General features: G+C 41.8%; 10 protein-coding genes across 11 annotated transcripts; 3 read left to right on the top strand and 7 right to left on the bottom strand.

The window, feature by feature from the left end:
* The first annotated feature begins 1724 nt into the window (after positions 1 to 1724).
* LOC141010243 (interleukin-31 receptor subunit alpha-like) lies at positions 1725 to 11891 on the top strand. Its single transcript, XM_073483116.1, has 14 exons — positions 1725 to 1795; positions 2742 to 2904; positions 4445 to 4611; positions 4689 to 4852; positions 5146 to 5320; positions 6541 to 6623; positions 6926 to 7157; positions 8756 to 8944; positions 9036 to 9137; positions 9552 to 9698; positions 9824 to 9949; positions 10085 to 10181; positions 10309 to 10390; positions 11148 to 11891. Exons 1-14 carry the CDS (start codon positions 1738 to 1740, stop codon positions 11889 to 11891), a joined length of 2529 nt encoding a protein of 842 aa, XP_073339217.1. The 5' UTR covers positions 1725 to 1737.
* A 1984-nt stretch (positions 11892 to 13875) lies between these two features.
* On the top strand, positions 13876 to 29183 carry plpp2a (phospholipid phosphatase 2a). The gene is made up of 6 exons (XM_073484146.1): positions 13876 to 14300; positions 26575 to 26726; positions 26814 to 27076; positions 27165 to 27222; positions 27682 to 27858; positions 27954 to 29183. Exons 1-6 carry the CDS (start codon positions 14240 to 14242, stop codon positions 28098 to 28100), a joined length of 858 nt encoding a protein of 285 aa, XP_073340247.1. The 5' UTR covers positions 13876 to 14239; the 3' UTR covers positions 28101 to 29183.
* Positions 29184 to 30516: 1333 nt separating this feature from the next.
* LOC141010916 (TLE family member 5-like) lies at positions 30517 to 39456 on the bottom strand. Its single transcript, XM_073484076.1, has 7 exons — positions 39133 to 39456; positions 37345 to 37442; positions 36748 to 36811; positions 36275 to 36319; positions 36122 to 36184; positions 35966 to 36040; positions 30517 to 35721 (listed from the first exon to the last, which is right to left on the bottom strand). Exons 1-7 carry the CDS (start codon positions 39157 to 39159, stop codon positions 35482 to 35484), a joined length of 612 nt encoding a protein of 203 aa, XP_073340177.1. The 5' UTR covers positions 39160 to 39456; the 3' UTR covers positions 30517 to 35481.
* Positions 39457 to 41277: 1821 nt separating this feature from the next.
* gna11b (guanine nucleotide binding protein (G protein), alpha 11b (Gq class)) lies at positions 41278 to 68928 on the bottom strand. Of its 2 annotated transcripts, none has more exons than XM_073484073.1 (7): positions 67728 to 68928; positions 55407 to 55591; positions 53252 to 53406; positions 50021 to 50149; positions 47217 to 47346; positions 46945 to 47098; positions 41278 to 46240 (listed from the first exon to the last, which is right to left on the bottom strand). In XM_073484073.1, exons 1-7 carry the CDS (start codon positions 67861 to 67863, stop codon positions 46050 to 46052), a joined length of 1080 nt encoding a protein of 359 aa, XP_073340174.1. In that variant the 5' UTR covers positions 67864 to 68928; the 3' UTR covers positions 41278 to 46049. The 2 variants fall into 2 exon arrangements, with proteins under 2 accessions (XP_073340174.1, XP_073340176.1); XM_073484075.1 differs by lacking the exon at positions 50021 to 50149 and adding an exon at positions 51142 to 51270 and having other exon boundaries at positions 67728 to 68893.
* A 656-nt stretch (positions 68929 to 69584) lies between these two features.
* On the bottom strand, positions 69585 to 73943 carry LOC141010697 (uncharacterized). Its single transcript, XM_073483783.1, has 4 exons — positions 73681 to 73943; positions 72413 to 72961; positions 72177 to 72337; positions 69585 to 71332 (listed from the first exon to the last, which is right to left on the bottom strand). Exons 1-4 carry the CDS (start codon positions 73843 to 73845, stop codon positions 70900 to 70902), a joined length of 1308 nt encoding a protein of 435 aa, XP_073339884.1. The 5' UTR covers positions 73846 to 73943; the 3' UTR covers positions 69585 to 70899.
* A 1263-nt stretch (positions 73944 to 75206) lies between these two features.
* Positions 75207 to 77457, bottom strand: tpgs1 (tubulin polyglutamylase complex subunit 1). The gene is made up of 2 exons (XM_073483942.1): positions 77120 to 77457; positions 75207 to 76341 (listed from the first exon to the last, which is right to left on the bottom strand). Exons 1-2 carry the CDS (start codon positions 77455 to 77457, stop codon positions 75696 to 75698), a joined length of 984 nt encoding a protein of 327 aa, XP_073340043.1. The 3' UTR covers positions 75207 to 75695.
* A 925-nt stretch (positions 77458 to 78382) lies between these two features.
* LOC141010649 (inositol-3-phosphate synthase 1-A-like) lies at positions 78383 to 86555 on the bottom strand. Its single transcript, XM_073483703.1, has 11 exons — positions 86337 to 86555; positions 85884 to 86008; positions 85633 to 85794; positions 83698 to 83827; positions 83209 to 83402; positions 82712 to 82861; positions 81899 to 82114; positions 81134 to 81298; positions 80942 to 81055; positions 80050 to 80267; positions 78383 to 79767 (listed from the first exon to the last, which is right to left on the bottom strand). The coding sequence occupies exons 2-11, from the start codon at positions 85995 to 85997 to the stop codon at positions 79572 to 79574; spliced, it is 1659 nt and encodes a 552-aa protein (XP_073339804.1). The 5' UTR covers positions 85998 to 86008; positions 86337 to 86555; the 3' UTR covers positions 78383 to 79571.
* Positions 86556 to 88891: 2336 nt separating this feature from the next.
* Positions 88892 to 96645, top strand: LOC141010967 (programmed cell death protein 10). The gene is made up of 8 exons (XM_073484144.1): positions 88892 to 88981; positions 90139 to 90364; positions 91509 to 91562; positions 93151 to 93268; positions 93426 to 93552; positions 94994 to 95072; positions 95193 to 95275; positions 95748 to 96645. The coding sequence occupies exons 2-8, from the start codon at positions 90275 to 90277 to the stop codon at positions 95827 to 95829; spliced, it is 633 nt and encodes a 210-aa protein (XP_073340245.1). The 5' UTR covers positions 88892 to 88981; positions 90139 to 90274; the 3' UTR covers positions 95830 to 96645.
* A 1155-nt stretch (positions 96646 to 97800) lies between these two features.
* LOC141010016 (glycosyltransferase family 92 protein F13G3.3-like) lies at positions 97801 to 104351 on the bottom strand. Its single transcript, XM_073482779.1, has 5 exons — positions 103834 to 104351; positions 102061 to 102681; positions 101043 to 101373; positions 100752 to 100927; positions 97801 to 100207 (listed from the first exon to the last, which is right to left on the bottom strand). Exons 2-5 carry the CDS (start codon positions 102651 to 102653, stop codon positions 99976 to 99978), a joined length of 1332 nt encoding a protein of 443 aa, XP_073338880.1. The 5' UTR covers positions 102654 to 102681; positions 103834 to 104351; the 3' UTR covers positions 97801 to 99975.
* A 6212-nt stretch (positions 104352 to 110563) lies between these two features.
* On the bottom strand, positions 110564 to 113782 carry LOC141010015 (uncharacterized). The gene is made up of 4 exons (XM_073482778.1): positions 113165 to 113782; positions 111590 to 111920; positions 111314 to 111489; positions 110564 to 111221 (listed from the first exon to the last, which is right to left on the bottom strand). Exons 1-4 carry the CDS (start codon positions 113755 to 113757, stop codon positions 110993 to 110995), a joined length of 1329 nt encoding a protein of 442 aa, XP_073338879.1. The 5' UTR covers positions 113758 to 113782; the 3' UTR covers positions 110564 to 110992.
* Positions 113783 to 116903: the final 3121 nt, after the last annotated feature.

Genomic DNA, 116903 nt, shown 5'->3' with positions numbered 1-116903 from the left:
TACTTATTTTGAAAGTTAGTATTTTAATCACAAAGCATATAAACTGCTTATAATGGATGTATTGTTGGAGATTACCCCACAGTAAGATAGTCAAACGTTGCTTCAATCAGCTGTCATATTGATATGCTGTCAGCATGTTGTTGCATCAGTAACAGAGCTGCACAATATCTCTTTTTGTTCTCACCCAAGAGGCTTCCTCAGTCCGAACCACTGGATGAGAGGCGCAACGTCTTCAGTCCGGTTGCCTATGATACAGCACTTAGAAGCACACTGTAATGTATCTGTACTCAGCTAGAGGGGCGTTTTAAATGTTTATTGCTGCACAGCACTTTATATGATACATATTTAATATTATTATTACTGTTTTTACAGCAGTCTCCACTTATTGTTACCTCACAAGTGGCTTTAACAAATGCATCAATAAGCACTTATATCTGCTCACACTCAATTGTATTGTGTTAGCCAGACTGCTTTTAAATATACACACTACACATCTACTACAATATACACTGATACAGATTTCAATTTTGTATCAAAACATGTAGGCGTTCGAAACAGACTCCCCCTGCCACCATGACTGTCACTGGTACATGACTTCTCTCGGTGGCGCTTTCAGAAGAATGAGTGTGAAGTGGGCAGAAGTTAACTTATTAGTCTTGACAAGTGTAGCAACTGATTTAAGCTGAAAATGTCAGTCAGATCAAGGAGTACCCATTGAAACTTCCCGAACCCAGCCCACACAGCAGTGTGTCTGCGCTTATGAGTCATATGAAGGTGTTTTCTTCTTCTTATCTCAGGAGAACGACATCTTGTTATTCCATGATATTAATATAAATAAATCTCGATCTCAAGAAAACAAATAAAATTTAACTTCTTCAAGTGGAAAAAGGAGAAGATAATACTTTTAACCCATGGTTGTTAGGGCGTCCGTACTTTTGTGATCTTTCACACCCATCACTGTGAAACTTGATGTGACTGATCTGAGGATTAATCCACATTTAGTTGTGAGACTGGGGTTGCGTGTACTGCAATAGTATCAATTCCCACACCTATTCATAAGAAACCCAATGCAATACCAGCAGAATCAACAGCCCCCCCAAAGTAAGATGACTCATCTCTGGCTCAAAGATTGGATTTAATGCAGAGCTGCAAACTTTAGATTATTAAATATAAGTTGTACAAGCTTAAAAGTTTGACTTTACTTGGTCATTTTTTTAGGTAATTGGTCATTTTTCAGGGTCAGATTTTACACTGTATTTAACAATAACTGCAATCGGCCATTGCTCCTTCACCTGTTAACCACGTACACAGAGAGTCAGTGACTCAGGTGACATTTCTGTGCTGCAGATAAGTTCAGACCTGAAAGTCTGTCTTTTATTTTGACAGAGGAAGCCAAATCCACCACACCCACTTTGGGAAGTTAGATTGTTTTTTCTTGGACACTTGTTTTTGTCATTAAGTATGTTGCAATGCCAAGTGGGACAACTAGGACACAGCTGTTGGTCAAAAAGAGAAAATGTTGTAGTTTTACTACAGGAAGCTACTTTGTAGCAAATGATGAAATGTAACCACTAAATTGTGCCATTCTTGGTCATCTTGTGCTGACGCTCTCTTTACAATTTGACAGCATGATGTTTGAATTTTCAGTGTGTATGTTCCTCCAGCTGAGTCACTGGTAGTGTGATGAGGAAAGTGAATGAGCAGAGCTGCATTGCCAGAAGAGACCGGCTGGTCTTGATGGAGCGAAGCCCGGCTGTGGTGTGGACCTGCCTGCTGGGGGCCGGACTTATTCTGGGTAACATTGTCTACTTTTTTCCTCCTGTGCAGACTGACTGAGATAGGTCCAGTGTGATGACATGCAGACATTTGTCTGAGAGCTATTGGAGGAAATAATTAGGAGAAAGTCACCTGACTAGTTTGCACAATCGGTGTGTAAGTCATTTTGTCTGCTGTTGTGAGTTCTTCTTGTGTAGCAGAGGTACGTCAGTTGAGTAGGCGGTCCTTCAGCGGGCCCAGCCCACCTCGTGTTCTGAGTGATCAGATCTCAAATGCGTTCTCGCTGCGTCTGCACTTCGAGCTGTCCACTTGTGATCGATCACTCAGGACGCATGTTTATGTCAAGTAAGAACAGAGGCACAGTTAAAGTTAATTGAAGTTATATCTCAGGTAGTAAAATACAGACGTAAACAAGCTTTCTGGAAGGTTTCCAACAACTGATAAATCTGCCAACACAGTAATTACAAATGAGGCATTCAAGCCACTCAGAGTAAATATGACGGCAGGATGCTTCAAACATCTTGTACTGTCTTGCATGAGCTTATTTTTAAGACCTCAGGCTAAACAGCAATTGCAGCCATTTGTAAATACTTGACATGATAAACTGTGTTGGTAAGATTGGATTCAGATATAATTCTCCTAAGGTCTGTTTTAATAACTTCGCCAGGAAGGATGTGAGGAGCTGCAACATTTGTTTTCTTTCTGCAAATCTGTCCCACGTTCCTCTTATTTTTCCCCTTAAATCTTCTTCCCATCAGTTAAAAACATGTACATAGCGAGAGATGGGTGACAATTTAAAGGAAAAACCAACACAAACCTCTCTTCTTTCATCAAATCATTCAATGACCCCTCATGTCCTGTATGAAAGCGTTTACAGGTGTCAACATTTCTGCACTCATTCATTCAGGTTTTCCTAACTCCAAACTCCTGTGCCGTTAACGCCGTCCTCTCTCCTTCCTCTTCAGTCTTGCCTCAGGCCTTCTCCATGACAACCTCCAAGACCGTTCCCCGACCCCCGCAGCTAGAAAGATGCGAGTTCCACATGCGAGCTAACGTCACCTGTTACTGGGAGGCTGGCGACCCCGAAGCGAGGAGCTACACTCTGAAAATCGTGAGGATTCCTTCACGGTGAGATAAAACATTCCTGCGGTTTTGTAAGAAGACGTGCTCGAACCCATGCAAGTTTGAGAAAAATGCTTCAGGTCTTTCATCTGCTCAGTCAAGATGCAGCTACACAGACAACACTTGCAGTCATTAAAGAAAATTCAGTTATTATCCACTCACCCTCATGCCGATGGAAAGTCAGGTGAGGTTTTTCTATGGAGCCATTTCATGTTTTGTTTTTCAATGTTGTTCAGGAGAAAAACGTCGCCCAGCAGCATGGGGTTGAGAAGATAATATCAGAATTTTTCATTTTTGGGTGAACTTACCCTTTAACAAAAAATCCAGAATAGTGCCGGCCTTATCTGTTGATTTTTCACGTGAATAACTTTTGAATAATAACATTAGATATTCAGCTAGCAGAACATTTGCTCCCTAAAATTGCAAATTTGTCGGCAAAACATTTGAATTTTGTTCCGTCCCCGAAGACTTTCCTCAATTTGTTTCAAATTTCTGCGACCGATCATCATGTCGGAGTTTGTGTGACGAATGCAGCAGCGGTTATTATTTGTGATAAGTTGGGGACAGTCACTAGAGAGAGGATGACATACAGTTTTCATTTAATACAATTCAACTTGAGAAACAGTTTCCATTTTACGTGTTTGCAGACTGCGTGAAAAATCTAGATCGTGTGAAGTTCAGACTTTCTGTCGAGCTGCTGAGCGGCTGGTAAGCAGGAAATAGACTGATGGTCTGATATTGTCTCAGATGTACTTTTGATATGTTTGTTGTTATTCTGGCACATTTCCACTGACTGCCTGGTGGCACCATACCCTTAATAGGGTGAATGGTGTCTGTCTCAGCCACTCTGCCCCCCATCACTTGTTTTTGCACTATGTAACTTCAGTGAGAGGCCGATTGCTACATAATGTTGCTTTAAGATGGCTTCTTTCAAAATCTCTTGTGATAAAAGTTAGTTTATCTCGAGATCCAGAGAATATGCAGTCAGGCTAACTTTTCTTTCCAACATTGTACCTTTTCTTCAATTTGCAATCTTGTGTGTTTATCATCGTAAAATGATCCAGTCAAACTGAATTAGCCAATTCCCTGTGTTAAAATAAGAAACCGTTGTGTTTTTGCATGTTGGCGTGTTTGTGCCAACACTTTTACATCGTGTATGGAAATCTTGCGTTTGTAATCAGTTTTGAATGTTCAGACATTCGTGTGAGGCTTTGATGGCGGGTTTGATAAACTGACATGCTAACAGTCCCACAACTTCCACCTCACCATCTGTTTTTTGTAAAAAATTTGCTGCCGTCTGGTTATTTCAAAATATCAAAAGATGAGATGGCAATTTATGTGTCCGGAGCCCTGTGATGTGGTTGTGTCTGTGTTGGCAAGGTTGCATGTGAGTGAGTTGACATGCAAATGTGCACCTGCATCTGAAACATACACATGCATCCATTTGCGTGAGTATTCCTCTATTTGGGCTTGTGGTTTTGTATCTGTTTGAAGCTGTTCTTATATAAGTGTGTGTGTGTGTATGTTTCTTTGTTTACATGCACAGGTCCAATAAAACGACTCTGTTCTCCTGCACAACATCTAACACCAGCTGCACGGCGATGATAAACAAGTCATCTGTGAGGTTTAACTTTTGCATCAGCATCACAGCACACCACGGTCACAACCAGGACGTCCCTTCAGTCGGTCGGTGTCAGTCTGGTATGATTGAAGGTGAGGCTTCTTCTACTCGCATCCTTTATTGCTGCTCTGGTGCTTCTGTCTCACTCTTCTCTCCCCGTCCTTCTCAGTGATATTGCCTCCAGTGACTTTGAAAAGTGTGAAGCCAGTCAGAGGGAGACCTCGGTGTCTGGAAGTAACCTGGGTCAGGGACTCGGCTGTCTTTACTGTGGATAGCGATGAAGTCAAAACCGGAGCGCTGAAATCACAAATTGCGTTCACATCGCAGGGCCAGGTCAGCCATTCCCAAACATGCCTAAACACAAACCTTAATACCAGACGCAGCTGCCAAATCACTCTCACCAAAGCCATTTGCATAAACAGTCATTTTATTATCTTAAAACACGCATCATTCAAACCTGACAGATACAAAAAAGCAAGACTCACTAAAACCGTCTTGGTTCGTCTTTCCACTCTCAACAATCGCCAACTCAGGTTTCGTTCAAAGACAGTGTTGCCCTTTAGTAAAGAATAAAAATGTGTAGTTCATCCTCTCCTTACTTTGTCCTGTTTCTCTTTCCCTTACAGTTTGATGTTCAGGTCGAAAATGTGAGTGTGAGGAACTTCAGCTTCCTGGCTTGTCCAAGAAACTTCAGACCGGACACATTGTACACCGTCAGGCTTCGTCACAGTTACAAGGACACGCACAAGAGTCCCTGGAGCCCGTGGAGCAATGCCTGCCAGGGAAGGACAGCAGAAGACGGTGAGAGGAAACTTTGTATTGTGTTTGATGAAAGTCTTAATCACAGCTGTGAAGCCAGTGCTGGTTCATAGCAGTATTGATAACAAAAAGATGATAAAACTTCGGTATTCTCAACGAGACTCAAGCCGTCATAGGACTATTCATGTTTGTCATCGTCCTTGAAGAAGCAATATAATTGTTGAGGCTTTCTTGTGCACTTTTCTTTGTTTATAATGCTATAAAAGGATGAAAGCGGAAAGGCAGCACCATTCATCAGTTTTTGGCTCAGGCCTGGTCCACACATGCAACTGTGTGTTTGAAAACAGGGTTTTACAATGAAAACGATCTGCGTCTAGACGAGCGTTTAAGCACAGTTCCAGGAATGATCCTCATCCATACGAACGCACCTGAAAACACATATCACATGGCCATTCACATACATTGGGCAAACACGTGCCGGTGTAAACAGGAAGCAGATTCTCTACTCTGTGGCTGGTTGCTTGGTTACAGAAAATCCTATGAATGAGGCAGGGAAATGTGACCCGTCTAGATGTTAACACCGACAACTGTATCCAAAATGTCCGTTTTCAGTGACCTAAAACGATGTTTACGTGTATACACAGTCAAAGACCAGTCAGTAAACCACATGGACACCAGACAGGAAAAGTCCTATGACCCTCCTTGTGTGAGTAAAGTCGTAATTTCCCGTTTTAAATCTTAAGTTTTTCGACAGTTTCATTCCATGTTCCCTCTCGTAAGCTTTGCCAGGAAGGCTGAGCAGAGTGATCACTCAATAACTGGAACGCGAGGGTAGATGACTTGCAACACGGGTGTCTGGCTTGGCTTGAACACGGGATTTATTGATTACATGATTATCGCCGAAGCATGTGATGTTCTGTGAAGCTGTACCGAGACACAGTCTTAGTTTAGTGTCTAAGCATGCTAATATGTCCTGATTAGCAATAAACACGAGGTGCAGCTGAGGCTGATGGGAAGGCCAGATATTTGGCCATAAACCAAAATACTGAACAAATGGAAATTTTGATTAGAAGATCTCACTCGAGGAAATTTTAGAGAATTACAGTTAATCCTGAGAGAGACATGAATGTGTGTGACAAATTTCCTCCTATAGTTGTTGAGACATTTCAGAGGATCACCAATTATAGAGTGCTGCAGAAATAAGTCCTAAAACCAGAGAACAAGTTGCATTTTTCATACTTTCCCTTTCTTCCGTCTTCCAGCTCCGTCTGCAGCACCACTGTTCTGGAGGCGAGTGAACCGAACAGAAAAGGACGCTTCGAGACTCATTTCACTGCTCTGGAAGGTGTGTGTGTGAATTTGAGTTATGAGTGCTCCTATAATATATTCTGAATCATTTTATCACTCTGAGCTTCATAGTTTAATATCGTTTGGATCTGATTAGTTTTTAATCACCACCTCCTCACCGAATGTCCCTAATTTGTTTTTATATCTCGCTGAAATTACTCATTTATTGCATTTTAGTTTGATTCGCGTCGAGATTTAAACTAACATAGCTGCAGAATAAAACTCTGTTTGTATGAATTCAGATTTAAACCTCAATCATCTCACAGCAGCTCGCTGTTATTTCTTCCTTTCTGTTTTCAGCCCTTGCCTCACTTTCTCGCCAATGGCAGAGTTCTCTTCTATAATGTGACTTGTCAGACGGAAAGTGCTCAGATCCTGAATGATCTTGGCAACTGCACAGATTTGCACAATATGAGTACTTTCTGCAGCCTGCGCCTGCCTGCCGGACGATTCTCCTGCGCTCTGACGGCCTCCACCTCTGCAGGGACCTCGCCAGAAGCCCGAATATGGCTCCCTGGAGCTTCAGAGAAAGGTAGAAGAAAATGAAGGTGAAGAAAATCCAACTTAAGCTTTCTTAGTGAGGTGTTGCTCCACCACAAGTTGCTAGTACTGAAGTGAAAAATGCCTTTAGTCTAAAAGATATCCCCTCATTTGGCGTTGGCATGAGCAGAGAATGCCGCCCACATTCAAATAAAGTGGTAGTTGCATCGTCACGCAGCCTCCGAAATCATTCTGCCTTTATGTTTCTGATGTTGGAATAAAGGGATCCAGCATCCTACGTTATCTTTTTGTAATTTTCCAGAGGTGGCATCAGCAATCATGCCCGCTTCATACAGTGGCAGGCCAGGTGTGTGGAGGCAGGTTTTTTTCAAGGTCTCTTTTGGCATTCTTGACAAATCTACCTGTCACTTTTTGTGCGTTTACAACCCAGAGTGAGTCAATACGAACAGCTTCAATGTAATGCTTTCAGACCAGAGGTGGGCAGAGTAGCCTGAAAGCTGTGCTTATGTAAAAGTGCTGTTACTTTTCAAAAGCAAGAACCCAAGTAGAAGTAAAAGCAGGCATCAAAATAACTGTGCTCAGTAAAACAGTTACTGGAGTTTCAATCGTTTCAATCACAGATGGTCCTGCCTGAACTTTGCTAACTGCAGTATAAATGTCCTGAGTCCTAGTTCCCCATCACAGTCAGCCACAGATCAGGTGTGAGTCCCGACATCCAGGTCCTTCCAATCACATGAAGACAATATAGTTGGTGTTTAAACTCAGTCAGGAGCACAACAAAGAAGGGAGTTCCTACACTTCTTCACCGCGACCTTCAGCTGTTATCGACTCACCCTCAGGCCCTCAGGTCGGGTGATGTTTCGTAGTCCACACAACATTTCTGGAGCTAAAACGTTAAAAAAAAACAACTGAAAAAAGCACAAAATGGCTCCGTACAGCTTGTCCAGAGTAATACAGGTCGCCGGAAATTGATTTTAAAAGTGGTTATTCACACCCTCGACGTGCTGTGGAGATGTGCACCCACTTCAGACAGACAGACAGATGAAATGCTTGTTACTTAGCAGCTACTGTGAAGATATTGGCTTTTAAACAGTGTAAGTAACTTCTTTTCCAATCAATTCAGGATCTCGGTCCTTCCAAAAGACCATAGATAATGACTGAATTTTCATATTTGACGAACTTATCCTTATCCTGCCTCCAATATTTTGCCGTAGTTGTTCGCCTGGGCTGAGCTCTGATTCACATTAAACCATGCAGTGACCCCTCATCTTCTCAATGGAGGCAGCTGCATCTGTTATGTTTCTCCTTTTATGTATTCAGGTTTTTCCGTTAACTTGTTCCCTGTTTGTATATTCACCTGCACCAGAGGGTTTTTTCATGTTTCGTTTGGCATGAGGACACTGCTCCCTGCAGCTTACAGGAAACACCATCACAAAGAAGATCCCATTATGGCAAGGGCAGTAAACAATGTATAACACCATGTTTGTGTTGCAGAGGTTTATTTTTGGGTCATTGTGGCATCATTATGTGGTGGATTGGACAGTTTAAAACAACAGGAACCAAAAGAATAAAACATAGTGACCCACAAAAATGTTTCTCTTTGTTGTCCTCTTCCTTATTTCTCTTTAGAGACGCAGCTCCCGATGCGTATCACTGCGACTCCACTGAGTGATAGCAGCTTGGACGTCCGCTGGACGGCTCCAGTCGATCAGCCAACGAGTGGATTTGTAGTGGAGTGGTTCGCCGTCACAGAGAAAAACAACAGCGCCCTACATTGGGAAAGGCTGAATAGTTCCTGTCGAGCACTTGTCATCACAGGTAATCCAACAGCTACATCGTCTTCCTTTTGCCTAATCATGAAGTGATTAGTTGGACACTGATGAGTGCTGTTTTATTTGTGTGGTTTCAGAGGGAGTAAAGCCGAAGGAGCGTTATGTTGTTTCTGTCAAAGCTCTGTATGATGAAGGAGTGGTGGCGCAGAGCGAGACGGTCATCTATACACGCCAAGGAAGTATGTGATCTCCATAATATATTTATTGTATCATGCCAAGCTGTAAAAGTGGTTATTTTTATGGGGAAAAAAGAAGGTACTTGATGAAATAGTGTTTTTAAAAAAGGCTCAAAGTGATGAAAAGTAAAAGTAGTTGTCAGGAATGAAGAAATAACCCATATTAATATCAGACTGGACGAGTAAATCTTCATTTCCAGCTGATGTTTTTTAATTTTAATTCAAATGATTTTACGCCTCTGCTGGTCTCCGTTTAGACCTGTCGGGTCTAGATAGGATCCGTTCAGCTGGTTTAAGCAAACACAACTTAATCGGGTCATTGTGAAAAAGAGATAGCGATCCAGCATCGTGTTCACAACATGTCCTGTGTGGTTGATCCTCATCTCCCTCCCTGCTCTTATCTCTCCGCCTGTATAGCGCCCTCAGCTGGTCCTGCAGTGAAGATGGAGAAGATCTCCGGCAGCACGGTGACGCTCAGCTGGGATCCCGTACCTGTGGAGCTGCTTCACGGTTTCATTCGCAACTACACAGTCTCCTACTCAACAGGAAACCAATCAGCCATGAGTGAGTGACACACACACACACACACACAAAGTAATATTTTCACACAATATTGTTTACCCTCAATCAAATATGACTTTTGGGTACTTTTTTCACAACACTGGTTGTACCTCCTCTTGTTTGTTCAGTCTCTCTGCCTGCTGACACTCAACGTTACTCCCTGAAGAATCTGTTGCCGGGTAACTACAACATCTGCGTGCAGGCTGTCACCGACACTGGAGCCGGAGCTGGATCCAACAAATACATGCACATAGGTGAAGCTGGGACACACACACAATCACTGTGCACTAACATGATAACGCTGTACTTTCACCTAACTTTGTGCATATGTGTGTGTGTGTGTGTGTGTGTGTGTGTGTGTGTGTGTGTGTGTGTGTGTGTGTGTGAAGCCTCTGAGGAAATCTCAGTATTGATGCTCGCCCTCCCGCCTCTCATGCTGACTTCACTGGCGCTGGTGCTGATCGCCTGCATGGCAAAGACTTCGATGTAAGATCTCCGTCACACCAAACACACACCCACTCACAGAAAACGTACCTGAGAACTGAAAGTTTGAAATGCATTCCTCATTTTTATTCTCATTCGGTTATATTTATCCCGACAAACTTCCCTCTAGAATGAAACAGAAGCTGTGTGGATATGTTCCTGATCCCTCCAATAGCAGCTTAGCCAACTGGATCCCAAAAATCGCTTTGGAGGTAACCTTTGACCCCTTTTTCCTCTCCTGTCAAAATGTCTCCTAAATCTTAACATTTTTTTGTCATTTAACGCCGACGGTGATTCAAATTCAGGGGATTTTAAAAAACATTTATCTGGTATTTTACCACGTGTGTCTTAGACCAGGAAATCCCCACTAGGGCATTTGTAATAGATTACACCGGCTTTACCAGCCTGAATCAAAGAACAGAAGTATTTTATTCATACAGGTTAAGAAACTGTAGATTTTCCGAACTTTTTGAAATTAAAAATGGTCATTTTTACAGATATTAAAGACAAAAAAAACAAAAGGAAAGAGTTGAATTCTGTCAGAAGTACGTCAAGTGGCAATCTGTAACTCTATAAAGCAATTCACAATCAGCAAGGGTAAGATTTTAACCACTAGATGGCAGCAAAAGCAGACTTTTCAGCCCTTGAACCTCACAGATGAGCCAGTGCTTTAGTCTTAAACTCTTCTTGTGAAGCCAAACATCGTTTCTCAACCACCCTTTTGGCGTCACTTTGCATGTAGATTAAATGATTTCCACTAAAAGTCCCTGGAAAAAATGTTTGAAACTTTATTGTATAAAAAACACTCAATTAGGAAAGTGTGGTTGCATTTGAGAAAAAGATGTGATACCATAAATAACTATGAAAATGAATGGAAAAAGTCTGTTATTGCAGGTTTAGAGGGGGGAAAGTGGATAAATATCCTCAAACTAAATCTAACAGTTTGATTTTTTTGGTTTTTCCCCTCAGAAGCGGCTTGTCCTGCCAGAGAAGCCTGGTATCAAATACTCTGAACTTATTTTGCGTAAAGATGAGCCGCAGCACTCCAGCGCAGAACAGGACCTCTCCTATCAAGGCATCTGTAATCTCCAAACGTATTCCTCTCACTGCTGCTCTCCGCTCCCAGTCTCTGGCCCTCAGACGCCTCAAAATACCAGAAATTTTGAGTACATCCAAAACTCAACCAGAGCCAAGACGACCTCCGACACCGATCTCTCCTCCTACTCCAAAATCCTCTTCTCTCAGAATCTCAGAGATCTCCCCACACCGCTCCAGTCCACCTCCTATCTCCAATCCGATCACTGGCAGCACAGCACTGTCAGCGTTAACGACGCCAAGCTACAGCCAGGTGGAGACAGCGAGCCGTCTGTGTCTCTGCAGGGCAGGACGGCGAGATTTGATTCACCTCTGTCCCAAACAGATGAACTGAAAACCGTTAGTTATATGCTGAAGCAGCATCAAGGCCCCGTCTCCTTCTGTGACTTCAGCAGCATCTTTCACTCGTCCGTCCTGCTTTCTCACCAAGCTGAGATCACGCCACCCCAAAACCTCTTTTCTCAAAGCCTCTACAGCTCAGTCCCGTCGCTCCAGCCCAACACTTTCCCTCGCCAGGATGCTCTTTCTGACACTACGCTGCTTTCACATGTTCCTGACCTCACCTCACCTGTTCTGGATGTGGATTTCTCCTACTGTCGTCTGGACTGCGATCTTTGAATCTCCCCTGATGTTTAGTTTCATGCCAGAGAAATAAAGCTTGGACTTGTTTTACTAGCTAGTGTCCATAAAAATATGGACACCCTTTTACTTTTCATCATATTTACTGCTGTATCAATCTTCTCATTTAACTCTCATCACAAAGCCATCTTATTTCTCAAATGACTCTTATTCCATCTGCTTTGTTTTAACATGAAACAGTACCAGGGATGTGAACACTTTGTGAAGACACTGTATTATTTGTGTTTGATTTATTTTATTTTTTTGTCAATTTTTGATTGATTGTGAAGGTAAATACTGTGTTTTTGATGTGTAATTGGTGCATGTACTGTGCAGTGGGTTTAACTGAGAATGTAAATAGTGTGTGTGTGTGTGTGTGTGTGTGTGTGTGTGTGTGTGTGTGTGTGTGTGTGTGTGTGTGTTAATTGTCAGCGGGTAGAAAAAACCCCAGAATATTTTATGGCACGAGGCCTTTAACTTTAAGTAACACTGCAAACAAAGACTAACCAGATCACATGACAGTTTACAGCATTTTCCGTCCTCCTGTGTTTTCCCCAGGACATATTACTTATTTTTTCTGTTACACACGTTTTTTCTCACCTCACCTCATTATTTTGAAAACTCACATACCTCAGATTCAGACCTCTTAAATGGCTAAAATGCTGCTGACTGGAATTCATCCGCACAATGAGCCATCTTTGTAGCAGTGTGTGGTTACTTCAGAGTTGAAGTTGTTTCGTGGTTTTGTACATTATTTGTACAGTATGTTTGATTATTCACGTTTGCAGAATAAAAACAGTAGATGATGACTAAAAACTTTCATCTTTTATTTGTGTTGCATGACTTAAGTTGTGTTTTCAGCCAAGAAGATGACTCTTTTTCACAGCAGACGTTTTGACTTGTCTGGAAGGAAAAGCAAAGGCGTTTTCTAAAAACATTATCGATGACTACGCTGCATTCAAGTGTATAAAAGCGGTAAGACGTGACAGTGAGCCAGCATGCACAGTACCTGGACCCTGAGACTGAGGCAGCTGAATGACTCTGATGTGGGAAAAGGCCTTTGTGTATGGAAGACTGCTTCTGCCAAAAAAAGAGATAATAATCATAATAGTAATAATGAACTTTATTTATAGTTATATTTGTAAACAACAGATACAATCAATGAAGATGAAGAACAGTAGATAAAAAACAGGCTCATGGGATAAAATAAAAGTTATAACATGTTTCATGGCAAATCATAACCGGGTAACTTCACAAATGATGGTAAGATACAAATTATAAAAAGAAACTGAAAATGCTCACCATAAGTCAAAGCTCTTGGTGGAAGCATGGCCTAATAATAGTAATAATAATAATAATAATAATAATAATAATAATAATAATAACGTTTATGTATATCGCACCTTTAAAAACAGAGGCTACAAAGCAGAATACAGAATAAAAGCATCCCAGATGAGAAACTGGAACGAGAATGTAAAATGCAAAACAAAAAATGTAAATATGATAAAAAAGACAACCCGTCTCTATAACACAAACAGCGTATTTGGACTTTTAACATTAGAAAACACCCTTTAAAAGTGTAAATTACATCTTTTCAAATCAGTTTGGGATCTCGGGGCTTCACAGTCTTGGATTACACCAGACGAGCTGTATGGAGCCATTTTGTGCTTCTCCACCTTTAACATTTTAAAACAAGTCCCCATCTACTTCAGTTGTTTGGGAGAATGCTGCGGCACTGTTCTTGCTGTGAAGCTCCAGAAATGTTTTGTGTACACCAAAACGTGCCTACATGACTACATTTCATTTTTCGGGTGAACTTATCCTTTAATCTTAAAATGTTACTTTTATCAACAAGTTCGAGATTTCGCCTGTTAAAATACTGTCAAGCTACAGACCTACAGGTCAGATGGGTTGTGCCATCCATGGATTTGACCACGTGGGTGAATGAACTGCTCGGGTCCAGAGGGCGAACAGAGAAAGAGAAGGTAAAGAAAAAGTAAAGGAAAAGTGGGGATTTCTCTTCCAGTCCACAGGGGGGATTTCGGGAATCCGCTTTTCAGCCCGCTGCTTGTGCGGCAAGACGCGCCCCCCGTGCGTAAAAGGAGGCAGGACGCCGCTCCGCTGCTCACCTGAAACAGCGCAGTGTGCGCACAGACAGACAGACAGGCAGACAGACAGACGGCCGAGCAGGTACACAGAGGCGTGGAGCCGGAAGAGCGAGCAGGTCGACTTGTCCCGATTGTAGTTTTTTTCCACAGTAACTCCAGGCGGCTCTTTAGAAAACACCTCTGCCCCTGTGCGCTTTTAAAAACGTTTCTTTATGAAAGTGAAGCGGCACCGGAGGAAACATGACAGAGCAAGGGAAGAAGCTGATTCTGATCGTGGTGGATGTTCTGTGCGTCTTTGTCGGTGAGTGTCAACCCTTTTCTTCTCCCCTCTTCCCGACAACATGGCTGAAAATATGAGTAGTTTCAGGCTGTAACGCGCGATGTGACTAAAAAACCTGGTAAATAAAACAGCTTTTACTGAAAGGTTTGCGCAGTGACGCATGGGATTGCCCAACTCACCTGATTTGTAGATCTATTGCAGATAATCCACTTGTTGCTCCACGGGTTAGGAGAAGTTCCTGATGCCTGTTTAAAAAAAAAATCCAGGACCTGCATTGAACTTACACAATATTCTGTTGCAAACACCTGCATTAAACCCCCTCATAGGCAGTGATTTGACACTCAGCAGTGTAATCAAACATTGCAAGTCATCATTGGTCTCTATCTTGTTCAAACAGGCCAAACAGAGTGTTTCCCAACATGAGGAAGATTGCTGCTGCTGCTTGTCGGACTGTCACTGAAATGATTTTTTCCCTGGAATCATTAGAGATAAATCATCCTATCTTATCTCACTATCTGGCTTTTACTGCTGATCTGCTGAGGGAGAACAATTTGATATCATCGTGTTGACAGCGTCCGTTCTGTGGAGGTAACCCCCAACGCAGAGTTTAGCTGTCTCCCTTTTGTTTCTCTGATGAATAATTTCCAGGGATTATTTTTCTTCCTGCACCCTGTGGCCTCTTTTTTTTTCTTCTTTTTTTTAAACTTCAGGGTGAAGAGGAAGAGCAGAGATCATTGTCAATGAATCTTCCTCTTTGTGGCAGTTAAAATCCTGTTTTGGAAACTGGAGACCAGGTGTGTGTTTGCCTGTGTGTGTTTTGAGTGGTCCCCTCTGCTGTGTGTATGTGTGTACACTCTATAGGGAACAAAACTCGCTGCTTGTTGTGACACGCTCTTGGCACAAAGCCGTTCAGAGAACTGACATCTTCCAGCTGTTGGTGTCACATCTGCTCACATTTCTGTCACCATGAGGCTGATGGAGGTTGTGGTTGAGATGATGAAAGACAGGAGGAATCGTGGGGGTTCATTCCTCGCCGAGTTTCTTTGCTGTAGATGTTTTCAGGGACGATGTACGGAGGGTAAAACTTTTGTGTGTTGGTGTGGTGACTGACAGGCAGGAATGATAATGATCGTTCTGCTGTTCAACCACCTGGACACTCTAAATATATGCTTAGTTGTGTGTCTGTGTGCACACCTATGTATGTATGTATGTATGTATGTATGTATGTATGTATGTATGTCCATCTCGAGGAGGAAAAAAAAGTCTAAAGCTTCAGGGAGTACTGGACATTTACTCAAGTACTGTATTTATGTACTAATAATGAGGTACTTGTACTTTAAATCTTTGTCTTTTCCTCCCAGGCTAGTTTCTACTTCTTCCACCACACTTCAGAAGAAAAAAATCGTACTTTTTACTTCCCGACATTTATCAAACGGCTTTAACTTTACAAATTTAAAGGATGAGGTCACCCAAAAATGAAAAGTCAGTCATCATTTTTCTCACCCTCATGCCGGTGGAGAGTCCAGTGAAGTTTCTTAGTCAACAAAACATTCCTGGAGCTTCACGGCAAAACTCCCTAACAACTGAAGTAGCTGGGGACTAATTTTTTAAATGTAATAAACAGCAATAAATGAAAATAAAATGGCTCCATACAGTTCGTCCGGAGGCCCTGAGCTCGTGCACCCATGAGACGGCCTTGTTCCCCTCAGTTATGGTAGAATATAAAATAATTAAATACATTTGTTTGAATAATTACCTTCATTCATATTGGAAATATTCCCTTTTTTGAGTTTGAATTTCTTTTTGAAAACTGCATGGTTCACCTTTTTAGTAAAAACCCCACTGGGGATAAGACTGGTATTAAGGTATGAAGTGATAAGGATTTCTTGGACATACTGATGAGCAGATTTCATTGGAGAAATAGTAAATTTTTTCCCGTGGTTGGCCAAGGACTTCCTGAGAAAGTCCTTCCTGCTCTGGATGAGTAAAGTCACGTAGAGAGAACTTTAAATTTCACTGTTCTGTGTTACGAATACAGTTGTGAAATCACAGGTTTGGTGATTAATGACACGTCAAGAAAGATTTCTAAGTCAACCCTTTCGTTGGCTGACTAAGCTCGAGATTCATGTGTTTATCATCTTGCAATCATGGTGTAAGGGGGGGTATTAAAGCGTGTGAGTGCGGGCTGTGGGATTTTTGTTAGTCGGAGGTGTGGGTGAGTCAGCCACTTCCAAAAAAGGAAAACCATTAGTTTGAAAATCTGATATCCCCTTGAGGACAAGATAAACTCTGCCATCATGGTACGGGTATTGGTACGGGTATTTCCTGTACATTCACTGTTCATGTTGATTTTAAAAGTTCTAGTTCCTCAAATGTGAAGATTTGCTTCTTTTCCTTGTCAATTTTGCTGTCAAAATGCAGTTCTTTACATCTGAGAAGCTGAAATCATAAAATATTCAGCAGATTTGCTTGAAAAAATTAGTAAAACTGTATTTTAACAACCAGTAAAAACCTTCGCTAAGGTCCAGCGGTCCCCTTTAACTCAATCAAACGTATTTAAATCTGTTAGATGTTAATTTTCATTTGGATCTCGATCAAATCGTACTCACTCAAAAAATACTTGACAGCAAAATCAACAATTTATGAGAGAAATTAACGGAAATTTATATAAAAATTCCCTCGATGAGAAAAACAATTCCAGGATTTGTCTCTTTATCTGGATCCACACTAAAGGTCCATGGGGTCTGTTCTGGGCCGAGACTCATCATCCGTCCAAGTTTTGTGGAAATCCGTTCAGTAGGTTTCTTGTAACCTCCTTGGCAGACATTTCAGATAATTGATGATAAAAGTGATACTTTTAAAAAAAAACACATTTCTCGATGAAACATGTATCTTTTGTCACATTATCGATATTATGGTGTTTTATTTCCCAACTCTAGTTTCATTTTATCACAACACGTTCCTTCTTTTCCTGGTTTTCATAACCAGGTTCACGCTAACAGAAACTCTATCTCTCTCTGTACACACTAACACTTCATCTCTGTGTCTGATTTTTTAAATTATCTTCATTTATCTCATGAGAGAATCTTCATTTTCCTCCTCCCTTGTTGCTTTTTGTTTGTTTTTGATCTCCAGAACAATAATCAGTGTGTGGAGGGTAAACTATCATCAGGTTGGATCCCCCCTCATTTAGAGAAGTGTGTGTATGTGTGTGTGTGTGTGTGTGTGTGTGTGTGTGTGTGTGTGTGTGTGTGTGTGTGTGTGTGTGTGTGTGTGTGTGTGTGTGTGTGATGTGGCAGGAATGTGCTGAGTGTCCAGATTGTAACTGATCTGTGATTCTGCTCAGTGTTTTATTTCCCCTCTTCCCCTCTGCAAGTCAAACCTCCATCCTGTCATTATTTGTTACCGCTGCACACAGTTGATACGCAACTTGCAAGTGCGCACACACACACACACACACACAGATTTGATGCAGACAGATGCCACTGTCGTCAGCCACGAAGGAATTCAGGCTACAGTTGTATTTCACAGCTCAGTGAAAAACTTTTATGAGAACAGGCTGCTGTGTTTGTCTTTTTGTTTCACTATTTGTCTCCATCTTTTACTTTCTTTCTCAGTGTTATATGAGAAGATCAATACCTCTCTACCGCCAGTTAAATATGAAGCTGCAGCCATTTAGTTTAGCTTATCTTCGCATACATTCTGGAAAAAAAGGGGGAAACGGCTAACCTAGTTCTGTCTGAAGGTAACGAAGTCTGCCTAACATCTCCTTTAAAGCTCGGTAATGAAAACAGAGCTCCCTCAGGCGGCCCTGAACTTGCAATTGTTCTTTGCATTATCATGTTCGATCCTAAAAAACAAAAAAAAAAAAGAAAGCAGGGGCTTCTATCTTTCAGGTCAGTGAAGTGACACCAGAGGAGCAGAGAAGCAGGTTGATCTCTATGACGCAGATTCAATCATTTCATGATCCCAATAAGCAAAAATACCAGCGTATCCTGTGGGGAAATTGCAGATTAAGGTATTAAAACACCTTTGCACTCTTCTCTTAAATAAGCATCTATAGCAAAACTAGTTTAAATAACCCAAAAATTGGTAACTTTAAGTAATTTTTGTGTGTTTATCTGGTAACATTTGATGAAACTACATGTACAATTCTGTATTTCTTTACGGTTTTTCATCACTTACTATGGTATGCTACTCCAAAATACCAATGTAGGTCAATGTAGGCACTGGCAGACCATCTCTATTGCAGCGTTTAAAGTCTAAACAAATTATATTCAGTTTAATTCTTACAAAAACCAACACATGGATTTTTCAGGGGGTTATGAGATGGACAGGTTCTTGGCTGTTGCGGAGCTGGCTCCCGACACAGCTAGCCTTGGCTCTCTGGCCCAGAATAGTCCGTCACATAGCTCCCCGTGACGCTGCAAAGTGTTTCTTTTATACTTTTGGATTTGGTCCAGATCAAACAAGAGGTATAAGGTGTGGATTAGTGAGCTTTAGAGGTGCTGGAAATAAGATTTTGCAAGCTTTTTTAGACAATGCCAGGCTAACTTTCCCCTCCTTTTTATAAGTCTTTGTGCTAAGCTGAGTTTCTCCCAGCTGTTTATATTTAGCAGACAGAGAAGAGATTGGTATTGGCAAGAAGGCGGATACGTATTTTCCGAAAATGCCAAAATATTCTCTTAACATCACGAATGTGTTTAGATGAACCTTCTGCTCTCAGCGTTTACATCACACAGCTGAAATCCAAAGTGAAGAAACTCTCTGAACTCACTGCGTTCAGCTCGGACACTGTTATAAAAGCCATTTGTCTCAGTGTTTGTACATTATGAGACACTGAAGAGCTGTAGTCTTTCCGGCTGCCTGTCGACAAGACCGAGCCCAGCTGGTGCTGCACTTTTCAGCCACGCAGAGGTCGCCTTCAACGTCACTGTTTAATCACCTTTTTATGACTCTGGGAACTCCTTTTTATGTCGGTTCAGATATGATTCCACTTTTCATTTGTAGCCGTCACTTTCTGTCCTCTACCTATCTCTGGCAGGATCCATATAATATGTTATGTATAGGTTTGGTGTCAGAAGGCAAACCCCTGTCGGCTGTAGTCGTGAATATGGGAGGCGCAGGTCGGCAACCTCTAAAACTTAAAAGAGCATACCAGTCATTCTGGAAATTCACATGTCAGTCAGACGATCTCAGACGGTTAAGTAACTATGTTGTGAGCTTGAAGGACTCACTTCAACATGTACACAACTTACAGGTGACTGTAACATCCCCACCGTAAAGCTGTAGGTCTTTCAGCACTGAGAGGTCAACACGTTAAGAGAAACTCATTTTGCATTTCGGCGTCATGTCTTCGTCAGGGTTTGTTTTTAAAGGACACACATTATCCTCATTTCCAGGTTCATAATTGTATTTTGGGTTACTGCTAGAATAGGTTTACATGCTTTAGTGCTAAAAAACACATCAGTTTTTAGTGTCGGAGTGTCTTTTTTTAGCTCCTGTCTCTTTAAGGTCCTACTGAATACCTGCTCTGATTGGTCCGCTCACACACGCCTGAGCCAGCACCGCTAACAACGACAGAGCAGCTGTGCTAAATCAACTCTGACATGCCAAACTAGCCGCTAGGCATAAATTATACAAATATGTGACACGGTGATGGAGTGTGATGTCACAAAGTCACAGAATTAAAGGCGTGATTACTGACGAGGCGTTGTAGGAGCAGTGTTTTCTGTAGGAGAGAGGAGCTTTTGTTGGTGCAAACCTGGACCTTTTTTAACTTTTAAGATCTTTTACATGCACAAGAACCTACATAACACACTTACGGAAAGGAAAAACAAATAAAAAGCATAACAGGTCTTATTTAAGGTCTAAACATGACCATGGTGTGACATGGTGTTTTCATAGTTTAAAAAAGAGTTCCTCAGAGTTTAACATACAGCTTTTTGAAAGTTGATAATTTGATGTATTTCTGGCTCAGACAGGATGTTGATGCAGGGCAAAGTGAAGTGAGAGTTAATAAATGGCTGTTAATGTGAAGCAGTGCAAGTAAAAGGAGGGAAAAAGTGGTAATCATACTTGTTTGATGACAGTTGTTTCAAATTCTTATGTTTTATTTGTGTGAAGGTTTATATGAACCAACTGTTGGATGGAAAGCATTTGGTCTACAGACAGCAAATCCCAATGTGATGTCTTAAAATGTTTGTTTTTTTTGTCCTATGCCAAAATATAATTCAATTTATGCTCATTAAAGTAAATACAAATAGTAAATGTATACATTTGAGGAGCTGGAACCAGAGAGATGAGCTATTTCTGCTAAAATAATGACTTAAACAATGAATCAGTTATCAGGTAACGCTCATCGTCTCAACACGAGATGTACAGATTGACTTGACAGCGGTCAGTAATGACAACAAATCATTTTTTGTTAATGTGAGAATCAGTCATGAGGAATTGAAAGTGTTTGCATGTAGCTATAAAACAGCTCCACTCGCTTCTTTTAAGGTTTTGAACCGAAGCGTTTCAGAAACCTCGAAGGGTTTTGTTACAGAGCTGCTGTGGTTTCAGATTCGACTGACAACAGCTGTTGTCGTTTGTCTCTGCAGATTGTTATTTATGTGGCATTTTAACATTTTGCTGACATCGTTTGAGATGCTCGCTCCGCTGTGTCAGTGACACACGCACACACACAAATGCACGTACAGTATCTGTCCTGCCAGATATGTGTCAAAGTCAAGTGTTAACTTCTGCTCCTTGACATTCCTGTGTGAAAATGAAAGATGGATGCTGAAGAGAAAGTGTGTGTGTGTGCGTGTGTGTGCGTGTGTGTGCGTGTGTGTGTGTGTGTGTGTGTGTGTGTGTGTGTGTGTGTGTGTGTGTATTTTAGCTTCTTGTAAAACTCGGTACGGTAAGACGTGTTACTATTACCACTTAACTCTGTGGTTTTTTGAAGGTCTTTTCAGTTCTGTGGTGGTTTCATGTGAGAGAGGAAGAGCTAAACATTTTTTTTCTGTTTGAAGGTCAAAGTTGGTTTGCCAGTGCATGTCTTCAGTAAGGTATGACCTTCAAAAGATCTGCAGGATTGATTGTTTTAATTACAAAGCCCTGAACATGATGCAAACTGGAAAGTTGTCGGAGCACTCAGTCCTTTAAAAATGCACGTTAATAATAATAGAAAGCATTCAGAAATGTAGCACTCAGCAGAGGGTGAAGGATAATCATTGGACCCATGTGTCTGATTATTTTCCAGAGAGTGAGAGACAGAAGATCCTTTGTATCGACAGCACATATTTTGTGCAAATTTGTAATTTAGTCGTCCAGTACTTGATATCATTTTCCTTTTTTGTTTTGAGATGATTTGGATTGGCCGGATTGGTACATTTCTGTCCCGAAGCCCTGCTGTGTGAGGGCAGAACGTCAGGATCAGCTGGCAGAAAGGACTTGTATCTTTGTTTAAATCTTGGCACTCAAAGGCCTTGTAATCGTCTCGGTGTGGGTCAGTAGATAAGAGATGTAACCACTCAACCTTTTCATACAAAAAAGGTTTTGCAAAATATATCATCCATTGTCGTGTAGGACTTTCCCAAGAAAAATCCCCGTCCTCTCAGGAAATAATGAGTCTTCTTTCCAACAACAGTTTTCACGGATTAACTAGATTAACCCCCCAAAAAGATGAACAATGAGCCATTAAACAAGACTGGAAGTGCGAAATACAGTGCAGCGCTGGTGAGCGCTTAAGTTACAGCCAAAATAAACCAAACAAGGATCTTTCCAAGTTAAATATTAGTTTTCTGAGCGCCTCAGTGTGAATCCCCGTTAGCAAACAAACTGCAAGGCCACCGAGCAGATGCACAGATCTCACAGTCGTCGGTTGAGATTTTACATTCAGACCTCGGACAAATGTTCACCTCCTAACACCGTTACCTGTTTCTGTTTCCTATCAATGTCTCAGTTATTCACAGGCCTCCGCTGCTCATCTTGAGGGGCTGAATAACAGGAACACTTCCCACTTCCCGCTGGGTCAGAGGTCAAGGGGAAGTTGTACTTGTGTCTGATCCCAGATTCCATCATGTTTATTTTCTCAAAGTGGAATCGGGGGTGCGCTCTTTCCAGAAGAGATTGTGAAAGCGTAAAACAATACTTTCCCTTCTTCCTTTTTTTATCTCTCCGCTGGACGTTTTGTTACCGAGGACAAAAACTCAGCAGAGACTTTGTGTGTGCGTGCCACTTGTGAAAGAGCTTGGAACCAGTTTCTACATTGTTTGCAGCTGTGAAGGTTTATCGAAAGAGGAAAAACACTCGGTTACATGTAAAATGTCAGCAGGATGATAAAAGCTGTTACAGTCTGCCGAAGAGTGTATTTTTTCTGTTTTACTGAAATGCTCTACTGCATTAAAAGTAGCAGTAGTAGAACTGACATAAAATTACGGATGGTTTACAGTTTGAGTTCACTTTCCGGCACAAACCTTCAGTTTTGTACATTTTCATATCAGTTAAGGAATGAAAGGAAAGATGTGGGGAGGTACGGGCAGAAAAAACTAATTAAGAGGGTAACAAGAAAGGAAAGGAAGATAGAAAGTTGTGCACAGATTTATAATAGTCTCTAAAACTATAAAACATTGTGTGTAAAATGCATTTTGTCACCAAGCTTCTTGTCTTGTCTTCTTGAAGTTCGTGAGTTCTTGAAAAGTCAAGGCGAAGTACATCAGTACTGTACTTAAGGGAATAGTTAGACATTTTCAGAGATGCACTTCGTCATTTTGTTTCAGAGAGGTGGAAAGGATGAATGTGATTTTGACCTCTGTGTGTTTAGTGCGGAGCTGGAGCCGAGGCTGAGTTGACAGATGGGTATGGTCCGAGCAAGGGTGCCGGAAATTGGGGCAGAGGAAGTAGGAAAGGGGCCATTGCCCCTGATTTTACGGCCCTGGCCCATATTTGTTTTAAACTGCAGATCATTGTAACCCAGTTCCAGTCATTCCTGTCCACTCTAGGACAGCTGGTATTGTTTTCACCTTGTCTGTCTGACTGTGAACAGATCTTTGTCAGCAGGATGGTTTCACAACCGTGCAAGAAACATTCACAAAACTTTACAAGTGTATGGTTACGATCAAAATGAAGGCTGAGTTCGAAGACATGCGTAGTCCTCAGTACTCATGCAATACTGTACTAATGACGGGTGTCATGGCTGGTGTGATCCCGTCCCATTTTTTCACTTATGTCCTGTTAATGCATCTCAGAGTGGAGAGCTGTGTTATGTAATCTCATCACAAAACATGTGAAGTACACAAACATTCGTACGACGGATAAACTGCAGCAGGAGAATGCAACTTCCTGGAGAAAGACAGTTAATCAGGTCGGACGCCAAACCAAAAGAAAGTATTTGACCAACAGTCAACTGTCTTTCTCCAGGAAGTCCTGGTGCTGTTAAAACAAATAAAACTGCTATTACACATACATGGAACAACTTGTCTCCCCTAAATAGAGTCAAATTCTTTCCTACAAACAAGCTCTTCTCATGGAGTTTTTTTGAGTAAATTTGGGGAATGAACCTCTGTCCGCTCGGCTCGACCCAGCCTCGCCACACCAGCACCGGCCTGTAAAAACATACCAGGCCTTCTGGAATAATAGAGCAGATAAAAACAGAGGTCAGTGCCACCCAGATAATAGGATCTCTCCCTGGGCTTGGCTCCCACGGGCTGCTGGATGTTTGATCCGTAGGGGAATTGACTTCCTCACTGATTCTGTTGTTGAATAAGCTTAGTGATGGTTACAGTGTGTGAGTGTGTGTGTGTGTGTGGCAGGACCATTGCCCAACTCTATCCCCACACGTCTCCGGCCTGGCAGTGTGCAGCCACCAGAGACTTGTGTCAAACAGGCACTCTCTTATCTAAATGTTATCCTTGCACCCTGCAGAATAAACAATGGTTGGAGCTCACTTCAAAGACGAGCTGAGAGAGCACGCTTGACCTACTGGAATCATGAACCCGGAGATGTGTAGAGCAAAGTGGAGGAAGGGGGGGGCTTCCTCTGCGTGGAAATAAATTCAGTTTAATGAGGAAACTGCTCGTCATCAGATCATTAGTGGCACTTGTTCAGGAAAATGGCAGTGTGTTAGTCAGTGTGTAGAGGGTGGGGCCGACTGATCGTCTGATAAAAACTAAATCAAAACAAGGCAAACATGTAAGAAAGAGCCTGCATGTCATTATACAACTGTAAAATATACTGAACTTCAGCACAAATACACCATAAAGTCTCAAATATGCTAAATCAAGATCTGCTAGATCTGCTTTTGTCCGCAGGGGCCTCCCAGAATCAACACAAATTAAAGTTCCCCGTGTTTAATCTCATCCCAGATGTTAAATACTGACGCTTCGGGCTGGCCATCAACCCAAAGTGTCAGTATTTGACGATCCAGAGTTGAGACTTAACAATCAACCATCTTTCTTCGGGAAGTTACATTTATTTTCTTTTAAATATGGTCTCTGTTGCTTCCTCCGCCACAGAGGTTATGTTTTCACCCTTGCTCGTTGGTTGGTTTGTCAGCAGGATTACACAAAAACTAGTCAACGCTTTTCCACTAAACTTGGATGGAGGATGTGTTTCAGCCCAGAATAGACCCTGTTAACTTTTAGCGCGGCTCCTGATAAAGGGACAGATCCAGGAATTTTTTCTCATGAGTGTGTACAAAATAGGACTGCTGGGCCTCTGTGGAGGCATGTGCTCTTGTGAGTGCCAGAAACACGCATTCTTAGAGGTTTAAAATGGCTCTCAACAACATTTTTTTATAAAAGCAATGAACCTGCGGAGAATAATAACCTGAATCTGCAGCTTCCTTGGCTTTTCGGAGCTCATTGTTTAGCTCTCAGCAACTTCACTGTTTTGGTTCCCTATTACAAAGCCACATTTTCTTCCATCATAACAGCTCAACAACCATAAAAAAGTGTGGCTACTGTGCATCGAAACATTTGACCCACTGTGTTTTCACTTCTTTAGATTTGGACTTTATGAAACCTGGAAGGGAACATAAAGGATCAAGAGGTGATTTAGTATTTCTGTCCATGCAAGAAGGCGCTAACTGTTTGCTTTGGTGAATGCAACTGCTCGGTGACTCATGAAACAAAGTCCATTCATACGTTCTGTGTTCTCGTTAATATTCCTGTATGTAGAAGGAAGCAGAGAGGACGAAACACTGGCTGTAAGTGTTCACACCTGACAGGCGACGTGACCTCAGACTTAATTCTCACTCCAGTTGACATCCACATTAGTTCACATGACGTCATGTTGGAATTACCGTCCTAAAAATTACCTGTCTGGAACGTGTTTTTCCTTTTCTGTGTTTGTGTGTCCTCGCGTGGTTTCATTTAGTTCTGCCTGTCAGCGACGGTCACACACTCAGGAGGAAGGAAGCAATCTGTTAGACGAGAGCCTCTCTTACGGCGGTTAACACGCAGCTCCGGCTCGCAAAAACAAACGCCATCCATTCCTCGCTCTTATTCGCTTTGGCAGTTCGACGAGGAGCTCTTGAAAACAGGAAGACAATTTTAATAGTAGAAGTACAGCAGGTCAGTGACATCAGCCCCCAAGATTGGACTATTGTCCCTGCTCAGATTTAAGAGACAGGTTTATGTCCTCTGAACTCCGAGTCTTTTGTTTGCATCTGCAGAGAAACTGTTAAACCGAGTTTTCTAGTTTCTATGAATGCATGCCTTTTTTTTGGACCCCGTTTTATCTCTCAGCAGTTTGTGAGTGTGTGTCCTGTCCTCAGCTCCCAGGCCCTTCTCTGTGTAAACGCTGCCCTGCTGCCAAAGGTCACGGCTGTCCTATCCCAGGTGGCGCCTCTGTAGAGGGCGACTGTGACCTTGCAGAGGTGAAGCTGCTGCCACTGAGCTCCACCGATGACAGATTCATTTACTTGACAGAGTCGGGCCTTCTGGCCAAAAAAGCCCAAACATGAGTTCATCAGTGTGTTCTTAGCTGTTTCCTGAGCTGCACTTCATTGTGCTGCGGTTCACTGGTGAACGCGCAGCTGAGGGGTTGAAGCTGCTCTCAGGATGGACCTCCAGCTCTTTAAAATTGCCTCTATACATTTTTACTTCATCGTTTTTCTTTTTGGTTATGATTGTGCTTTCAGCGATGGTTGAAGAAGTCCTAAGATCTTTTGCTGTAGTAAAAATAACAGTACCACCATGTAGAAATACTCAGTTCGGAGTAAAAGTCCTGCATTCAAAGTTTTTTTAATGAGGTAAAAGTACAAACTTGCCATCAAAATGTAATCTGTGGTCTCTCGTCCCTCCAGCGGCCCTGCCCTCAGCCATCCTGACGCTCATGTTCAGTCCGTACCAAAGAGGTATCTACTGCAACGATGAGAGCATCAACTATCCCTACAGGAGAGACACCATCTCCCACGGAGGCATGGCCGCCGTCACCATCACCTGCTCCATCGTCATCGTGAGTCCCTGCATCTTGTTCGTCTGAGCAGCGCTGTTAATACACAGCAATCAAAAATGAACCCTTTTATTATAATGTGTCCTCCAGATCACCACAGGAGAGGCTTACCTCGTGCACACAAAGCGTCTGCACTCCAACTCCCAGTTCAACCAGTACCTGTCAGCCCTTTACAAGGTGGTGGGAACCTTCCTGTTCGGAGGAGCCGTCAGCCAATCGCTGACCGACCTGGCCAAGTTCACTATAGGTCGTCCCCGTCCAAACTTCTTAGCCGTGTGCGCTCCGGTCAGCTGTAACGGATACATGCTGCATATCAACTGTACCGGCAGCCCTCGCAATGTGACTGAATCCAGGTACTCGCCACTCCGACCCTCTCCATGTCTTTATGAATCTTAATTATCAAGTGTTGAGTGAATTTTCTGTTGTTTTTCCGCTCCTCAGGTTGTCGTTCTACTCCGGCCACTCGTCCTTCGGGATGTACTCCATGCTCTTTCTGTCGGTGAGTGTGTCGTCATCTTTGTTGTTATCGCGTGAGACTTTGTGTGTCCCTGAGATGTCTGTTTACCAAAGACACTCAGAAGCGACTCATAACAGGAGGGGGTGGTCGACACAGACACAGAGCTGACGTCTGAAAACATCATTGTTGTAACACCACACACTGTACAATGGCCGGAAGATGACAGGTTGGACTGTCTAATCCCTGTTAGTGTTGAGTTAGTTTTATATACAGCAGGGTCGTCGTTTTGTACAAATTCATACTAAAACTGAACTTTCTGTTCCAATGAGAAGAAGCTCAGTAGAAAAATCAATCATATTTGAGATATAGACCAAAAAACTCTGCCTTTATACTGTTAGAAGACATTTGTTGGGAGAAGATTTAGCAGTTGAATCTGTAGAGTTTATAAAAAATGTTTTAATTCAAATAACATTTGATTTAATGTGCGTTCTGTGTGTGCAGCTCTACGTCCAGGCCCGGATGCAGGGGAAGTGGACGCGGCTGGTGCGACCGACCATCCAGTTCTTCCTGGTGGCGTTTGCGGTGTACGTCGGATACACTCGCGTGTCGGACTACAAGCATCACTCGACCGACGTGATGGTGGGGCTGCTGCAGGGAGCTCTCATCGCCGTTCTCACCGTGAGTACGACCGTGCGATTCGATGTGTAACCAGCGCATTATGTTTTACCTTGCACACTCTCCTCATCTTAACCCTCCCCTTCTGTTCTTCAAAGGTCCGATACGTGTCCGACTTCTTCAAGCAGCGCCCCCCTCCCTGCACGCGGCAGGACACGGCGGAGGTCGAACACCTGGAACGCAAACCGAGCCCGCAGCCTCCCGACTCGCAGCAGAGGAACCACTACAGCTACTCTGGACCCTAATGAGCTCCTGACAGCAGCAGCAGCAGCAGCTACTCTTACTAACCTGCGCCTACAACTCTCTAACAGCAGCTCCGTTACCAAAGGACCTGTGACTTGTACAGAACAAAATAGTGCAGCAACCACTACCTGGAAATCCAGACTCTGCCTGCTCCACCCGGAGACGACTTCTCAACTTTTTTTACAGCTATGAAGACTTCCCAAAACCTGTTGGAACAGAAGCTCCGTCTGTGTGTCTCTACGTCAGGGTGTGTGCGTGTTTTTTAATGAAAATGTGATTGATTTGTAGTGTTTTTCTGTTCGTAAGTGTGCAATGATATATATTTTTATGTTCGGTTGCGTTTTATGAGGAAAAAAAAGGTTTTTAGACTTGCTGGGGAGATTACACGCTGTGAGTTAAACTGAAAAAGTGCCGCTGCAGGCTGCTACAGAGATCTGTAAATTTCAAAAAACACCCACCAAAGATTTCAATCTGTCCTTGGGTGGCGTGACAAACACCTCGGAGGCTGAATGTTGTTCACTTTGTTGCTTATTGCAGTCAGATAAGACGTTTTGTTTTACCCACACTGGAGCTAGATTTTATCTGCCTTTGTCTCTATATTTTACTGTCTTTAGAAGATATGCATGTAATTATTATGGACTGCTTTAACTACATGATTATGTATAGTGCTAACATTTTTATTATGTTTTTAACTACTGTATCTAATAAATTGTGTAGCTTTTAAAGAATGTATCACCACTCTGCTGTGACGCGACAGTGCAACTTTTTGAGCTGGCAACGATATTCTGGATGTTTTTACTTCCTTGTGTAGACGGATTTCCCCTAAAAGGCTCACCAACTACAAATAGAGACATTTTTGGGACACGTTCATCCCATAAATCTTATTTTATTTCAGTTTCTTGCACCTGAAGTGCTCGTGGAGCCACAATGTCGCTCCAAGTTGAACTAAACACACCTTCATGGACCTCCTTCCTTCCCTCTTTATAAGCAAGTGTAACCTATTGTTGAAGCTGCACGTCATGTAATCATTTCTATCAGCCAGTCGGTTGTTTTGTGTAGTTTTTCTCCATAAATATTAGCCAGCGTGTCGTCTTTGAGTGCTTACTTTAAGGAAATGCAAAGGGGGTTTTTTGTGGCGAAGCAAGGGAATGTTTTTGGTGTTCTCTGTTTTCATTGGAGCATTTCTCTGCCGTGTTCTTGTTAAACACACTGACGCAGGGTTCGTGTCTGGACCTGAAGGGATTCCTCCGTGCCGAAGGAATGGGGCTGTGACACCACGTCAAAGGTGGTTTAAAAAACTTCAGTTATCAGCCTGGTTATGAGTGCTGTGAATATTATATTTTTCAAGTCAGAGGCATGATCCTAACCACGGCGGCTAGTTCAGTTTTGGTTTGACTTGCCACTTTAAGACAATGGAGGTGAATTGACTTTAATTTGTGGTGCTCACGTCAATGAAAAATCTTCTTCCAGAGAAAGTGTGATTACTCTGAATAATCCACACGCCTTGCAAGGTCTAGACCAATATGACATCACTATCAGTCAGCCAAAATGTAGTAGTAGTGAAAGTACAGAATTGCATAAAATATGTCTGACTGATTAAGAAAAAATGCTGCCGTTAACATATCCTGTTATTACATAAAATTATTCATCAGTTTTTGCAACTCAACAGAAATCCTGTATCGGTTGAGCAGTACACCTCGCTGTGGGTAGTTTTCATTTAATTAGATTACTTTCTACCAAAGAAATCCCTTTAAAATGGTTCACAACATGTTCTGGGGATTATTTTGACTGACGAGGACACTGGAAATAAAAAGCAAATCGATGGGTGGGTGCACAGCTCCAGTCTTTTCTAATAAATTTGGGATCTCAGGGCCTCTGGACACTTGGATTACACTGTACACGCTGAAAGGAGCCATTGTTTTTACATTTTAACACAACTCCATCTACTGTTCTTCGGTTGTTTAGGAGAATGCTGCAACACTGTTTTGCTGTGAAGCTCCAGAAAAGTTTTGTGGACTACGAAACGAAACTCCCATCGGCATGGGAGTAAATAGATCATGTCCGAAATGTCATTTATGGTTGAACTTTAAATCTGACACACGGTGCTGACTCATCCAGTGAGATGTGACTAATCCAAAGGGAATTTTGTAATTTCTTTGTGTTTTAATAACTCTGTGACTCTGCATGTTCCTGGAACGAGTCATCCCTCAAAACTTTAACTTGTATCTGAGTCAACTACCTGTTCCACGTACCTCAAACTATTTCATTTCATAACCTTTTTTTTTTGTGGCTCACAAAAGCTACATTTCAGCTTCAACGAGCCACTGTTGAAGTGATTCTGATGCCCTTTAAAGTTGCATTTTTCTGACCGACTCAGTCCTTTCCCACGCAGACAGTAACCAACCAAAGACAAATGAGCACTCTCAATCACATCTTTTATTTGTAAGGCACCAGAGAAGCTTCCTTACTGCTAAAAGGTTGATTCATTCTCATTAGAATACACAGTTGCTTGTTTACATCTTTGTTTTTTATCTTTTGTTTGTTTTGTTTTTTTTGCCCCAGGTATCTTAAAATGAGACTGTGTTCATAAACACATTTAACTGGTTTTTGTTTGCACAAAAAAAAAAAAAAAAAAAAGATAAAACATTTACAAACCTAGAAAACAATGTTAAGTGTTACTGCCTACTGAGAGAATGGGAGAAAAAACAGGAAAAACGATATGGTATACAACATTGTGCCTCTCTTTTAACTGTAGGCTTGTAATGCACACGGACAACACCAAAATCTTCCATGATACACACACGTTAAAAAGCAGCTTTGAAACATACAAAAATGCTTTAAAAAATATGTATATTGATATATTCATATGTATACAAATTGGCCCTTCACAGCAAAAACAAACACACATACCATTCATATGTCTGAGTTTTGCCAAAGGAGGTTTTTCTACAGAGACTGACGTCAGCGTAACGAGTGAAACTGATCTGTTCTCACACTCGGTATGTTAAGGTCAAATCTCCAGGGAGGGAAAATCCTTGGCTCCCCAACACTAGCACAGACAGGAAGAAGAAAATCAAAACAAGAGAGCACTGAGCCGCAACTTAAGTGCTTTTCAAATTAAAATACAGAGGACAAAGGATCTCGGACGTGCTCAGACGTTAAAGGTGGGTTGTCAAAGCTCTGGAAAAGCGCTCGCATTACAACAGCGGCCACCTGCAGCGTTCAGGTGTTGGCTCACAGTCAGGTGAGAAGCGGTGACGATCCGGTGAACACTTCTTTTTCTCTTTTTCTTGTGTAACCTCATGACACTGATGATCGATGAGAGAGCACTGCTGCCCTCTGCTGCCTCAAATATGAACATCCCGGCTTCTCAACCACACACCTCAGCTGTGACCCAACTCCACCCAGCACTGGCTGCATACAGTAACATTATACCAATGAGAAATTAGTCACTCGTGTGTTGTGAGATCGGCTATACTGACGTTTAAATTGAGTGATGACAGAGAAGGTTAGGAAGGATATTCAAGTACAGCACAAAGTATCTTTTACTTGATCTAAATGAGATGCAAATGTTCATTTTATGTCTGTAACACATGCAGAAAGTGGGCAAATTAGCTCTAAACTATACTGATAATGTAGCTGCTCAAGCTTCGCTTCCAAAAGTTGATGCAACACGGAGCCTTGACATAATATCCAGGAGATAATGCCAGTAAATATGATTAAAATTCAATCCAGATGTTGGGTTGTAGGTTTCAGGAAGTTATAGAAATTGTCTGACGTGGATACTCCGATCACAACGTCTGAAAAGTTATTATAGCTTCTAAAAAGGTTTTGAATTTGTCATGTGGTCACACTAGCTTGTTTAGAGACCTCTACATATCATTTTTTATTCAGTGATTCCAATACTTGACATGTTTTTGTTTTTTTTTGTGAGGTTTTTCACAACAGGAAACAACATTTTTGGTCGCCCACACAAATCTTGACTGTGAGAATCATCTTTAAATCTGCTGTTTTTCGAGGGAACGCTTGTTTGATGTTGCTTACAGAGCTTTAGCAACTCACCCCAGACACATTCTTCATTAAAACAACGTGAAATTTAAAAAGAAAAGAAAAAAAATAAAGGGAGAAGATCTTCCCCTGACAATCACACATGAGTTAAACAAGACAGAAAAAGACAGGTGCTTGATACAGTCTCAGTATAAACTTAAGTGTGCTAACTTACAGAAGTACAGTACATGTATTTCTTTAAACAACCGTCCGGTTCTGAAGTTTAGATCCTGTTCAAGTTTGTCTTGGTCAGTTAAAGAGTGGACCAGTAGGAGGAAGGGGCAGGAGCATGGGAGGGCGAGGAAAATACAAAAGGTGCTTTGAGAAAAAAAAAAAAAAAAAAAAAAGTTAAATTAAACAAGTGTTTTCTTCTTTCCAATCACATTCACTCGAGCACACACAGACACATTTTGAATGTCTAATTAGCCTGTCTTTAACTTCACGAAAACACAAAATAAAGTCAATTCCTTTCAGAGCTTAAATTCTTGTCATTTAAAAGGTACAGTGTGTAATATTTAGCGGCATCTAGCAGAACACACTCGGCAGAAATGGAATATGATATTCATAAGTATGTTTTAATTAGTGTATAATCAACCCGGAAATAAGAGTAGTTGCGTTTTCGTGACCTTAGAATGAGCTGTTTATATCTACATAGGGAGCGGGTCTCCCTCCATGGAGGTCGTCATGTTTGATAAAGGATGTCGGATCATACTTATTTTGTACAAGACAAATCACAGAAGCGTGAATCGTTGACGCTATACGACATCAGGACAAGAGGCGGCATAAAACGATAATAAACACTGGAGTTTTGCCTAACACGTGACTATGTTGACTGGCGACATCCAGCTGAATGCGCCTGTGGTTGTCGTAGCTACAGCAGATGTTGAAAACAGGAAAAAAATGTACTGTAACAGAGGATGGTTACTGATGCATTTGGGACCGACGCCTGCAGGCCACGATGTTTGGACTGCGCACAAAAAAGCACCTTACAACACAGTACAGCCCGTACTTTTTGATGTTTGGCAGGGAGGCTAGATATCATTCAGACGTATCAAAAGGAGAATGAGTATTTAGTTTTTGTTTTATGTATGAAGTCAAGGGATTGTGGACATAATTACTTGGATAAAAGGCTCTGAATGTAACACCACTTGGCACAGCAGAAGCTTTACGCTGAAGTGTGCTTCCTGGATGAAGGGCCTCCCTCTCAGGCGCTGTGCCTGGCCGTAATTATGGTTATTATGAAGTGATAAATGTAAGATACTGCTGGTTACAAATGAATACATATCACTAATATAAGATGTAAATAAAATAGAATTAACTAAACAAATAAATAAAACCTTCCTGTGTACAGACCAGCGTTACATCACTTCCACTGCTGTTGGGTCATCAGTCAGCAAAGGCACCAATGAAGGCCAACCTCCATATAAGTACTGTATCAACTGTACTTAAAGTACCGAGTGTGAAAGTACTCATTATGCAGAATGGCCCATTTCAGAATAATGTTTCCAGGATCTCTGGATTATAATAATTGGTGCATTCATGTGGAAGCATTACTAACGTTGGTAACGTGGTAGCTGCTGAATATAAAATGAAACCTCATAATTCATTAGTTGATTTCTATTTTACTTTATTTAATGTTGTCAAATAAATGTAGTCGAGCTTTTTTTTTTATGTATTGGAGTATAAAGCAGGATTCCACATCCTGTGGAGTGATTGTCTGCAAAGTAATATTATGTACCCTATGAAGCATTTAAACTGTGCGAACTGACTCGCATAACAGTAACCTGTGTTTTGAGATTGCAGAGCTATTTTTAAATTAATTAAATTTAAAAAGGGCTCCATAGGTCTTCTATGTGATGTATGTTTCCTCAAACAGGAGCCCAGCGACAGATCGGGTATGTTTTGCACGGAGAAAAACTAAACAAAGAGGCGTTCACGAGGACAGCCACTTATTTTACTTCCTGTTTTCAACATTTTGCTGTAACTCAAAGACATTACATTAAAATCTGGACACAGCCATGGAGACGGAGCCCTGTTCATTCCTATGAACGCTGCTCAGTGAACCATGAAGCCAAAATGGCTCAACTTCCATGTTGTGGGGTCGATAAAGCGTGCGCACTAGAGACTTCTGCTGACCGAGCCGGCTAACCTCCAGTTTAGTGCCTTTTTAGACTTTCCAAATTTTATTGGACCGAATGTCTCAAATTCTGACAGTGAAATGGGGAAAAGTCTGGAGTCTTTGAGGAGGGTGAGGGGCCACCGTAGCTTCTGGAGCTTCTCCAACGTCTTCGGAAAGGGAGGGGTGAGCGAGGGAGTGTTGCAATCTAGAACCTCACCGCTAGATGCTGCTAAATACTCGATATATTACACACTGTACCTTTAAAGACGAGTCATGGTCTATGCCATGTAGCGTGCGCAGCAGCAGCAGCAGCAGCAGCAGCAGCAGCTAGGCCTATGAAACACAAATTAACCCTCAAAGATGGGTATACTACCATTTGTACAAACTATAGGTTTTTAAACGCAATATAATCCCGTTTATTTGGGATTGAGGTACACAACGAAGGTAACGCATCCAGTGGTTGGTCGTATGAAGGAAAATGTCGACAAGTCACGTTGTTTTATGTTTGAGGGGTTTGAACGCACCTGACAAGTGAAATGTCCCTTTAAAAACATCCCATTTAACATCGGACTAATATTTAATTGGCTCCAAGTACATAATTGAATGGTATCACTGTCCAAACAGCTCCAGGCAACGTTTTTCATTTTGGAAAAAAGTGGTGACGGAGCTATTGTAAGTTAAAAGCTGAGGGAACTTGTTAAAACTGCTGACTGTGACTGGCAGACAGGAGCCAACAAGAAACAATCAGAGGCATTTAAGAGGACATGAACAAAAAAAACACTGAAAACAGATCTGATAACAAAAAAAGAAAAAAAACATAAGAAATATAAACCTGTGAGATTCAGAGCCATGTAAGGGACACTGCTGTTAGCCTTCATCCTCAGCTCTCACTCCAAATGGGAAAACATTTATCTTGGTTAAGCCTTACAACAGTGGCTTACACTAAAAAAGCATCTATTTAAAGTCTAGAAGCCTGAACTGAGTCTATTACCACTAAATAATAAGAACATTTAACTCTCAGCCATTCAGCAGTTTCCTTCTCTGCACGTCCACAAGTTTCACCTCTGCCCTCTCTGCTCGTCATCATCCCTGCAGTTACTCCTCTACATCAACACTCAGCAGACAGGCAGCCAGACTTACATCAATCTCATTTACAGTTACAGTTTTACCTTTCTTTTTTCCGCCCCCGCCCTCCAAACCTTCTCGTTGTGTCTGCACTAGTCTGACTTATCCCCGTCCTCTCCTCGGGGCGCTCTCTCTGCGGCCTCCCGGGCCTTGTCCTCCTTCACCGCCTGGGCCTGACCGTGGGAGTAGTTGGCCAGGATGGAGGAGAGAGAGAGCAGGCCGGAGCTGGAGGAGACGGCGGGCAGGGTGGGCGGGGTGAGGCCCAAGGGCAGCGGGGTCACGGGCAGGGCCAGGCCCTGGAGCTGGGACAGGTGTTGCACCTGGAGCTGTTGCTGGAAACACACACAGGGTACAAACACTGAGTTCACAAGTAAGAGCTTCAGCTTTGTGTGCGTGCCTGAGAGAGAGAGATGCATAAATAGCCTTACAAGCAATGTTTGAACACAATATGCTGTAACACAAAGAGTCATTGTAGCCTGCTGGCTTCATATATGGTTTTATTTAATGTTATTTCATGCTCTGGACAGGCCACAGTTCATCCATTACCTAAAGCCGTTTCTTATTTATAACGCTTACCCGTATGATGGAGTTCATCTCAGGGGGCGTGACTTGCTTGGCTCTCTCTATGGCGCCCATGACTTGCTGTTGATGCTGGAATAAAGGCAACATGGTCATACTACATCAATTCACCTCAGATTTGGTGTTATACATATATTTTAACAGTTTCGTTACCTCTTGTGACAGGTAAGGCAGCACCTGAGCACAGATGCCATTCAGTCTCTTCACTATTTCAGCCTGAAAAGAAGAAAAAAAACCTTTCAGACCATCACACTACCAGATCTGAGCCGCTCTACAAAAGGATTTATTGGAGGAGACTATGATTACCTGTTTGTGCATTTCAATGTTCAGCCCGTAGGACATTTCATAGTACTGTGAAAGAAAGAGTGAGAAAAGGACAAACATTAGGATAAACTGAAGCTAAAGACTATTTTATACCCACACATAAAGCGTCATCCTATAAACGGCACACACTAGCTCTGCTACTACAGCAAAAGAAAACCATACACGTGAATCTAAACCAGAGGAAGCTTTGTTACATCATCTTTAATTGATCGTTGGCTATCAGAGACGCTTTCAAAAGCGTATGTCAGTTGCTGATCATGTGACAAGAAGCCACAACGGAAAAACACATCCTTCCCCCACAAATCTGTGACTGTGCACAACTTGAAATTAGAAACGGAGATGATCTAGAAAATCTTGGTGTGCGCTTGAATTCCTATGCTTAGACCGCAGCCCAGCGAGCGAGACGTCTTTGGCATGTAACAGGACACGAGATAGAAATAAACAGCGACACTTACCATGATATAGTGACGCTGCATCTCTGACTTTTCCGACGCCAGTTTATCACACTCCAACTTCAAACTGAAAGAGAAATGTTAAACGATGAGGGTCAGTACGAGGGGAAATGTATGAGTGTGTTCTGTGAAGGATTAGTGACACTTTGGGAATTACGTTTGCTCCACAACTCTTTGGGCCAGATGCACAAAACTCAGAACGACAGAAATATGCTTATAAATTCTTTACGTCAGATTTATTAAGCTGTGCGTACGCCCGATTCTGTTTAATAGATCTACACTGCTATATTTCCACTCCCAAAATTATCCATAAATGGATGTAGAATCGCCTTTAAACATTTTTCTCCATGAGCAGCTGTCATTACACACAAACTTTACGCATTACTATGGTTAAGTACAGCGCACCTACATGTACCTGTAAACCATCATTGCGGTGATATCTCGGTCATCATAATTAAACGTCAGAAGGATGGTCAGTGATTAATCTATAGAGCACGCACTGAAATAGACTTTATAAAGTGCTTCACAATGAAGCGAGGAACATTTTTCTAGTGTTTGAAATGGTATTAAAGTCGGCGTATGGGTGTGTTAGCTGCATACCTGTGGTACTGTGCTTGGAGGAACTGGAACTCATCCTTGATGCGGTCACAGGAGTCAGAGGTGGTGAACTTGAGAGCTTGACCGGACTGAGAGGATGCCTGCGTCACACAACAACAACATTAAGATATTTACTCCCTCGTCGTAGGCCGCTCCGCATCCAGACCCCAGGAATACTGGGTCCAGTGCTGTACATGTCCGCACCCTGTTGCTAAAAAAAATCCCTGTCCCTCAATCAAAGCGTGCTCGGGTTTGTTTCGAAACATTAGATTGACCTCTGAGATTAACTCCTTGAGAGGATCGCTTAAATGAAGGTCAGCCTGAGGAGAAGCAGACAGCATGTTTAACTCACAACATCTGTCTTTAGAAGTAAAAAAATAATAATAAAAAACCCCACCCTGAGCTCTGTCCGGACCCCGGACTGTGGTGATTGAGGAAATGTGTTTACAGAAGGCGAGATTAAAGTGCCGACCATATGTGTGAGGTATTTGGAGACTGCATTAGAAGTCTGGATATGTATAGACTACACTCAAACCATCAGTCCCGAGCTGTAATCCAGGGTTTATCTAATGCTCTAAACCTCATTACTCTCTAAATAAGTGGCACAAGGGCAAGAGGTTTCCAGCAGGATTACGAGACTGAACGGAGAGGATGGAGTCGCCCGGACACGCTGAGGTCCAAAATGCGATATGGTGCTGGTCAATCCATAAGAGCTTGGCGATATATCAGTATATATATCGTCTTGACATATATTGAGGTATAAGGTAATTTTTTTCCCCCAAAATATTTGATTTTGTTGCCCAGTGCTAGTATTTATTAGATGTTTTTGAGGAGAATTCAAACTATCGAGATATATTTTGTGTATCGCAATAAACTCTAATAATATTACGATTATTTAAAAGTTTGTTGTATGCTGTGGGAAGTAAAGTGCTCTTTGAATATAAAGGATCCCAAATTATTAATTATTTTTCATATATCTGAGCACGAGGGGCAGAATGACACTTTGCACAAGAGGTCGGTCAAGCGAGGGAACCGAGTGCCATTTGCATCTTTGATACAACACAGTGCAACACAATACAATATGTATTTGCTTTTGGCTGGATGAATTTGATTTAAGGCGCTCCAAGGGTAAAAGTTTGGGCATCCCTGCTTTAGATTGTCAGGATAAACAAATTGCATGATTTATCTGCAGTTTTTTGCCTGTGAAGAGCAGCTATTTGACTAAATCTGCTTTAAATCCACATGCTACACAGCTGTTTCACAGATCCCATCTATGTCTGACAAACTACCCACTATTTACAGGAGTATTTGTTATTTCACAGGCAAAATGCTTCCCCACCATGTGCCCAGATTTCTTTGTCACACTCAACTGTTGTAAGTGCATTTGCTGTACTTTTATATTTGCGTTGCACTTGTTTTGTTGATTGTAGCAACATGAAATTGAGCTAACCAAGACCAAAAGACACACTAACTCACTCTCACAGACTCAACCATCAACTTAAATTAGCTGTTTTGACCAGTAGCTAGCTAGCAGCAGACTGTGTTAGCAGCCACACACCGGTAAGCATGTGTTATAGCTCGTATCTGGATTAATATAAAGATGTAAGCTGCTCCATTATAAGGGTATAAACGTCGTGAGGAGGTGTACAGGGGTCTGGTATTGTGAGACAAGCTGACAGCAACCTGCAGCCAGCACAGCTAACATCAGCTGTCGGCTGCTAGCTTAGCGTTAGCTCAGCTTGCTCGGCTGCTTAGTTTTACTACTGGGACAAGTTCAACTAGCCAACTTACCGAGTGCCTTGATTGAGGAAACATCATGTCAGCAGTGTGTTTCGCCGTGTTTCCTTGTTTCTAATCGACTAACCAGGCTAGCTGGCTAAGCTAACAGGTCCCCAGATATTATCAAATGATTGGAGACGCTATTCGCACTTTGTACTCTGTCATCGTTTATAATAACGTTAGCTAGCGTCAAAGCAGCAGGAGCCGAAGATCGTCCTCTGGTCTCCGCAGTCACAAAAAAACCCGCTGCTTCCGCGGATGGACAGGCGAACAAAAAATAAAAACGCTCCTCAAAGGAACATCAGGGTCTTTTTTTTTTGGAGTAACGTTAACGATACACCTCCCCGGGGAAGCCCTGGATGTTGACACATGAGCCCCTGACTTTCCTCTGCTTTGAAGAGAAGAGCAGCATCACCCGGAAAACAAACCGAGCCGCGGAGGAGCGGGCGCCCCGTGTGACACAGCGCTGAACTGACGCTCCGCACGGCGGCGCAGGGCCGGAGCCGCCGGGGGCGCAGGGCCGGAGCCGCCGGGGCCAGGACCGGAGCCACCGGGGGCCCAGGGCCGGAGCCGCCGGGGGCCCAGGGCCGGAGCCCAGCACCCAGGGCCGGATCAGACACCAGGGTGCAAATATGATGAAAACTTAACCTGATTATAAATAAATAAATAGATGAACAAATAAAAATAAATAGTTTTTTTTTTAATTTTTACCAATTCCAATGGTAAGTTATGAGATAAAAAGTCAAAATTATTAAATAAAAGTCAATATTGTGAGATAAAAGGTAATAATTATGAGATAAAAGTCAAACTCATGAGATAAAAAGCAGTAATTATGAGACAAAGAGTCAAAATTATGAAATAAAAAGTCTAAATCGGGAGGTAAAAGCTTATATTATGAGACAAAAAGTCTAAATTATAAGATTAAACTCAATATTATCATATAAAAAGTAATAATTCTGAGATAAAAGTCAATATCATGAAATTAAAAGTACTAATTATGGGATAAAAAGTCAAAACTATGACATAAAAGTCAATATTATGAGATAAAAAGTAATAATTATGAGATAAAAGTCAAACTCATAAGAAAAAGTCTAAATCGGGAGGTAAAAGCTTATATTATGAGACAAAAAGTCTAAATTATAAGATTAAACTCAATATTATCATATAAAAAGTAATAATTCTGAGATAAAAATCAATATCATGAAATTAAAAGTACTAATTATGGGATAAAAAGTCAAAACTATGACATAAAAGTCAATATTATGAGATAAAAAGTCAAAATGATGAGATTAAACTCAACATTATGAGGTAAAAAGTAATAATTGTTAGAGAAAAAGTCAAAATTGTGAGATAAAAGTCAATATTATGAGATGTCTCATAATTTTGGGAGTTCAGTGCAGCCCAACTGTAAATTTAACCCCTGCCCCACTAACAGGTTAACCATATTCCCACCAAAAACCCTTAACGCCACAGCAGCTATTCAAGACAATTTATAACGTACCTCAGAGAAAGAAAAAGCACAAAATTATGAACAAAAAGACACATGTATGCCTTCAAAAGCCCTGTGTTTAGATTGTTTTAGGTTGAAAAAGCATCTTTCATTTGCTTGAATCTGCTAATTTTACATATGTTGGTTAATAGAAAAGGAGATAATCCGACTGACAACTGATGCGGTTTGTGTGTTGTTCTTGGCCCTCCATCGTCACTGACCCCAGGTGACACTGGTCGAAGCTAGAGGGGGCATCAGCCTGCATTTGTGCCTCAGAGTCAGAGATGTTCAAATCCTACACATGGCTACTTTAAGGTGCTTTTTTAATCATCTCAGATTATTCCACAGCGTCCCCAAAATCCTGAACGCGTCCTACAGCTCCCGATATCGCACCACATTTTCTGTTCTCTGGCATTGCTACTGGGTATAACTAAATAAGAAACATTTTCTATTGTCTAATTTATGTTAACTTTGCGACTTTAGATCCTTGAAAGTCATAATATTGATACTCGTTTCTGAGCCCATGTTGAAAAATACAGAATCTTTGCTGCTTGAGGTGTCTTCATCATCAAATATGTACCATTTGTAACCGAGTGCATGACTCGGAAACACGTCAAACTAAACCTTAAAACACACAACATCATGAAACCCACTCAACACACACACCATGAGCAAGTATAGGAACAAATTTATTTCAATTTAAAACAGATACCTTGTCATTATGTTTCTCTCTTAGAAGGCGGCAATGATCATAAGTCATGTTCATGTTTGAATGAGGATCAGGCAACAGTGGTTGAAACAAATACATGAAACACATAAAAAAATATGGCAAGAGTTATGTAAATCAATAATCGATAATAACCAACTGATTGAACCCCCTTCATCAAGGGCTCTGCTTCAATGAAAACATCAAAGCCCTCACTTCCAACACAAAATAAACAGCACATGCAATTATAATTACAGTTTCTTAAAAAACAGCAGATTATCTTTTAAATCTTTAATCTTAAATACAGAATAAAGTCTTTGTGTGTACTTAATCATCTATCCTTTTAGTCTCCGGTGTGTTTTATTTAAAAAGGGGGACCATCTCAGGTGGTGGTCCTTTGATGATGACCACAGCGTTGGCACTTAGAGAGAGCCTGGCTCTAGAGAGAGTGGGGTTGGCACACTCAGTATAATACATAATTTACATTTGGTTTACATACAAAAGAAATAAAGAAAAAAAAACAAAAAACAGCATTTTATACACCACTACACAATTGACCTTCAGGTTTCATTGGAGTGAGGAAAAATAAATCAAGTGGTCCTAAATAATAGTGTTCTGGTAATGTTTTTTACGTTTTTCTTTTTTAAAATCATACAGGAAATGAAAAACACACACACAAAAAAGGGGGGGAACGAGATTTTGAATATGCACCGACTCCGCGCTGATCGATAAGTTTGATTCCACTGACCCACAGGAAGGGACGTCGCACGACCGCCTTAAAGCTCGCAGAGCGACGCTCCGAGAAAACGACAAGGGGGGCCTGCGACGCCATCTTTCATTATTCAAGGCAATGAAAGGCAATAAATAAGCGTTGTAGTGAAAAACCAATCTCTCCACTGGTCGTTGCTCAAAAACGGACAAGGATGAAAGAATGAGAAGTTTCATACAAGACTGCCTTCCCTGCTTTCGTATATGTCGAGATTAAATGTGTCAACGAAAGAAAAAAAAAAAACAAAACACACACACTGTGCAACACCGGGCTGCTAACACACTACCAAACCCACACTAACAGCCAGTCAGCCCTTCACCATGTGCCAGAGTTGTAGTGTCAAGTCTAATAATACGACATGGAAGTGAGCTGCACTCGACACACAGTAAATCTTAACACGACTACTGATAAATACTTGGGTATCCATACTGGTATATCGTTCCACTTAAATACTGGCATCCCGACCCTCTTTATGACAGCAGTCTCAACGGTTGGCCGTCTGCTTCTTCCGCTCAAACATTAGTGTCACTTTCAGCAAACAAAATGGCAGTTAAGGACCACACTGGCTTTTTTTTTTGTGATTATATATATGTTTTAGCCCCAGTAACTCGCTGCTAACCATTTTTGAAAGCTAAAAAGGTTTTTCGATCGTTTCCCTAACTTTTCAGCAGCTTTGTGGTTTCCGTTAAGAAAAGCGGAATGGATATCAATTACAGTCAAGTTTCAACTCAAACCTACAAATTACAACTCAAACTTCACTGGCGTGAAACAGAAACCAATAGCTGCATTCGGAGTTGGGGAATCATTTTTATAAACTGGAGAAACGGGCATCGATAAAGTGTGGGATTCGTAGTTAACGGGTTAAAACATGCAAAGCCAACAGCATGGTCATCACTTGGCTATCTGCTATGAGTCAAATACTTGGGGAGACATGCAATACTTGTCCTGGTAGTAGTGTCTGTAGTGATTAAGTGTTTCTATACTGCATGAGGTATGACAGGTAACACTTGTGATACCAATCAAAAGGTCAGAGAGCCAGATACTGGGTCCACTTCATTCAGCAAAAAGGGCCAGATACATAAAGAAATACATAAAGGAAACTGCTTAGTGTTGGTAAACTCTCTACACACACCTTACATTAACACCCTGCCTATACGTCTTATAGCACATACTGCAAGTAATCTCCATTTATAAACAAGGATTAGTAGTGGATGACTTGGTTCACTGTGGTCCTGTACTCCACTCCCCGCTGTCTGATGCCTGATGCACTGTGATAGCCCTTAATGAGGATGAAGGATAAGTCACCTGTAGAAAAGGTCAAAGACCAAAAAAGTATATCTGCACTTCACTGGCACTATCAAAGCAAGCCTCAAAAAACTGGAAATTAACAATGCAAAAAACCGACAACAGAATTTTTTGTGTTAAATTACAAATAGCAAGCATGGACCGCGTGGGTCATCAATCACTGATAAAAAAAGTCCACCTACGTTCGTACTGTACATTTTTCTAGGTATGCGTTACAGCGCTGCGTCTATAAACCAAGAGGAAATACAAGTTTCTTTTTCTTTTTTTTTAAAAAAAAAAATGAAAACAAAACAAATGTGAGGGCTCCTAAAGAAAACCAAACAGTATTATCATGGATGGAGATGTGATGGCAAGTACAACTGGAAATGTCTCAATAAGAAATAGAAAGCAGAGATAAAGTCCTTACTATACCAGACATTCGTTTTTTTGTTTTTTTTACAGCAGTTCAGACTCAAGTAGGCTCCAGCATGAGAAAAGGAGCACTTCAACATGACAGAATCAAAAGCAGTCAAATTATCAACACCTTCAAACCTGGTCCATAAATTAGATAAATAAAAAAAATCTTTAATTACTTTAAAATCATCTCGTCACCATACTGTGAAGATTTTCAACCAGCCCTAGTTAGTATACTCCGGAGCCAGAGCTGTTGCAGTAGTGTGGAGTCGAGAGGCCGGTTGGGAGGAACCTCTTTTCTCTGACTATTGCTCCTTCTGCCGATCGTTTCCTCAACACCGCTCAGCTCTGTGTAGTCCTATTAATCAAGTGAACAAAATCCATAATCACAGTATCACTACTACCATAAATTCATAGGAAAAAACTGTATGCTAATGAAAGAAGTTGATACTTTTTTTTTTTTTGTAGTTTTTTCGCTGTTTGTTTTTTGCCAAAGATGGTGTACCACAGAGCGTTTTTGTACAGGAGTGTTTTGTGTATATGTATTTACAAACAGATATACACAAACAACATTTGCAGACTTCAGAGTGCGTTTTTCTGTGAAAGGTTCGTAGCCCCCCTCCCCCTCCTCTCACCACTCAACAGCAAGCAATCTTTATATAAACAAAGTGACTATACAGTAAAAAAAATTAAAAGAAAAAAAAAAAAGATAAAGTAAACAGAAGCACTTCCTAATGTGATGTGTCACCGTCAGGAAGTGTGTCTGATTGGACGGCTGAGTGACGCAGGTGTGACATCATCAGAGATGTTACCGCATGGGTTCCACTCGCACCCCCCGGGGTGGCGGGCGTGTGTTTCATTTACAGCTTTTATTTTTGTTGAATAAGCTACTTGCAGCCCAGAGCTGCAGCTGTGCTCTGATAAAACGCTGATGACATCACACTCCCCTCCACATCTGCTTCCACCAATCAGAGCAGAGCCTGTGTCGAAAGCAGGGCCCTCTCACCCGCTGTTAGTGTTTTTGTAATAAGGGTGTCGGGTGGTGTTATCAGTGGAGCCAGATGCTGTGAAGGTCACATGGAAGATTGTCCCTGTGAGTCCAAACAGAAAACATCTGGAGGAGGGAAGCGATGTGATTAACTTAAACATAAAACACAAATCCCACAGAAATCTTTAAAGGATACTTAAGTCAAGTAAATTTCTGGTTGCTTCTTTTTAGATGTCTTTAAAAGTTTTTATAGATTTTCTTACCACTTCTTATCACCGTTCCTTTGAGCCGTTATTTGTTAAATAGAAGTAGACGTAGCAACAAATTTCTATCATTAAAAACATTTAAAAAATCTCAGCAATGAACAGATTTCGATTAGCTATGTCTTGCCCTCTCGTGCTTTTTGTCTTAAGTGTGTTTACATATGCATTTACTTCATAATATATATTTCTATTTTTTTTTGTTTTTTGTTTTTTTTTTGCGATTGCGATGCTCACACTGGTGGGTACATTCATAGATGCGAGGTGGAGACAGAATCCTCGGCCCTGTCCCCTTGTGTCCGGTGTGCAACCTCACTTCCTGTCCGGATTGCTCTGTCCCAAGAAGAGGAAGAAGATGAAGAAGAAGAAGCAGCAGCTCGTCCTTAGTTGGTTTCAGGAGATCCAGTACTCACTTCTTGAAAATACTGAAGGAGCTCAGAGAGGACACGACGGAGGATCTGATCTCACACCGCTGAGGGTCAACTCCAGAGGGCCGAAAGGGGTTTCACCAAAACACAGCTCCTCGCTAGTCAATGCTGCCCCAAATACACACACACACACACGTACCACACACACATACACACGCACACACACAAACACCAAAGTCCCCTTCAGTCACTGTACAGCCCGTGTGAAAGGATTGTGTGCCAGGTGAAATGTGCCAGAGCCAGCAGCCAGAGCCAAATCTGACACGTGGAGCAGCTTTGGGAGGAGCAGGGACTCTGACACAACAAGCTGCCGAGCGAAGGAGGAAGAGAGGGCGAGCTTTGGTGAAAAGAGGAGGGACGGCGGTTTACAGGTGGGAGGATTTGTAGATGTACTGTACTGGAAAAAAAAAACAACAGGAAGGGTTCTGTTGGTGTGTGTGTGTGTGTGTGTGTGTGTGTGCGTGCGTGTGTGTGTATGTGTGTGTGAGAGCCGGCAAGGTGTGCTGTGTAATGCATGTGGAGTTGAGCGCACACTCCCGGAGAGGTGTGCATTTGTGCAATGGGGAGGAGGTGTGCGTCGTACGTGAGCCCTCACACCAGATTGTACTCTTTGAGATTGAGCTGTAGGATGGTGTCTTTGACAGCTGCAAACACAAAGCGGATGTTCTCAGTGTCCGTGGCACAAGTGAAGTGAGAGTAGATGATCTTGTCGCTGTCGGGGTTTAAGTCCACAAACATCTTGAGGATGAACTCCCGCGCCGCTTGTGCATCTCTCTGGGGACCTAAGATGTGAAAACACAGACGAGCACATGCAAACACTGATTTATCTATCAGGATAAAAACGGCCATTTAAAGAATTAGGTCGACAATTTTGGAAAATCCTTTCATTTATTCCCTTTCTTTCAAGATTTAGATGAGAGTGCTTGATACAACTGTCATGTCTGCATTCAGTTTCAGCTTTAGAAGGCTCGGCATAGCAAAGGATTGGGACTGGAAGCAGGCAGAAACAGCTCAATTACCACACTGCAATTGTTTGATTCATACATAAACGGTAATTTAAGAATATCAATAGGTTGATGGTTTTCGAGGGAGTTGTGTGCTCTCAGCAGTAGCTTGGTGCTATCATACTTGTACAGGAATCCACTGGTTAAAACGGGAACTCACAAACTCATTGCGAGTGGGAACGCCGGAACTTTTACTCCTGGAACGTATATTACAAAAAACTATCCAATGTTTTTAAAGGGTGCTGCTGTCTGTCCTCTGGGCGGAGAGAAGATACATACAGCACTTAATGTGTCCGATACCAAGCTCTCCTTCTCATGAGCCTCTCATCTGCAAGATATGCGAGGGGCGGGGCAGCTTTCTCAGTCTCAGTCTCAGAGAGCCTGCTCTGATGACAATGCACTCAAAAGAGTCGATGTAGACAATTCATGTTGCACACTCACAACACACACACACACGCATGCCAATGTATAGATGATCTCACCATCGAACTCAGGGAAATAGTCCACCAAGTGTGAGTAGGAGATCTTCTCCTCTAGCAGGTCCTTCTTGTTCAGGAAGAGGATGACGGAGGAGTTTTGAAACCAGGGGTAGGTAATGATAGTCCTGAACAGAGCTTTACTCTCCTCCATACGGTTCTGCAGCAGAAGAGTCATTTTGTTTAGTCTTGTTGAGATTTGACTACAAATAAAGGCACACAGGTAATACTGCTCGTGAGATAATTGTGTTTAAAACATGCTTTTAATGTCCACCCACCTCGTTGTCCGACTCCACCAGGACCTGGTCGTACTCGCTCAGCGCCACGAGAAACATGATGGAGGTGACGTTCTCAAAGCAGTGAATCCACTTCCTCCTCTCTGACCTCTGACCCCCGACATCCACCATCCTAAGGGCAGGATGGAGGTGAAGAGGGCAAGATGACAAGTGAAGAAGGCAAGAAGGGGAAAAACATTAGCATATAGCTCATGGTGGACTCGTTCATGTTCAGTTGCCAACAGTCATTAAGGGCAGTACTTTGTTTATCAGAAGTTTTGAATCCATCAAGATATGCTTATTGGTCTTACTAAATTGCAATGGTTGTTTATTCTATTACTTCACATACATACTGAATTATGACCCGCTTAAAAAAAAGGCGTAGAAGGCAGAGGAACTATTTTTTCTTTGCAGATTTGTCCAAAAGACATTCTCTGGTGTATATCTTTCTTAAACATTTTCAGCACATGACCCAAATATAAAGATATAGTCTCATTTGGGTCCTGATCATTTGTTTGAAAAAGGACTATTCTGCAGTCCTATTAACTTCATTATAAGCAAACTTGTTTGGGGAAAAAAACCTGATGGATTCAACACCTTAAGAGGAGAATTAATAAAAATTCACAACTTCTGAGGCAGAAGTTTTGAAGGTCTGAGAGAAAACATGTGCAGAGCTCTAGATTTAGCAAAAAGACAAAACAACTAATAAACAAGAAACAAATGTGCAGTGGGAATATGCTGTCGTCCTCAGTATGTGAGTCACGCGTGCCACCACAAAGATGAGAAATTCTCAATTTAAGACAGATCAAGGATCAGATTTTAAATGAATGCCACTCAGTTTAGGAAATGATTTAGTATGTCACAATTTGTTATCAGTTATTTGGAGCTTCTCTACACATAATGAATGAGAATCTGATTTTGTATGCAGTAAGTTTCTTTTCACAGCTATTAGGTATTCTCCGTAGAAGTTTGCATTGCACGCCCTTCTCCTGAACTCAGTATACAAAAGAGTCCAAAAGTCTGAGACCATCCGCCAAGATACTTCTATTCTGCATTTGTTCCGAATACAATACTTTTGACTTTACTTATGATAATTGGAGTATTGCGTTTTACATTTTTGCAAATCTTGAATCTGTGATGAAGTTGCTTTTCTATCTCTCAGGGATCTAAGCTTGATGTACTGATCTTCTGATGATAGTGGTCACTCTGGGTCTGCCTGATCGTGCTTCGGATACAACCGATTCAGTTTTTGTAAAGCATTTTAGAGTTACATGCAATGCTGCCTTACACAAAGTCTAGCCATGGTTTGACACGGAGGAAGCCACACACACATTATAAACTACAAATACACCTATATTGGACAGTCTTTAATATAATTTCTATACTTTTTTGAATGTTTATTTTGTTTGTTTCATTTGAGTCTTGAAATGTATTCATTGGTTGCAATATGACTTCCGACACTGTTTTTTTAAAATCCTCAAACTTTATGACTGAGCTGTGTAGCAGATTGGTTTGTGCATCTAAACAGTCTCAGAAGGAAAGAAATGCTCTAGAGTTCTTAAATTGAATGGCATCCATCTGGTCATACAAGGAGTCAACATTACATCTGGTACTAGATCAGCCTGTACTTGTGTTTATGTGATACAGTGAAAGTGGAGGGTCATTCATTTCTCTACCAGACAGCTTTCACAGCCTTCCCTGGTGTGCGTGATAAAGCACCACATAAAAAGGACTATTTGGAATCGCACTTGGAGAAGACAAATGGAGGAAAATGGAGGAACATAAAACGAAGGACAGGACGGACAGAGGACAGGAGGCAGAGTTGATGAAAAGATACAGTGGGCACCTGTGACAGAGGGATCCTTTTCATGGAAGAAAGACGACTGCTACGTAACCTAATGAGAGGCTACAAGCTGAGAAAATTACATCTCAAGTAAATATATATATATATATATAGTCCTAAGAGATGGACTAATACTGCGAAGCAAAAACTGGCAGGAAAACTTTGGCTGGCACTCGTTGAAACCATTCATGAAGAGCAATTGTGGCTAAAATACTGACTGGATTCTCAGAAGGTTTCAGTTTCCCCGAGGGTCTCTTTGACAAGGTCACCCTTCACTCGTCAGGGAGTTAAGGTCCCAGTTTCATTAAGCCTTCATTTGTGACAACTGATTCAGTAAAATCTTCCCTGTCAGGAATATCTGATGTCAAACTATTATATAAATGGCATCAGCACAATTTAAACCCTCACTTTTTGGCCTTTGTTGCACCTCTGGACCAAAGGAGCAAGCCTCCAGACCAGATTCAACATGGTCTCTGAGAAAGCTAGTCAAATTCACAATGCAAGGCTGCCTCCTGGTGGTGGCCCAGTCCACTGTGGTCCACAGAGACCCAGGGCCAATATAGGCCCTGCAGGACCTGCTGCCCAAAATAACATTCCTCCACCGCGGAGAGGACGACCTCGTTTCTTCTGCCAGCCGGAGAGGAAAGGAGGAGAGGAGGAGGAAGAGAGGAGGTGACCCATTTACAGGGACCGGGCACCAGAATGTAGGACTTTGTGTTCATTAGGGGGTTGTGTTATGTGTGGTATGATTGCTGTTGGTGGCAGGAGGTAAAAGAAAGTGTAGGACTATGGAGGAGACTACGAGGACTTCAATTTCTATGATTGGTCAAGTTCTTTCTATTAAGAGGGAGGACAAAAAATGTGGTTAAATGGGGCGTTGGACAAAAACACATCAGATGACATATGGGTTAATGATCTCACAACATAACAAGGAGGGTCTGAGCCAAAACAGGCATCTTTCTACCTGAAAATGATGCTTTGCAAGTCGAATGGGTACTCTATGATTCCTGTAGTTGGGATGCGCACCCTGAGCACATCCTGCTGAGTGGGAAGATAGCTGGAATCTGCAATACGATCCAGATCGGAAAGATAACTACAGGCAGGCCGGTGCGGGGGGAAAAAAGAGAGATAAAAGAGAAAAAAAAGACAGGAAAACAGTTATATAAAGCGTGACAGGCAATTACCGCAACCCCCCTGCCATTCCAGGAAGTGTGGATGAGTCCTGTTGAGGAAGCTTCACAGAAAAGGCCACATCTCAGAAAGGAAAGGGTGTTAGTCAGTGTCACTGCTCCACCAACACTCTGCCAGTAAACCATGTAAGATTAGCTTGAAAAAGTGGCTTTGTGTTTAACTTGACTCTCTTTTTTAATTGCCAAAATTTGCAGTGAGGTCAAGTAGGGTTGTGGATTATGTCACAGACAGTGAGGTGGCATCAGTGACAGTAGTAGCAGTGACCTCAGCAGCAGAGACGGCAGCACCTGGATTCGATAAAGAAGGTTTGGACAAGTATGATATCAAGGACAGCAGGAATAGGACCAATACTTTTTTTCTAAATGTAAATAAAAACTTAAAATTCCTTTGTGTTTTAAACCGTGCCCAATCAGCTCCCTGATTTTCTTAACGAGTTCCTGGAGAATCTTTGACATCACCATCTAATCCTTCTTCATCTGGCTGCTCCCCACATGCTTCAGTGCAGCACGTCTGGCCTTCGTGTCTATCCTGGAGCCAGAACCTCAGCACAATTGTGAACACAAACCACTGATATCTAATCAGGTTAACTAATGTGGCCCTCGGGCGCAACATAATCTTTATTTCTCTCTGTAGGACAACACGGTCTATTCAAACAAATGTGCTCTTGCTGAGTATCTTTCCCCGTAGTGACGTGAGCTTTTCAAGTTTGTAATTGAGTCGTAATTGCACGCTACTGAGACAGCAACACTTACACAAATCAGCTAGCAAATTTATATTTTTGGGTCAATTCATATATAAGCCCTAGCTTGAGTAATGTGTTAATGTCCTGGCAGTCATCAGTGGTTTCTGTCCTCTAACTATGGTGATGCTGCAGTCCTGGTGCCACGGGGGTACCTGAAGATGACGTTCTCCAGGTCAAACGGGTACTCTATTATACCCGTGGTGGGAACACGGACCCTCAGCACATCCTGCTGGGTGGGAACGTATCCCTCCGCAGTCACACGGTCTATATCGCTAAGGTAACTGGAGATATACATCACAACAGTGTGGAATAGACATTTTCAATGATTTCTCACTCACACACTTGCAAAAACAGACACAGAACTTACATTTTTATCATGACATATTCTCAACATACCAAGCACACCTGCATGAATGCTGACATCAAACTGTAGTACAGCAAGTCCACAACCAGGGGGCCACTAGAAAGTGAGTCAAGTGCTGTTGGCCATTTAGCTTGAGGTCACATTTTATTACAAAGTAACTATGACAAACACACACAACCACAGAACAGGAGGCTGGTACATTTGGCTACAACGTGTTGCACACACAACTAGTGTACACACCTTGCCAATGTCTTTTAATCTGAGGTGAAGAGTCAGTGAATCTCTTACCACTGACATTCAGACATTAAACACAAAGCTCAACTGAAGCTAAAATAAAATCATTGTTTTTCAGCCAAACTGTAGGGAGTAAAGACAAACCTTAGCTGAAACATTATTTGAATGTTAATTATCTGTTTAATACTGTTCACAGATGACAGCATGTAGTTCAAAGACAGGATTGTGGCTTTAAAGCCACTCTTCTGCTCTCTATTAGCTGGTTGTGACAGTATGAACCCTCAGTTGCGAGGAATACTGACAACAAATTGCACTGCACCGACAAATTGTATCATCATATACTGCAGATAAACATCACGGTTAGGGATGGAACGATAAAAGATTTTATTGCGGATCGTGGTTATAGAATATCCTCACATGAACGACTTGAAAAAGTTGTCTAGCTTGCCGTTGTACAATCCTATATTGGTTTCCTGATTTATTTTGAATTGCCTAAGCCTTTTACCATGGCTGACAGCATGGCTTTCGCACTGTTTACCCACAAAAACAAGTTCGGATAGGAGTAAATACTACAAAAACCAATATATACCTTATATTTTACGATTATTTATTTAAGATTCTTTGATTGTTTGTTACTAAAAAAAGAAAGGTGTGTCCCATCTGTGATGTAATAAAAATGTAAGGTTTAAGTCATTCTAGTATGCTTTAGTGCAATTATAGGGTTCATTTGAAAGTTTAAAGAATGTGTTGATAATTAGTAGATGATGGGTTTTTCATGTAGTCCCATGCCTAATCACAATTTCCATTCTAAACTGAACACTGATTGAAATGATTTCGATCGATTTTCATCTTCAAATTCAAAAGGAAGTATCTGCGATCCCTCCCTGCCCCATCCGGCACCCTTTGGAAGAGCGCAGCTGCACTTCCAGAAACTTCTACAAACAACTGACTGGTATGAAGGTCACTCCAACAGACAGATTTGAGAAAACAAACTTTGTTACAAACTGCATTTCTACTTTTCTTGTTGAATCCCAAAGGGTATTATTTGAACTTGCCTAACCCTAATCTACAGAAAGCCACCAGGATTAAGTCAAGTTGTTGTTTCAAAGACAAAATTAATTGTGGATTTGGAGAACCACGACACTTCTAACAATAACCAACAATTAAAAGCCCAAAAAACAATGGCCCTAATACTTCTGGCTTGCAGAGTTTGCTCAGTTGTGAAACAGGCTGGTGAATTTTGAAATTTGTCATCTCAAATCCCATGTGGACACAAGACTAATGCCCTGCCCTGCCCTGCACATGTTACAAACCCTTGAGGTAATTATACACAGAACATACACACAAAAGCTGTCACATACCACACATCCAAACACTCCCTACTCTGAAAAACAACTCCCTGACACATGAAATTAAAGGTTTAGGATCCAAACGAAATCATTACAAATTCTGATTTTATATCAACTGAAAAACAATCCTATAAGAGAACAGCACAGTTAGTTATAATTACAACACTGGATAAATTAGTATATTTTCCCCAAACCAGGATCACAGACATACCCTCATAAATATTACACAAGCACACACACACATTGTGTCACACACAGTCACACAAATACCATTCTTAAATCCTAGACAGAGATCACACGCAGACAGAGACGTACTATTTAGTGGAGTCAGAGAGCTGGTACTCTCTGCGGCGGTCGTAGGCCTCCTGGATCCCTGGGTCGGACCACAGGCTCTTGATAGCTGCGATGTAGGGGTGGTCGAACCCGTTGATCTTCTCGATGTCCACCTCCTTCACGAGCATGGCGTTAGACTGGAAAGACACAGGCAAGGGAGGGAAAAGGTGAGACAAAGAGCAGAAGGAGGATAGTGATGAATGGGAGCGAGCACTGAGAGAGATGACAGGGAAAACAGAAATAGACTGAAGTCACTTATTTCTTTACATTTTCAGCGAAGATATTTCAGATAGCCGTAGGTCTGTTTGGACCTGCGGGCTGATCCAAACCACCCACATCTTCTACTTATTCTAAAGATGATGTTTCTGCTAGACAAACTAAATGCAAGACTTCTTATGCACCTGAAGATTTTTCCCATGAAAGACCTAAAACATGCAGTTGGTCTAACTGAGACGCAACACAAATTAAGAGGTTGATAAAATGGGCAAAACAGAGGAGCAAATTAACATTTATATATATGAAAATGAAGAATTTGTGCCTATTTAAAAATGCCTTAAGAAGAAAGGTTTCACAATATCCAAATGACAGACATTAGACAATTAACTGTTCATACCATGTAACTTTACAAAAGATATGTGGGAATGCAACACAGTTTGAAACAGATATTGTTGTCAATTAAATTATACTATTTTGCTTGTAAATATCTCCTCATATTCCTTTATTAAGGAAAAAACACATCATTTGATCCTTTATAAGCTACTAAATCTTGAATTTAGGAACACAAGTGCTCCTTGAGAAAAAAAAGTAAGAGTCAAGCCCTGACATACCACTTGCTGCCATCTGTTGTAAATTTCAAACTCTATACAAAGCCTACATTTTGCATTTCCAAGAATTAAAATCAGTGTCAAATGACCTACATGGACGGTATTGAATTATGATTAAAAATGTGCTTACAAGTACAGTCTGGACATTTTATTACATTACTGGATTTTATTCCATGTTCTAGTGTTGTTACATTTTCAGTCTTCTCATTAGGAAATGCATTACCCAAGAAAGTAATCATCTACATTCTTGGGTAATGCATTTCCTCATGTAGGTTGTGAACAAACAACAATTTAACATGTTTCTTCAAAATTACATAAATATGGGTCTCTAAATCATCTGCGGATGCAACAGTAGCAATCATTGTTATTTCTGGAACATGACATCTGTTTGCTCAATATTTAGGTGACTGTGCTGCTCATTCTTAATGTGGACCAGTATTTCTAAACACTGGTCCTTGTGAAGGAGCGTACTGGTGGATTTCTGTCCTACTGAGTAATGGACTACATTCACCTTGATCACAGGTGTAAATCGGTCCTCAATTAGAGGTTCACAATAAAAGACCAGCAGGACTCGGAGGACTGGAATTGAGAACCACTGTAGCTTACAATAATAGACTATAATTATGTAGTTGTATTGTGCCCACACCACCACTAACTAGTTCACTTTCAGTCATCTGAATGTATTAAAGGCATGTCTATGACAAATACTAAAAACAAAAAGAGTTGAATACGTCTTGTGTACTGAGGTTTGCTTAAAGTACAGACTATTTCTGATTGTGCATGGAGCTTTTGGTGTTTCACAAAGGCTTATACAGGGTTTCTGCAGGTTTGAACAAGTCAAATTTAAGACTTTTTAAGACCTTTTTGAACTAAATTTAAGACCTACACGAAGTACGAAACAGTACGGAAAAATAAAGAAGTTTACGGCGATAAATTCCTGGATACTTCAGAAAGAAGTACAACACACGGAGCTAACTGTGAATCTCACCAACACATTTCCCAAAAACGAAAAACAAAAAAGGCGATGACGGAAGCGGTAAATGAACGTTCATATGTAAGACCTAACTAAATGTAATTTAAGAGCTATATGCAAAATATGGACGTATTTAAGACTTTTTAAGGCCTTAATTTTAGATACATGAATTTAAGACTTTTAAGACACCCTGTTATAATATGAAAGCACAATGCAGTGTAGAATATACCAAATTCAGCCATGAAACCTTTACAATAAAGGGAATAAGGGAACTCTGGGATTGATGACCACCAGGACTTAAAGAATATTTCCTGCTCTTACTTCTGTGGTCAGCCCTTACCCGGTTCTGTTCAAATTTGTAGGGGATCTTGAGGGTCTCAGTGGCGCGGATCATGGACTGCATGGAGGTGAAGATGTTTTGGTAGACAAGCCGGATGAAACCTCTCTTATCTTCGTCTGAGTACCCGGCTCCATGGATGATCCTCATCTGCTTGATGAAGGTGCTCTTGCCACTTTCTCCCGTACCTGGAAAAAGAGAGGCCCAGAGTTAGACACAAAGTGAGACATCATGGAAAAGCAATATAAGGTGTGGCCTGTTATCTAACACAGAATATAAACTATGTTGGCCAAAAATACCAAGAAACAGGAGATAAGGGGTGTAATGTTGCATACAAGCTTTGTAAAACAATATGGTGAGATGTGTGGTCTTGTTTCTGAATAATTTGCCAAATACACTCTACACACACAATACAACATCACATTCATTACCAAGAATATTGAGCAGGAGATAAATGAGTAGTAAGACACTTTCTGCCTCACAGAATGAGTTCAGAGAAAACATTTAAAGAGAAATGGCATTCTTCATAGAGCTGTGACGATAACTGCATGACCACAATACCGCAGGGTCACACACATATGCCTAGTTAAGACACAGCCACTGATTGGTTGACAGCCTCATCAACCATGATATTAACAACTGTTTTTCAACACAGAGGACATTCAGTTTTGGATTTATCATTTCAGTTTTATTTTACAAAGTCTCCAAAAAGACTATGGTTGCCCTCTTAAAGCCCATGATTCCAGGAGGCCCGAGTAGACATTTCGTTAGTCGAATCATTGCATCTTTGTCTTTCTTTACTGTACACAGGGCAATGCAGAAGCCACAGCATGGCACGCTATGAACAAACTGAGTCTTAAAATCACAAACCAAGAACCTAACTGCGATTGAACCAAAGGGTGATGGAAAAGGAAGTCAGCATGACATTGGACAGTGACAGGCCAGTCTGTTGGCTGCTCCGACACTATCTGCTCCAGTAATGACCTTCAGTAAAGACCGCTTTTCTGGTACAACCTCCTCTACTGGCGTCCACTAGGAGTGAAGTGCATACAGCAAGTGGGGATATGTTACTTTTTCACCGCAGGAAAAAAAAAAATGAATACCATTTCAGCCATTATTCTACATAAAGCTACAGTATTAAGTCATGTATCTATGCAGCAGGAGAGATGAAAGTTCAATGAGTACAGACCATTTTCTTTAGCTATTTTTTGTTATACTATGGCTACTTTGTGTATTTCAAAGTCGCGATGCAAGACTTCAAAACATCAAAAGTCACACAAATGGCACGGGAAGCAGCGTGACAGTGCTTCTGGTGATGAAACTGATCAATTTTCATGGATGAATCAGGCAACAGATTTGTGTGTCAGCACCGCTATTACCATTTTCCAGTTGATTTACTAGAACATTTACTCTACCCCAAATTAGGGATATTAATAATTAAACATTAAACAATCAATTGCTGGAATTTAACAGATTAAAAACGCACCGACAATCAGACATGGGCACCAATAAATCAAAAAGTATCTTGTTACAAATTACAAATACTTGATTATCAAATATATCCAAATAAAACACAAAATGCTGGTATGAGAAAATGCATTTAATTAAAAGTAATTTGACTAAAAAAGAAAAAACAAAAAAAACACCGAAAGACATTCTATATAAACTGATTTTATGACATTTTAGCCATTTAGTAGCCTTAATATGGGTTGGATTTTGTTGGGCCAGTAGCTGAATAGGAGCTCCGTAATTCAAATGAAGTCATATTTTGTGTAATTTAATTTATTATCAAGTAACTTTGTGTTTACAGTCTTTTAACCCCTAATGTAGCCAACTCTGATTTTGCGTCAAACATAGATAATGCCATTGGTTAAAACAGGCTTCTAATGGAGAAACATCCAACATATTTTATTTATTATAAATGATAAACCGATAATTGATTTAGGCAGCCAACTATCAAGCTATATAAGGAAAATGCTGAAAATTTGCATCCGTAACCCAAATGTACAATTGAAATCACATATACTGTGATCAGGACTTAATTCATTTTCGCCTAGTCCTATTAGGGCGCTAGTCGCTGCCCCCTCCAATTATCGGACAACTCATTTTGAAATCAGGCTCGTCATTTCTGCCAAGACGATGACAACAAGCCAAATCTGTGACCCGAGACAGATGCTCCATGAAAGGCAAAAAATGACCAAAAACTTTGATGCCAGCTGACGAGAGCCAAGAACATGCTGCAGTCGGTTTATGTTTTTGATGTTTCATTAGTATTCATTTATTTCCATTTATCAATAAGCAAGGCCAAAACAGCACAACCTGGTACAAACGAAGCTTAATACTTCCTCTCAAAACTCGATTAACGTGGGATGCTCTTCTAAGTAAGTTTGACGCATTATGAAATCCCTCCGCTGAAATTCCAAGTTTATTAACTAAACTGGTTACGACGGCTAACATGTCAAAGCTTCTTTGTCCGGCGTCAGGATGATATAACACGGTTTGGAAGGCGAATGAATCAAAATAACGTTTCCAGGGAGAAGAGGAGAGTGGGGTGAAAAGACGAGCTAATTTAATGAAGATGATTAAGACGTCTTGCCCTACATTCAGGATCTAACACTAAAGTGCCTCTGCCAAAAGGTGACGGCAGGGGTCGTTGTCAAAAAGGCTGCATTCCTCCAGTGATCCTCCTCTGCCCTCCTGAGTCCATATCTGGCTTTAAGATCATCTCAATTTTTCAAGTAGTGTCAGGTTTCCAGATTTTACACATATGGTGAGGAGCTCGAGAGAGAAGGCTTTGGATCATAGGCGCACATTTTAAAAAACACATTTGTTCGGCTTCTTATGATCAAATCCTCCTTGATTTCAGTGAAACAAAATCACAATCTCTGCACTGAGTTTTTTACGCTTTTCAAGACCTGCAGTGATTGCCATTGCTGGGGGGGGTTGTTGTTGGGCCTAACCCACATTTCACACTAGCCTCCTATGTTCTACATGCCCAGAAACACCGCCCTCAGGCCACACAAAAAAAAAAAAAAAAAAAAAGAGCTGATGGCATTTCAGTCCTCCGTGAAATCAAAAGGGATCCAGCACATCCATAATATCTGCAAAACTGAAAGGGAAAGACGAGGAGGAAAAAAAAAAAAACACACACACACACACACTCATCTCACCACCACCTACATTCAAGGTTTTTGAAGAGCAGCCATATTTCCGTTACCATAGCAACCCCTCCTCTGTCTCCCTCTCTTTTTCGTTCCTGTGTTTTTTTTCCTTCCTCATTTTTTTTTTTTTTTTTAACCCCTCCCATCCGCCCCTTCTCTCTCTCTCTCTCCTCTCTTTCGTAGCAGACAGTAAATATAACTGTGAGCCCCTCAGGCTCGCTCTGTGCTCTTCATCTTTTGGCGTACCACAGAGAAGAGGGGCCTTGGCTCAACAGAGTCTTTTTTTCTTCTTGGGGTGGGTGGTGAGGGGGGTGGGTGGGAAGCTGGTCTGAGGTCAGTACCAGGGGGTTCCTAACACCAAGGACTGTAAAAATGTCGGGAGAGATAGTAGCTTCTCCAGTGATGCGGGAAGAAATGCCTTAATCTCAGATAGAAATTTGGGGATTCAACACTTGTGTCCATAAGGGGGAATATGACCCTCCTCCGTCTTCTCTTCTAACAAAAAGTCCAATTTTGGAGAACAGAGACTAGATAGACTATGATTCCCTAAAAAAAAAAAAAAAAAAAAAAAAAAAAAAAAAAAAGGCTTATCTTTACAGTTTCTCCTTCCATTTGCTACTACAAACTGGTGCCTGCAAGGTAGTCAGGCCTGATAAAAAAACTGTGATTGTCAAGCTAACAAAAGGAGCAAAGTACAGAGAGCGTATTCTTTGTATTGGGCTGTGGTGATAATGTCCTAGTAGTGACTGCAGTTTGCTTCAGCAAAGGAGCAGGAGGATCACTCTCCAGCTTGATGTCTGATTTATTTCTCGTGACCCCGTCACAAGATCTCCCTCCGCTGTGTTCTCTTAACTGTCCCTCTTTCACCAGACAACACACTACGAGCCTCTGTCTTCCCCTTTTTTCCTCTCCAGATTGCACCACCACCAGCCACAACCATTTGCATGCCCTCACCAGCTCCCCCACCCCCCCACAAATATACACTCCTCCTCCTCTTCCTCCTCCTCCCCTTCGTCACAACCCCTCCCAACCTCCCTGAGGCTAGAAATATGCCTCTCCATTCTCATCCCTCTCTGTCAAGAATTTTGGATATTCATAACTAGAATCCATCCATTCTTTTTTGGTAATGACCTAGAAAAAGGAGGTCACCTTTTAATAGCTCGCACACGACTTGGGTTTAATAACACTTTCTGTTCCAGGTAGCAATGAGCGTGAGAGAGGAATAAAGACACGAGAGCTCAGATTGTGCCCCAGTGCAATGGAGCAAAGTACACTACACAGCCCACACACCAACGCCGGTCCATTGTAGAGCCGAAATTAAGAAGAGCTTGTGAACTGAAAACAGCATGTAAATAGTAACGGCTGTCCGTCATGCAAAGACGCTTCACCTGTATCCTCCGCTGCCAGGCTGGCTTTCATAAGCCTTTACATAACGGATCAGCTCATGACACAACACCTGATGGACTTGACACACTGCTGTCTTAATGCAAGCGGGTTCGGTTGAGCCCTGGTTGTCGCACTGTCAGTCGATCTGGTTATGTCTGTGTGTGTGTGCAGGGTCTGCCTTCTTCACACCGCCTGCTCATTTTACTGACTGGCCACTAAAAGGCCTTGTGCACAAGCATCCCCACTAACCCCGGCTTCCCTCTGCAATGCCTCTCGCAGCTTTCCATGAACAAGAGACAGGGATTATCAGCATCATGGCTACCCTGCATGCAAATACACTCAAATATAACGGTGCATTGGTATGAAAAGTGTTGGCTTATCTCGGTTTATGAACTGTCCTTTCAGGCAGCGCGGTGCAATCCAATCTCAGCAGAGAGAAGAAATTTGCATAGGCACAGCAGAGGTTCAAATATTATCAAAAAGCTCAGAATTGGCACGAGCCAGGCGTTAGCCGTTTTATCAGCGCCCTGGAAAGATACTGTGTGAATCAGGCAGTCACAAGGCTAACCAAAATGTAGCGTGGGTCTCCATCCTTCACTAAATTCATCTTGGAAACTGGCCTCTTTCAGGCGTACAAAGGAAAGGGATTGAGCCAAGGCAGCCTGGAGCTACGCAACACACACACCAGCTGCCTAACCAACTGTGGACACACACGGATCCTGTGGTCAACCTCAAGGCATGGATGTTACCTTCGCTGTGATGGCCCATTTTCTTTCCTCTTTCCTGGACAATGCAGACAGCACAGGAATGGAGCGAAGCACACACAAGCATAAAGACAAAGGGGAATAGGACCGTGTCTGTTTCGGCTCTATTGCAGCCTTCTAACATGTGCTGCTTGCTGTCAGGTTCGACGCACAACACTATGCTGGCTTTGTGCTGATGTCTCTGCATCTGCTGAGTGCTCCATGTGCGTGGGTGTCGGAGCTGTAAATCGAATATACATGCTATGGCGTGCACTGCATGTTATACACACACACACCTTCATTTGACCACCTTAGGACGGCTTTGTCTGTTCACCAGTGAGTATGCGTCGAGTGCTGTTCTGGTCGAGTGGGTGTGGGTGAGCGAAAAAGAAAAATCCAATACAGGCTTTACAAAAGATTTGGAGCAAGCAGCAGTATTTTAGTCTGCAACACACACACTGTGCTTGGCCGCTACGAACTAAAAACAGCCAAATCCTAGATGTTGACATTATTTCTTAAGCCGCGGCACTTATTTTAGGAAATCTCATCATGGAGATTCTATGAGATAACATCGCTCCGTGTCCACACATGGGCAGAACACGTTTATTATACATCCCCGCTGCACTGATTTTCACACCAGCATTCACAAGCCGAACATCCTCCAAAAAAAAAAAAAAAAGACAAGTGTGAGCATCGTCTATCATTCAAAATCCAACTTGAAAGATGAAGTGACAGAAGTTGAAAATCACAGAGACGTGTGGGCTTTACTGTACACAGCAGCTGGTGGGAGTAAACAGGAATGAACATGCCACCCTGTCAGCACAGAGAGGGCTGAAGACACTGGCAGCGAACAGAGAGGCAGGCCATGTCCCCGTCCTGTCTGGGGACTGGGGTAGCAGCGGTATGTGGGACAGTCACCATCTAGCCTCATTCACCCCCATATCTCCAGAGAACCAGCCATGACCCCATTTAAAGGGGGGTGTGTGTGTGTGTGTGTGTGTGTGTGTTCATCTGTGCACTGGTGAGCAGCATGAGCGGCTGTGTAAAAGACACCATGTCGTGGAGAGAGACAAAGAGTGTGTGCGAGGCTGGCTGAGGTGAGGAAAACGAGCAGAGAGAGGAGGAGTCTGGATGGATGCGCTGGCTATGATCTGCGATGGAGAACATACTGTGTGTACTTCACTTTGTACATGTAATTTTCTGCTGTTCAATTTTATAAATAAATCAAAGCGGCCGATGGTTATTGTACTGGGTAAGATAGATACTGCATTAAACACCTTCTGCAATCGGGCTTTATGAGATGATCCAATACGTGGTCCTACATACATCACACTATATTGTTGCAGTAATCCCAAGGCCTCAAACATCATTTTACCAAAATCTCAAACCTTCTCATCACCTCGAAACTAGTCTGACCCACCAGATGTAGACTGTGGGTATAAGCTTGCCATTGACCATATTCATATGGTGGCCATTTTCCTCTGACATCCCGCTCACTGTTGTGTTCCAGCCTGCAGGTCATATAAACATATGAATGGGTCAAACTGTTATCATTTTACTGCTTCCTGATTTCTCAGCAACAGAAAAAACAATGGATAATGGTAATCAGGAGGGAAATCGGGACATTTCAAGGTATTGGTAACCTTTAAGCTTCCGTTAGACGACAGCTTACGTTAGCATTTTACCACTTTCTGGCTAACGTTGCTGTTTGACGGTGTTATACAATGTGATAGGAAAGCCGTAAATCAATATTGAAATATTAACACACATCTTGGACATGCACCGGATGTAATCAAGCAGTAATGTTAGCTATGTGGTGGTGGATTGATAACGTTAGCTAACGTGTAACCAAATATGTAGTTTTAAGTAAAAGTATAAGGTCGGTCAATCGCAAGCTGTCCGTTACGGTTTTCAAAATCCTCACCTCTACTGTACACAACAAAAAACAACGACCTCAGAGCTAACCCCAACAATAACCTTGTTGCTAACTGTACAAACCTGAACAAGCTAGCGGTTACATTTTCTCTTTCACTTTCTCTCTCTTCTCCCCTATAGCACAATAATAATGGGCGCAGCCACAGCACAAGGTCTGGCTAAGCGAGACTATCGCAAGACTTTTTTTGCAGCCGTAGATTTATTAGTTCAATCATTGTGACTGCACTCCTGCAAGTAAAGGGACAAAATCTATCATTTTTACCAGAGGGAATATATCAATGTTCATATAAAATCTCCAGTCATAGAAGCATCTTGGTGAATGATGACTGTTAGCAAAACATTTCTATTCACAGCAACGATGTGACTGCATTTACAACAACAATGTGCTCAGAACGACAATATGGCTATATATATATATATATATATATATATATATATATATATATATATATATATATATATATATATATATATATATATATATATGGCTGAAGTGTTTCTTTGGAGCGGCATTAACAATATCCGCTCTGGTATATTTTTCTTCAAGCTACACTGAGAATAAGCGACAGCTAAGTGTACTAGAGATTGGACAGACACATGCATGTCTGTCATTAAGACACGCCAAAGACGTGTGTGAAAAATTGGAAACATTACATAGTTTAGTCCACCAGAGAGAGGTTTATTGTTCAAGTGTGAACATGTGTCACCCAGTGCATGCCTTAGTCACAACTCCTTAACAGCCTCATTCAACAAATCTTTATCAAAAACGCTAATTTCACATGTAGCTCTTTATCAGCCGAGATATCCTTATCAGACTTTCTAAACTCTCGCACATTACAGCAGCCCGTCTCATAGCGATTTCCATATTAAAAAAGCATTAGATCCAACCATGATAAAGAGGATTTAAGTAATAACTGACCATCCGCATAGCTCCACATTCACTGGCATTAAAAGTACCGTGCTCTGACACACACACACACTCACACACACACACACAAACTGCTGAGGAGTAGAGCTAGAAGATCCCTATTGCCATATATGATCAAAATAAGACGGCCTGGCAAGAGAAGGAAGGTCAGCAATAAACATCTGAGCCTAACCCCTGATCCTCTTCCTGGTTCAATCAAACTGTTCCTCTAAAGGATGTCTTAACCTGGTAACAAGACGTACCGCTGAGACGGGGAGAAGAACAAGAACAATTCAATCAATGAGGACTTGGCAAAGGACTGTACATTAGACCTCTGCCTGGGATGGTGTACAACCGAGCCATCCACAACACTTTGGGCTTTCGAGCCAAGTTTTGCCCCTTTTTTAAAGCCCTTTCTTAAATACTGATGACCAAAAATGCCTTCCACACGTCAGAGGGTTTTTTTTTTTTTTAAACTGATCATCAGACATTATGTTCCTTGTATTTCACGTCAAATACACTTTTTTATAAAAAAAGAGAATACAAACTTGTACACTGACACTTTGACCTGGAGCTCACAGTTCACCTCGGTCAGCACTTTTGGGAAACCCTAAAGCGTTTTGCCCTTCCATCTCACTTTACTGACCGTTCGTTCGCTCCAGCAGTTCATTTACCCAATGCAGCAGGGGCCACAGCTCCTGGCCCACTGTGTTTTGACCAAGTAGAGGCAAACCACTGGTCTGTGGAGCAGGAAGCTGGCGGTATGGCCTGATATGGCCCTCAGTGACAGGCAGCCAGACTGTGGGCATTGCTGCAGCCCTGGCAGAGTTGTTATTTTCTGACCATGTGGCTAAAAGCTTGAAGATTGTTGTAGCTTTCTACCTATAAAACTAACCATAACATTCTCCCTCGTCATATTCTTCAGCTTCATGCCTGCGTCTGGCAGAAAATGTGACCAAACCTCATAACTGTTGTCGAGACATATCTGTTTTGGCAACGCACCCTGGCTATATCGTAAACTCTGCCAGGAAGAGAGAGAGAGACAGAGGGAGGGTGGACCTGAACTAGTGTGAGAAAAACACTTTGTTTCGGGAAATGCTACAGGCAGCGATGGCAGTAGCGTCAATATCAATCTAGAGATCAAACATTTAGCAGATTAATCAATTAGTCAGGCAATCTGCAGTTATTTTGATGCATCATTTAAGTAATTTTTCAAGCAGAAATGCCAAACGCATTCTGGTTCCAGCTTCCTAAATGTGAGAATTGGCTCCTCTCTCTGTTTAATAACACTATAAACAGACTACTTCTGCATGTTGGCCTTCTGGATGGGCATTAGAAGCAATTTTAAGATGTCACGTTAGGCTTTAGGAAACTGTAATGTTTCGAGTATTTTCTGTTTATAACATAATGCAAGCTGAATCAATTTAAATTTGTATAAAATGGCAAATAGCTGCAACTTGGTACTACGAGCTAATACAATTTTTGCTTGATAATTGACTTAAACTGGAACTACAATGTCTGCAGTATATACAACTGAACAATGTTAAACTTCTCTCCATTTTGCCTGCACCCAGAGCCTCCTACTCTAAAAAAAAAATCCCCTAAATTACGTAAAATGCATCATCTGGAGGATTTCAGGGCTGTTGGATCAGCTACAGATTGTACTACAGATTGGATCGAGAGAGCGAGTCATCGCTCTCTCTCCTTCTGGGATCAAATGAGGGGCATCTCACCAAACTTCAGATCAAACTGTCAAAACACGACAATCCTGTTCACTGTCTATTGTCGCCTAAAATGTTTTCAAAAACATATTTTAGAGAACTGTTTATCTGGAATACATTATTGTGTGTTACCAGCTGGCCGCCTGACTGTTTCCTGTTTCAAAAAACGGATGACGAGCCAAAACCAAGGACTGCCCAACTCGGCAATACTTGGGTTTGTGGTGCAGTGCAATCTGGTTGTTGCAGGTTTTCTACCTATTCAGCAAAAAGGAATACCACAGCCCTTTTTCTATGTTTTCTTTGGGCATGTAGCACCAATTTTAAAAATGTTTGCGTCATTCTACTGCATGGACAGCCCGTGCAAGGACCGTCTTTCAAGCGATTAAATAGTTCTTGCTGAATCATTTTGATCAACTAATCGGTTAATCGGTCAGCTCTTCCCTACATCACTTGCTGCACAAGGAATCCAGACGCATGGCATCAGATGTGATCTGAATTGTCATACCTTAAAAAGACATTGCATGCCCACCATGGTAAAATATTCCAGCACTAAAGCTACAGCAGTCTGCAGTAAGAAATTACGTGCAACTAAAACTGAGAATATTTTGTTAGAACGAGCTGTTGTATCTCCTATACATGCACTGAGCTGCAGGGTCGCTAGTGACAGAACAACTCCCACAACATTCAACTGAGATGGATAAACGTCCAGTACTCAAAAATGCAGCTCGGTATCACTTTCCCTCTCCTTTAAATTTACACTCGATGGAAGGTGGCGGTCAAATGTTCATAGACAGAGGTTGTCTTCCTCCTCCAGTGAGGTGTGGAGAGGCAGGCGGCTCACCGAGGGCCGCGGGTCTGAGAATAATGCCAGGGGATAATAGGAGTCAGTGACATCTCAAAGTCTGAGCAGCGGATGTGTTTAACCAAGCCTATTAAGACCTGCGCTAATCCTGCCTTACACGTCCTTATCCGGGCGTCCACTGACAGCCTTAACTCACACAGGATGGGCCACTTACACCTCGACTGATTGCAGTTCTTGCTTGCTGTCGGACATTTTTGATAGGTGTTTTTTTTTTTCTGCTGTCAAAATCAGGGATGTGATGGAGATATCAAAACACCCGAATCCTGAAATCAACCCAAAGCCTTCATTGATCATCTGGCAAGAGAAAGTGCAGCGCAGGAGCAAACCGTTTTAAAAAACTGCGACACAAAAAAAACAAACACCTCTTTTGACCCGCTCACCTTGGCCACCAGGTACAACAGAGTGCAACAGGGATTTAAAAACGTATGACACGGAATAGAAAACGTCCCATCAACGGTATGGCTCTGGCGTGGCCTACTTCTCCGAGCCGAGGTATTCAGCGGGGAAATGAAAGGAGACACACATGTCAAATAACCAGGGCTGCTTTAGGTTGGGGAAGAAATGGGAGCAAACGTTTTGAAACTAAGCATGCAACCTAGATAATCCTAATTGTCCTAAAAATGGACACCTGCTGGGGTTTTTTTTTTTTTCCTGGAGTTGTGCGTTGTTTTAAAAAACGGCTGGCTCGTCACGCCGTGCACGCAAAATACATGTTGTGCGTTTGCAAATAAATCAGAGCCTATTGTTCCTTTTGGTGTCCACAGAACTATGAATCAATGCAGCACAGAGCAACTTATTCAACAGCAGCTCCCACCTGCCCACACACCAGCTATAAAAATAGCTAACCTACTCAGCTAGACTACAGGATGAGGGGGCAAATCCCTCAGTATCCTTGCCCTCTGGAAGGGTAGATTTGTGACACCCATGTGCACACTAATAAATACGAGGAATTGATGAATTAATGAATGGGACAGCAAAGCAAAAAGGGTTTAGCTGAGGCACCTGAAGCCTCATCCAGTTGTACAAGTGTTATGCAACCTGGTGAAAGCAACAGTGGAGAGCAAACCCAAAGCTTGCTGCTGCTTCTTCTTTCATTATCAAACGACCATCTTCACCTTCTAACCAAAACCACAGTGGCTGCTTTGAAAGCTGACCAATTGATTAGCCTGAGGGCTGGTCAATAATGTCAAACTGGCCCACTGACAAGCATGTGGTAGCCTGCAAAAACAGGGTGACATCTTAGTAACTCCCGACGTGCCAAATGGGCTTGTAGTCTGCACACACCGATGCAAATATCGGAATAAAGAGACATCCTCGCCGGATCCTGCAGATATGCACCTGGACGGGCCGGCTAACCCGTTTTTAAAACCCGACGAGCTCACGCCATTTTTGGATTTCACGCCATATAAACCTTACTCACACTGCAAAAAAAAAAAAAAAAAAAACAGGCGTCCAGCTAGCAACCTTAACTAGTAGCATATTTGCTAGCACTGCCAAGAAGGCCCAAGGAGGGTTAGTTTTCCTCCTCCTCCCCCCCCACCACCACTCCATGTAAACGACGCAAGACATGACAACAGCGATATATGTGAGAATAAAACGTGCCACATACCGAGAAGAAGTAATTTCAGCTCTCTCCGGGAGTCTCGTTTGTCTCGGCGGAGTTGTTTGTCAATTTCTGCATTGATTCGTTTCGACTCCTTCGCCTCTTCGCTCAGGCAGCAAGCCATCATGGACTCCAGAGTCATCCCCTCTGGTTTTGGCAGCCCAGCTTAGACGGGACCCGGCAGCACGAAGCCCGAACCAGTTCAGCTTATCCCCGAATCCCCGGCGCTCGCCTCCCCTCGATCTCAGGCGAGGAGGTGGTGTCTTTGTCGGATGGGATGGACGGGACTTGTGGTGTAGGGGGGTGGTGGTGGTGGTGGTGGTGGTGCGGGGTGGGGAGGGGAGACTAGCTAAAGGGGCCTCGCTGTCAAGTTGTCCCCCCCAGCCGAGAGCGACTGCGACTTCGCCCGGGTGTTTCTCGGCAAATCACGGGAGACTCGGACAGGGGGAGGGAGTCGGGAGACGCTGGGGCCTCCCCGAGATGCTCTGCCTTAATACGGCTAAAAAAAAAAAATGACTGTGACGGCAACAGATTAGCCTCTTTTAACACCTTTGCTTTATAAACATTAACCCCCCCTCTCTTGTCACTCGGTGGTCCCGATTCAATCTTCACAATCCGTCCGAAGTGGTTCACAACTGCAGCGTCGCGACATCCAAAAAAACAAAAAACAAAAAAAAAACCCGTTTATATCTGTGCAGTCTCTCCGACCGCTAGCTAGCTAAAAGTAGTAGTCCTCGCTAGTGAGCTAACACTAGTGTGATAACCCTTATTGCACTATCCGCGCCGCAGCACTGCGTCCGTCCACCGAGTAACTACATTAGCCGACGGTGGCTAAATTACGCGCGGCGGCTACGACAAGCTGCCTCTGCTAGCGCCGCTAGCTCGCCAAACAACGCCTCGGCTAATGTTGTGTCAACCCGCAGTGATTGAAGCGGCGGAGCTTGGTTGAAGGAATTTGTCCGCCTAGCTAGCGATAGCAGGGCAGCACCCCATCACATCCCGACTCATTTTTTTTGACTGCTTTTAGCTTAAAACGCACGGCTACCAAGCACCGCCCGGAAGAGAGAGAGAGAGGGGGAGAAAAACGCGTGCCGGACCGGCGGCTCTCGCCACAAAATGTATTCGCTGCAAACAGCTGGCTTTCGGGGGGTGAAGCTCGTCGCTGGAACAAGGTCGGCACACACACCAGTCTGATGCCGAGCAAAGAGGAGGAGACAAACCGTGGCTGTTGAGTGACAGACGGAGAAATGCACGAAACAGGTTTGTGACAGACCAATTGAATGAACGAGGCGGGTCCTCGGAGGTGGGATCTGACAAGTTAGGTCGATGAGAAGATGCAATGTGGATAGATTTTTCTGCTTTTATTCCATCCTGGGGAATGCATGCGAGATCACTGCAAAGAAATAACAGTAAAAAAAACATAGCAAATGCAGCTGATAATCATCGATAACCCCGCAGAATAACGCGAGCAGCAGCAGACATGACAGATGACTAGCGACGACGTGCGCCGCGACAGCAGCGACATCTGGAGGCCGTGGCGCGCAACTGCATGTAACATCTGCTCACACTCATTCAATAAGTGCAGGAAGCACAAGGAGGAGGCCTGGCATTCAGAAATATGTGGGATGTGCATCTCCATAAACACTGAGCTGCCTCATCTCAGTTTCATATAATCATTTATGTGTTTTCTATCTAATGCTGTTCCTTGATTATGAAATATTTCAACCTATAGCTAACAAGAGTCGCTACAACAGCCACGTGATGTGCACTTTTGGTTTCCAGGTGAGTAGCACAAATAATTTCAAGTCATTTACCCACTGCTTTACAAAGATAAGATGAAACCATATACGACAAAGTTACTTTAAAAAAACACTGGATGGATCTTTATGCAATGATGCACCACGTAAAAATATACAAAACACAATAAATGAGCACAGTTTCATGTTTAGAAAAAGTATATAGCCATGCACAGCAGTCCCCTCAGGCTGTGATGCTTATTACACATTAGAAAATCACAGTTAAATAGAGGAAAAATGGGGAAAAGAGGATTTTGCTTTCCTGCTAGTGGGGAAAATATGTGAAGATCGGCCACACGGTGGCACCAAAGACACGTTCCTGCCTAAATCGAAGGTGTTTTTCGCATGGATGTACTACGATTTTAGGACATCTCAGACTTTGTATGGCAGGCTGAGGTCTACATTGTCAGATTTAGCTGTCTGGTTCAGTTAAATTAAACAATGCTTTGAGATTCCTGCGAACATTGCCACGCTTTCAAGGGTTAATGTGTAGGATTTGGTGGCTTCTAGCTGTGAGGTTGCAGAAAATGGCGTTGTAACATGGCGGACCATGTGAAGAGGATCTGCTCCCTCTTTACATATAAAAGACTCATTGTAAGGGAACAAAACCACAACATTATAAACCTATGAAAACATTATTATGAATACCGTACTCCATTTCTGCCAATAGAGTGCTGCAGGAATGAGTCCTAAAAGCCAGAAATAAATGAGCATTTTTTGCACTTCTGGTTCTCTTGTCTCAAAGCCAGCGGGTTTTTTGAATGGGTTCAAGGTTAGATGCCACATAACATGCTTAAGAGATATTCAAGTTTTGTTCTCCAAACATAAAATAAGGCAGTTAATGCCCCAAGTTGAATTCGAACATTGAAATTGTGGTTGCTAACGAGTGGCTAAATGAGACTACAGAGGTTGTCCAAGACTCATCTACTCACTTGCAGATTCTCTGACTTTACAACTTGTAGACTGATAAATTTATAGTAAAGTGTGTACAGAGTAACGAAGTAAAAAGCCTAATGACGGTGATGATGAAGTCATGCAACCGCGATGTAGTTTGTTTATAGCCTGATGTCAGCTTTTCACATCTGGCAATTGCATTTACGCTTCAAAAATAATAAATGTGGTGTTCATTTGTGAAGATTATCTTGCTGAATGACTTATTTTCAACAATAATCCAGACTCCGATTGTAGAATCCCGAAGGCATTTTGTCGAGAGAACCAGTGCGATGCTAACTTCCGGGTTAGCTTACAGAAACACATCATCCCTGCAGCACTTCATAGATTTGTGTAATCCTGCACACTTCACCTTTAACATGCTTGGTCACATACGCTACACATGTTACAAAGATTTCAGTGACTTTAGTCTTTATGTGTTGGAAGTTTTTTCAGTTATTACGCTGTTCAAAATAGTCACAGAAGAGCTGTCGGACCTCCTCAGCATGACTCTGGTCCGTGCTGGTCGAGAGGAGCTGCTTGTGGCTGGGCTGAGGGCTCTCTGCCTCGGACACCTCCACCTGCCACTCCGTCTTGAAGTCGTCCCCGTGGGACTCGCACACGTTGTGCAGGATGCAGCAGGCCAGAATCATGGTGGGCACCACGTCCAGCCCACAGTCGTTCCTCTTGCTCAGACACTGCCAGCGCGCCCTCAGCCTCAGCAGCGCCTCCTCAGCCACGCGCAGCCCTCTGGCGAGCCGCCGGTTAAAGAGCCGCTGTGGCTCCGTCAGTGCCGTGTGGCTCGCCCTCCTGCCCTTTTCCTCAGGATAGGCCTTCATTAGCCAGCTCTGCAGAGGGTAGCAGGGCTCCCCTAGAAGCACATACCTAGACACAACAGATGGTCAGTTATATATGACTGGGCAGGTGTGTGACAGCACAGACTTTAAAAAATTATTATACTTTCCATACAAAACAATACACTTTCTAAATTGCCTTGACTCTTTTTGGATCATTAAGTGCATCATCATCCTGGGTTTAAACTGGTCCAACAGGCAAAGTCTAAGAACTACAAAAAGAAAAACAATATATAGATGTAATGCTGTGACATACAAACCAAATTTCACTGTATGTTTTTGTATTTTAGTTTTTTTTTCTTTCGGCTTTGTTGCTGACACAAATATTGACTATGACAGAAATAAATTCATCGGTATCGGAGAAGCAGTGGACTTTGAGCCTTTGAGCCCACCGCGTCTTTCCACCATTCAACCCGACCAGTGAGAATAAAGAAGAACGCTTGGATTTAAGGCTGCTTCTGGCTAAATGAAAGGGACAAACTGGGACTCAGGCTGGATCAAGCAACTGGAAATCAGAGACTGCTGTGCCTACATCTTTACAGAAACCTGTCTCCAACATAACGACCTGGATCAAGCTGCCGCAATCGACGGGTGGACTGCGTTCCAGGCCGACGGAGCGCAGAACGAGGAGAGGTGGGTTAGGGTTAGGGTCGTTGATGCTTGGTGCTAACACTCAGTTACTTCTATTGATTATATCATGGCAAAAAGCTCAGTTGGAGTGGAAGGTGGACTGATGAGTGACCAAGGCTGGATGAAAACAAAGACAGAGCAGGAAAAAGACAAACAAATCTTTCCTCAATGGTGGAAATTTGCTTTACAATCCTTAAAACGCCTGAAAACTGTGACGTACACCATGCCGTTGGCTTTGACTTTACCTGAGTGGATTCCCCATGAAGACAGGTGGGTGAGCCGGAGACAGTCCATCCTCTGCAGCTGTGGCCCACAGCGATGAGTTCTGAAAGATGTCAGCCGGGTCGGTCCCACCTGGGAAACTGGCACATACGTCCCAGAACTGTCCCCGTCCGCTAACAGCCACCTGAAACACAGAAGAGACGGTAAGAGGAGAGGAGTCCAAATCTGATGGAGGACAACTAGTGAGCAGCACCTCTACCTGAGACAGCACTGAGAGCCAGCCAGCAGGGTTGGCGTAGTCCGACGCGTTGTTCGATGGGGTGATGATCGCTGTGTGGAGTGTTGTTATCGCAGCGACACAGTGTGGGAAGCCCCAGTGGGACAGGAAGAGCTGGGCAGAGTCCTCCAGCTCCTGCTCATTAGGGGAGCGCAGGTAGATGGAGCTGAGGAGGGCCACGATGGCGTGACACATGTCCCTCACACACCTGCACACCGTGGACTTCCCCACGCCGAACAGCGTGCTGATGGTGCGGTACTCGATGTTGGACGCCAGACGCCACAGAGCCACCGCCACACGTTTCTCCACCGGCAGCGCCAGGCGGAAGCTGGTGTCCTGGCGAGCCAGACGGGGCCTCAGCTTCTCGCAGAGGTAGAAGAACGTCTCCCGGCTCATGCGGAACTTATCCAGCCAATCAGACGGCTGGAATTCTGTCATCACAACCCGCTCCCACCAATCAGTGCTCGGAGTGGTGGTCCAGGGTCGTGTGCGGATGCGGACGTTGGAGCGGATCCCTCCTGCGATCATCATCTGGAGAGAAGAGGATCAAGGAAAAGTTGTTTAAACCACACTGACGCTGACGTTTCCATTTCTCTTAAATTCACTACAGCAAGAAATAAAGACACATTATACCTGATAACATTTCTTATGATTAAGCTAAATATTATATCCAGGACTTTTAATTCCTCTCATGTGACGTCTTTATTCTTACCGTTCTTTACTGCTTTTATTTGCTTATTTTTAATCTATTTTATTATTTTTGCTGCTCTTAATCTTTAGATCTGTTCTTGAGTCCTCTGACGTGACGACGTCTTCTTCTCGTCCTCTATTGGTTTCATTCTTTTATTTATCTCTATTTTGCATCGTCTCTTTCTTTTTCTGTGACCTTGCCTGTTTCATCGCTTTTCTTCCTTTGACTCATATCGTCTTTTTGTGTTTTTTACATGTTGTGTTAACTCACCTCAGACTAGGCCTTCCTCGTGTTTGGCTCGACTGCTGAGTGTTTATTCTGTAATACCTTCTTCCTAAGTTTCCTGCTATTGCTTCTTGGTCAAAGCCTTTTGTAGAGGTGCTATATAAATAAAGTTTATTTATTATTATTATATTATTATTATTATAACAAAGTAGCTACACTTCCTACTTCTCCCACTCCTGCGTTAGATAAAGTAAATGTTCCTGAAGTACAGCAGTAGTTATATCAGCTGTGACAGAGGGGTTTACAGGTAGACAGGTGGGGGGGGGGGACTGACCATGAGCATCCTCCTCTGCCTCTGGAAGAAGTACTGCCGGTGTCTGATGCGCCTCTGGATCTCACTGCGCCTCTCAGCGTTGGCGGTGTTGACGTCTCTCCTCCTCTTCAGCAGCAGGTAGGTCATGAGGAACATGAAGGAGCGCAGCTGCTCCTCGTCCTCCATTTTGACGCGTTCAGCCGGGAGGCAGCAGGCGAGACATTAAGTCACGGTAATGGAGGTGATGTTTACAGAAGCAGCTCAGGTGTCACTGCAGCTTTACTGTCATTTAAAGAGGATGCGGTCAGCTGCTGTGGTGTACTTCCGCTTTCTTCCTGTTTGTGTTTGTTTAACAACCAGAGTGGTGCTGCCATCTAGTGGCTGAAACTTTATTTATTTTACTTGAGTATTTCCGTTTTGAGCTACTTCATACTTACACTGCTTTATTTGTAACATCAAATATAGTTACTGTGCAGATAAAGATGATTAATTAAAGAGTTTTTCTTTTGTATTCAGCAGCTGAATATACCAGCAGGTTGGCCTTGACTGTTGATCACTGTTTACAGTATATGTTGCTTCAGCATTCAGTGTAATAAGCCTTTAAAATGTGTTATGCATAATAGTTTAGTCTTTGTCATTTGTAAGACTGTTTGTTTTCCTCGTACAAAATGTTGAAGTGGTCTCTGAATTGTCTCTCTGTGCTGCCAGACTGAGCACTTCATTGTTGATTTGCAGCTAAAAAACGAAAAACATACACGTCTTTCACTTATTACACTTCAATTCTTGTTAGATTACTTGCTTCACACAGAAATACAGCCATTTAAACCTTTTTAAACATTTTCAAACAGCCACTTTTAGCCTAGACGCTTAGGAATAATTTCAGATTTAATTTCTCTTACGTGATATAAATAACCTCTTTTGTACATCACCCGTTTTAGGCTCTCTGAAGTCTTTTTTCTCGAGTAGATATAGTTCTGCTCAGTCTCCACAATCTTCTCTCCGTGTCGTGACTAGTGCTAGTGCAAATTAATTCATTTGCAGATTTCTTGAGAGCTCAGGATCTTTTCAAAATTGCACGGCCACATACACGTGGCCCAATCTGTACAACCTGCTCAACATCAAACTGCAGACAGACACCGCTAGCGACTAGTTGGTGAACATAGAGGAGCATTTAGCAGCAAAAGAGCCAGACATTTCCATCAGGAGTCGGTGGAGACCAAAACAGAGCTAAAGGGAAGAGAGTGAATACAAATATAACTTTATATCCATCAAGTGGACATAAATATGATTCTTCTCTGTCACTGCTTTTCAGTTTTAGTAAAAACGCCACCATATACTGTCAGCCTACACATGTGCACATTCAAAATCCAATGACAAAAAATGTGAATTTGACTCGTCTACCTCCAAAAACTTGTTTTATGATTGGACAGAATTCAGGTCTGACATTGTTAAATATAATACAATATAAATCCACAGCGTCACAAACTAAAGCCTCCCAAACGACACAGACTTTAATCAACATCTCTCTCAAGAAAACATGAAAGTGATAAGTTAAAGAAAGGAGAATTTATTACAGGGTTGTTTCAGTGGATTGAACTAGATGTCGATCAGTACAGAGTGTTAGTTTTTAATCTGAACATTTCATTTCATGGCAACGGCTAAACAATAATGGAGACTGTCGGGATAAACAGGCTTACGATCTCCAGGAGCACATTCAGTCTAAGAAAGGAGCTGACTGTACTTCACACAACACAGTAGCTGCTTGCTTAGTCACAGCAAATGTCACTTTCTCATCTCTTCCACTTTAATAACATGTTTTACAGTTAGTGTTAATCTTCCAAATAGTGGAATTATGGGTTTAGTGCATCTGTGAGTGTTTTGCTTTATTATTGTCTTGTTCTTTAGGTGTTTAGAAGCTATTTCCTATTCAGGAGTAGATTAGAGGTCAGAGGAGGAACACAGAAGATTATCATCTCCTCCAGAATAGACTCTAGATTGCTGTACATTCATAAATTATGAGAAAACACACAGGAGACCTAGGACACAACTTTCACCCGTGTGATGAAGAGCTCTGCCGCTGCGTTCTCAAACTCCTTAGCGTCCATGTCGCCGCCCGGCCCACATGTCTGTGCTCCAGCTATGGCCTGAGCCAGCTTGTATGGAGAGATCGTGGCACTGGCCTCCAGGTAGCGTATGGCCTTCACGTTAGCCTCCAGACAGGAATTAGCTTTCGTATTAGCATTTGCACAGCAGTTTGCATCACAGCCTTGAGAAGTCTCCAGGGCTTCCTTTAAGGTCCCCAGCACGGCCAGGCACAGCGCCCGCGAGGCCGGCCCTTCGTCCGGGCAGCACACTTCAGCGTAAAGCCTCTGAGCCTGCCGGATGTAGTCTGAGAAAACTGCGCATGTGAGCACGCCGTGACGGAAGACGTCATAAGGGACGGCCTCGTGGTCTTGGCAATGGAGGCGTCGGAGGAGCGGGGCCGAGGTGGAGGCAGGGACCCCACCCTCACTGCACAGGCACTGCAGAGTCTGTGTGTAGAGGCCTCCTCTCACTCCCCCTCCTGTCGGGCTGTCGGCGCAGGAGCTGTCAAGGCCCTCAGGGACCTCACCTGTGCATCTACGGGGCCCAGTGAGGTTCAAAAGGTCGTAGGCCACACGCACGTTGTTGCTGAAGGCGGATCTGGGTTTAAAACAGGACAGAAGGAAGCAAATCATTGGCTTGTCTCTCGCAGTCTGAAGGAAAGGCTTTAATTTTTTATTTAATTTTTTCCCCTCACAGCTTTAATGTCTGATTCAGTGTTAGCTACATAGCGGTCTTCACTGCACTATTGGCAGGAGGTCAATAGTACAGTGAATTCAGAGGTAGGATGACGGGGCAGTTTTTCAACGAAGTCTGTAAACTAGTAGAATAACATGATTCCTAGCAGCATCATTGTTTTTAAGGAGGGAGGCCTATAATGTATATTTCAGTAATATTTGCTTCAGTCGTTTAGTTTTATCAAATATGGACGTCTGAGTCACAGGGACGCTGTTCTTAGAGGGAAGAGAAGAAGAAAGTTGCCGTAGAGTTGCATTTAGCAACGAACAAATCCAATTCATTTGCATCTGGTTGAGTGACCTGTCATTTTTGCATGAACTTACCCTTTAAGATTAACATTACTTTAATACCTAGATGCCTCTAGAGGCAATTAAGAAAATATGTTGGACTGACCCTTTAATTACAGAATATCTGAGGCATCAGTTCTGCTGCAACTTTTCTAATATGTTGTCCTTAATAAAGGGTCTACAAGGTGGAACTGACTGCTTTATTAATGGTTAATTAATTATTCACACATGCTTTATAGATCAACACGTTATCACATTATATCAAAGCTGTGGTTAAATAACTACAGTAACCTGTTCACATGCGAAAAGATTCATTTCTTTTCATTATAAAATAGTGATAATCTGCCCCAGACCTCTGGGAGTGGTGCGCCAGCCGCAGGTGCCACAGCGCCCGGTTCAGATGCTGCTGCTCCTGCGCTCCTGCGCTCATCGTCCCGTTGTTCAGCTGGACCCCGTCGCTGCATCCAGCTGTGCCGCTCTCTGTCACGGAGGCGAGGTGGCAGAAGTGGTCGGCGAGGAAGCCGATGGGATCGTCCGACCTGGCCTCGACCATCTTCAGGATGGCCCCGCGGAGCAGCTCTCCCACCCCGGCCTGCGACAGAAACTCCCTGTCGCTGTCCGACTTGGTGGCTTTGCCCTCGGGCATCCCTGGAGGAGTTGGCCCGGGCCGGCGCTTCTCCTTGTCCGCCATTGCTGACTGATGACGCAACGGCAGCGGAAGTGATGTAACGCTGGTCTGTAGACAGGAAGTTTTTATTTATTTATTTATTTATTTATTTATTTATTTTTCATTTACACCAGTTTTATATTAGTGATATATATTAATTTATAACCAGCAATATCTTACACGTATCACTGCATAATAACCATAATTAATAAATAAGTTATTTCACTTCCAACAAACAATAAAATGCTCTCAATCATTTATTAAGCAAATATTTATTGAAAAGTTGCAACTGATGTTCATAATATTTAGTAAATGGTTAGTAAATACTGTGCAGTTCATCTATACACAGTATTTGTATGTTTATAAACCTTTACAGTTGCTTCATAAATGATTTATAAAGCATTGTGTTGTTTGTGAACAGTCAAATAACTAGAAACTAAAGTTTAATCAACTATAAATTCACCATTTATTAATAATGGCTATTCTAAGTGTTACCCAACCAATATTGTCTAAACACAGCAGATCTTTGCCTCGATACAATCCGGTCAAAATATGCATTTTTTTCAGTCACTGAATGTAACTAAGTACATTTACTCAAATGTTGTAGGCCTACTTAGATACAATTTTGAGGTACTTGTACCATTTAAGCACCATTTGTGTTACTTATACTTCTGCTACACTACAGTTTGGAGGCCAATATTGTACTTTTTACTCCATTACATTTATTTAAAAACCTTAGTTACAAGTTACTTTGCAGATTGCATGCTGCATCAGAGCCAAAGCAGTGGAATTTGAAATTATTTTTATTTTATTGGCAATCGATTATTTAAAAAATACTGTCGGTCTCCCCATAGCATACACTAAATACACACATGTAAATATATGTATAATTTACTTTTACTTTTGATACTTAAGTTCAGATACTTCAAAGACTGAGACTTCCACTCAAGTACTTTTTTACAACACTTTATTTTTAAAATTTCAATCAGGAACTATCAAAGAACAGATAGACAAATGACCAGACATTCAGTACTAGTGTGTGTTTTTGATACTTGAGTCAAAGAAGTACTGAGGTGTAAAACAAAGGAGAGACTAATTTGACTATATCGGCAATTAATTCAATTATATTGGTTTTATCATAATGTGGTCTTGTTTCCATGTTGTTATATTATGTTGTATTATATATTTGCTTTTGCAACAATGGTTATGACCCACAACTTAGTTGTTATCCCACACAACTAAAGCATATTTGAACTGGAGAGATCTCCCAATACGAAGAAAGGTGAATCTAAAAAGACATACACAATGATTAACTCCTCAGGTACATTTAGTTCAAACAACATTTTAACGTTAACAGTATATAAATAGCCCATGTTAAACTTTAATAAAATAGTAGTAACGGTGTCCATATTTTCTGTCATAAAGCTTCACACAAAAACTGAATGAATGACTACAGAAAGGCAGTGAAATACAACGACAAAAGTTACAGTAAGGTTAGAAGCTGCCCCTCACTCATTAAGCGGTACAGTATATTCAAACAACAAATACAGCAGTATGAATTTCATTTTCACAGCTGCAAGATGAATATCACATTTTCTTGCTACATATCTTTTCTTGACCTATTTCTGCGAACTACGCTGTACAATTGTATTTTACGTTTGCATGACACACAGAAAACTACTTAAACAAGGAGATAAAGATACAAGCAACATGAAGAAAACCCAAAAGCTGTATTTACCTATTAAAATACTCAATACATGACTCATTCTGGATTTAAAAACTCTGTAAGACATATTTTAACAAAGCTGCCTGCCTTCAACAATGTGATGCTGTGTGGAGACTCAGATTATTGCAGTCGAGGGGCCTTTTATGAAGCTCAGTAGCTTTAGCAGACATAACTGCATGTATGATATGCAAATGTTTCAGCACCACACCATTCGTTAATGGGCTAAGACTCGGTAAATACTTCTGATTTTAAATTCTTCTCCCATAAAATCAGGTTGACTCTGGAAACTAGTGTTGCTTGAATGTTTGTTTCAAATTGATCAATGAGGGCCCTTGGTCTTTTTATGCAAGGTTTCAGAGTTTGTAACTGTTACTTTTCAGTTCTATCTTGGGCTGTCGTGTTGTACTTGCAGTCATATTGCATGTGCTGCGTTGTCGACATGCGCAGAGAACCCGTTTGTTAGAGGTATATGGTTCCCGTTGGTATGGGCAATTTTTTTCAAAGCGACCACGTTGCCATTGGTGTAGGCCGTATGTGGAGGCAGGAAGTTTCTCTGCAGCTTGTGCTCCAGCAGCATGTGGTTCTGAGGAGGCAGCCCAAGACACGCTCTGAAAAAGACAAGGAGTGAGACTGCTGTTACCAAATGAAACAAGAATTTAACATCTTGAAGCCTAAACCCATAAAGAGATTCATATTAAGCTACAAAAAGTAGGGAGAGCTGAACATACAGAGACTTCCTCTCAAAACTGCCAGAAAAAGTGCCCCAAAAAGGCCCTATAACCCTTCAAATAATCTGCTGGAGGGGCCTTTGGAGATCACTTGTCCCGAGCATGAGCAAGGCAGTCCTGGGGGTAACTGTTAAGGTAAAGAAACCGCAGTCTTATCCATACCTCAATATGTTTTCTATGCAAGCCCTCTGGCGGAAGAAGGCGTTCACGATCGGGGTCCCTGATGGGACCAGAGGGGCCTTGCAGAGGAAAGAGAGCAGTGCCAAGACACTGTGGAAAGACTGGAAGTCCTCCTCCCCCTGCGGCCGGACTGTCACACGCTGACAGAGCTCCGTCAGGATCACCAGGTCCAGGATGATCGGGCTGGCTAGTAGAGAGTCCTGTTGAAAAGACAGAAAGAGGAGGTGAGTATAGTGGTGTAACAGAGGGCAGAGGTATGCAGGAGTTGGACCAGCCTATAGCAGTCTTTTTTGTTTATCTTTGGTTGAGTTGTGTACTTAAATTATCCCAAATGTTTCTAACAATCCCAAACAACCCCAGAGAAATCCATAATTTCACTAAAAGGTGTGTTTTATTTGTTCGCCTGTTGCTACAACTTCCAGGGAAACATCATAAGATACCTCAGTGAGGAAGGAAGTCGGTGAATGTCAACACTGTAACACATTACCTCATCTGTGAACATGTCTGCTTGAGTCATTATCCTAATTAATGCAGTTTGACATACAGATTAAGCGTATAAACATTAAAAGAATAGATGCAAATTTGTGCCTAGGAACGGTGGTGGTCGGGCTTAAGCATTTATTTCAGTGAGACATAAAATAACTATGTCAATGACCTGAAGATGTCTCTTTAAATTAGCTCCAAGACTTGTTAAGAGGGATTAACAGTAAGCTCCTGCACTCCCGAGCCTCGTCCTCCACAGCTACACTCAGATAAAGAATAGCTCTGAACGTTGTGTTTAGACAGCAATTAGCAGAGTAAAGTCTCACATTGGAGATTGTTCTAATATGCTAAATTTGCCTTTTCCAGTTTCATGTTTTACAGAAACACTGACCTCACAAGTGTTGTGCAGTGCGATAGTGTTGGTGCCTCCCATCATTATTTCCGAAGTGTATTCATCCATGGCACGCTTGCTGTCTCCCACACAGGGGACATACTTAATCACCACCTGAAATGACACACGGAGACAGTTAATAAGTCAGACCGATTGGTTTTCTGGGGCTCATTATCTTTCTGTGTCACTCACACAGTGGTCAGGTTTTTCTCCCGGCTGGTACAATATGGGGTTTGACTGGACCATGTCATCCACCACGTTGCTCTTGGAAATCTCTTTGGAGCGGAACTGCTGAGGAGCCGACAGGTTCTTCCCATCGTTGTTGCCGAGGTGATTGTAGCTGACGATGGAGGTCGGCTGTCGAGAGGGAGAGAGGAGCTTATTAAAATTTCTTTGTTCAGGGAATACATGGTTATGTAAGTGTATAGCTGTCGTGTTGTATGGTGTTGTAGATCAGGGCTGTGAGATGTGACAATTTATGTTGTGCGATGATAGAAAAAACGCCTGTCATTTCATGCATTCACACTCTTTACAGCAATATTTTTATTTGGATACCGTTTTGCATTTTTCTGCATGGCACAGATGCAGGTAGGAAATTTGCATGACGGCAAAACAAATAAACAAGGAGGACAGTGAACGTGGCCAAATGAGGAGCTGCTTTTCTTTGTCATTTTATGAAAGTAAAAGGGGAGTCTTTGGACTGTAAGTTGGACAAAAGTAATTTAAAGAAGTCACTTTGGGCTCTGGGAAATTATGATGAGCTTTTTACATGATTATTTAATTAATCGTGAAAATAATGGGCAGATTAATCGCCAATGCAGCCCTGCTTCTGGTGTAAAATACAGGGGTTTATGGGACCTGTAATAATGAAACTTGTTCATTACAATCAGGTAGATGGCAACAGATTTTCTGATACATGCTAATGTATTAATTCTTCTTCTTCTATCCTTTTCTCACCTTGATACCTGCGCTGACAAGAAAGTCCACCAGCACAGACTTGATCTTGGTCTGACCCGATTTGAAGTCATCTCCTCCGATGAACACCCCTTTCTGCACGGCCAGCTCTACGGCTCCTGGTACAAAAGTGTTCTGCGGGGAGCCGTTGATGTAAGCGCAGCCCTCCAGTATACTGGCCACTGCGAACAGAGTGGAGGGAGAAACCTCTGCTCCCGCCTAATGGAAAAGAGATCATCACAGTTACTGAGTGTATCATCAAATTAAGCTCAGGAAGAAAGCTTGACTCACAAGGCTGCACTACCCCCTGAGACTCTCCTCACATCATCTCTGTAGCACAACTCTTGTCGACTTCATGTCTATCTGAAATTGAGCTATTTGCTGAAGATCATAAGTCTGTGAAATAGACTATTATCGTTGCTGACAGCAGTACAAGCATGCTGAGGACAGGAGATAAAATAAAAACTCACTCATGAGGGGCAGATCATAATTTTCTTCGCCTGATCTGATATAAAAAGGAATAGCTGCTCATTATTGCATTTCATCCACAAATCCACAGTGAAGTGTTGGGAGAACTAATCTTTTCATCCTCTAAGCTTTATTAATCACTAAATGTGATGGAGGATTACTGTTTGGTCCTCGGCATTAGGAGGAAATTAAAGTCGATTGGGTGATTCATGACCACCGGCCACCGACACAATTTAGGTTGGTTTCCATGACTGTTAAAGCCTTTCATACCGGATCTCTACTGAAGGGTTTGTGCACTTCAGAGTATGTTTTTTTGTAAATCTTGAAGTTTTTGAACCAAACTCTCACCTGGATTGCAGCTAGCAGATTCTTTGCACTGTCATTGACCCCTGGTACGATATCACAGAAGCGCTCAGTATTGGCGGTCCACAGAACGATGACTTTGTCCACACCGCTGGACTGACGGAAGTCCCGTATGTCCGCTCTGATCTGCTCCACCTGGAAAACATTCAGTCAGATTAAAAATTGCATATGAAACCACACAATTTAAGTGGAATACATGGCTGGAGAAGAGACGTTAAGATGTAATATGAAAGAATTCTGCATTAAAATGTCCAAAAATGACTAGACTTTTCTTATCGTGATCGATCTTGAAGCCATCTACAATTAACTTTTCAGGCGAATTGAAGAGGTTGCAGTGTTTTATGTCCTCTTATCTTTGTTTCCAACCTTCATGACCTCATTGGCTTGCAGATCCACGCTGTGGCAAACTAGATGTCCCAAAAAACATAACTATTTTTAATTTATTTTTCGGCCAGATTACCGACCCCTAGGCCAATCATTACCTGCTCTGCCATGGTCCCAGTGAGAACGTTGTCCGCACGACTCTCTTGGTTCGCAGCAATGAATTCTGAGATGTAGATGGAAGGTCTGGGTTTCATGCGGCTCATGTGCGGTTGCAGCTGCTCTTGTAATGGCCAGTCAAGCACCTGAGCTCTCTCCATTGCTCTGCCAAGATCCATTGCAGAGATATCCCAGCCTGAAAAAAACACAAACACACTTAAAAAAATGTACTGGATTCCCTAGATACCTCTCATTTCTTATATCTAAAAATAGCAGAGGCTGTAGCAGCTCCATAAATAGTTTGCCTTTAAACTCCTCTCTTATGATGTAACAGAGGAGACTGTAAGAGCACATCTCTGACCGTTTTCACCCCATGAAGCTGCCCTGGGGTCAGATTTCCCTGCCGTTACCTCACTTGCCCTCTCACATACACACATTTCTGCTTTTTCTGTGTCAGAGGTTAGTCCTTGACTATCTGCGATCATCCGTACCGTCAAAGATGATATCATTAGGGTGCACCATGGGAAGGAGGTCACGGAAGGGCACGTTGACCTCGCCCTCGAGCCCTGATCCCAGACAAACTGTAGACGCCTGCAGGAGGGAGCCGAAGTAATTTGCTTTCTGTGGGAATGTGGGAGAAAAAGAGGAGAAAAGAGAGATTAACACTGTGATTTCTCTCCCTATCCATGAGTTTCCAGGAGTGTAAGTGACAAAGTATCTGCACCAGCGGCACTTTCAGGCTTTTAGAAGCGTTAAGCGTAAATGTTTTGTGGTCTACAAAACTTCACCTTCCTTTCTATCGACATGATGGTTAGTGGATAATGACAGAATTTCCATTTTTGGGTGAACTTATCCTTTAAGGTTTATTGCAAGAGTATTAAAATCGCATGAAAGATGGTCAAAATGGGAATCACAGGAACGAGCTCACAGTGGTGAAAATGTATGCCCATATAAGGGGAAATCCCAGAGACCAGAGTCAGTTAAAAGCTCTTAACACTCTGCTGGACATGTCAGCGTAACCAGCTTATAATGAGTCTCTCCCACAGCATCATGGGACATACAGTGGACTATCTTTATGAAATGGGGCAAGAACATTAGTCCCTCGTGGCACTCAGATCCTATTATAACGCGGTTATAAAGACTTCATTCAGAATATAGAGTTTTGCTTTCTCCCTCCTCCTGGCAGACAGTGATGCATTGATTCAGTACAGTAAAGGAAAAAACAACTTGTAGAAAGTTGCAGTGAACATGATCACAGTTATACGAGAATTGATTTGTTATTTGTAGTTTTATATGAATTAACCATTTCGATTAAGAGTCCGGCTGATACTCAATTTTTGGAGCCGATGCCGATATTAGGGAGTAAAATATTCGGATATCGACCGGCCATTTCTGTGCAAACCTGACTGATCCTCGTGTCTTATTATTAATATAATTCAAAGGACTGTTAAACTTAAAAGGTAGAATCAGTAGGATTTGTCCGAGCTGTTCCTAAATGCACCAGAAAGACAGTTGATTGTTGAGTCTCATTCCCAGAAGGTCAAATATGGATATTTTGGGTTGGTAGAGCAGCAACACACCGAGAAAATAAAAACATCCTGGCAGAGGGCTGCAGGGTCTCTGCAGATACAAGACACTAACACGCCTTTTCACCCCATTCCAGTCTTCCTGTTTGTCTGTTTCCATCTTGTTACGTCTGCCGTGCGTGATATGCACCGCCAGGTTGAAATCAGTTAGTAGTATGCATAGGATGAACAAATAAAGGATTGAGAGGTTGATATGTGGTTCACTTAATAACAATAATATTAAATTAAATTATAACTTCAGCGCAAATTCAAGCATGACAGAGTAGCCTAGGTGCATCCAGTCTGTCACTGGTTCTCTTCCCTCTAAACTTTAAAGGGCCAGCCACATGAGAGATAACACTGTAATAATCAAAATGTAATGTTTGAATACAGTTTGACTGCAGTTCCTCTCAGGTGATGACTCACACAGCTGTTCGATATTGTATATAATATTGCATAAGACAGCAAATATTGGGATATTCCATTATATTTAATATCGGCCCGGCACTATTACAGATATTTATGTTAAAATGTAGTGTAGTAAATGTAGTAAAGGTAAAAAGTTGTCAGAAAAATACATACTCAAGTAAAGTACAGATACCTGAGAACCTGAGAAGTATTCGTACTTCATTACTTCCCACCTCTGGATATTTTACAGTTTATTAACAAACTTTATTGTTTAAACCTTTATTGTCTTTTACTGTCACTGGGAATTTAATGATTTAAAATCAGCCAGGCATCTATTCCATCTTTACAATCTTTAAAATAAATCTATACTGATCTATCTGTTAGGCCAATATCAGCCAATCCATGTATACATCGGGCTCTAATCTCGAGTACAGCAATGATCACTGCGCTCACCTTTACTCCAGTCTTGGTCCTCCAGGTCAGACCCATCTTGTTGGCCAGCACAGCTGCAGTCACTGTGGTACCGTTGTTGCCTCCCCAGCCCACCAGCATCACACCCAGCTGGGGCACCTTCCTCTCAGTGCGAAACGTCATCTCGGTGGTGCGGGGGTTCAGCTGTTTCCAACATGGAGCACAAATTAACTCTGCAGGAGACACATACAGATGCTCGCATGGACATTAAAATGTAAGAAAAGTCCTCTTACCGTGATGTTGTTCCCCTCTCTGTGCACTGATGAGGTCTGGTAGGAGTACTGAGCAGTGATGTGTTCCTCTGTGTACCTCACATTGGGGCTGTTGACATGGATGTTCACAGACATGGCTGCAGAGTCTGCAGAGAGAGAGACAAAGAGGGTATATCCAACTTCTCCTTCTGCATGTGTGTGTGTGTGTGTGTCTGTGTGGAAAGGGCATTATGGGTGATGCTGCATTTCCTCAACACGTCACTACTAGCTCAAGCTACCGGCATGCCATGTTGTGACAGGAAGAAATACCTTAAGTTACCATTTAAATCTCCCCAACTGTGAAATTATTCCTGTCAGACCATCTTGAGATGTTTATATCGATAAAAAAAAACAAAAAAAAACCGACAGATACACGTGCTTATAAATGAATGAAGCGCGGCAATGAAACAAAATGAAACCCGGAAACAACCTCACCTTTTTTCCTCTTCAGTAGTAAATATGTCTCTCAGTTGCCTTGACGCCTAAATGAAGCTGAGGCTGAGCCCGGGGTGGTCTTATGTCTTCTTCGGTTGCGTAAGAGGAAGTTTCCAGACCTTTCTGTCTAGATGTGCCGGTCCGGGTCTCGCCTGGTGTCCACAGCTCCCTCCGTCTCACTGACTGCTTGCCCTTCTACCTTCTACGCAGTCAGCTCATGAGCCAATCACAGCGCTCCTTCTCTGTTACATAACCGCGAGGATGGCGAGGTTAGAGGACCGCGTGGCAGCAACGGCCAATGGCTGCGCTCGTTGTCAGGTTGCGTCAAGATGCTCCATTCTAGAGAATTGCCTTTGTATATAATAAAAACATCATTATTATTATTATTATTATTATTATTATTATTATTATTATTATTATTATTACATAGTATTTCCAAGCAACATACTTAAGCAAGAGGAAAATAAAAACAAATACATGTGATGTAAACAACATTAATAACTATAATATAAATTACAATTAAAATTGGGGGTTTAATCAATATATAATTCAAGTGATTCAGACAGCCTCAAGTCACTTATAGTTTCAGCTTTTTCAAAGATGTCAAAAAAGATTTTAAAGTCCTTCTTGCATGCCACACAACTTTTAAAACAATCTCCATTTCTGAATATAAAATGTGCCTGTAATCAAATATTAGTTTGACAGAGAGCTCTTGCTGTTTCTTGCCTCTGCAGAATCACACAGGATGTCTGTTAGCAATAAAAAAAAATAAGGAATCGAAGGTTTGTTAAGACATTTATACAATCATCATTATTTGTTTGCTTCGCCTTGAAATGACCATGCAGATACAATGTCTGAGGCTCTGCGTTGCACTGCATTCAGTCCCCACAGCTTTTAAGCATCATGGCAATCATCCTCAACATGCTGACAAAGCAATCAGCGACAGCCAAACAGGGTTCTCGATCAGAACGGTCAATCACCTGACCTCAGTCCAAATGTGCTTCTCTAGATAAAGACCAGAGTTAATGGAAAAAGCGCCCTGAACAAGCAAAAAGTGAAGATGGCTGCAGCCTGCCGGTTTCTAAGGGTCGAGACTTCAGCCAGTGATACCCCAAGTAGATCAAACTTTTTGAAGGTTCACTTCTATTTATGTTTGGTCCCCTAAAATTGCTTTTGTCAAACCATTATGCATGTGAACACCTTCAAATTATAGCTGCAGAGCTCTGTTATAGCTTTGGTAATACTATCATCTTCTTATAACATTTCAGTTGGATATTTAAAGCCCTTGTTGGTACAGTAGGTACACTCTTTACTGTTCATAGGCCTGTACATATTGATCCTTATAGTACAAAGTAAACACTGTGTTTCGAAAAACAAGATGTGAGACAAGAAGTAGACACAGACAGATTCAATCAAAGGTGGTTTACTCATGATGCAAATCACTTCCAGTGACAGTCTACAAATAAACATGAAGCTGAAAGCTGGCAGGAAATGCTTGAACTCTCATCTAGAGAACCAATATCTACAGCTCCAATAGAAAGCTGATTGATAAGCAGTACAGATGGTGAGATCAGCTGACTGGGAAGAAGGGAAGACTCAATGGGGGCGACTAGTGGACAGGTGAGGCATGACATGGTGTCTCTAAACATGAACTTACATTTTCTGGGGCTATTTGGTGGTAGGATTTTATCTCCTGTATGCTGCCAGACATATCGCCCAAAGGCTTCATCTGCCTTCACTCCTCTGAGCAGTCAGAGTGACACTAACTAGACAACTGAACTGACAGCAGGAAAGATGACCTCTACATTCCTCTGATAAAAGATCGAAAAATAGATACTTGACCCTTCAACATGAGCAGAATGTCAAACAGAGACAGAAGGGCAAGAAGCAACAAAGGACATCTATTGGTTTCCCTTTAAGGACACTTCCAAGTTATTATTTGCCAAGCTGGAAACATCAGAGTTTTAAAAAAAAAAAAATTAAAAAAGTTTTCAACTAGAAACTGCCATCTGGCTGTAGATATGTTGAACGTTAGTAAATGTTTTGATATTTTACGATTCAGCAAAAGGAGATTTTTAATCTCAGTAAGACTTCTTTCCTGGTTGAATAATGGTTAAATAAAATATGAACCATAACTCGTGACACGAGCACAGCCTTAGACCCTTCTTATAAACAAATGTCTTTCAAAAAACCAGCCCCTAATTTGTATTGCTGGATTTCTGTGATGAATTTGTTCTCTCCAAGTCCATGCTGAGTTGATGATTTCAGTTTCAGTGTAATCAGTCATTGTTTTAGTTCTGCTTGATCCTTTTTCTTTTAATTCTGTGTTGTGTGTCATGTCACCAACACCTTCCAAATTTCCAAAATGCAGGAGACATGAGTGTATTTTCACTTCCTGTAGACTAGTCACTTCCTGGAAGTGGCTCAAAAATGCTACAATAACAAAAATGTAACTATTTCATGTGACGTAACAGCCGCTGTACGCTTCCGCTCTCTGATTGGAGGACGCGTGTTTACGTAGCAATGGTCCGGAAGATGTCGCTCAGGCTAGTCCTAAAAAACTTCCGCCTTAAGTTGTAAAGAAAACATAGCAGCTAAAAGGCAATCGACGGCGTAACCAACCTATTTAAGAAGCCAGACCAAAGGTAGATATGTGTACACGTTTGACACGCGTATACAGACTTACACATTCGTCCTTAAGCAGTTTGTTGACGTGTTTTAGCTCATAAGCTAATACAAATCTCCAATTTGCTGTACCTAGCACGTAAGCTAGATAGCACTTTGCTACCATCGATTTGGTCGGCCATAGGCCTCAATTGGGCATCTCTGCGGCTAGATCGCGATAAATTAATCACTATACCCAGTTGGTTATATTTCTGACTGTACATTTTGATGGTATTTTACCGTAAATAAAACAGCAAACCTCACTTAGCGGTACATCAGCTACTTTGTTAGCCATGTCTAGCTAGCCGTTTGCTAGTCTGTTTAGCTTGCTTGCTAGCCAGCTTCGCGTCAGACACAAATTTTACTGTATATCTTATATTTTTTCCTTTCGTGAATGGCACATATTGTCGATAAAGCTAGCCGAATGCCCGGATTTTTACCATTTAGTTGACGTTAGCTAAAACTGCACTGCTCAACATTACTCTGTCAATATTGTATTCTTGCTCTCTGAATTAGACTCTACCTGAATGTATCAAGACCTTTAAATGTGATGGGGGTCTTGCTTGTTGTTAATGCTCCTTGTCTCGTTATTATAAACATTTTTACACATTTAAGTTGCTGTCTGGTCACATTTGCCTTGCTGTCACCAGCCGGCATATAACATATAACAGTGCCACTCCCCTCCTTCAAGTTAGACAAACCAATAAGTCATCACTTCCTGCTCTTTAATTAGCTACCTAGCAGATCATATAGTATTGGTTGATATGTACTGGGGTCACAGATTGTGTTGGCTGATATGTATGAAGAAATGCCAAAGATGTCCAAACTCAGGATGTCTGCTGCCACCGAGTCCCATTTGCATTTCAAATCTTATACCTCACTGTGAGAAACTCATCGGAAGGATTGTTATGTGAGGTAACATGAGGGCATTGACTGAATGAATATAATCAATAGCTGATCTGTGCAAACTTATTGAGTGGCTCAGATCTGTGCATCCCTACTAATAACCAGCTAAACCAGAAGCTTAAATATCAAATTCAAATGTATAGTAAATATTCAATGTCTTGCCTTGTAGGTTAAAAGAAAATCAATCAAACCAAACCAAACTTCATCATTACCCAATTTCTTTATTTCCCAGGCTCTTGTCACTCTGGAGCTGGCGTGTTTTTCAGAGTGTGTGTGAGTGAGTGTGTGTGGTTGAGTGTATGTGTGAGTGTGTGTGAGCTGCAGTTTTCCTCCTCACCTTTTCACCAAGAGCGGCTCCTCCCTGGAGGATGACAATGGAGGAGATGAAGAATGAAGCGGAGACAAACTCCATGGTATCCATGACGCTGTACGCCGTAATGTACCCAGTTTTCAATGAGGTAAAAGATCACCGTTAGTAATTAATTCCTCTTTGTGTTGTTGAGTGTTTGTCATGATTTTTAAACTGCTAAAGGATAAGTTCTCGATCATTATCTACTCACTGTCATGCTGATGGAAAATCAGGTGATGTTTCTGGAGCTTTACAGCAAAACAGCATTGCAGCATCCTCCTCAATGTCTGAAGTGGATGGGGACTTACTTTAAGTGTAAAGAAGCAACAGAAATAAACATTAAATGGCACAATTCAAGTCTCTGGAATCCCCAAGATCCCAAATTGATTCGAAAGGATGTCATTTACACCCATTTTTAAGCTGAAATCTTAAATTAAACCCTGTCTGAAGTGGGTGCACAAGCCTGACCGCACATCAAGGCTGTAAATATTGTCTTTTTAAATCAATTTGGGATCTCAGGGCTCACAGAGACTTGGATTACACCAGACGAGCTCCATCGCTTTTATGTTTTTCCAGTTGTTTTTGTTCCCATCTACTATGCTGTTTTGCTGTGAAGCCCCAGAAATGTTTTGTGGATTACAAAACTTCACCCAACTTACCATCTGCAGTGGGGTGAGTAGATAATGACTCAATTTACATTTCTGGGTGAACGTATCCTTTAAATCCTGTGCATACTGTGTTATTTTGTGACTTTGTTTTTATGCCCATTGAATCTGCTGTGTTATGTAGAGGAACTAACTGCTGAGGTCAATCTGTAGCAACTATATATATGTTATTGTATCGTTAAAGAAGGCGAGTTTGTCTGTAAATGCTCACAGAGAAAAGACAACATGAGTATATTGTGAGATCGATTCCTGCTGCAGTTTTAATGTAGCCTGATGTATTTGACAGATTATCAATACTGCAGTACAGTGTGATGAGTGTAGAGTTATTTTAGTTGAGTCAAGGTTTTACACTGATTTATATTTGTACTAGTCTGATTAAATTGCATTTGTTGTGGCAAACAAGTGTAATTGGACCATAAATCCTAAAACACACACTGTATAGTATTATTATATTTAACTAAGGTGTAACCTAGTATGCAGCTGCATTTGAAACCTGTGCAAGTTCCAGTCTAGACGACACAGCAGAAGCCCCAAAATGTCCAGATTTTGGCTTTGATAACGTACGTTTTCTGTTTCGTCTTTCTTTAGCTGGAGAGGATCAACCTATCAGCAGCTCAGACGCTCAGAGCAGCATTCATAAAGGTAGGACTGTACACAGATTTGATGTCCTGAAACACAAAAGAACGATATTATCCTCCCCGCTTCCCTTTCTAATATCTTTGTAAATGTAGGTGGAGTCCCTGAACCCATTTTCACTGCATTTGCATCTTATCTGATGCTCTAAACCAATATTCTGCCAAAGGTTCAGTTCCCTCCTCTAAGACGGGAACATGCACACACATTGGCTGTGACTGTGGTCAAAGCTTTAACCTTCCAGCTTTAGGACGTCCTAGCAACAAGGTCACTCCACATGTTGCCTGATGCAAATTACGGGATATGGAAATTAATCAAAACAGTTCCTCATCGCGCTGCATCAAGTGTGGTGAATCAACCCTAGCAACCAGTAGCTGCGTTGTTTCTGTGTAGTGAAAACGGGTTCATTTATCTCGTTATCGCCGGAAAACAAACAGCTGATTTCTTGAGATATAAAGTTAATTTATCAGGAGGAAGACTTCATAAGATTCATAGGAGTAGACCATGTTTTAACTATTGACTTGAAATGAGGGTATTTACATTATGACTAATCTGAGGGATATGTGTGAAAATAGTACTATTATATAACGCACATTTCACTTTTTAGGCAGACAGTTGTGAGGAGTAGCTGGCTAGAGTGTTTGTTGTGCCATGTATGTAAGTCTGTGATGGATATAATGACAGCGTTAGCAGCTAAAAATGCTTAAAAGGAGACCTATTATGCTTTTTCATTGTGTCCTTTCCTTCAGTGTGTTATATACTGCAGGTTTGTGTGCATGTAAAAGGTCTTGAAAGTTAAAAAGCCTATAAAACCCAAGGAAAGCTCCTCTCTCCCACAGAAAACACTGCTCCTGAAATGCCCCGTCAGTAGTCCCCCCTTTTAATTCTTTAATTTTTATTAGAAATTCAGAAAAACAATATCTTTGTAGTTGTAGATTAAATTCCTGGTTCGGTAAAGGTTTGATTGTTATGGATTTTTTTTTAAAAACTTTTTTTTTAAAAATCTAGTTTTATGGTGTTAATTATGCTCAAGAACCTCCAGATACTCGATATCCAAATGAATGAACTCTATCAATATGAAATCAGAGAAGTTGACATTCAGAGTGCTGGTGTGATATCTGAGGGTATTCATCAGATGAGCCTCGGTTAATGTCTTGATCCTCTCTTTTTTTTTAGTCTATACGCTGCTGTGATTGCACCGGAATATTAAAAGCACAGCGGCTGTAGATTACCTCTGCACCGCTGCTGATGAGCAGCAGCGTTCACTGTGAGCACAGATGAAATATTAATGAAGGAGAAGCAGCGTTGTCCAAACCAAAGGGAGATGTGATCACCTTACAGCTGTTTTACGATGACATGTGCGGGTCCTTTGTTCACTTGTCTCACTGATTGGTGTCTCTCTTGCCCCCTCCGCCTCCTGGCTGCTATAACTCCAGGTTGAATTATTCAGGAGGAGAGCTTTTCCGCATACTTCTGAAATGCTCCCAGCATACATATGGCCTTCAATAAAGTTCTGCCTTTGTTCTCTGCACCCTCTACTTGCTTGCTTATTTGTCTTCTTCACCATGTTTGCCTAATTTCACTCTCCATTTGTCAGGCGGAGAGGGAGAACCCTGGCCTGACTCAGGACATCATAATGAAGATCTTGGAGAAAAAGAACGTCCAAATCAACTTCACTGAATCCCTACTGCGCATGGCAGCCGACGATGTGGAAGGTGAGCAAATGAGAGAAAGAAAGCGCTTGGATAATTTGTTGGAAATAGTCTTTTGTGACTCGGGGATCGAGGTTTCGGTTATGTAGCCCATCTTATCTGCACTTTTATATACATCATTGAGTTCTTGGGAATGTGCTAAGCGCTCTTGTCCTTGCAGAGTTCATGATTGACCGACCTGAGCAGGAGTTCCAGGACCTAAATGAGAAGGCCAGAGCTCTGAAACACATCCTCAGCAAAATCCCTGATGAGATCAATGACAGAGTACGCTTCCTACAGACTATCAAGTGAGTATGAACCCGCACAAGCATACGTGAACCATGCAGTATTAAGGCAAATTTATCTACATAGCACATTTCATACTCGGCACATGAAACAAATGATAGAAACAATATAAGCTGGCACAGAAATACATATAGAATGAAACAATAAAAGCAAACAGTAATAGCAAACAATATAAAAGAAAATTAAATAAAAGCACTGTTAAACAGGTAGGTCATTGGCTTGGTTTTTAACAGTAGTTAACACTGTCTTAAGTCTTAGCTCTTCTGGCAGTTTAGTCCTCAATTTGAGAAGCGTAGACGCTAAGGGCAGCTGAACCATGTGTAGCTCTCACTCTGAGAGAAGCCAATAAACCAGACCCAGCCGACCTGAGAGGTCTGCAAGGTTTGTACTCTGCCAGGAGGTCTGACAAGTATCCAGGACCTATTCCGCTCTGAGATTTATGGACAAGTAATAGAATATGAATGCCAGTAAAATTCACATTACAATCAATAATGAGTACCCGCGGGGTGCAGTGCGCAGGCCTTCAATAACTTCAACCTCTTCCACATTTTACTGCAGGGAGATCAGTCCTGAGCTCAAATTCTTTCATAAAATTAATTACTTCTAAAATCTAAATGTTACACCTAGTGGTGTTTAGCTCTAACCTACAGAGACTCAGCCATTCGAAAGCAATCGATATCTATAGCTCAATGACAACAAAGCGGATTCCTTCACTGGCGCATGCATATAAAACTGTGCTTTACTTATTGACTATGTGTTTCAGCAACACGGAAGTGCTCCAAGTCCTCCGTCTGGTAGTGTTTGGATAAATATTGACTGACTTTCCTCAACCGGTGCCACTTGCTAAGCTAAATATCAGCTAGTTTGATAAATGCAAATAATCTTAATAACACCATCATCATCATCATCATCATCATCATCATCATCATCATCATCACACTGATAGGTTAAGCATCAGTGCTCTTGAAATAAAGTGAGTTGAGGTACACAGTGCCCACATAGCCCCGCCTCCTCCCGCTCTTCTGACTATGATCAGAGGTAAATTAATTGATCCTTAACACACAGTACGAACAGCTTGTTATATTATCTTTTCATATAAAATAGAAAATGGTAATGTTCAATTTCCCCCCATGATAAAGAACATGGTATCTAATCACATATCTATATTTTTCAAGTTATTGTATCAGAGGATTGTGACAACACTTATAGCCAGCAATAGCGACTGGAAGTTGAAAGTCTTAACAGGAAATTGAACAAAAAATAAATATGCCTGCCTCCTTAGGCCAGTACACATGCCCCTAAATAGATCATGTTGCAGTAGAAATACAGTTATTATTGTTGGGGAAAGTTCAGATAACATGCTATCATTGTTGCTGTACAAACATGTGTTACACATCTCGGATGTTGAATTGCCTCATTTGCGTTGCCGTTGGTTTCCAACAGAGACATAGCCAGCGCCATAAAAGAGCTCCTGGACACAGTCAACAATGTCATAAAGAAATACCAGTACCAGAATCGCAGAGTGAGTAACGCAGACACAAACACACACACACACACACACTGTGTATACATTCATCACTTTTTTTTTCTTATAGGTTTTAAAACAAAAATATGTTTGTGTGTTTTCTCTCTGTTTGTGAAGGCCCTGGAGCACCAGAAAAAGGAGTTTGTGAAATACTCCAAAAGTTTCAGCGACACCCTCAAAACATACTTCAAAGACGGAAAGTGAGTGTAACCATGACATCATTTTTCATTGTTCCGCTCCATACAATTGAAGTGGCTCCAAATAAACGCTGAAATCATTTAGCAGTCAGTTGATTTGCTATCTATTCTGTTTATTCCCTGAAGTTATCTTTAATATTTGTCTGGTTGTCTCTCGGCTTGTTGCCTGGCAGCCTCACGGTGACTCCAGGAAATCATTGCCAAATAAAAGTCCAGAAGGTCATTGTTTGTTATCTTATCTCACGACTCCTACACACATTGTCCTCCGCCGTGTCAAGGTTGAGGTTTTAAGGAGAAGAAAGGACCTCAGGACAGGAATGTTTGCAGTGACTCTGCTGGACAATTGTTAACCAATTTCTCTTGTGGGACTCTGAATGTCGCCTCTCATTCCTTCTCTGTTTCCTCCTAGTTAAAGTGTTTGTTTAACCAGCTTTACCATTCTGTTTTCTCAAGTTGGTTTTCTGTGTGTTCCCAGGGCAATAAATGTCTTCATCAGTGCAAACCGGCTCATCCACCAAACCAACCTCATACTGCAGACCTTCAAAACTGTGGCCTAGCCCTCAAGAGTCCACAGAGTCCCCCTCCCCCCAACACTCCCCACCCCCCCACCCCCCCCACCTCTCCCCTCATCCTTGGGGAGCAACTGCTAGGATGGTGGAAGCTTGAAGAGCGCCTGACCCATATATGTAAATTAGAAAGAGTTGATTTTAGGGTTGGGGGTCGATTCCATTGAAGTCGATATTCTAGATTCCAGTTCAAGAGACTGAAAAGTGCCATTTGTTTTATTCCAATGAGGATTTTCCAGTCTTGAAGTGGAACTGAATGGGCCCAAAGTTCTTGGTTGATTGATTTTATTTGGACAGTTTTAATTTATAACCCTGGTCTTGTTGGGAGTAGGTGAGGCGAGGTGTTTATTAAAGACTAATTGCCATTTTTTTCTAATATATTCATGTTGATCATTTTACTTTTAGCTTATTCAATCACGGCTACACATCTCAGACCGCATTCCATAGGGGTGTGTCTCAGTCGTATATACTGGTTTTCTCTTCTCGGCTCCTATTTGTGTCATTTTTTTTTTTTTTTTTTTTTTTTTTTGCCATGGTCTGTACGCGCAGGATCTAGCTGCGAGGAGGGGAAGCAGTGTTGGACATTTGAAAGGCAGACCCAGATTTCATTTCTCTTTATTATCAGAAGACAGAAAGCCAAATGACTTCCAGCACAGTGTGCGCCTTACCAAGTCCTGTAACATTCCCTCCTCTCAGTGTAATGAAGTGGAGCCAGTCCCTGCTGTTGGGGGATGTAGAGAGAGAATTGAAAGTTCTGTATTTAACTGATATCTGGTTGCAAATGTTCAATAAATAGTTTCCAAATGATGATGCTTTTTTAAATGTGTCCGAGTCCAATATGTGTGGTGTGAAACGTCATTGTGTGTAAGAGCATTTTTAGGCTTTGTTTCGCTCAGGCTTCAGCTGAAAAGAACAACAGATGGTGAACATATTCTCCTCCAAGGAGATTTTGTATACAACACTGTCAGACACATGCTACAAAGTGAAGATGTGAGCAGGCTCTTGTCTGAGAGACGTGTTGTTGGTTTTTTTATACATAAATAAACGAGAGAATAATAAGAGAATGAACATATTTGTTGAATAACTTCCAGAAATGTCTGTCTTTGGTAAAATTAAGACCCACAGTGTGTATTTTTTATACCAAACATAATGTAGACTTATGGTATCCTGGAAGTAGTAAGGTTTAGTATAACTGCATTGATTCATTTAATTGATATATATGTAGTATATGAGTATATGAGTTAACCCACACTGTGCCTGAATTATGCCAATGTGAACGCTTTCTTAGCCTGGAGCTAACCGCTGGGCCTTTAGCCCTGGGCTAAGTGCAGTGTGGAAAGCCATACATTGACACAATCCTGGCATATTCCACAGTGGGCAAACCCCAACTTTTACCTAGCCCTGCTCTGAAACAGGGTTAGCCCCAAGTTATCCCATGAAAATCATCTAACCAAAGGGCTAAAGTAAACAGAGGTGGTCGGTTGTCATACCAGAATGTAAACAGTCGCATCTTCCAACAGATATTTAACCCAGGGCTAATACAAAAATGCAGTGTGAATCGTGTAGCCCTGGGGTTGGCTTAACACCGTGTAAACGATGTGTGTTTGAAAAGCCATCAAATCATGTTGTCTTCAGCCCCACCTGAGGCAATACACCTCTGGACAACCTTCTGCCCATTTGCAATGGAAATCTTGAAGACTACAGAAAAAAATATGACATCAGCTCTCATCTCCTTTTCCTAATCCAATCAAAGACGGATGCTGGAAATGACCTACCTCCTTGCTCAAGAATTACAACGTAAACAATGATTTAATAATTCAGTTATATTGTCATATATTAATGTTTGCTTCCAGTATTTCATACTTACTATTTTGATTGTGTTCTACAAAAAATAAGTAAAAGGAAATAATCATATGTAAGGAAATAAGTTCAGAACAGCATTAAATGCACAATCTTTTTTAAAGGTTTATTTATCTGGGTGTAATGGTAACACATGAAAAGGCACAAACTGGAGCTACAAATGAATATAATACAAGAAATGTTTTACTTTATGTGCAGACATTTTTATTGAGACTGGTTTATTTTGTACAACTCAGAAAGCAAAATAGAAAGTTTGCTTTACCAGGGGAACATCTCTGGGACACGCACATGAAGAAGCAAATTTGATCCGTGTCCTTTGTTGGGCCGACAATTAAGAAGTCAGCCATTATGTAAAAAGCTTCAAAAATAACCTTGTACAATGTCTGTCTGCATTTTATCAAAGCTGGAGCAGAGCTTATCATGTTTTATTACCAGTATGTCAATAATGTGTGTTATCACCAGTCATTTCTCTTTAGATCAGCATTCACATGCGTATCAACAGATGCTTCCTAACTGTAAGCAGGTCATTTCCTTGATACTGCGTTTGTCAGCTGAAATACTGCTGCTTAGTCCCACAGGGTACTGTGACAATGTTTCCAGCCCAACCTGGAAACTGCAAAGCAGGAAACCATGAAATTGCTGAGACCCTTTCCTGCTGCTTGGTTACTGGACTCAATTTGTACTGTAAAAAGTTATTTTTTTGGTGGGTTTGAATTGAAGAAGAAAGTATTCAGAGATTGTCTTTAAATAGCAACATCACAATGTAAAATGTGCGAAGCGTTTACAGATCCAATCTTAAGCCTCAGACTCATCAAGGTTGACTACAAGTGTACTTTCAGAGCTGGACCACGACAAGGGAGGCATCCTGAAAGCAGATAACGGTGCTTTCAAGCAACGGTAAACATTCTAGGCCAATCTCGGTTTGCATCTTACTGCTGACAGAACTTTAAATCCCACCTCCAGTTCTTGTCGAAGAAGAGAAAACTTGTGTCGACCGTGTCTCCAAACTCATCCAGACTTGTTTAATCTTCTGCTTTTGTTCTTGTGTCACTGCAACCTGTCCTACAGCAAGGTGTTGCACCACGCTAAACTCCATGTTGTTGACGTCTGCTTCCCCATGAGATCGCATGAGGGGGATCACGTGTGAGCCCAGCTTCAGTCTGTAGATACGTTATAAATTCACGTTTTCATTGTAAAATATTAATTTGTAAAGTCTTGCTATAAAGCTGTCAAATAAAAACAGTAAGAAGGGATAAATAATGTGACACTTAAAGGGTAACTCCACAAATTTTACACATTAAAGTGTGTTTACAGGTCTTGGGGAGTATTGATGCACATGTGAAAAAAGCAGCGTTAAGCCTTGAAGCTGCACGCAATCTGATAAATTGCCTCTAGTGATGTCACTCAGTGGCTAAGTTGCATTGTGGGTAATGTAGGCACCAGGTTTTGAAAAGAAAGAAGAATGCGTGGAATAAAAAGGGCGATATCTCTGGTTTGTTTTTGTCCATAATGAGTCCAGCAGTGTTGAAGGAATGTAATGCTAGACCAGTGGACCTTTAAAAACCTCCCCTCTATATTACCCAAAATGCAACCTAGCCACTGAGAGACATCACTAAAGGCCTGAAAAAGACAGTCAACCACAATCTTCCACTTTCTGTAAAGGAAACGTTTCAGAAACTACATAAAAAATAGTTAGTTGAGGGTGTCCTTGTGAGGGCTCCTCTTCCTCTACTACCCAACGTCAAATAAAACAGAATAAAGAAAAACTACATTAAAGTTATCCCTGTCCTCCTTCACTGTGTCGTTCAGTCCAATATGCGTTGTCTTTGTTCTGTGACTGAGATCAATGTTTAATGAAGCGCTTTCTTCCTTAGACGCAGCCATGAAAAGCAAAGGAGGGTGAATAGTTGTAACATATTCAATATTCTTTCGTGTTTGCATAATGTTCCTACTGATGTTTGGAGTTCTCAGTGAAAAGCAGGTATTCGTTCAGATTTGCTAGTGCTCTGACCGGCTTCTCCACCACGTTAATGGAAGGCATTATTTGACATGTTAAACATGTAACAGAGGAAAGTTAAACGGACCAGCACCAACATTATGACGTATGGTGGTCATCAGAAAACAAATCACAACAAATAAAAAATGGCAATGACGATAATATTACCTCTCCACATTTAAATAGGAGGTTCTTCAGGGTTGAACGTGGTGAACGTGCACATCAGTCATTGGTTTAAACCTGTTCAACCTGTCCGTCTGAGTGTCTGTCCCTCCCATCCATCAGCTCTGCACCTCTGAGGTGAGCAGCCCTGCTTTCTTCAGTTGTTTGTCCACATTGGGAATCAGCTTTTCACTGAAGGTCCACAGTCGATTGTCCACGTTTAGCTCCTCCAGCTTTAACGACCCCCGCAGAGGGACACGGACATGAATGAGTCGGCAAACATCTGGCGGAACCTTGAACCAGGGTCCAGAGTTCTTGAGCACTTCATGCACCGACGTCTGCTCCACCATCCTGTGGTGCACAAAGACATAAATGGTTGAAAGCAGTTCTTTGTCTCTAACCTTTATTTGCCAGGGTTAGGGTCAACAAGTTGAGGTTGTGATTCTTTTGTATTCATGAAACCATAAAGAGTGGGTTGTTTGTCAGGTTTAGGATGGATATTAGTCATGTATTGTTCAGCATATTTGAAATAATATTTGTACAATCTCAATGAGAAAATCAAATTGTTTGGGATAGAGTTTTAATGGACTTTGAGTACTTCGCAGTACTTGGGAGGTTGGACATCTCCGGCCATGATTGTGGTGACCGAAACAGGTATTTAAAGCCAAAACAAGATATTTTTCAACCCAAACCAAGTTGTTTTTCTGCCTAAACCTAACCAGAGCATTAAAAAACAGTGTTATGACAAGATACAATACAAAACTGAACCAAAAGAAACCTTAAGCAAATCTTCAACATATCCGTGATTGCCAACATTTATTCTGGTGACTGGGTTATTTATTCAGTCAAAGCACCAGATGAGGGTTCTGAGTGAGAAACTTTTCAGTCTGCGTACCTTGGCTGAACTATCATTTTGTAGGGGTGGTATATACTTCTGTCAGGCTCCTCCCTGTAGATGTGCTCCAGAATATTAACACCTGGCACCCCGTTCCACTGAGGCAGGTGAAACCTCCCACTTGGCTCAAAATGTATCTTGGGGAAGATATGGTTCTCGATAGGGAACACCCCTGTCTGCAGGATGTGACACAGCAGGGGAGATAGAAAGAGAATAGAAATATTAATAAATATCAAATCCTAAATTTTGGACATTGGTGTGATATTTGTCCTCTCGAGTGCAGTGCCCTACATTTGGATGCTGCTTTTGGAGCGTGTCCATCAGAGCCTTCAGGTTGTCGTGTTGGTACGGCATAACAATCTCATCTATGTCGTTCAACAGGACGTAGCGGGACCGGTCCATGGATCTGTAAATGCACTCGTTGAGCGTGGTCAGCTGGCCGAAGTAGTGCACGTCCCCTCCATGCTCCGAGAAGAGCCAGCCACGCGATGGATTCAGGTGCCGGTCGATGGGCCAAGGAACTATCTCCACGAAGCCCTCCTGACTGTAGCTCTGCAGCAGGCGGTCCAGGTCTGGGCCACAACTGGTCTTATATATAACCACCCTGTTCACACCTAGCAGTCTGGGGCAAAGAGATGCAAAAGTTAAAATTCATCACAATACCTTCTTTTTTGTGCGGGGGGCTTTTGCTCAAAGCGGCTTACAGTAAGTGTAAATAACTTAAAGCTATATAAAGTGCAACAGTAGCATAGATGCTTAGAGATAAACACGACATGAGTAAGTAACAAGGGTTGTTAGGATGTAGTGTGATCAAGTTTGGTTGTGAATACTGTTTCTTGTCCTCTTCAACCAATGCGTGACTTATCGTGGCCGAGTTCCAGCACACATCCTACGCCAGCATCATAAAGCATTTGCATACAGGATGGTGATACTGTTTACATGTTCTACCACATCTCCACACATAGATGGGTAAATAAAGCAACATCTGTTGTAGGCTGTTTGCAATTTGTATATTTTTAACAAAGGGATGGAATCGGTTTAACCAGCACGTCTGTCCCTGCTCTGTCTCTGTTACTGTGGGATGGAGAGGGGGGATGGCAGGTTAACAAGAGGGATGATATTCCCCATCCCCATAAATCCACATTTGTACAATCTCTGAGCTCTCCTCCAGCTGGTGAACGACTCAGGATCAAGTCAGAATCCGATCTGAAGTTGAATATTTTCAACTTCCACAAACACACCTATGCAAAGTTACAATATTCAGTTTTCTTTTAGGAAAGTTTCAGATGTTCGTTGTTGCTGTGCTCACCTGTACATCTCCAGTGTTTGTGCGTACTGAAGCACATTGTTGTAGTCTCCAAACAGGTTGGACACGCAGACTGTGAAGTCAAACTGCCACTTCGTCTCCTCCTTCCCCTTCTTGTTTCTTATAGGAAGCCAAGGTTGGTTAAATACCCCCACGCTGTCTGGTTTGGTCAGAAGACTGACATGTGTAGTGTTGCAGTTTTCAGGAATCGGACACATGACGTCCGTAGTGACGAAGGGAAAACCAAAGTTGTCTGAGTGTTGTAAAATTGTTGTTGGAGTTGTAGCTGATAACCAGCCTGCACAGCAGAAGAGACAGTAAAGAGGCTGGATGGAGTCTCTCTTAAAGATGCCAATGATGCGTATGTCAAAGCCTTTAACTCTCTGGTCCATGTAGGCCGACACCAGCAAGTGCTTGGTGTCATAGAGGGGGGTGATGCTCTCCTCAGAGATCTGCAGGGGGCACGCGTCCGAAGGCCCACGAGGCTTTGGGATGGACCTGTACGTCGTGGGTGTTCTCACAGTGATGAAGAGGATGGTGATGAAGGCAGCAATGAAGAGGAGGAAGAACTTCCCTCTCAGTTTGCTTTTGTCCATCCAGCCACAGACTAGATAGACTCCCAACCTGAGGCAGAATGAGGAATCACAGTTAGACAGATGTGATCAGCGAAACTGACTCGACACATTGTTCCTCCCTTGGTTTCATTTGGGAAACGCTCCTGTTTGCAGTGAAACTGCAGCGTCAGCAGCGATATCTGATCAGACCTGCCCCGTTTGATCAGGACATTATCAGCCCTGTCGATCATTAGGGGAAAAAGGTCAGTGATTAACCTACTCTCTGAAGTGTGTTCTTTCATTTTCTGGAGGCATCTCTTCACCAGGAGTCATACGACGTAGATATGTTGGGTTTTAGTGTGTTTCTCGGTGCATCTCCCATAGACTTCAATACAGCTGTCACCACAGTCTGGCACCAAAGCTAGATGCAGTGACCCTTCCTTCTGTTTTCAAGCTCCTTGGTTTAAAAGGCTGCATTACAGTAAAGTGATCCTATTTTTTTTTAACTTACCAGACTATTCAACTTTTCTATTTACCTGTCAGATCTCTCATTCTACTGATAATTTTAGTTACATTTCTCAATGTTTTCTACTAAAATCCTTTCGTATCGCACCTTTAAAGCAACTACTTGCACTCTGACACTGCTCAAAACACATTTTATCTGAACATCGCAGCTACAAAATAATCTTTTTTTTTTTTTTTTTTTTAAATCTCCAACCAGCTGTCTGCAAGTCATTACAACAATAAATAAACCCGTGTGTGCCTAAGCATAAGGACACTGTTTACAAGGAAGGACAAAGTCTAAGAATACACACTGGGCAATCTCCCCTGTTCTTGCACCTTGTATGGAGATTGGATGAACGAATATGGGCGTCATCTTAGCAGTTCCAGTTCTGGGAAATGGACTTTAATTAGACTGATGACACTAGAAAAAAGGGTTTCCATGGCACAGCTGCAGTGTCTGTGATAGGAGGCTTTCATTGTGACTTTGTGACACCCACAAATATAACTAGGTGACTATAAACTGACACACTGTGTGTAGACAGTCAAGACAAGGAAACTCAATATTGAGTACGGATGTTGTTACAGTTGCCTGATAAGAGAAACTCTTGAGCATGGTACAACAGCTCAATCTCTCTCTACATGTCATAATATAATATCCGAAGAGAGATACTCAGCTAATTCGCATTAAAAGATGTATATTACCATATTTTTGACTCACTCAAAGATGAAGTGTAGGTGTCGGACGGCTGAAGACGCGCGCTGAATGCGGAGGCAGGATGGTGTTTCAGTCGCTGTGTCTCGTGTCCCTCCCTGTCTCCGCTTCTCTGACCCGCTTCTCTTCCTGGATGAGACTTTGTAACCGGTGTGTGGTTACCGCAGGGCGGGAGCGGCTCCCTCCAGGGAGGAGCGACATCTGGATGGTTACCGAAGAAATCAATTATTAACACACCGCACCGTACCTGCCTCACGCTGCCAGGTGAGATGTTAGTTTGAAAGGGTCGGTAATGCGGAAACTATTGGTGACGCACACCAGCGGAGTGTTCGACAGATACAGTGGTCTGAATTTATGCAGGAGGCAAATGAGACCATCAGCGAGAGTTTAGGCTGTTTCTACATGAATTAAAGTCCACCTCCGGTCCAAAAATGTTATTTCTACTGGTTGAATGTCTGATAGTACGCAGATACGCCAGGTCGTCTGATGTATCTGCAGTCTGACACTTTCACTTTCATGTTCACTGCGCTCACAGGAAACAGGATCTTCAGCAGCGTTGGTTTGTGACGTATATATATATATATATGTATACATATATATATATATATATATATATATATATATATATATATATATATATATATATATATATATATACATATGTATACACACCCCACATACATGCATACATGTATGCACATAAACACATATATAAGGCCTGGGATGGTTTCTTTTTGTTGCAACGTTATTTTTCTTTTGGTTCACTTTTCAATTTTGTGGGCTGTTGCAACAAATCTGTACTTAGGTTTAGGCAGAAAGAAGAAAACACTTTGTCAGGCTTAGGCAAAGATTCAGCCCCCTCCTCACCAGAAAAAACGACCACATAGGACGACTTTGAAAGCAGCTTAATACTTCCAGCAGTGTTGTGAGTTATCACAGCTGTAAAGGAGATGTAAGGAGAAGCAGTGTGGAGAGCGAAAAGTCTGTATGGAGCGGAGGTCTACACCTCCTCTAGAGGTCTTGTTGTTGGCTTATACATAACACCACAAGGGAATGTTTGTAACTGTTGCTGTAGCTGAACAAAGCTACCGTCACAGAGTGATTGAAGACTTCCTTATCAGTACACGTTCTGTAAAGAGCTGTGTTTGAAAAAGAAAATGGTCGCCTAAAAATACGCTGAATCTTTCTTTTACCTCTAAAACAACACCTGTGATGGATTCCAGGCGCACCCTGATTGTTTTATATTCAACTTTTATCCAGCAATGTTAGTGTGTCAGCCTGCATGCCTCTTTTTATTTTCCAGTCCAACCACAGTCTAGTGGGTCCCTCTGACTCATCAAATCTAACTGGTCTTTCCAGTTACAGAACAAGTTCGTTTGTCCACCTCCCAGGCCTGAGCGTTGATTGTCTCGTTTCTAGACTGTTGATCAGAGACAAAAGCTTTCATGTTACAGAAAGGAGACAGAGCCACAGCGTGCTACCAGCCCTGTGAAACAGAAGTTTTGTACTTAGTTACTTACTTTACTTTACTTAGCTGTTACTATTACGTGTTTCAGCCCAAGTCAACTTTAAAAGACAATCCTCTGACTGTTGCTGCACTGCATTCCAGTTACCACACGTTTGTTGTTGGAAACCTTGTTTAACAATGGAGAGCCTCTGTGTTGAGCAATTTATTTCTTCCCTGGCACAGAGTGTAAAACCTGGCTGCCCTGAAGTCATTAGCAGGTTAAATCTCAGTGAGTGCAATGAAGAGATAGAGTCCCTACTTAAGGACAGGTGTGATGCGCAGACTGCATCCCAAGACCAGTTGTTAAGATGTTTGCTTCTGATCTTCCACAGGCAAACCAGCCAACAAGATGTGAACAATTCCCAACTGACCCTAAGTCCTTGGGAATGAAGTTAGCTCCTCCACCTACACCGAGAGACATAGATAACAGGAACATGACTTCCCATCTTCCAGAAACAGACAGTGAGGTCACAGGTAGTTTATCCCCCAGAAGATATTCGTCCCACTGTTCCCAGTCTCTGATGCATGACACCTTCATCAGTGCCCCTCCCTCTGAAAGGGGGACCAGATCACTCCAGCAGTGCCCCGCCTCCTCTCTGCACCTCCATGAGAGTGATAACAGATGCCCCTGCCTCTCAGCTTGACAGAACTGCAGCATGTGATGTCAATGTCCATAGAAATGCTAGCTTAGAGTGCCCCTGCCCTAAAGAGCTTGAGTTTATAGCCAGGGACATTGAACATTTTGAGCCAGACAGCTGTGATCACCATGTTGAGGATTACCTTAGTTTACTTGACCATAGTCTAATTGACTTGCCCCATGCAACCCAGAGGGAGAAAGTTAAACTTGTGTGGAAGACCAGCTCTAAAGCTGTACACAAGTTCATACAATCACAACTTCACAGTGTCAGAAATGACTACAGAGAGCTTTGTCAGGCATTGAAAGAAGAATTCTCTTCTACTGCTGATGAGGCCACAGCAATGGTTGCAGCCATCCACATTACCACACTGTCAAACAGGAACCATGATACAGTCATTTGGACTTCCACATTTGTGACACCCTTCCGCAGAAAAACCTGCTTGAAGAACCAATTTGTAAGTCTACCAAAATAAGTCTGACTACCACCAGTAATCAGCATTGAAATCCAACGAGTGAACACAAACACTCTTGGACACTTCAGAAATGACTATGTCATTGTAGGTGCCACTCTCTGCATCGCACCCTAACAAATTTACATCACTAACTTTCCTGTTCTCACTAACCCAGAGATTAACTGAGAAACACAGGTATTTAGTGAATTCAGTGTCATAATCATAGTGTTTACCTGGATTTTCTTTTTCTTTGTGTAACTTCTGTACTTGATGTTCTGTTCATGATTCTTGCTTAGCCAAGATAGAGAGTTAGCCAATGCCCAGCTGGTTACCGAACTGCCCAGATGTTACCAATATTAATGAACTGACAGATGAATTCCTTCAAACTATGGATTATACATGTGGATCTGTGCTCTCAGGATCCCACGTCAAGCGACATCCTGAGACCAAAGGGGGGATGTTGGGACCCACAGATGAAGTCATTCATTGTTGATTTTGTTTCCTCCTCTGCCGGCTTTCATCCGTCCTTGCACAGCAAGGACAGCATTCAACATTGGAATCCCAACGTTCTCCTGCAACCACCAGCACCTTTTCTTCCAAGACTGGTAACGTTGAACTGGGCTTAGATAGCATAGCATAGCACGGCTAAGCACAGGACTTTAAACTCTGGTTGATGTGTTCAATTTATGTGTGTCCACTGGTTGAGTGTTATTGTGATATCAGTGGCCACCATTGTTTCTTTGTTCTGCCAGACAAATTTTATTCAGTGTTGAATAAAAGACTTTTGAACCTTCATGCTGTCTATTTAATATTGTACAAGAGTGAATGTTGCCAACCTCTACTCTGTCAAGAACTCCAAAATCCTTAGACCATTACGAGCTGTTACGGTAATATTGGTTGTAGTTATTAAGTTAATTATTAATCAGAGTTACAAACAGTTTAGTACCTTTTCTGAGACTGATTTGGTGAATTGGCTATCTTTTTCCTTCTTCAAGGGTGGCGCCCCGAGGTGATCTAATGTAAATTGGATCTTATTATTAATCATAATTAATAATTATCCCTGATAATCGTTAATTATTATTGATAGCCAAATTTAACCCAAAACTCCCTATTACTGTTGCATGAAGCACCACATTATGGTGCCTCGTGTGATGTGAGCACAACAAAGGCTTACAACAACTCCTGCACCCACAACCTGTAGCAACAACTGACCCTGCCAGTCAAGTAATACTGCATCTTACTTCCCAGCACGTTGTTCAATCTTTGCAGGTGAATGAGTTCGAATACATTCATACATTCATACATACATTGAATAGATAAGTCTAAAATACACAAGTTCGTGTCAAAAAACGCAGGGTCCATGGAGGCCCAACCTTGCAACCCTGATTCCTCCCAAAAATGGCACGCCGTGTAAAACATATATCAAACAGAATGCAGTCATTTGCGAATTAATCGTGTTTATCGACAACAGTGTTCCTGAACCCGTGTAGTAATATCCTTTACACATTGTGTATGTGTATGGAGGAGCCAAACTGCCAAAATCTAAAATAAATAATAAATAAATAAATGACTCCATAAATAAAAAAAATATACAATTAAATGCAAAAAACAATATTAAAAATAAATGTATAGCGTCAATTCATTTATAAAATGCATCATATGTTGATATTTCTGTTTTAATTTGCTTCTGTGTTCATTTACCTTTGTATTAATTACCTTTATTATTTACTTTCCCATGTAATTCTACATTTTATTTGTATGTCTTTTTATGCAAATGCTGTGGCTGTAATGAGGAAGTGGAAAAGAGGATCAGAGAAAAACTGTGACATGTAAACATCCACCAGATAGAGTTACAGTTTAATCTAATTGGCTATTAACCAATACAAATAGACAAATAAAGAACAAGTCACGACTTGTGTCGTCTCACCAGAGCTTGTGTTGGACCGTTGATGTTCCCATCTCCGTTGAAACCATGAGACGACGCAGTGAATTGATCAGTTTGACAAACCTCATCAACTCTTGAGCTCAAGCTACTCGGCTACACGGCATCACACCGGACACCTATGAAATCCTATGCAGTACTGCATACTTTGCTGTTGCCGCAAATATAGCAACCAGGCAAACCCCTGGGCACCACCTTCAACAAACATGAATACCTGGGCACTGTTTAAATTGGGATCATGTTACCGCTTGTGCTGAATTTCTCTTGAAGAGAAGCTCTGACATGACGGATGTCACGCTTACTCATTCAGTAAAACACTGCTCATAACACTCAAAGCTTTATATGTGATGATTTTATTTTTTGCATATAATGTTTATGTTATGGTGTGTGAAAAAAAAGTCATACTTGAGTAAAAGTAAAGATATAGTGTTAGAATGTTGCTTTGGTGAAGGCCAAAGTCACCCATATGAAATATCTAATATTAACTGTACTTGTTCTCGTATTTCCTGTTTTATTTTTAAATGCCCTTATGTGTCGTGTGTCGCTTTTCAGTTGCTCCCTCGGTGTGATTTTCCCTCCTTCCAGTGTTTTTCTGTTCCTTTCCCTCACCTGTCCTTTCCCCACATCACTCCACCTGTACCTCTTCCCCTCGTAAGTCTTTGTTCTCCCTCCTGTCTTTGTCAGTTCGTCCTGTGTTGCCACTCTGAGTTTCTCACCTGTGTTGTCTCGAATGTCATCTCCAGTTTCTCCCCAGCGTCCCCGTGGTATGTTTCTGGTTTGTGTTCCTTGTGTTTTCATTGATTTGTACTTTGCTTTTGTTTGCACTTTGTTTAAGCTCTTTTGTTGCTACTTTGTCCTTTTGTTTTTGGTTTTCCTGGATTCTTGGTTCTTTGTATCATTCAGCTTTTGTTCAATAAAGCTCGCCCTTCGTTCCTGAATCCTGTCTCCCTGCCAAGTGTTTCTGCATTTGGGTCCTACCCTTCTCTCATAATTGTAACGAAAGTAAAGCACAAGAACCTCAAAATTGCACTTACATAAGTACAGTACTTGAGGAAATGTACTTAATCACATCGCATCACTACTGCAAATAACTCGTAACTAAAGATATCAAATTAAATGGCAAAAAAAGACAATACTTGCTTTCAAAATGTAGTTGAGTGGACCAGACAGTGTATTACTTGAGTAAATGTAGGGAACAATATTTGCCTCCAAAATACAGTGGAGTGGAAGTATAAAGTACCAGAAAATGGAAATACTCAAGTAAAGTAGTATAACCTAAAAACTATAGTTGAGTACAGTACTTGAGTAAATGTACTGAGTAACTTTCCATCACTGTTTTCATGGTCTGTAAGCTAAAGCAGTATGTTACGACCAGTGTTGGGGAAGCTACTTTGCAAGTGTAGCTTGTAAAACTACATGTAGTTCAGCCTGGCAGTAGTTTGAATAAACTCCATTTCTACCCCTGGAGAAATGTAGTTTGTAAAACTACTGCTAAAAAAAGTAGCTTTAGCAACTACTTATACTCATTATACTCATTTAACTCAGCGTTAAATAAATCAACATATCGTGTATATGAAAAAAATATAATAGCCTACAAAAAAATCACTTAGCTTGGCTTAGCATGTCATGACATGTTTCATGCCTTTTTTCAAAGAAAAATTAAATAAAATGTATATTATATAGGTCTTTTTTTATTAAAAAAAAGATTTCATGTTATTGGCCAAAATTGTAGTTTGTAAATTGAGTAGTTAAACTACAAAAAATGACCCAAAAAGTAGTTGAAATACTTGACGCAGCACAAAATATGAATGTAGTTTAGCTACCAGCAAGTTACAGCAAATTGTAGTTAAGCTATGTAGTTCAACTACATGTAGTTTAAGTCTCCCCGACACTGGTTACGACAGGGTCCAGCTATGAAACGGCAAAAACACATTTCTGGAAATACTCAAGTAAAGTACAAGTACCTCAAACTTACTTACAGTACTTGAGTAAATGTACTCCAGACCTTTTGCATTGTTTTTTATCATGACCAGTTTTTCTTTTCCATGTGATATGAAAATTGAAATTTAAGTGCAAGTACATTATAAACCCAGAGAAAAGTTACCTCCAGGGAGTCAGAACTTTTAAGAGAAGAACTTTCTGCCAGCAGATGTCACTACTGAGCAGAAATGTTACCAATCATGACCAAATAGTTACTTACTGAGCAAGCTTTAATGTCCTCTGAGGGCACAGCACAGACAAAAACAACATAAGCCTATGATAGGCTGTAACAGCCATAAATACATCTAGAGTGCATGTCAACAATTGTCATAAAGATGAATAGTTTGTGTTATTTTCATGGACATGGGAACTAGGGGTGCTCAGGGGGCTACAAAAACGAGGCCCTTAGAAATTCCAGTATCAAGTTTTGGTGTTGGATAGGGACCATTTTTGGAGAGGGGCGCTCAACATCGTCCCCAACCAATGTTTGCTCACATACTGAAGCCAGCCACCACGGGGCAATCGATACAGCTCGGCTTTGCTTTTGTGGCGCTGTCATGTCGTCTATCATTACATGTCAATGGTGTACACTCAGCCTGCTGAGCTCATGTGTCCATCATTTGTCCATCATTTGTCCATCCCATCCGTTAGCTCTGCTCCTCTGAGCTCAGTAGCCCCGCTCTCCTCAGCACCTCGCTCACTCTGGGGGACAGCTTGTCTACAAAGTCCCATAGTCGGGTGTCCACTCGGAGCGGCTGCAGCGGTCGTACTATCAGATTGATTGGGCTGTGAATGATCCGACAGACGTCTGGTGGAACCTTGAATGTCTGTCCAAACCTCTTGAGGACATCATGCACTGAGGTCTGCTGCACTGACCTGTGATGAACATAAACAGTCACTGTACATCAAATGAATCCTCCGTATTATTGTGTGTGAGCATTGAGAAAAAGTGAATGAAGTCAGTCTACCTTGGTTGAAGTATCATCTTGTACGGGTGGTATGCTTTTCTGTCCACCTCCTCCCTGTAGATGTGGTCGAGGATATTAAAGCCTGGCACCCCGTTCCACTGAGCCCGGGGCCCATATATATTTTTATTATAGTGCATCTTTGGAAAGATGTGGTTCTCAATGAAGAACACCCCAATCTGCAGAGTGTGAGGTTTGATGGACTTGATGTAGGAAAGCCAATAAAGTAAATACTGAATATTATGAATAACAAATGATAAATCAGAAAAAATACCGTACATTTTGATGCTCATTTTGGAGCGTCTCCATGAGAGGTTTGAGGTTGTTGTGTTTGTAAGGCATTATAATCTCATCTATGTCGTTCAACAGGACGTAGCGGGACCGGTCCATGGATCTGTAAATGCACTCGTTGAGCGTGGTCAGCTGGCCGAAGTAGTGCACGTCCCCTCCATGCTCTGAGAAGAGCCAGCCACGTGATGGATTCAGGTGCCGGTCGATGGGCCAAGGAACTATCTCCACGAAGCCCTCCTGACTGTAGCTCTGCAGCAGGCGGTCCAGGTCTGGGCCACAACTGGTCTTATAGATAACCACCCTGTTCACACCTAGCAGTCTGGGGCAAAGAGATGCAAAAGTTAAAATTCATTACATTACATTCTTTTTTTGTGTGTCCAAAGCAGCTTACAATAAGCATAAATAAGTAAAAGCTATGTTCAGCAAGCAGCATAAATGCTAAGATAAATGCTACCTTTGATACTTGACCTTATGAGTCTATGATTGCTTATAACTACAGGCACCCTGTAACGCATTATAAGTCTGTTTATAACCCATGATAGATATCAGCATCAAAATAAGTTATTATTTTCCTTTGTGTATCAATTTGCCTTGCTGGCCTGTGCATCTCCAGGGTGTTTGTAAGCAAGAGCTCAGAGCCGTAGTCAAAACACAATCTTTTCCTTCCCATTGGTTGTCTTCTACATAATTTCTGTCATATTATATCATGTTTGTTTGATGCCATGCGTGGGGGAAAGCATATTTGCAACAAAGATTTGCCCACTGCCCACATTGTGCTGCCTCTACATGCGTGATCTAATATGGCTGTGTTGGTGTTGCTCCGAAAACATCATGAGTAATGTTGCTCCAGGACCATCATTTCAAATTATTAAAGAGCAACAAGGTTCACATCTGGAGCAAGTGTGGCATGGCTGAGTGGACTGAGTGCAGGACGGTCACTCAGGACACTGGGGTGTATATCCCAGTTGCAATTACAACTACTAAAATTACTGTAATTAAGTCATTTTTTGGGTACTTACACCATGTAATCTACTAAGTTACTTTTAAAATCATTAGTGACTACTGAGTGCAATTTAAATTAATATTAAATGATGCTTGAGGTAATTTGGAATTATTAAATTCCCAGTTAATTTTACTTTTGCGGCGCGCTGATGTCATTTTAGATGATAACGTTTGGTGTTAAACTGCAAAAAATGTACCAATATTAATACCAGTATCGTCCTCAAAAGGAAATACTTTAGTATTAAAGTACCTCAAAATTGTATTTCAGTACAGTACTCGAGTAAATTGTAGTACATTACACTCCACTACTGGTTATTCTAAATGTTGACACTAATATTTTTATTACTACTGCAAATGTGTATCAGGTTATTGGCCTCCTTGATTTCTAATCCTCTGTGTCAGTGTCGGCCCTGTAAAGACATCTGTTTGAGATGATAACTTGGTACTGCAACAGATAGCTCATTTACAAGCTTGCAGATAAGGTTTTGCATATAGTGTCAGAGGGAAGTTGATCCAGCCCAGGATTGATTTTGTGGTTTGTGTCGTTGTTGCTGTGCTCACCTGTACATCTCCAGTGTTTGTGCGTACTGAAGCACATTGTTGTAGTCTCCAAACAGGTTGGACACGCAGACTGTGAAGTTAAACTGCCACTTCGTCTCCTCCTTCCCCTTCTTGTTTCTTATAGGAAGCCAAGTTTGGTTAAATACCCTCACTCTGTCTGGTTTGGTCAGAAGACTGACATGTGTAGCGTTGCAGTTTTCAGGAATCGGACACATGACGTCCGTAGTGACGAAGGGAAAACCAAAGTTGTCTGAGTGTTGTGAAATTGTTGTTGGAGTTGTAGCTGATAACCAGCCTGCACAGCAGAAGAGACAGTAAAGAGGCTGGATGGAGTCTCTCTTAAAGATGCCAATGATGCGTATGTCAAAGCCTTTAACTCTCTGGTCCATGTAGGCCGACACCAGCAAGTGCTTGGTGTCATTGAGGGGGGTGATGCTCTCCTCAGAGATCTGCAGGGGGCACGTGTCCGAAGGCCCACGAGGCTTTGGGATGGACCTGTACGTCGTGGGTGTTTTCACAGTGAGGAAGAGGATGAAGATGAAGGTAGCAATGAAGAGGAGGAGAAGGAACTTCCCTTTGAACTTTTTTGCCATCTCAATCCAGCCAAAGACGACAATTCCCAACCTGAGGCCGAATCATGAATTGGAGAGAGACAGTGAGAGAGCGCCATTAATGCAGTGATACCTCGTTTAAGGGAAGGTTTACTGAGAAATTACAATTCGGTCATTATTTACTCACCACCATGCTGATAGAAAGTTGGTTCCTCAGTTGGTTGTGTGCACAACACACCATTTTCAACTAAGGACAGTGTAACACAATAAAAAGACCAAAGTACAGAAGCACGGTGTGGCTTTATGCATGTATTACCGTGCACGTGGCAAGAAACTATCAACAGATAATGCCCTCCAAGTATGTGTGCAGGAGTATTTTACAATTTTCCAAAATCCAACAGTGCACAGCTAAGATTTCATACATAGCGTCTCTTCAGGTTTGACTTTCAAACTGCAGAACGTGTCTTTATAGAGTGAGAGAACTGACACAATAACCCTTCTGACAATTTCCAATTACCATAAAATTCAGCCCACGAATGCACTCCAGGCTGGTTTGACCACAGAGCTGCTTGACCTCAATATTCAAACATGTATTTACGATTTTCTTTGCATAAATATTAAATTGTATAACTTGCTAAAAGTTGACCGGTGTTCTCCGCTTGAGCCGATTATTGAAAAAGAAGACAGGTGGACGTATTAGATAAAGCACACATGCTTTATCACTGTATGTTTGTGGTTGCCACACTGTTATCTGTCTGTGGGTGTTTCTGCCGTTTCCAGGGTGGAGCGATGCGTCCACAGTGCAGAGGAACAATCCTTTTGGTCTGTAATTTCAGTAGATGAAAGCAGCCTTAGTTTCGGCTTTGTAAAGCCCATTCACTGTATGCTCCTGCTTATGTATGGAAGACTGAAACCGCCCAAATCAAGAATGAATTAACAGCCTAAAAAAATGGCTCGATAGATAAATATGGAAAATTAAAGGGAAAAAAAATACATGCAGTTCAAAGTGGTTGTTTTGTAAAAAAAAAAATTGAAAAAAGATATTAAAAAACAAGGATGGATAAAGAGATGAATGCAAACCAAGACTGCAATAAATATGGGTGTAGTTAAGATAATAAAAAAGATTAAGAATGAAAGGTGACACAAGCAATAAACTATGAAATTATGAAATACTTCTCACAAAAATGTTTTATAACTTAGAGGAAATGTCATTAAAATAAAATACAAGTATAAACACTAAAACCAGAAATTACTTCATAAAAGATTATATTGTGTATGTGAAATATGAAGTTATGCTCTCATTATAGTCTTTATGCAACTGGCTGTGTGCCTGGCAAGCCAGAAAGGGTTATCGTTAATGAACACTAACACCCATGAATTTTGGGTACTAGAGCTGCAATCACAATAAATTCTCATAACTGACTATAAAATACAACTAAAATCCTGAAAAGGAGGAAAGTATTGGTGGACTGACAGTCAAACAAGTGCTGAAAAAGCTAAGCACTCACCGACTGGAGCACAATCCTGCCTCTCTGCAAGATGGCACCATGAAAGAATTATGCATCAGGGTTTTGAAGGACCCTAAAAGCCACTCAGAACATTTAACTCAGCTTCGTGAATGTTAGCACCTCATCTAGCCCTCTTAGGTGTTTAAACACCACTTTGTCCTGTGAAAAAATCAGCTGACCGTGCTCCCACTTGCTGTAAGAATAGATACCCAAGTTTTGCATAGTAGAACAAATTAACGATCTAAAATTGTCGATAAAAGTTTGAACTCCTCCAGCGAGTCTCTGCGTTATACAGTAGAACAGCTATTTTTCACCACTGCTGCTGGCGGTGTTCATAGCAGTAGGCTAAGGAAGTGTACTCACTGAGGTGAGGTGTGGCATTACACATGTATTAACATGCACTTGGCAAGAAACTATCAACAGATAACGGTGTACGGTGTACAGGAGTATTATTACAAGACGTGTGTATTTACCTACTACTTCACACTGCGGTCGCAGCACCATCCACTCAGCAAATATTCTGCCTTGTTTGCATGTAAAGTGGAAACAAAAGATAAACTTGGCAGAGAAACAATTATATCAGTCAGTGCCGCCCTCCTCTGAACAAAGACAGCAACAGGAAGCGAGACTATGACAACCAATTACAATCTGCGTCACATTTTAGACCATTTTAAACAAAAACTCAACACATTCATTATCATCAAACAACTTTTGAGAACATTGTCGTCACTTTATATGACTGAATCATTAAAAAACGCCATCTAAGAAAATATGATCATGGTTCACCAAAATCACTGACCTAGTTGGTGGGTAAGCGTTGAAGCACTTGTTGTTGGCGATAGTAGCCTAGCTGCTCAACCAAAGTTATATAGAGCAAGAACAGGGCACAGTTTGTAAATGAGAGAGTCGCCTTTCACCTTACAAGTTAATGTTCCATCAAAATGATCTTATAGCTGTTAAATATTTACACAATGTTGCTTTAAACTACCGAGTTGCTCATTCAGAAAGGGAAGCTTCAATGTCAGTGGTTGAACTCGTGCCACCTCTGCCAGGTCGAATGAGGTTACCTACTTTTACAAGCAGGGAAGTAAATATAAGGACTTCCTTAGATGTACCCGTCCCTGTCCGTACAGCTCGCAGCCATAACGGCACGCTTTAAAATGGACAAAGAGACGAGTGTAGTTAAGATTATAAAAAAAGATAACGAATGAAAGGTAATACAGGCAATAAACGGCAACATTTAAATTGTGAAATACTACTATAATAATTGATTATAACTTAGAGGAGATGTTATTAAAATAAATTAGAATAGAACAATTATGATGAACAATTATGATTTTTGTACTTAAACCTAAACAGACAATAAGCAGAGTGTCGTCACAAGATAACACTGAAAACTGGAGCTAAGGAAACGTAAAGTTGCAACAGATAGAAATGTAAACTTGCAGTAATACTCGAATATATCAGTGAGATAATTTCATTCTTCATAAGGGTAGACACATACTGTAGTTCATTTTCTTATAACAACATCAATCATGTCAATTATATAACTTTATAGAGTAAATAGCAGCCTGCCAGAGATCCCCAAGGGCCTTGATAATGGTGTTGGTGGAGTGCAGCATCGACTGCAAGGACAGCAGAGAAAAAAACAGGTTAAAGCTGGCTCTAAGTCTTTCACCC

Source organism: Pagrus major, chromosome 16 (assembly GCF_040436345.1).
Source record: "Pagrus major chromosome 16, Pma_NU_1.0".
NCBI lineage: Eukaryota > Metazoa > Chordata > Actinopteri > Spariformes > Sparidae > Pagrus > Pagrus major.
Note: the sequence above shows the minus strand (reverse complement) of the source record. Positions and strands in the feature narration are given on the sequence as shown.

What these genes read in the sequence shown, in the direction of transcription:
- LOC141010697 (XM_073483783.1), bottom strand. Translation starts at nt 73,845, where the DNA reads ATGGAGGACGAGGAGCAGCTGCGCTCCTTCATGTTCCTCATGACCTAC. An exon ending in GGCAGAGGAGGATGCTCATG is followed by an intron (nt 72,962 to 73,680) that starts GTCAGTCCCCCC and finishes TCTTCTCTCCAG; the next exon opens with ATGATGATCGCAGGAGGGAT. An exon ending in TTCATGGGGAATCCACTCAG is followed by an intron (nt 71,333 to 72,176) that starts GTAAAGTCAAAG and finishes TGTTGTGTCTAG; the next exon opens with GTATGTGCTTCTAGGGGAGC.
- LOC141010649 (XM_073483703.1), bottom strand. Translation starts at nt 85,997, where the DNA reads ATGTCTGTGAACATCCATGTCAACAGCCCCAATGTGAGGTACACAGAG. An exon ending in GGACCAAGACTGGAGTAAAG is followed by an intron (nt 83,828 to 85,632) that starts GTGAGCGCAGTG and finishes ACATTCCCACAG; the next exon opens with AAAGCAAATTACTTCGGCTC. An exon ending in CTGGGACCATGGCAGAGCAG is followed by an intron (nt 82,862 to 83,208) that starts GTAATGATTGGC and finishes AATGTTTTCCAG; the next exon opens with GTGGAGCAGATCAGAGCGGA.
- tpgs1 (XM_073483942.1), bottom strand. Translation starts at nt 77,457, where the DNA reads ATGGCGGACAAGGAGAAGCGCCGGCCCGGGCCAACTCCTCCAGGGATG. An exon ending in CTGGCGCACCACTCCCAGAG is followed by an intron (nt 76,342 to 77,119) that starts GTCTGGGGCAGA and finishes TTTTAAACCCAG; the next exon opens with ATCCGCCTTCAGCAACAACG.
- LOC141010916 (XM_073484076.1), bottom strand. Translation starts at nt 39,159, where the DNA reads ATGATGTTTCCTCAATCAAGGCACTCG. An exon ending in TGCAGCGTCACTATATCATG is followed by an intron (nt 36,320 to 36,747) that starts GTAAGTGTCGCT and finishes TTTCTTTCACAG; the next exon opens with TACTATGAAATGTCCTACGG. An exon ending in TGCCTTACCTGTCACAAGAG is followed by an intron (nt 36,041 to 36,121) that starts GTAACGAAACTG and finishes CCTTTATTCCAG; the next exon opens with CATCAACAGCAAGTCATGGG.
- LOC141010243 (XM_073483116.1), top strand. Translation starts at nt 1,738, where the DNA reads ATGGAGCGAAGCCCGGCTGTGGTGTGGACCTGCCTGCTGGGGGCCGGA. An exon ending in TCGAGCACTTGTCATCACAG is followed by an intron (nt 8,945 to 9,035) that starts GTAATCCAACAG and finishes GTGTGGTTTCAG; the next exon opens with AGGGAGTAAAGCCGAAGGAG. An exon ending in TCCCAAAAATCGCTTTGGAG is followed by an intron (nt 10,391 to 11,147) that starts GTAACCTTTGAC and finishes TTTTCCCCTCAG; the next exon opens with AAGCGGCTTGTCCTGCCAGA.
- gna11b (XM_073484073.1), bottom strand. Translation starts at nt 67,863, where the DNA reads ATGACTCTGGAGTCCATGATGGCTTGCTGCCTGAGCGAAGAGGCGAAG. An exon ending in TTGCAAAGCATCATTTTCAG is followed by an intron (nt 47,347 to 50,020) that starts GTAGAAAGATGC and finishes TCCTGCCCTTAG; the next exon opens with GATGGTGGATGTCGGGGGTC. An exon ending in TGGTGGAGTCGGACAACGAG is followed by an intron (nt 47,099 to 47,216) that starts GTGGGTGGACAT and finishes CTTCTGCTGCAG; the next exon opens with AACCGTATGGAGGAGAGTAA.
- plpp2a (XM_073484146.1), top strand. Translation starts at nt 14,240, where the DNA reads ATGACAGAGCAAGGGAAGAAGCTGATTCTGATCGTGGTGGATGTTCTG. An exon ending in CGCAATGTGACTGAATCCAG is followed by an intron (nt 27,077 to 27,164) that starts GTACTCGCCACT and finishes TCCGCTCCTCAG; the next exon opens with GTTGTCGTTCTACTCCGGCC. An exon ending in CTCTCATCGCCGTTCTCACC is followed by an intron (nt 27,859 to 27,953) that starts GTGAGTACGACC and finishes TGTTCTTCAAAG; the next exon opens with GTCCGATACGTGTCCGACTT.
- LOC141010015 (XM_073482778.1), bottom strand. Translation starts at nt 113,757, where the DNA reads ATGGCAAAAAAGTTCAAAGGGAAGTTCCTTCTCCTCCTCTTCATTGCT. An exon ending in TCCAAAATGAGCATCAAAAT is followed by an intron (nt 111,490 to 111,589) that starts GTACGGTATTTT and finishes CACACTCTGCAG; the next exon opens with ATTGGGGTGTTCTTCATTGA. An exon ending in AAGATGATACTTCAACCAAG is followed by an intron (nt 111,222 to 111,313) that starts GTAGACTGACTT and finishes TGTTCATCACAG; the next exon opens with GTCAGTGCAGCAGACCTCAG.
- LOC141010967 (XM_073484144.1), top strand. Translation starts at nt 90,275, where the DNA reads ATGACAATGGAGGAGATGAAGAATGAAGCGGAGACAAACTCCATGGTA. An exon ending in TGTACCCAGTTTTCAATGAG is followed by an intron (nt 90,365 to 91,508) that starts GTAAAAGATCAC and finishes GTCTTTCTTTAG; the next exon opens with CTGGAGAGGATCAACCTATC. An exon ending in ACCAGTACCAGAATCGCAGA is followed by an intron (nt 95,073 to 95,192) that starts GTGAGTAACGCA and finishes CTGTTTGTGAAG; the next exon opens with GCCCTGGAGCACCAGAAAAA.
- LOC141010016 (XM_073482779.1), bottom strand. Translation starts at nt 102,653, where the DNA reads ATGGACAAAAGCAAACTGAGAGGGAAGTTCTTCCTCCTCTTCATTGCT. An exon ending in TCCAAAAGCAGCATCCAAAT is followed by an intron (nt 100,928 to 101,042) that starts GTAGGGCACTGC and finishes CACATCCTGCAG; the next exon opens with ACAGGGGTGTTCCCTATCGA. An exon ending in AAAATGATAGTTCAGCCAAG is followed by an intron (nt 100,208 to 100,751) that starts GTACGCAGACTG and finishes TGTGCACCACAG; the next exon opens with GATGGTGGAGCAGACGTCGG.